Source organism: Cavia porcellus, unplaced genomic scaffold, assembly GCF_034190915.1.
Source record: "Cavia porcellus strain 051 isolate PalLab524CR breed Dunkin Hartley unplaced genomic scaffold, mCavPor4.1 scaffold_32, whole genome shotgun sequence".
NCBI lineage: Eukaryota > Metazoa > Chordata > Mammalia > Rodentia > Caviidae > Cavia > Cavia porcellus.
The window spans coordinates 23,069,233-23,186,602 of record NW_026947515.1 but is presented as its reverse complement, the minus strand read 5'-3'; the positions used below and the strand labels follow the sequence as shown (position 1 = coordinate 23,186,602).

The following is a 117,370-nucleotide window of genomic DNA, read 5'->3' as shown; positions in this document are numbered from 1 at the left end:
TGAAGACTATGACCTTGAGCTCAGTGTGGTGTCACTTCCCTGTAATCCCAGCATTCCAGAGGGGAACGCAAGAAATTGGCTGCGAGTTCGAGACTTTTCTAGGCTACATAGTGCATTTAAGAGCCTGACCAGGGGCCGGGGGTTTTAGCTCAACCTAAGCACCTGCCTTACAAGTGCGTGGTCGTGAGTTTGATTCCCGGTACCGATTTAAAAAAAAGAAAGAAAAAGAAAAAAGATGAGCCTGACCTACATAGAGAGAACTTGGCTCAAAAATTTAAGTAATTAAAAAAGTTTAAGTCAAATATAAAAAAATATAATAGCAGACTTGCCGAGGATACTTGAAGTCCTGGGTTGAACTTCAAAAGAGGAAGACTCCCTGTTCTGCCCTCTACTCAACCTGTCTTAGCCACCCTTTGCTAGGGTGGTGGTACACGCCTATAATCCCAGCACTGAGGCAGGAGCATTCAGTGGCACATCCCGGTAATCTCAACTATGCAAGAGATTAAGGTCAAAGAACTGTAAACTGAAGGTCAAATTGGGGCAGTTTAGTAAATTTAAGAAGAGTGGGTGTTGTGGTGCATTTTTGTAATCCCAGCATTTGAGAGGCTGAGACCAGCCCTGGACTACGTAGTGAATTCAAGGCCAGCCTGAACTACATAGAGAGACCCTGTCTCAAAAAAAACAAGAAAAAATGCCAGGCTTGGTGGCACATGCCTGTAACCCCAGCACTCAGGAAGCAGAAGTGGGAGGATTGCTGGGAGTTTGAGACCAGGCTGGGCCACAAAGTGTGTTCAAGCCCAACCTGAACTGCATAGTGAAACTTTGTCTCAAAAACACAAAAATAAATAAATTACAATAAAAAATAAAAGGAGTGGGTGATGACGCTCAGTGATAAATTATGTGCTTAGCATTCCTGAGGCTCTGGGTTCAACTCCTGGGACAAAGTTAATTAGTTAATTAAAAGGGGAACTGCATGTCATGTGTATTACATCTCAATAAAACCAAGTACTACTGGTTAAAACAATGGTAGTAGAGCCAGAGGAGGTGCAGCACAGTGGGGGAACATTTGCTTAGCATGTTCAGTCCCCTGGGTTCAATCCACAGAAATGACAAAAAAGAAGACCCAGCGTGGCAGCACTTGTCTATAATCCCAGCACTTGGAAGATTGAGGCAGGAGGATTGTTGTGAGTCTGAGGTCATCCTGGCCTGCATAGTCAGACCCTGTCTCAAAAAACATTCCAAATTTCATCTGACAGCCTGTTCCTTCAGCAGCAGATTATCAGTAGAGCAGTTTTTGGTATAGTCAAAGGCAAAACAAAATAAGGTCTGAATACCCCCTGGGGCTGACTGAAATAGAATGAAACTTGCAAACCATCTCTCTTCCAAGGCACCATTCTTTTTTTTTTTTTTTTTTTTTGGAGACATGATCTTACTGTGTAGTTCTAGCTAGTCTCAAACTCACAGTGATCATCCTGCCTCAGCCTCCTGAGTACTGGGATTACAGGCATGTGCCACCACCTTGGGCTGTATATCTTCTTTACCCATGTTTGCATCTAACAGTCTTGAGCCCAAACCTTCACTCTTAGTACTTGGTGATCTCAGGGCAATGGCAACTTCTCTGAGCCTCAGTTTCTTACCTTGCAGATTCCTCCACAACTGGCTACTGAAAAAAGAATTTGATAAAATACTCTTCGCAGAGTGCCCAAACCAGCACCTGGAACTCAAGAGCTCAGAATAAATGTTTACTATCCATCATTCATTAATTCAGTGAGCATCACTGGACTCTCCTGTGTGCAATTGGCCAGAAAGATAAAAAGACTCAGCTCCAACCACCTAGTCAGGGGGCTGACCCAGCCACAAATCTGACTTCTAACAGAGGCGAGCATTTAGACTGAAGGGTAGAGCTCTGACAGAGAAGAGCATGGAGCTGCGACCACTGTGAGCCCCATGCTCTTACTTCACAGCCATGCTTTCATACGAATGGAAAACATCTGCTGCATCCATGCTCACCTTTTTTTTTTTTTTTTTTTTTTTGGTACCAGGGCTAGAACTCATGACCTCACACTTGCCAGGCAGGCACTTATGCCATTGAGCTAAATCCCCAGCCCCCATGTTCACCCTTTATATGGCTCTGAGGTAGGGTGAGCTAAGTTCCCAATCTCAGCTTCAGGAACTTCTCAGACCCAGCCTGATGACAGTTTCAGTTTTTTCTTTAAAAGGAAACTCAATTTAGCCATAGAGGAAGTGCTCCTATTTATACCAGAAGGACTCTGAAACGCTGTTTTTTTATCTGGTAGATGTGTTTACTTTTTCTTTTTTTCATTCTTTTTTTTTTTTTTTTTTTTTTTTTGTCTTTTTGAGACAGGGTCTCACTGTGCAGTTCAGGCTGGCCTTGAGCTCACTTTGTAGCCCAGGCTAGTCTCGAATTTGCAGTGATCCTCCTCAGCCTCCCAAGTGCTGGGATTGAACTGAGAATAGGAGACACCTCAGGGGGCAAGATAGGCTGAGGCCTCCTAGAGACTTTCTGGATAGTTTTCCTTATTAGCATCATCTGCTGAGGCGTTGAGCCACCACACCTAGCTCTTTTTTTTTTTTTTTTTTTTTTTTTGTACTGAAAATCAAACCCAGGGTTTTGGGCTGGGGATATAGCTCAGAGGCACAAAACTTATATAGCAAGTGCAAGGTGCTGAGTTCAATTCCCAGCACTACCACCAAACAAACAGCAACAACAAAATCACAGGGTTTCAGCAGACTAGGCAAGCACTACAAGCCCAACCTTCCGCTAAATGAAGACAGAACCTTTGCACAGAGCTACATCTTAACATCTTAGTATTTTTTTATTTTGAGACAAATTCTCACTAATCCTTTTGCCTGCCTCCCAGTGTGCTGGAATTACAGACTAATGCCACGATACCTGGCCCACTCTACACTTGTTTGTTTGTTGTGTTGTTTTAAAACAGGGTCTCTCTTTGTAATCCAGATTGGATTTACACTCACTATGTTACCCAGGCTGGCCTCCAACTCAAGGCGATCCTCCTGCCTCAGCCTCTTCCCTGCTAGGATTATAGGTGTGCACCACCATGCCCAGATGTTTGTTTTGATACAGTCTTGCTGTGTAATCCAGGCTGCATTCAAACTCCTCAGTGACCCTCCTGCCTCAGGCTCCCTAGTAAAGGGGATTATAGGTGTGCATCACAATGCCCAGCCCTAGGCTGGGGATTTAGCTCAGTGGCATAAGCAGGCAGTTGTGAGTTCAATCCCCAGTACCAATAAAAACAAAAAAGACAAAACAAACAAACAAACAAATGCCCAGCCCTGTCTTTTGAATCCTGTCTACTTGCTACAGGAAATACATTTTTAAACTGGCTTCAACCTTCAACCCTCCTTCCCATTTCCTGGTTCCATGTCACAGGATTGGAGAGATGTGGCACCTTAATGGGGTTATTACACACCAAAGTCTGTCCTTTGTTCTGCTGACCAACAAACTTGCTTAGAGGTGAAGGAAAGGGGAGAGGATCTGAAAAAAACTAAGATATGGTCTATACATGTGTTGACTTCCCATGATGAATGTAATCACAACGTACTGCAAACATGTGCTAATAAAAATAAAAATGAGAAAAAAGAAACTTGCTTGTGTCAGCATGAGACAGGTACCAATAATCACATGAGGCTGTGATATCATTACAGAGTTCTCAGTAACACGCCACAGGGACATGCTGCCCAGGATGGGCACACCACTGATCCCAGCCACGTTACCTGCTGGGATCTGTATCTAGAACCCCAACCCCCCAAACGGGTGCACGGCGAAGGCTCAAAGTAATGAGACATACAACATGGTCTTTAGGGCTGCAGGAGAAAAGCCAAAAAAAAAAAAAAAAAAAAAGAATTTACTGAATCTGAGTTTTGGACAGATTGTTCATTAAGCCCTTATAAATATACTTTTTTTTTTGTCTTTTTCCTTTTTATCAGTACCAGGGATCGAACTCACGACTGCCTGCTTGCAAGGCAGGCGCTTATGCCGCTGAGCTAAATCCCCAGCCCCAACCCTTATAAATATACTAAATGAGCACTTTTGTTATTCCTATTTTACAGATAAAGAAATTAAGGGACATGTCCAAATGGAAGAGCTGATCTTTGGGCTTTAGAAGTTGGTCTGTCTGACCTTGAGCCTAGTTGGTTTTGTTTTGTTTTGTATCAGGAATCAAACCGAGGACCTTGCATTTGCCAGGCAGGCATTTGTACTACTAAGCTATATCCTTTTTTCTATTTTGTACCGGGGACTGAACTCACAAACTCATGCTTGCAAGGCAGGTATTTACACCACTGAGCTAAACCCGTGGCCCTATATCCTTTTTGTTTTTGTTTTTTAGTGTTTTTGTTTTTTGTCTTTTTGAGGCAGCGTCTTGCTGTCCACTTTGTAGCCCAGGCTGGCCTTGAACTCATAGCAATCCTCCTTCCTCAACCTCCCAAACCCCCTAGTGCTGTAGGCATGTGCCACCATGCTTGGCTTTTGTTTTGTTTTTTGAGACAGAGTCTCCCTATGGAGTCCAAGCTGGGGTAGGCTGACCTCAAACTCATGGGGATCTTCCTGCCTTAGCCTCCCAAGCACTGAGGTGCCATCATGACCAGCTGAGCCTGTTCGCTTAGCTGCCACCCTGTCCTCATTCAAACCCTGAAGTGATGTAGACTCTGCTCTGCAAGACTGCCTGAAAAGGGCCAAGATCTGCCAAATGTAGTGGTGCACATGTTCAATCCCAGCACTCCGGAGGCTGAGGCAAGAGGATTGCCATAAACTTGCATATGTGCTGCTGAAGCAAGCACATGGATTGCTGTAAATTTTAGGCCAGCCTTAGGCTATATAGTAAATTCAAATCCATCCTGAGCTACATAGCAAAATCTTGTCTCAACACTTTCCTACCCCAAACAACCAACATCTGGGGCCAGGTGAGGGCCGTGTTTGTAATCCCAGCATTTAGTAGGCTGAAAGGAGGATCAAAACTTTAATGCTGGGCTATACAGTGAGTTCAAGGACAGCCTGAGCTACACACCAAGACTCTTCCCTCGCCACTGCCACCAGGGATCAAACTCACGGCCTCACCTGGAGGCACTTGAGACACTGAACTAAACCCTCAGTCCCAAGACTCTATCTTTAAATAAAAATAAATTAAAAAGTCAAGATTCAAAGTTCAATCTCTTCTCAGTGAAGGATAGAGGGTACGGATTTTCTCCCAGACTCCTGGAGCCCCATTTCCTATGTGGGACATTCCTCACTTGGAGGCCAGGCCAATACCCAAAGCTTCTGGGGACTAGAATGAACCTCTGCACTCATGCCAGAAGAGAGCTGGCCAGCTGTACTATGGGCTTCCAGGCCCATTCGGTTTGGTCAGCAAACCAGCCTGAACCTCTGCTGTATATACCAGACATGACTTACGGGCAGGCAAGACTGTTGCTGTCTCTAGAATCCCAGATTTCTGTGGCCTCAGAGTCCCTGCTCAAAAAAACCCCTGCAGGTTCTGTCTCTCTATTTAGTGGCCCCACTCTCTCTGTGAAGTACTTGTCCTCTAGGCTGACGATCACCCTATTGGTGGCCAGGGCAAATCCAGACTTATGAGATATGGCTTATAGCTCAGGACTGCAGCATAGCCAGAATGCTGCAGTTGAGACTGAAGCTGCCCAGGTCTCAGGCCACTGGACGTGGACAGTACTGAGCTGAGCTGAAGGCAGGGAGCTAGGAAGGGAGAGGACTATGCTCCAAAGCAGGACACTGGGGCCATGTGCCCAGGCCTTGGGCTCAAGCCAGCCTATCCCATCTGTGTGATGGCTTAGTGCTAAGTAGCAAGGAGCTTGTGGGAAAATCCTGTAGTGCAGTATGCCACCAGAGGAGGTGGGAAGATCACAAGGATTTGAGGTAAATCCCAGGGCTCCTGTTAAAAAATAAAAATAAGAACCACATGCCCTAAACCTGCAGCCCAGTCCCCTTTTCTTCCCAGGGTCTTCTTGTCACCAGTGCTGGAAATTGAGGCAAAAGAGTGGCCACAAGTTCAAGGGCAGTCTGGGATGTGCAGTGTGTCCAAGGCCAGCCTAAACTATATAGCAAAAATCTTTTCTCAGCCTTCCTGCCTACCTCTATCCCACTGTATGTTTCTAGAACTGCAGTGTCCTGGATGAGACACCCTGGTTCCCATGTCCCTTCCTCTTTGCATCCCTTTCCAAATCTTATGAGGCTTTCTAATGCCTCTGAGAGCTACAACCTCAATGAAGCTACCTTCTCTTGCTTCTGCAGGAGAAAACTGCAGAACCTCTTGGTTTCCTCCATGTGGAAGGGCAAAGAGGTAGACTGGGGTGGGGATGGGACACTAGTCAGGGCAAGCAGCGAAGCGCAGCCCCTCGGTGTATCTGAACTGTAAGAGTGATCCTGCGAGACGTTAAACATGGTGACCAGGTAAGGGCCAGGACAGGCTGAGGTTCATCATGGAAGTTCTGTGGCTCTTTGCTTGGGAATAATGGTGGTGTCTGGTGGGGGCTGCCGGGGGTTGCTGGGCAGTCCCTGGACCAAGGGAGCAGGAGTCTCCCAAGAAAGTGGGAGGATGCCATCTCTCCTGTTTGTCACAGCACAACCAGAGTTTACAATTAAAGCCACGCCCCCTGTGCCTAAACCTGCTGCCGGCTTTCTCATATCCCAGTCTTTGGACCACAAAAGTCAGGCCTCGTGGTCCACATCTGTCATCCCTGCTACTCAGCTAGCAGGAACACAAGATTGAGGCCAGCCAGTCTCAAATTTTATAAAAGGGCTGGGGATATACTCAGTGGTAGAACACTTGTCTAGCATGCATGAGGCCTTGGGTTCCAGCCCCAGTACTGCCAAAAAAGAAAGGAAGAAAAACAAAACACTGAAAAGCTAGCCACGTGGACCAGCGTGTTTGGTAGGGCATCTTCAGCCTTCTTCCTAGGAGTGTTGCTTCGGGATTTAGACTAACATGTGCAAGGGCTGAGGATATAGCTCAGTGGCACAGTGGTAAGCCTGGTAAGCCTAAAGTCCTAAATTCAATTCCTAGTACAAAACAAACACACACAGGCATCATGGTACATGCTTATAATCCCAGCACTCAGGAGACTGAGGCAGGAGGATCATCAGAAGTTCAAGGCCAGCCTGAACTACAAAGTAAGTTCAAAGCCAACCTGAACTACATAGTGAAACCCTGCCTCAAAAAAGACCAAAACAAAACAAAACATAAACAGGCACCTAGCTGTTTCTCCTTTCCTCTGTCCCTGAGAAGGTAGGTAGAAGGCCAGCTGCTTGTGCTAATGCTACTGATCTGAAGCAAAGCCTGGCAAGCACAAGGCCCTGAGTTCAATTCCCAGTAACAAAAAAAAAAAAAAAAAAAAAAAAGCAAAGCTTAGCTGTATGAAATGGTCTCAACTGGTGACATCCTTGAGGGCATTTCTGAGCAATGGCTGCACAGAACAAGTCAAGTGGCACCACTGAGGTGAGGAAGGTGGTTGCTGAGAGGGCCTAAGTGAGGCTTAGCTGATGCCTCAGGTAAGTGGGCAGGGTGCGATTTCTTTGGTGAGAAGACCAGAAAATGTTACATACACAACTGGCCCCTGAGCTGCAGAAGAGGGTGAAAATCATTCTGTGCCTGCTAGAATGGCCACAGTCCTAAGGCTCAGGTGTCAGATTTGCAGAAAATAAAGGGCTGGCCTCTGGGTCTCTTGTTGATCAACGGTAGACAATCGTGCTTTGCTGTGTTCCTCCCTTTGCAGCCTTACCTGCCAGTGCCTGAGTGAAGGAACTACTTCCTGACCGCTCTCAAACCCCAGCCCAGATGCCTAGTTCCACACAGGAAGCAGTCTGTGTAAGAAGCCAGGTATGAAGAACAGCAGCAAAGACCATTTTGGGGAAACTAGGGAAAGATCCAGCAAACGGAACGTAGAAAATAGCACATTTTGTTTGGCCAGTAAACTTAGCTCTTTCTTTATACATTCTGACACTGGCCAGGGGGGCAGCCGAGACGAGGCTTTTTCTTGGAGACTGGGTCTTGGTATGTAGTGCAGGCTGATTCTCTTGCCTCAGCCTCCTGAGTGCTGGGATTAAAACTGTGGGCACCACCACACCTGAGCAGAGATCAGTCTTGGGAGCAGCATGGAAAGCTCTAAATAATGTGGTGGTCTCTGCTGGCTCTTCCAGGTGTTTTCCCAAACTTTGGCAGGTAGTTCCTAGGCCAGGACCAGTAAGGGTCTGCTAACGGACAGCTCAAGGTGCCAAACATCCTCAAGTCACAGCTGAGCCTGTCGCCTCAGGAAGGTGGCAAAAGGCCATGGTTGCCTTGAAGTTGTTACCAGAAACCAGGCCCACCTCAGGCGAAGTGGTGCTCACGGCCCGCGTTTCTCTGCCCTTTTCACCCTCCTGTCTCCTATTACGCATTTACTCACCACCTAGGTCCCATTTCTACGTAAAATCCCCCAGCTGGCTTCATCGGAGAACCAACTGTGGATACACAGATGGCTTCATAGATAAACTAGATCTTAATTTTTTTTTTTTTGGTACTGGAGATCAAACTCATGAACCTGTGCTTGTCAGACAGGCACTTGTCCTGCTGAGCTAAATCCCTGTCCTTCGTCTGTCCTTCGTGATCTTTTGAGGTAGGGTCTTGCTGTGTAGTTCAGGCTGATGTGGAACTGGTGGTAATCCTGACCCTGCCTCCAGTGCTAGGATTACATACTTTTTTTTTTTTTTTTTATTGGTACCTGGGATCAAACTCATGACCGCCTGCTTGCAAGGCAGGTGCTTATGCCACGGAGCTAAATCCCCAGCCCCGGATTACATACATTTGCCACCAAGCTCAGTTCTTTTTTCACTGCAAAATATATATATTCTCTCTTTGAGACAGCATTTGGCTATGCAGATTAGGCTGTCCTTGAACTTACTTTGTAGCTCAGACTGGATTTGAACTGGCAGCAATCTTCCTGGCTCAGCCTCCCAAGTGCTGGGATTACAAGATTTAAAATGGTCTAAACAAGCAACGAGGATTGAACCCAGGGCAGGGCCTCCACACTGAGCAGTTTATCTCCAGCCTTTGAGTCACTAAATTGCCCAGCTCAAACTTGCCATCCTCCTGCCTCAGCCTCCAAGACTGCAGGAATTACAGATGCACAATACTGAATACTCTGGGAAAGACATACACACACCTTAAAATTCTGCCTAATTCCCCACAATCTGTTCTTAAAACAATTCAACAGGTTTCCCCCACACATCTTAATGCTATGAGTATGCAGGATGACTACATAATTGCCAAACTGGGCCATTATCATAGGTACTATTCCACAAAAACAAATGGCCTGGGCAAACTATGGCAAAAATGAGGAAGCTACAGAGGCCTACATACAGCTGGACATCTGTAACTTGAACATTCAGCAGAGGTGAAGGCAGAATTGCCAAAGCGTAAACTACAGAGGGAGAGGATCTCAAACAAACAAAAAAAAAATAGCACAGGGCTGTAAACCGAGCACTCTTGGAGCCTGAGGCAGAAAGATCCCAAACTCAAAGCCAGCGTGGCTAATTTGCCGACTTTACAAAACCTGTCTCAAAATTCACAGTGGGCTGGAAATGTAACCCTGGGTTGGGCTGACACCCAATGATCCATCTGAGGTCATGGCAAAAAGTCTAGCTGGGTGTGGTGGACTGTAACCCTAGCTATTTTCAGTAGGCTGAAGTCAGATAAGGTAACTTCAAGGCCAGTCTGGGAGTTAGCAAGACTATCTCCCTAAATAGCAGATTAGCATCCCATGGGTTCAATCCCATACCCCTTCAAAAAAAGTATCATCTGCCTACCTTCAGTTTTCAAGTGTCCTCCCCACACCCACCATGAAAGCAAGGCTCTCTAAACCTTTCCAAGCTTTGTTTAAAAGACATCAAATGAAAACCATCAACAAGATAAGAAAATCTCAAAACTTCATAAACTTTATTGTCTCATCCATCAAGGGCACAGGATACCTTCATCAGCTCCATCTCTTACTTTCCTTCTCACAGACTCCGGTCCATTGCCCTTACCCAGGAATATCCTGTATGGACAGCTTCCTAGAACCAAAAGATATTTGTCTTCTGGGTTAAGTGTACAAGGGAAGTGTGGTACCCTATGTTGCACTATTTAAGCAGCTTCTGGGCTGCAGATGGAGAGTATACATCCAGTAGCATCTCCCACTTTTGTTACCAGTAGTTAACACTAATCGCACAGCTGTTCCTAAGATACTGTCAGACTCATGGTACATCCCAAGTACATAGAATTTCAATCTTGTTCAAAGCACACAACTTAGGGAAATTCTCTGCCAAGTGTATTCTGGATGATTCTAACCGACCTTCTATGAACTGGATCCCACCTGCAACACCTCACATAGATGCTCATCACCTCCTGTCTCACCTTTTAAGCACCTTGAATATGAAACTTTTAGGGCAAGAATTCAGTTTCATAGCTATGGAGGTGAAGTTTTGGTATCTGGTACTCCTTATATTCATCATGTTCCAAGTATAAATTCAACATCTACAGGCCTGTGTTAATTTGTGTAAAAATTTCCAAGGCTCCAAGCTCAGGTGCATAATACCGACCTTATATTTTAACCTGAGACCTTAAATTTTTCTCCTAGCTGCTTAACACTACGGGGGGGGGGTACGACACTAATACTGTACATTTTGTCATAAGCCCACTGCAAATGTAGCAGCATCACAGCCTTCTGCATGCTGAGCAAGCACTACCACAGGGCTACACCCTAGAGCTCATCACATTTCTGTTTACATGCTTGATTTTTTAAAAGTAAATGGTTCTTTTGTCTACCACACAAAAGCTGAAATAACCTCTACTCAAACATTAGAATATATAGAACCTACATAATGAATGTATTAAAGCTTTGTACATTCAATTTAGGTTTTTGACACTTTGTTGAATAAAGAAGTTTTATTTGTAAATTTAGTCAACATACATAATCGACCTAAAAACTTCAAATATGATGAATTAAAAAACCCCTTGGAAGGCTAGCTCTATAAAAGGGATTTTTCCCAGGACAGTAACCAGATGTGACCTAACCCAACACCATCTTAACTGGCAGAGGTCCAATACACTGAAGCAGTATGCTCCTCCTCTCCCATAGCAAGTTCACACTAACTCCACAAGGAAAAAAAAAAATGAACCTTGGTATTGTTTTCCTCTCAGAAGGATCAGAAAAACCTAATTATGCAACCAACCACAACACAATGAAAAGCTGAACTAGAATATTAGTAACAGATGATGCTGGTGTGAGTAACTTGTTATTCTAGAGCCCTTATAAACAAAATCCCCCAGTTAGTGTCCGCAATATCAGCTAGAGGGTTAATGTGGTAGAATGAGGACTTATGCAAGGTATACACATAGCATTTTACTACTATATAGAAAACAAGAGCAGTCTAGTTAGGAGAAAACCAACTGGACTCTAAATTACACACACCTTAATGACAAGACTCCCCACCACTTGTGAATGTAAAACATTTAATTTAAAAATGTTGACACTACAATATATAAAATAGCTATTATAAATGCACATAGTGTATTCTATAGCTGCCAGGTTTATTTTTTTTTCTTTTTTAGGAAACTGCAAGTTACACTGTGGTTAAGACTTGTATCTTCACCCTTGAAAAAGCCCACATTCTATCACAGTGATGTATGGTGAGACTTAACAGCCCCAATTGTTAAACACTTGGATCAAGTCATAACCAGTTTTATTGCAAAAGGACCCTGTACACATTTATCAATTCTAGTACCTTAATAGCTACCCAACAAGTCATTAACATACAGAAACATGCATCATGAGAAGCAAGAAATATCACCCATCCCTTCTGCATATTAGCAACTTGTCACTCCTGAGCAACAGTGCTCACATCACTGAGGTCTGGGAACAGTCACTTTTCGCATTCATCCTGAGTGAAAGATGGAATGACTTAAGTACAAATGCAACATATTATAAACAATTTCTTACAAAAAAAGTCACAAATTAAACCAAAGTATTTTACAGAATTTACTACAAAACACCATAAAAATTGCCTTCACTTAAGCTCTCTCTCCCCGTATCCGGCGGGCCAACTGGATGTCTTTGGGCATGATGGTGACTCTCTTGGCGTGAATGGCACACAGATTAGTATCTTCAAATAAGCCCACCAGGTATGCTTCACTAGCCTCCTGTTGAGGACAAGAGCCACACCATTAACCCCATCGGAGAATCCACACCAGCAGCGCCCCCTCCCATTTGCAAAATCTTGTTTGTCCCCTTACCTGCAGAGCACCAATAGCTGCACTCTGAAACCTCAAGTCGGTCTTGAAATCCTGGGCAATCTCTCTCACCAATCTCTGAAAAGGTAGCTTCCGAATGAGAAGCTCAGTCGATTTCTGGTAGCGACGAATCTCTCGAAGCGCCACGGTTCCAGGCCTGAAAGAGAGGATATAAAATGACACCATGAGGCTCGGGCGCTAGGACACAATGCTGGCCATCGCCAAGTCATTGTTTCCCTTCTGTTTTGCCTACCTGTAGCGATGAGGTTTCTTCACCCCGCCGGTAGAGGGAGCGCTTTTCCTGGCAGCTTTAGTGGCCAGCTGTTTTCGGGGGGCTTTCCCACCAGTGGACTTACGCGCAGTCTGCTTGGTTCGAGCCATTTTCTTTTACCTAAAACACACAACCGCGAAGATAAAGGCCGCGAAGCTCTTCCAGCCCAGCTCTCCTCCGTCGCCTTTGGGGGTGGTGCGGAAAAGAGCACCGCGCCTCTGCCCTCCCGCCTCTTCGTGCCCCACCTCTCGGTGGCAGATGGCCGAGGGCCACTGCCTCCTCCCCTCCTCTAATGACTCAGGCTGCAAAGAGCAACAGCCTCCCCGGGGAGGGGGGAGTGTAGGGAGGAGTCACTTCCCTCTCTCGACGGGCGGAGGCCCAGGTGCCCGAAACCTGGCGTCGGGACCTCTGAATCACCACCGGGAGACGCGATTCCGGAACCAAGCCCAAGGGGAAACCTTCTGACCTTACACCCGAGCTAGCCACCCCAGGAGCTGCCGTGCCACCCAACAATTGACTTCCAACGGCCGCGACCCATAGCATCAACGGCCGACCAGACTTAAGTCATATGGAAAACTGGAAACACTTACCCAATGCTGAAGTCGCAGGTTGTTTTTCCGACCGCCGCACCGGCGTTCAAGCAACAGCCGCAGTCACCAAGAACAGGAAAACCCTCCAACGAACGACTAAACTGCTCTGCGATCCAAACCCCCCGACGCCTCCGTTTTTATACTCACGCTTCACGCTGCGTATCTGCGTCATAGGACACTGATTTGCATACACCAACGACTTTTTCTATTGGTTGAGCTTTCGCCGACGCGCTGACATCCCCCGACACAAAGGCCGTGCTTCGGCCCCGTTCTCTGATTGGCGAATGTTTAGGCTGCTGATTGGCTGTTAAAGTTGCCTCACGATTGGATGGATGCAAAGAAGAATGGGCGAATCAGAGTTTAGCACTAAGCAGCTCTTCTGATTGGATAAAATAGAGCTATGTTTGGATCCTTCCCTTGGTTCCAAAGCTCTACAATAGAAAGTCAATGCAAATGAATTGCACTGGTCCCTATCAGAATTTAAGAAAGTCTGGGTGGGCAGGAGCTTAAATTTATTTGTAGCAAGCTAATGCAAGGCAGGAGAGGCTACCTAAACTGAACTGGACAGAAAGCATCTTGGCCTATTTATTTTTCATCACATTTTGATTTTTAAGTACATAGTGTGAGAATTTAGTAAATCATGCTATATTGTTAAGTTCTTATATAGCATACATTTACTTTTTAAACCAACGTGTAGTTCTTTTGTTTGGTGGGGGGAAGGGTACTAGCTACAAAGAAACAAATGTGAATAATTGATCTCAGAAGTAACATTTTGCTGCCACAAAATGTTTTGTGATTTCAATATACAGTACAAAATGAGAGGTAACTTACTTGTCAACTATGTCTTAAATTAGGTAATTCAACTCAATGGAAGAATTACAGTCGGAAACGGAATTGTCTGACTATATTATTTATACATCCATAAAGAATAAGCAAAAGATAATTAAATATGTATCTTTGGGTTTGATGGTATACCTGTCAGGCATTACTTCTGAAAAGAAACATTTTCATACTTGAAAATGATACTATCTTTGTCTAAATAAACGTTTGTTTGCTTTGGTTTTTTATTTTGAGGTAGAGTCTTACTGTGCAGTTTAGGCTGGCCACTATGTAGCCCAGGCTGGCCTCAAACTTTTGGCGATACTCCTGTCTCAGCCTCACAAATACTGAGATAACAGATGTGCACCACCATGCCTGGCTTTGCCTAAATAAATGTCTTGGTCAGTTTGTAGTCAATTCTCTAGATGCTTCAAATATATAAAATATCAAAACCAGGAATGGGGGGCTGGAGATTTAGCTCAGCGGCATAAGTGCCTGCCTTGCAAGCAGGCAGTTGTGAGTTCGATCCCTGGTACCAATAAAAATGAAAAAGACAAAAAAAAAAAAAAAAATAGGCATGGTGATGCACTCCTATAATCCCAGCACGTGGGAGGCTGAGGCAGGCAGATATTTGCAAATTTGAGACCAACCTGGGCTACAAAGTGAGCCCAGGTCCAGCCAGAACCGAATAGCAAGACCCTGTCTCATAAAAACAATAACAATAATAAAAATATCAAACCAGCCTTAAGGAATAATAAAATAAAATATTAAACCAGCCAAAGAAAGCTCAGAAAAAAGATCGAGAGCCTTGGGCACTATGCTTGATAGCTATGACTCATATGATTCATTAAGTATTTTAAATTATTAAAAAGTAGAACTAGGCAAATAAGATTTCAACTAAGTTACTGTACCTAAGTACAAATATATCAATATTTACTTGCCACACCAAAGGTTTGGTATCAACAGTGCAGAAAAAAATGGATAATTTGAAAAAGTAGCTATGGCAGAAGCATTTTTGGTCCCACCTTTGGTGCTAAATTCCCTTTTTTTATTTTCTTTTGTCTTTTTTTTGAGACAGGGTCTCACTATGCAGTTCATGGTGGCCTTGAGCTCACTTTGAGCCCAAGGTGGTTTCAAATTTGCATGATCCTCTTGCCTCAGCCTCCCAAGTGCTGGGATTACAGGCACATGCCACCATGCCTGGCTCCCCTTTCTTTATTTTATAATATGGAGTATTACCCAGGGCTTCCTGCATGCTAAGCAAGTGCTCTACCACTGAGCTACATCCCCAGGCCCCCATATAATAACTTAACAAACTTTAATTTGTGGCTTCTGCTCAAAGATTGGGGTGGAGCCAGGTGTGGTGGTACACACTTGTAATCCCAGCATTTTGGGAGGCTGAGGCAGGAAAGACCTTTGCAAAGTTGAGACGCCCCTGGGCTACTAAGTGAGGTCAAGACCAGCTGAATTGCATAGTGAGACATAAGGGTAGAGAAACAATTATTTCACTCCTATCCTAGGGAGAGTGCAAGATCCAGGCTACTGGTCGGTCCTCAAAATGTGAAAAGTTAAAAAATGACAGACTAAAAAAAAAAGCCGGGGGGGGAGGGCTGGGGATTTAGCTTAGCGGCATAAGCACCTACCTTGCAAGCAGGCGGTCGTGAGTTCGATCCCCGGTACCAGAAAAGAGAAAAAAAAATGGCAAACTACTTAGATTTACATAGGAGATTGTCAAATGATACTAGATACTAGTACCCTAGTATATCTTGCTGTCCTCACCCAACCCATTCCCATTACTGGGAATTAAACCCTGAGTATTCTATCACTGAGATACATACATCTCCTAAGTTGTCCACACTTTACACTTTCAGTCCTTCTGTCAGTCTCCCAAGTAGAGGAGTTACAGACTAAGCTTCTACTACCTTCCTCAGTCTCATCCTCTTTTTTTTTTTTGTTTTTTTTTTTCTTTTTAGTCTCATCCTCTTTTTTGACAATTCACTGGCCTGAAGGAGGAATGAGCTCCTGAACTGACTGCTGGCACACGCAGGCATGCACACATTCACTTTGTGTTTCACAGATTTTCTAGGAAATTCAGAGCCTTGTCATTTTCCTCTCTCTTAGGAGGAGGGACAGTTACTCCACTCAGTTTTGCCCTTTGTAAAAGACCAAAAAAATAAAACACCTGCTCTAGGATAAACAACGTATGGATGTACACTTGTTTGTTTTAGGATAATTAGTGGAAATGGTCTCCCCATTTTACCTGGTAGTCATACAAGCTTTTCTTTTTTTCTAAACTGGCATAGGAGAGGAAAAACAATGCAGGAAGTGGGGAAGAACTGAAAATTTCTATACAATACAATAAAAACCCTAGCAAACACAGCTGGGAGTTTGACACTGATGGAAGGCTTGCCTAGTCTGATCAGAGAGGATCTGACTTCAACCCTTCACACTGCAAACAAAAACAAACACAAAACCCAAAAACAGTAAATGTGATGCAGCATAGAGGTTACTATCCTAATTCCTGTTCTGTCACCAATTTGCTGAGTAACTTTCTGAAAGTTATTACTTCTCTGGGTTTCAGTTTCTTCTTTTGTAAGTTAATCAGTTTGGCTTGTATCTCCTAATTCTACCAGTATACCCTTATTCTAAAGCTCATGTTATACATCTATTATTTAAAATCTAGTGCTGTAGACTATAGTTCTGCAGTGAGAGCACACTCAGGTGTTTCAGGCCAACATACAAACCAAGTATGTGGATTTAATCAGATTTTTTTTGTTTGTTTTTTTCCTTTTTATTGGTACTGGGGATCGAACTCAGGACTGCCTGCTTGCAAGGCAGGCGCTTATGCCGCTGAACTAAACCTCCAGCCCCGGTTTAATCAGATTTAAAGCAGTATGCACCCATACTCCCACAAAGCAATAATTTTGTTCTTTGCGATTTTTCATCCTCAGAGGAACCTAGTGGCTAAAGGATGGATTTGGCCTGCTTAGGAAAGACCAGTTTCTCACCTTTTTAAGCTGACAATCTAGCTTCGTGTGTGAAATTATTCTGAACTAAAGAATAAAGAAATATGAGTCACTCTTTAATAGTAAAAATGTTCCGCTTGTCTTACTCTCCTTCATCCCTAAGGTTATTGAGAATTATTATTATTTTTTGAGACAGAGTCTTGCTGTGTAGCCTAAACTGGACTCAAATGCACAGTGATCCTCCTGCCTCAGCCTCCTCAGTGCTGGGGTTACAGTTGTGCACCACCACACCGGGCTCAGAATGCTTTTTTTTTTTTTTTTTTTTTGGTACTGGGAATGGAATTCGCACTTGCCAGGTGAGCGCGTACATTGCCGAGCTAAATCCCTGGCCCCCATCAGAATGCTTTTTAATGAGACCTTCATTACCTAACATAATCTCATTTAATAAAATGCCAATCACTGTTTAGTTAATTTTAATTTTTAATTTTATTGTCTTTTTGAGACAGGGTCTTATCTCACTATGCTGTTCAAACTAGCTTTGAGCTCACTGTATAGCCCAGCCTAGTCTTGAATTTGCAACGATGCTACTGCCTTAGCCTCCCGAGTTTTGGGATTACAGGCGTGAGCCACTACACCTGGCTTTGAATTTTTATTTTTTGGTACCAGGGATCGAACTCAAGACCTTGCACTTGCCAGGAAGATGCTTGTGCCACTGAGCTAAATCCCCAGCCCCCATTGCTCTTTAAAACAATGGATTTTAAATAGATTTAATACCTAAAACAAAGTTAGTTGACAAATGTTATTCATTATGAACTTTTTTTTGGTTTTTGGTACTGGGACTTGGACTCAGGACCTTAGGCTTGCCAGGTATGCACTGTGCTGCTGAGCTATGTCCCCACCTCTGCCCTACTTTTTATGTATGTATTTATTTATTTTTAATTGTCTCACTATGCAGGTCAGGCTGGCCTTAAACTCTCAGCTATCCTCCTGCCTCAGCCTCTTGAGTGCTGAGATTATAGGTATGCACCACCATACCTAGTCTGCAACTGGTTTATTTTACAAAAAACAACTATGCCTCCCTGGTAGGAGTATAAGGGGGAAAACATTTTCCCAAATAGAGTCTGGGTCCAAAACTAGAGTGGTTTATAATGTACACCCACTACTCAAACCCAGTCCTTTTCTCACTCTTAATACGTTTAACATCCCTGCAACTTGCTAGTGGACCTGTAAGGCTGTTCTGGACAGATTACATTCACCATTGGTCCTTAATGGACTGGAAACAACTTAGTCAGGTCAGGTGTTTAGGTGGGAAGGGACCCAAGCCGTCCAGTTGCAGGTATCAGTAGTGTCTGGCAAAGGCGTGGGGCCTCTTGCTTAGCATAGATTTTCCTTAGCAAAGGTTTCTCAAACTGACTCCAGCATCAGGTTTCCCTTGTCAGGTTAGCTGTACTGCAGCGATGAGGATGATGTTAGCCAACTCCAGGTGCCTGAAGTACAAAGGCCCAGAGCTAATAACTGACAATAAGTCTTAAAGCCTGCGAGGTGCACCGCTTGAGCTAGTATTACAACCGTGCCAAAGCTGCACTGAGTATGGAGGTAAGGTATTTATTTCAGTGAAATTATATTTGGAACTGTTTTGCAGAAGTCACTAGGACCTCAAGAGTTCTGGATCCCTTTTCCTCCAGCGGCTTCACAGTAACAAGGGAAGTCTGCCTTCGGAAACTGAAAACGCGAATGTAAAGGGAGCATGCTCGGACTGCAATTCCCAGAAGCCATCGCGGAGCCTCAGAATCCGGGACATTATCCGCAAGGCCTCTTGGGTAGTGTGGTCTCGTCCTCTGGCAGCAAGCCTCTGCCGACGGTAAAATTTCAACGGCGCGGAGGACCGCAACTCCCAGCAACCCTTGCCCTCGTGCGGGGGGTCTTCACGTTTTCGTGGCGCGGCGCAAGCGCACTGAGTCCTAGCCGCGGACCGCGCAGACTGAATAATAAAAGGGGAGCGGCGAAGAGGCAGGAAGACAGGACCATGTCGAAGGGCCCCGGGCCCGCCGGCTCCGCAGCTTCCTCGGCGCCCCCGGCCGCTACCGCTCAGGTGCTGCAGGCACAGCCCGAGAAACCGCAGCACTACACGTACGTAGAGCGCCCCCCCCCGCCGCGCGCGCACGCCTGACGTCAGCGGCCAGCGTGAGTCACGCGTGCAGGAGAGCGCGAGGCGGCCTCTCCCTCCCCCCCCCTTGTTCCTCCGGCCCGGCCCAGACCGGTTCCAACCTGCTGGGACGGGCCCCATCCGCCTCTAACTGCTGCGGACCTGTGCTTGGGCCGCAGGGCGGGAAACTTGGTCCCAGCCTCCGAGCAGGAAAGGCGGGAGCTCGGATGCGGAGTGCACACTTCTCAAGCCAGGCCTTAGAGGCCTGACTTGTTTGTCAGACTCAAAAGTCACGGTGCCAGAAGCCCTGGGGCAGCTAAGTCCACAACACCACCGAGACGAGTCTCTCCGGGGCCAGCCCGAGAGTCGCCTGTGAATGGCGATGTATGAGAAGTTACGAGACTCCATATGGCTGTACGGACGGCCTTTGTGTTCCAAAGATCCATAGGTGTCCGCGAGGACCACCTTGGCTGGAATTCACTTAAGCAGTCGTAGGTAAACATGCAAGAGACTGAACCGCCCCTTGCAGGCTGCACGGGATCAGCCTGAGCCTGGGACCCCGACGGTGCAGGCCCAAGCGTCTGACAGCGCCCTGCCCAAAAGGGTGATGAGGGGCCAGCGAGGTGCGAGCCTGGAATTCTGCACGCGTCTGTGTGTGCCCTTCGGTTCCCCTCAAGGCGCATTAAACACGGCCTTGTGCTAGGTGCTAAGAGAGGGAGTCACAGACGGATCCTCCGGTTGAACCAAAGTTTCAGTTCTTCCTGATGCTCTTTAGAAGAGCCTGGCATTCATATAGGCTCCTGAGTGGTGAGGGATTGGACAGTTCAAGTTCAGAGAGTCTAGAGCAGAAATCATTTGTCGGGAGTGGAGGAAACTCAAGAGTAGATAGGGGCGCTTGCTTTTCACTCTAGAGATAAGATCTTTTGGGAAACTAATGGGACTGGGGGACCTAGGTTATAGGAAGAGTAAGTGTGGGATTCTCTAGTGTTGGTTGAAATCATCTGAGTTTTTTGACAGCAGTGTGAGGGTAACTTTCTGCAAATGGGCATTGTTTTGCTACTACTTTTTATTTATTCAGCTACCTGTTTTTTTGAGGTAAGGCTTAGTATATAGTTCAGCTAGCTTTGAACTCACTATGTAGCCCAGGCTGGCCTTGAATTTCCAGTCATCCTGGATTTGCTGAATGCTGGGATTACTGGTGTGTGCCATTATGCACTGCTTACTGCTTTTTAATTTTTGCTGTGTGCCATTATGCACTGCTTACTGCTTTTTAGTTTTTGCTGTGCTGAACATTGAACCCAGGGCTCCAAGCATGGTAGGCAAGTGCTGTCCTTAGCTTTGATGATTTTTTTTTTTTTTTTTTTAATGAAAGTTCTTTCTGCAGGGCTCTCTTGCAGTTGTTGAGATGGTCTTACCTCAGACAATATTCATCATTTGAATTGCATGACCAGGCAATCGTGTGGTCTTGATTTGCAGATCTGCAAACTTTACTGTACTCAGAATTTCTTTATAATCTGGTTGTTCAGATCTTTTTTTTTTTTTTATAGGAAGATAACAAACACATCTCAAGCAACTCATCTCTATGTTGTTAACGGAGTTACTCTTAAATTTATATTAGAATGACTTTCTGTTTGTTTTTTTTTTTTTTTTTTGTCTTTTTCCTTTTTATCGGTACCGGGAATCGAACTCACGACTGCCTGCTTGCAAGGCAGGCGTTTATGCCGCTGAGCTAAATCCCCAGCCCCTAGAAGGACTTTCTGATCATTTTGTAATTCACAGAAGAAATAAGTGAACACGTGTATACGTGTCCATATCTGACTCTGTCCTTTTCATTCTCATTTGTTTGAAGTCTGTCTTCCCGTTCTTTGTGAGCTAGGCACCTATCAGTAGGATTTTGCTCTTGAGGAATCATTGGAAATCAGTGGAGAGAAATCATTTGTTTTTCTTGGTAGACTGAACCTTCAGAAGCTGTGATTTCAAATATGTTATGCCCTTGTCATCTAGGTCTCATTGCAGGGAGCACAAGGGCACAGATGATGGCACTAGTGTATTGGTGATTGGTGACTCTTTTTCTTTTTTTAATTTTCTGTCTCTTGTGGTATTGCAGGTAGTCCTTTGCTACATCCCTAGCCCATTCTACATTTTTTTTTTTTTTTTTGTCTTTTTCATTTTTATCGGTACCAGGGATCGAACTCACGACTGCCTGCTTGCAAGGCAGGTGCTTATGCCGCTGAGCTAAATCCCCAGGCCCCCATTCTACAGTTTTTGAGACAGGGTTTCCCTATATTGTCAAAGCTGGTGACTGAATTTTTAAAATTCTCCTCCCCTCTTGCCTTAGCCTCCTAAGTTCTGAGGTTATAGAAGTATATCCTCACACTTGACCTTTTGTTTGTTTTTGAGATGGGATCTTGCTGTGTACTTCAGACTTACCTTGTTTCCTAGTGGCCTTGAACCTGTGGTGATATTTCAATCTCAGCCTCCCAAGTGCTGGGATTATAGCCATATGCCATCATGCTTGGCTTTTTTATTCATTTTTCTTTCTTTTTTATTAGTTTGATTTTTGAGACAGGGTGTTGCTGTGTACTTCAGGCTGGCCTTGAACTCACAACAATCCTGCCTCAACTTCTTGAGTGCTGGAATTCCAGGAGTATGGCATCACATCCAATTCTTTTCTTTTTTAGATGAATTTAGTTGTTGCTTTTAAGGACTCCGCCACAGGAACATGTTTTAATACTGTATTTGCTGTAAACTCCTTAACTGCCTTGCTTTTTTTTTTCTCCTGAAACAGGGTCTTGCTGTGTAATTGAGGCAAGTCCTGAGCTCACTATGTAGCCCAGGGTGACCTGGAACTCATGGTGGTCCTCTTGCTTCTGCCTCCTGCGTGCTGGGATTATAGGCATGTACCACCACATCCGGTTTACCTTTTTTTTTTCTCCCCTGCAGCATGAATTTCCAAAATTTGCTTTAAGCTGAATATGGGCTTATATATTGAAAATACTGAATTGATCTCACTTTTATTGCTTTAGTGCTGGGAATTGAATCCAAGGAATGCTTAACTCATCCAGCCTCCCCCCACTTTTTTTTTCTTAAAAACCAGGACTCGAACCCTTCAGCTCTTGCTTTTTTTGGGGGGGGGGTAGGGTTTCACTGTATGGTTCTGGCTGGCCTTGAACTCACTTTGTAGCCCAGGCTGACTTCAAAATTGCAGCAATCCTCCTGCCTCAGCCTCCCAAGTGCTGGGATGCTGCCTGCTCAGCCCTTGCTTTTTAAATTTTATTTTGAGGCAAGGTCTCACCAAATTGCCCAGGTGAGTCTCATCCGTACTTGACAATCCTTTTGGCTCACCCTCCTGAGAGATGCTTGCCAGCTTTTTGCCTTTTAAAAGTTTCTTAAACATTAATTGTTGATTACACTAAGGATTGAACCATGGGGCTTGCAGATTCTAGGCAAGTACTCCATCTCTCAGCTACATCTCAGGTGCTGATGTGATATATACCTGATATTTGAAATTAATGCATACTGTGAATGCACTTTTGTTGCTGTTTTTTTTTTTTTTTGTTTTTGGTACTGAGGATCAAACACACAACCTCATGCTTGCCCGGCAGGCATTTATGCCATTGAGCTAAATTCCCAGCCCCACATGTGTAATCTATATAAATTATAGTTTTTGTAGTAATCCAGAGGATTTACACTAAAAAATTGAGTCTCATTAATCATAACAGCAATGTTGTCTTTTATTTTTTGGAGATGGGGGTCTTGCCATGTCTGGCCACAAACTTGTCTTCCTGCTTTAGCCTCCCAAGATGCTGGGATTAGAGGCACTGAGCACTAACTTGACTTTTTTTTTTTTCTTTTTTTCCAGTCCTGGGGATCGAACTCACAACCACCTGCTTGCAAGGCAGGTGCTTGAGCTAAATCCACAGCCCCCGACCTTTTTTTTTTTTTTTTTTTTTTTTTTGAGAAAAGGTCTTGCTATGTGGTTCAGGCTGGTTTTGAACTGTGTAGCCCAGGCTGACCTTAAACTCATAGTGATTCTACTGCCTCAGCCTCCAGAGTACAGGGATTACAGGCATGCATCACTATGTCTGACTGTCCTTTATTCTTGTATGGCATTTTGAACCTATCCTTTTTTATGCCAAGATTATAACACCATTTGAAGAATAATTATTTTCTCTCTTTTATTTTTTTGTTTTTTTTGCAACAGTCTCGCATTGTAGTGTAGGTTGGCCTTAAACTCACTCTCTATACTAGGCGAGCCTTGAATATGTGGTGATCTCTTGCCTCAGCCTCGTAAGTGCTGGGATTACAGGTGTATACCACCATGCCTGGCTCTCTTTTTAGTGAACTGTTAAGTAATCTTACATTAAGAGAGACTAACATAATCCTTTCAGTAAATTGGTCTAACAGGTTGTTATGCCAGGTTTGAGTACAAGCTTATAGAAAAATTATGTTAGGCTGGGGATTTAGCTCAGTGGAATAAGCGCCTGCTTTGAAAGCAGGCAGTTGTGAGTTCGATCCCTGGTACCGATAAAAATGAAAAATCAAAAAAAAAAAGAAAAATAATGTTAAATTGGGTGCACACCTCTAAACCCAAAAGTCTGGAGGCTGAGATAGAGGATTACCTCGAGTTCAAGGCCAGTCTGAACTATATAGTGAAACTCTTGACAAAAAAAAAAGTTATATCAAAATTTTTTCTAAATCTCAGTAAAATGAAATTTTTTTTTTTTTTTTTTTGTCTTTTTAGTAAAATGAAAATATATCAAGCTAGTGGCACACGCCTGTAATCCCAGCAGTTGGGAGACTGAGAGGATCATTGCAAGTGCAAGACCAGCCTGGGCTACAGAGTGAGTGCAAGGCCAGCCCAAACTGCATAGCGAGACCCTGTCTAAAGAAAGAAAATGTATCAATACTCAATACTCTTTCAATTACAGGGAACTCATGACCTATAAATGCTAGGTCATTTGCTTTTTTTTTTTTTTTTTTCCATTTTCTAAAACTAAACCAGCTTTGTTGATTAGTCTGTCTTATATATTTGAAGAGTTTTATAAAAATAGATTAAAGAATGGAAAATTTTGTAGCAAATACAGTCCAAAATGTATCTAAAAGATTAGTGGGGGGCTGGAGATTTAGCTCAGAGGCATAAGCAGTTGTGAGTTTGATCCCAGGTACCGATAAAAAGGAAAAAGAGAAAAAAAAAAAAAAAAAAAAAAAAGGTTAACTTTGTTTTTGGATTTTTAAAATTAATTTTTGTGTGTGTGTGACCTTTTGAAACGGGGCTTTACTGGTAGTTCAGGCTGGCCTTGAACTCACTTTGTAGCTCAGGCTGGCCTAACTCAGCAGTCCTCCTGCCTCAGCCTCCCAAATGCTGGGATTACAGGCATGTGTCACCACACCCAACTAAGGTTAGTTAATAAATGTATAGATGAGGCTAGGCATGGTGGTGCCAGCCTGTAATCCTAGCACGTGGAAGGCTGAGGCAGGAGGATCACCAGGAGTTCGAGGCCAGGCAGGACATACATAGCGAGACCCTGTTTGCAAAAAAAAAAAAAAAAAAATATATATATATATATATATATATATAAATATATATATAGTTGATAAGTATCTTCTTTTGACAAGAATCTTGCTGTGTAGTTCAGGCTGGCCTTGAATTCACTGTGAAACCCAGGCTGGCCTCTAAATTGTAGACATGCTGCCTCTGCCACCTGCTCGGATTACAGATGTGGACCACCGTGCTTGGCAAGTATTGTGTATCTTAAAGACATACCTGGGCTAGAAAAAGTATTTGAAATGTCACAGAGCAAAACACTACCCATCTAAAATATTTAGGTTTCTTTCCCCTATTATTTTGACTGCCTTAAGAGAAACTATGTCTCAGAGACAAGTCTATTTTGGATTCTTTGGTGTTTTTGTTTTTTGGTACCAGAGATCAAACTCATGACCTTGTGTTTATAGGACAAGCACTTGAGCCACTGAGCTAAATTCCTAGCTTCCTATTTTGGAGTCTTTGCATTACAGTTGATTCTCAACTTCATAAAACCCTCATGTTTTGTGGGTAGGTTTGTTTGTTTGTTTATTTATGTATTTATTTGAGTTTTTCCTTTTTATCGGTACCAGGGATCGAACTCACAACTGCCTGCTTGCAAGGCAGGTACTTATGTCTCTGACTCCCCAGCCCCCAGTTTATTTATTTTTTAAGACTGTCTCACTGGCGATTCATGCTGGCTGGAACTGGTTACATAGCCCAACATAGCTTCAGACTTGCATTGATCCTCCTGCCTCAGTCTCCTGAGTGCTGGAATTACAAATGTATACCACTCTGCTAGACTAAAACCCTCATGTTAAAGAAAAATTAAATTCTAGTTTAGTGAAAGTTGTGACAGTTGGGTGATTTGTTGTAGAAGGTAGAGGATAAAACATACGTCATGGAGCCGGCCGGCCGTGGTGGCTCCTACCTGTAATCCCAGCACTTAGGAGGTTGAGGCAGGAGGATCGCTTCGAGTTCGAGACCAGCCTGGGCTACAAAGTGAGCTCAAGGTTTGCCTGAACTGCATTGAGACGCTGTCTCAAAAAAGTAAAAAAAAAAAAGCATATGTTATAACCATGTCTAGATAGGCATTATGTTAAGTTTGGACTGATTGGAGGCTGGGGATTTAGCTCAGCGGCATAAGCTTTGTAAAGCAGGCAGTCAGTCGTGAGTTCGATCCCCCGTACCGATAAAAAGGAATAGTTTTTATTTTGTTGTAATTGAGCTATGTTAGGTTCTAAAGAAGGCTTCCCCACAATCCATATATGTCTGCTTTACCTGGTGGTTTCTATCATCCTGCAAAGACTGACATTGGTGAGGGCAGCAGGACAGCTCTTGAGAGCAATTTAGAGCAATCCATTTTGGGCACACTATAAAGAAGTTCTTCTGGAAATAGCACCCCAGATAAGTACACAAAAGCAATATACTTCCTGCTGCCAACACTTTGATGCCTTAAGGTGAGGTCTCTTATGTGTGTCTTAGAACTCAGAAGTCATGAGCACACTGAAGTTCTTACACCCTGCAGCAGCCTGAGAAGCACACACCTGCAGGCTTTCCTGCCAGGCCTTTATCTAAGGTTGCCATTTCCACTAAGACAGACTCCAGGTTGGAAGAGAGGTGAAAGTAAGGTTGCCACTACATTACTGTAATAGTGGACTGGCCTAGAAATCATTTTCCCAAACTGGGTCATGTTTGCTCAGTGATTAAGGTTCTTTTGTTTAGAATCCAGTTATGTTTGGTACTAAAGCAGATTTGTCCATTATCTGTTTGCATCTTTGATACTTTGAAATTGTGCCTCTGGACAGTATGGCTAATCTTCTTGATAGACTGTCTTCTTTTTTAACATCTTGGATAAATTTAGGGCAAAGTAATGTGCTATGTGATGATGGATATTAAATAATTGTTATTAATTTGGGATTTGTATTCCTTTTTTGTCTTTCTGAGACAGGGTCTCTCTATGCAGTTCAGGCTGGCCTTGAGCTCACTTTGTAGCCCAGGCTGGTCTTGAACTCACAACGATTCTCCTGCCTCAGCCTCCCAAGTGCTGGGATTACAGGCGTGAGCCACCATGCCTGGCTTTGGATTTGTATTCTTCTGAACAATGTAGCTTTCTTGTTTTCTCACCATATAGATACTGTATAGGTTCACCACTGCCAGCCATCTTAAAATACCTGCCTGGATAGTAGAGGCGTCTATATAGAAAGTGTGGATAAAATCAGTGCATGCAATAGTAGGTATGGAAATAACGTTGGGACAGAAATGTAGAAATGGACTGTGTTGATAATACGTGGTAAAATAATGAAAATCTCCACAATGTACACTTTGAAACGTTGAAGATTGATTACAATCACCAGTTACTATAGGGAATAGATTTAAAAACTCCATACTTTATATTCCTTTTTGTTGGTACCGGGGGATCGAACTTGCGACATTGCACTTGCAAGACAGGTGCTTATGCCGATGAGCTAAGTGCCCGGCCCCTACAGTGTACACTTTTTTTTGGTACCAGAGATCGAACTCAAGACCACACGCTTGCAAGGCAGGCACTTATGCTGCTGAACTAAATCCCCAGCCCCTACAATGTACACATTGAAGTACTATTTAGGTTATATGAATTATATCTTAACTTTGTAAAAAAAAAACATTATTTTTTTATAACTTTTTTTTTTAATCGGTACCGGGGATCGAACTCATGACTGCCTGCTTGCAAGGCAAGTGCTTATGCTGCTGAGCTAAATCCCCAGCCCCTTATAAAAAAAATTATTAAAGAATTGTACTATTTAGATTGTATGAATTACATCTTTTAAAAAAATTATTAAAGAATTGTGCGTAATAAGGTCCTATAACTATAGAGACCAAGTATGTTAACTTCTTTTTTTTTTTTTCTTTTTTTTTTTTTTTGTCTTTTTCATTTTTATCGGTACCGGGGATCGAACTCACGACCGCCTGCTTGCAAGGCAGGTACTTATGCCGCTGAGCTAAATCTCCAGCCCCTGTATGTTAACTTCTTGCTAGGTCTCAGGTTATTTGATCCATGTGGGGAATTTCACCTGTGGTTTGTACAAAGCTTTCTGATGCTCTCTTCCCCACTTGCCTAGTGACTGTGTCCATGTGTATCCATTCTAGGTGAATGCACCCTCATAATTCTGTAGAAGCTTTTAAGATAAGAAGCCTATACTTGCAGTAAGCTTGAGACTCTGAGTTGTTGGTGGTTGTATTTTGAATTGTGTCTAAATTAACAGCTGTTACAAGGAACAAACAGATTTTCCTCTGTACCTTTGCAAGGCAAATTAGATTTATAGTGGTACTTCCAGATAGCTTTTTGTGTGTAAACAGTTTGGTTTTGCAAACAGAAGGGTCTGGCAAAATTTTGTTTTTTTGAACTCTGCATCAGGTGATGAATAGAACCATAGCCATCTTTTTGGAAGGAACACAAAAGTGGTTATTTAGGGACTGGGGATTTAGCTCAGCGGCATAAGCACCTGCCTTGCAAGCAGGCGGTCGTGAGTTCGATCCCCGGTACTGATAAAAAAAAAAGTGGTTAGTTCCCCCAGAATGAATTACTTTTTTTTTTATGAATTAAATTTGTGGGGTGGTAGCAAAGAAGGTTGCTGTCCTGCTAAAATGTAACAAAGCTAGTTTTTCAGCTACTAGCTGATTTAACCTAACATGGGCATTTCTTTTTTTTTCCCAGAAGGAGATACAAACTCACTTTATTGGGAAGTGAAGAGAAATGGAGATTCAAAATCGCTTTATTGGGAAAGGAGAGAAAATAAGTAGGCAGGTAGCTACCTTGTCAGAGTATGGCAGGGAGCCCAGAGCTGGCATTGGGGTCTCTGTTATAAGCCTCTTTTATGACATGGTGAGAAAGGGACCATTCCCTTTGAGAATTGCTGTAACTTGATTGGCTATTTTGGGTTCTGAGACCCCTGATTTGGTCACTGCCCCTTCCTTGCCTGTTTATACAGTCTTGGCTAAACACTTACTGAGGTCTCTTTGTGCTGTCCAGGTGCTTATCTTGGGAGATTACAGCAGAGTTACATTCAAGGCTGAGTTAGTAAAAAAGGTATGGGTGTGCTTTAATGCATTAATATGGCAAGACTAATAAAATATGCATAGACATATATATATGTGTGTGTGTGTGTGAGTCCTTATGTTAGTGTATTTTTATATACTAAGTGGGTTTTTATGTTAATGCCCTTTAACTTTCCCTGCCATGTTGATATATAAGCAGGCAACTTCTAAGGTTCAGCTATTGTGAGTTGTGCTGCTAACACGGGCATTTCTTAAGGACAGGCCGTGTGTTTTAGGCATTTAAGATGATGATAAGCTAGGCACGTTGGCACACACCATTAATACCAGCACTTGAGAGGCTGAGGTAGGAGGGTTGCTGAGAGTTTGAGGCCAGCCTGGGCTATACAGTGAGTTCAAGACTGTCCTGAACTACATAGTGAGACCCTGTCTCAAAACAAACAAACTTTTTCTTTCTTTCTTTTTTTTTTTTTTTTTTAATTTTATTTAAGGAGAAAAAGAAAAAAAAAGTAGAGAAAGGGTACAAGTTATACAGATTCACAGAAAAAAATAAACAGTACGAAATCAGTAGTTAATGGATTACATATTGTCATCTTAGAAATAATTGTTCAAGTTACAAAATTAAAGCTTATGAAGTGGACATTCCAACAGTGAGACTGCAAACAGTTCTCTTCAATGATCCAACAAAACTCAGTAATATCATTATCTATCTTATACACTTAAATATACATGCAGTTATATCGTTTAGAGCACTTTCTTTTCCTCTCTTTTGTACAATGACAATTACACATTTTGGGTTTTGTTGCTCCCACAGTTCTTATTACTTTTTTGGAAGAGAGTTGGAACCAAATGTGACGTAACAGAACAGAGTCAGTCAAATCAAAAGGGTGGACATAATAGATAATGTAAAAGCATAATACAAGGTGATCAACAATGCTTCCCATAATGCCTCCCGCTATCTCTAATAGAATTGCCTATATCATCAGTTATAATAAAATTGAACAAAACAGTAAAGAACAAAACCAAAACATTGGAGACATTATAGGTCTTCAAAAGTAGATAATAGTCAACCAGAATGGGCGTCATAATGAATCACACTATCTTCACAGCTGTTGCCTAAACTTTCGAACCTGGTACTATCAAGCAAAACAGAATAGAGGAACATCAGTCAAAACAAGATGGTGAGAGTAATACAGGGCTTTAAATCAAGATAATGGAAAGTCAAAGTGGGTTACTATAATATATCCTGCTTTTTTAAATTTATTTTTCCCTTAATTAAAAGGATAAAAATTTAAAAAGTAAATAATAAAATGGAGATTGAGATAAAAGAGGGCATAACAACAAAACAGCGTAGATCAAAACATAACCATTTAAGCAAAATAATGTTTCACCACAAGAAAATCCCAACGTAAAAGTAGTTACCATATTGTCTCTTTCCTTGAAATCTTTGAGTATAACTTCGTATACTGTAGCATCAAATATATCAAACAATGTAAAACCATTTAAGAGAATGACAGTATTACAGGGTATTTAGAATCAACTAACAGAGAATGAACAATGGTTTGTGTATAATCTCCTTGTCTATAAAAGTTTTTGCTTATACCATCATATATAATAAAATCCAATAAGATACAACCTGTTTAGACCAATGGAGACAGAAGAACAAAAGCTTGATGAGACTTCAAAACAAGATAATACTAAATCAGTATTACCTATTAAGACATCATTTTCTCCAAAATAGCTGTTCCTATCATCCAGTCTTCTCTGCCTCATTTCTGTTGAGCTCTTTTTCTGTCATTGGTTGTCAGGTTTGTCTTCATTTTGTTTTCTGCTCCATTCATTGTGGCCTCTCTGCCACTATTTCTGTATTCTTCGTATTTTTCTTTTTTAGAATATCCTGCAGTATTCTCTGTAGAGTTGAATTAGTGGTTGCATATTCCCCTAGTTCCTCTTTATCCTGGAAGCACCTTGTTTTTCCATCAATTTCCAGGGATAGTTGTGCAGGATATATCAATCTTGGCTGGAGATTATTATCTTTCAAAGCTTGAATTATTTCCCCCCACACTCTTTGTGATTTGATGGTTTGTGCCAAGAAGTCTGCTGTAATTCTGATCGGTGTTCCCTTGTAAGTGATCTGTTTCTTGTCTCTGACAGCTTTTAATACTCTGTTCTTATATTGGATTTCTGGAATTTTAATTATATGCCTGGGTGTTGCTGTGTTTGGGTTGTAGGTGGCTGGGGTCCTGTATGCTTCATACAACTGAGTATCTTTACCTTTTGCTAAATTAGGAAAATTCTCCTGGATTATTTCTGTATTATTGCTGTTTGTTTCTTTGTTATTTTTAAGAAGTTTTTCATTTCATGCCCCCATATTACAAATCTGCCCTCCAGTTCAGATAATCTGTCCTTAGTTTCTTTCAAGCTGTTATGCCAGTTTTCAATAGACTTTTTAGTTTCCTGGTAGTCTCTTTGAACCTGCTTCACGTATTCTATGCTTTCTCTATTTTCTCCATTAAACAATTCTCCCCTCTTTTTCTGTTCTTCCATTTCACTATCTGTTTTTTCTTGGGTGGTGCTTAGCATTTCTCTAACTATTCTGCTTATGTCTAGCTTCAGGTCGTTATTAACTTCATTCCTGAACTTGTCTATGAGGCTCTCGAGATAGCGCTTTATGTCTATTGGTGCCGTGTCTGCTATTGCTTCTTTCTCAGGATTGGGGGCTGAGGACCCTTTCTTGTTGCTGCTTCTTCCCATATTCTTTGTTCCTTATATATGCAAGCGTATATAGGAGGCCCAGCTTCCTTCCCTGTAGGCCACAGTCTGATTGAATTGCACCGGCTAGGTGTTCCTGCCCACCGCAGCGCAGCAGAAAGTTGCAGACCAGGCAGCCTATGCGGGGCCTGCCCCGCCCCTCCAGGTCACCTTCAGCTGGGACCTGGGCTGTGCTAGCCTACTGGGTCTCAGCCATTAGCGTCAAGTAGGCTAGGCACTGCTCACCAATCCCGCTTGAGAGGGGTTTACGTGACTGAAGTCACTGCAGCACCCTGTTCCCGCAAGTCTGCCCGGTCCCAGAATGTCCTCTATTGGAGTCTCCTAGACTGTGGAAGAGTCCCAGTTTCTCTCACTCACCCGTCCTGTTTTCAACTCCGTTCACTGATTCGGGTTCTCAGAGCTTTCACCTGTCTCTCTCCCTGCTGAGCCGATGTAGACGCAGCAGTGGCTGCAGGAAACCCAAATCGTGGCTTCCAATGGCACAGGCTCCAGCTTCCACACTGAGGCTTTTCTGTTCCTGTTATAGCACCAGGATTGCATTCCCAGTTGGTTTCTCTCAGCCCAGTTTGTTCTTGGGTCAGCAGGGCATATCTCCTTGCTTATGATTCCTTACTCTGCACCATTCCTGAATCCTAAGCTGGGTCTTTCAGAGAGCCTCCGTAGCTGCTGCTATCTGTCCGCCATGTTCTCCCCTCCAAAACAAACAAACAAAAAAACCTCTAAACACATTTAGACCAGTATTTGCATTTTCTACTAAAAACTGACCTAGATTTTCTACTCAAGTAAGAGTATAATATTAAATATTCAGTAAAGCATAGTAGAAGTTAGCATCTTTATTTTAGTAACTTGTTTTATGATACTGTAATTGTGGCTCATCAGAAACTCTCTGTGACGGAGCTTCTAGAAAGTGACTGGTGCTTATTTGCTAGTCCTGTTTTTCCTGCAGCTCAGTTAGGAAAAGCAGTTATCAGCATGCTAGTTGGAAAGACTGGCTCCATAATTATACACTACTTGGGGGTGAGGCCCAGGGCTGCTGCTTGCTGTCCATGGGACCTTGGACAAGTAACTTCCTGTCTCTATGTTAGGTTCTTGAGCATAGTGACAGTACTTTGCCTTATGTGGTTCTTAGGAGAATTTGGTGAGTTCTTGTTTTTTTGTCTTTTTCCTTTTTATCAGTACTGGGGATCAGACTCAAAACTGCCTGCTTGCAAGGCAGGCGCTTATGCTGCTGAGCTAAATCTCCAGCCCCGAGAATTTGGTGAGTTAATACATGTAAAGTGCTTAAAGCAGTACCTGAGACTTAGCATAATGTGAATGCTATTTCTACCAAATTTTGGAGCCAGGCCCAAGTAACTATTTCAGTCACATTATTCCCTCTTTCAGTAACCTTAATTAAATGCCTTCTTTAGCTACACCTCCACCAGAATCTTCATTTCCAAGTACATGTGGGGCAGCATTGTCTGTAGGTCGTGGCCCTCTGTTGCACCTGTCTCTGCAGTCTCTGTCAGGTTGCTGGGATCTTGGAGGGTATATGTCTTATACTAACTCACTATCTTCTTCCTATCTGTAAATTGTTTTCCACTACTAAGGACTGAATCTAGGACCTTTACACCAAGTTACATCTTCTGTCCTCTTTTAATTTTGAGACAGGGTCTCACTATGCAGTTCAGTCTGGCCTTGAACTCTTTATAGCCCACGCTGGCCTCAAACTCATACCTGTTCTCTTGCCTCAGCCTCCTGAGTGCTGGGGTTATAGGCATGCATCACCCTGTGCAGCTGCTGACTCACTCTTATAAGGCCAAATATTTTGCTGCACAGAACAGTGTACAAAATAATGTGAATTTAAATTTGTGTACCGGGGCTGGGGATTTAGCTCAGCGGCATAAGTGCCTGCCTTGCAAGCAGGCAGTTGTGAATTTGATCCCTGGTACCGATAAAAACGAAAAAGACAAAAAAAAAAAAAAAAAAGATAAATTTGTGTACCAAAATGTTCATAAAATTGGAAATTATTTCAGAGTATGTGCAACAAAAACCTGAAATAAAGCCAAAGTGTAGTCTATTTTTGGAAGCATGACTAGGGTTTCTATGACTCCTGACACATTTTCCATCAGTGATATGAATGATCCTTACATGAACTTTCACCAGCTCTAGGCTCCTTAGGGTGAGGGGACAATCATAGAAAGAAGGAATCAGGGTCTTGAGAATAAGTTGTGTATCAGCATTAATGCTTTCATAGATGTTAGGTCTTAGGGCCAGAATGGTGCACAAGTATTAGATCTTTGCATTAAACATCATTGAAAAGTAGACTGAAATAATTGGCCATTGAGAACTCCCCTACTTTATATATTTTTATATTTCTTTTTTTTTTTATTTTAAAGATAGTAAAATCCAACAAAACAGAACAGAACAAAGCCAATCAAAACAAATTAGCAAAATTGATACAGAACTTCAAAGCAGGTACCAGAAAAACAGCAATAGCTAATGTAGTATATTGTGTTATCTTCACTATAGTTATCCATTCCATTAGGTATAGCAAATTCAAACCATAAACAAAACAGAATAAAACCAATCAAGACAGAACGCTGAGTAAAGCAAAAACAATTAATCAAAGCAAAACAATGAGAACAATATTGGATTTCAAAGACAAGATAGAAGGAAGTCCCCCATACTTGCTTCCCTGCATACTGTCATCCTCCCAAGAGATGCCTAGACCGCTGGCCCCAAGGCTGCAAAATCAACCGAACAATACAAGCACTTAGTTGCTTTATGTACCTTAGTTGCTATCAACTCCACCTGTCCTCCTAACCCTGGTGGTTTATGGGGGCAGGAGGGTGGGGGAGTTTGGTTCTCAGCCTGGCACCAGTAGGCTCATGGGAGGAGCTATCTGACTTCTCTTCCTGGACCCTGCTTACCAGAAAGGCTGGCTAATTGGCTTCTTGTTGGGTCCTCCCAGTCCCAGCATGGCTGATTCTTGGGAGGTGCTGACTTTTCTCTTTGAACTCTGCTGCTTTAAAACTATGATTTCATTAAGTGTTTATGGCACTGTTTGTTTGTTTACTTGCTTGCTTTTTTGTGGCACTGGTCTTATGGGTTCCTGGGGGTCTGTGTGCAGTAGGATTATATCTAAGAGGTTCCTCCAGGCCCTAAGATTTTACTGTATCTACTCTTTGGCTGAGGGTCAGTTATGGAATCAAAGGCTGCCTTACAGTTCAGATACATTCAGATTCACTAGACATTTGCCTGAATACTGTCTAGACAGCCTACTCTTTATGCCAGGGAATGTTCTACGTAGGGACACTTCAGAAGACTAGAGTTCTAGCCAAGTGTGGAGGATTATGAGTTCAAAGCCAGCCTGCAATAAGTAGTCAAGAGTCTATAGCTGTTTAACACTGTAGAGTGGCCCAATTGTTTACTTGCCACCAATTTTAGGTTTTTTGTTTTGTTTTTTTGAGAGTCTCACTATTTAGTTCAGGATGGCTAACTTTAAAAATTTACTTAGTAGGGGCTGGGGATTTAGTTCAGCGGCATAAGTGCCTGCCTTGCAAGTGTGCGGTCGTGAGTTTGATCCCTGGTACCGATAAAAACGAAAAAGATAAAAAATTAAAAAAAAAATTTACTTAGTAAAAAAAATATTTTTTATTTAGTAGTGGCTGGGCATGGTGGTGCACATCTGTATTTTAGGACTTGGGAGGATTGCCCTGAATTTGAGGCCAGCCTGGTCTGCATAATGAGATCAAGGCCAGCCTGAATTACAGAGACTCTGGCTCCAAAAAACCAAAGTGTGTGTGTGGGATTTTTTAAATATAGCTGTATTGGGAATGAATCCAAGGGTATTCTACCACTCAACTACATTCTCAGCATTTTTAATGTTTGTTTTTATTTTTTGGGGACAGGATCTCTCTATAATTCAAAGTCACACAGTAATCCTCCTACCTCAGCCTCTTGAGCGCCAAGATTACAGGTGTGTCCTACCACACCTGGTTTAGTTCTTTTAATGTTTTATTATGAGACAGGACCTGGGTCTAACTAAGTTGTACAAACTGACCTCAAATCTGCAGTCTTCCTGCCTCAGTTTCCTGAGTAGCTGGAATTGTAGATGTGTGCCCCCAGTTGATAAGTATTACAGGAATTGAGTCTTTGGTTACTATAATACAACTTTTCACAACAACTAGGGTTTTGTTTTTTCCTTTCCGTAGGTAGAATCCTATTATATGATGGTTGGATTCTAGTAAAGAATGTTTACCATCAAGACTATTTCTTTTCCTTTTTCTCCTTCATTTTTTGGGGGTACTGTGAATTGAACTCGGGACTGCACGCTTGCCAAGCAGGTGCTGTACCACTGAGCTAAATCCCCAGCCCAAGAGGGCCATTTCTTGTGTTTAAAGATTTCATTTTCATGTAAGGCCTGTATACATTTGTTTAAAAGGATGAGATTCAGTGAGGCAGGATGATGAGTTCAAAGTCAACCTGGTGTACATAGCAGGTCCTAAGTTAGCCTGAGCTATTTACACTGTCTCAAAACAAAGAGATTTTACTTTATAAAATTAGCTGTTATACACATATACATTGGCTTATTAGGGAAATGGGCAGGTCTGTCACCCTGCAGATCTCTACCAGCCGCCATGTGAGGCTTGCACGTAGCAACCACTGCCTGGGCAGGGCTCCCCACTCCTTGGAAACGGACTTCCTTAGTGGCCCCTTCATCTTTAAAGCCCATGACCCTTGTCCTCCAGGCTGAGGGGCATCCGAGTGATTTTATCTCTTGCCGCGTTGTTGCCCTTTTTGTTGGACCCATACCTTGCTGAACGTTGCACATCTCCAAGTCTTGCACACATACTGCGTTGCAGGACCATGCCTTCCTGTTGGTTTCTTCGTTCTCCACACTGCCTTATCTGTTTGCCTCTTTTATCAGATATTTTGCTGTGTCTCAGATTTTATAAATTATAAATAATATGATGGCATTCATTTTATTTTATTTATTGATTTAGTTTTTTGGTACAAGGGATGGAACTCACGACCTTGCACTTGCCAGTCAGGCACTGTGCCACTGAGCTATATCCCTGGCCCATAGGATGGCATTTAAGTATTCATTCAATTTACAAAAATTTCCCACAGTTTACTTCTTTTTCTTTTTTTAAAAAAGGATTTCAGGTGGGCGTGGTGGAGTATGCCTGTAATCCCAGCACACAGGAGGCTGAGGCAGATGGACTCTCATCAGTTGAAAGACAGCCTGGATTACATAAGACATTCAAGGCTGGCCTGTGTTACATAATGAAACCCTGCCTCCCCCCCAAAAAAAGAAAGAAAAAAGTAAGACAAGGTCTTACTGTGTAGTCATGCTGGCCTTGTACTCTGCAGCCTAGACTGGGCTCAATTTGCAGTGACCCTCTTGCCTCAGTCTGCTAAGTGCTGGATTAGAGGTGTGTGCCACTACACCCAGTGATAGTTCAAGTCTTAATTTAGTGACATTTATAAGTACTTTTGCTTCAGTTTTGGATCAGGATAGATTCCCTGCCAAGTTGTCATTAGCATTGTGGATTTCTTTCCTGACAAGTTTCTACCTTTGAATTTTAAAAGCAGTTTATGGAAGGGAGTAGAGTATAAAATGAATGAATGAATGTAATTAATCACAATTCTAGTAAAGAAAAGGCAAGATAACCCCCATACCAAATAACATTGTATGACTGTTTCCCTCTCCCTTTTCTTTTTACAGTTAACCTAATGGTAGTGCACGTACATACTTTCGTTTTCTCTTTTGCTTAATACATCTTTTGCCAGACAGTCATCATAATACCCCTCATTGGAGGAAACAGAATAAAGAATTTAATGTATCTGTAGTGGTCTCCACACTGCCAGCAGCAGCTCCGTGGAGGGGCTGCATTCCCACTGATTGCTTCTCTGCTCTGCATGTGGGGCTGCAGGCCTCCGAGTTCAGGTGAGGAACAAAGCCAGGCAGAATGTATGTTACAGAGCAGTTACCATACTACAATTTTTTTTCTTTTCTTTTATATTTTTCTTTTATAGTGTTGGGGATGGAAAGTTTCTGGTTTAATTGCCAGGAGCGCTTAGAGATACATCTGTGTGTTTTGCTGGGTTAGTGTGGAGCTGCTGTGTACCAGGCTTGTGCCATTTGGGTTGCGTTTTGCTTTCCCTTCACATGTCACAAGAACCTGTTATTGGTTGGTTTTGTACAGGGGTACAAAGATGAACAGACCTGACTGCCTGTGAAGCAGTCAGAATCAACTGTGGTAGGGCCAGAGCAGCTCTGTTCACACAGTGTGCTAGGATCAGGAGGGGCATAACTAACAGCATTAGGCAGGCATTCCAAGGACCCCTCAGGGCAAGGGAGAACAAGTGAAGAAAAAGATAAAAGGTTAGTTGATCTGCAGAGAGGAAGTGATCTAAAGCATGGAAGTGTGACATGTTGGGGAGTACCAGTTTTCAGAGCAGAGGCCAGCAAACTGTATTTCTTCCTTCATGTGCTCATGACTTAGAAGCTATGAATAATGACTTTACACTTTCTAGTGTGTGGTGGCTCATGCCTGTAATTCCAGTATTCTGGGAGACCGAAGCGGGAAGTTTATGATTTAGTGAGACCCTGTCTCAAAGAATAGAAAGGGCTGCGAATGTAGCTCAATGTGAAGACCTTGGGTTCAGTCTCCAGTACCACACACACACAGTAATCCCAGCACTGGGGAGGCTGAGGCAGGAGTACCAAGTTCGAGGCCAACCTGGGCTACAAAGTGAGTTCAAGGCCAGGCTGAATATATATATATATAGAGAGAGAGAAACAGACAAGACAGACAGACAGGGTTTCACTCTGCAGTTCAGACTGGCCTGGAACTTGCGATCCTCCTGCCTCAGCCTTACTAGTGCTAGGATTATACACATGTGGCAGGATGCCTGGCTAATGACTCATCATAGGGAATTTGTACCTCTATATGATACATTTTTTTACTTTTTTTTTTTTAACTTCTATATGATACATTTTTTCCCCATTCCTGTCCCCTGTCTTCAGCTCCTTTCTCCCTTCCTTAATTACAAAAGCTTTGTGTCCATTTTTCCTTTCTTCTTTTCTTATCCCTTCTTCCTTCCTTGTTTCCTGCTCTTCTTTTTACCCTTTCCGTTTGAACATTGTCTTCCCAGTTCCCTGTACTTTGGTCCTTATTTACACTTTTGGTTTATCATACCAGAGAAACAGTGTGGTATTTAAACGTGTGTGTGCAGTTTATTCCACTTGGGAACTTTTTTTTTTCCCCGTGGCATGGGGAATCAAACTCACAACCTCATGCTTGCCAGGCAGGTGCTTATGGCTCTGAGCTTATGGCGCTTACGCCACTGAGCTGAATCCCCAGCCAGTAAAGCTCCATTTCTTAAAGAGGCTGTCTGTCTTCCAGTGAAGACGTTTGGTTCCTTTGTCAATGATAAGTTAGCTGAGTATGTTTGAAGTTGATTCTGCATCTTCTAATCTGTTCTGTTAATCCTCAGGTCTGTTTTTTATGCCAGTACTGTACTCTTTTTATCACAATAATGTTGTAGTATAATTAGTGTGATCCCCACTGCTTTGCCTCTGTTGCCCAGAATTTCTGTTGCTATTCTTGTCTCTTCTAATTCCAAATGAATTTAAGGAATGTTTTTTCTAGTTCTTTTTTTTTTTTGGAGGGGGGAGGGCGGTGGCAGGGACCAAACTCATAATCTCATGGTTGCCAGGCAGGCTTTTATGCCTCTGAGCTGTATCCCCAGCCCTGTGTTTTCTAGTTCTGTGAGGTATGCTAATAGTATTTTGATCAGGAGTGTATTAAATTTGTGTAACAATTTTGGAAATATGGCCGTTTTCACTACATTGGTTCTTCTTCCCAAGAACAAGGAATACCTTTTCATTTTCTGATATCTTCTTCCGTTTTTTTTAAGAGTACTGCAGTTTTCAATGTAAAGATCTTTTACTTCCTTCATAAGATTGATCTCTAGGTATTTCAGTGTTTGGATGCCATTGTGAAAGGTGGTGCTTCCCTAGTTTTTCTCTCAGTGAGTTTGTTGTTTGTTCAGGAAGGCTATTGTTTTTTAGTGTTGACATTGTATTCAGCTATGCTACTGAATTTGGTTATTAAATCTGGCAGTTTTTGTTTCAGTTTTTGGGGTTTTCTGTGTAGAGTATCATATCATCTGTGAATAATAATTTAACTTCTTCCTTTCCTATTCTTAATTCTTTTATTTCTTTCTTTTATCTAATTTTTCTGGCTAATATTTCCAGAACTATGTTGAATAGAGTGATGATATTAGACATCCTTCTCTTGTTTCTGATTTTAGAGTGAAAGCTTTTTTATCCATTTAGTATCATGTTGGTTGTTAGTTGGTCATAGATAATGTTTATTAGATTGAGATAAAGATCATTTATTCCAATTTCCTCTTTTGACTGGAGATCTAACTCAGGACTGTACGCTTGCCAGGCAAGTGCTTGTGCAGTTGAGCTAAACCCCGGCTCTATGCCAGTTTTCTGTAGGTTTTTATCATGAATGGATATTGGACTTTGTCAGATGCTTTTTCTACATCTATTGAGATGATCATACGGTTTTTGTCCTAGGCTTCATTGTGTGTGTTACATTTATTGATTTGCACATGTTGAACCATTGCTGCTACTTGGTCATGGTGAATAATCTTCTTGATGATTTGTTGCATTCTGTTTGCCAGTATCTTGTTGAGGATTTTTGCATCTGTGTTCATTAGAGAGATTGGCCTATAGTTCTTTTTTTTGGTTGGATTCTTCTCTAGGTTTTTGTTTTTGTTTTTTGTACCGGGGAATTGCACTCACGACCTCACATTTGCCAGGCAGGTGCTTCTGCTGCTGAGCTAAATCCCCAGCCCCCTTCTCTAGTTTTGGTATTAGGGTAATGCTTGGTTCCCAGGGTGAATTTGGGAATATTGCTTCCTTTTCAATTTCATTAAAGAATTTGAGAAGTAGTAGCATTAGGTATTCTCTGAATTTCTTACTGAATCTGTCAGGACCTGACCTTTCTTGGGTTTGTTTTTTTTTTTTTTTGTACCCGGGATCGAACTCATGACCTTGAGCTTGCCAGGCAGGCACTTGTGCCACTGAGCTAAATCCCTGGCCCATGTTGGTAGGTTCCCCCCCCATCTTTTTATTTATTTATTTTTTAAATTTTATTTAAAAGGAAAAAGAGAAAAAACAAAGCGGTGTAAGGGTACAAGTAATACAGAACTACAAAAAAAAAAAAAAACCAGTAAGAAATCACCAGTTAATAGATTACACATTATCATCTTAGAGTTGCTCAAGTCACAGTATCAAAGCATACAAAGTGAACATTCAAATAGAGAGACTACAAACAGTTGTGTTCAATGATCCAACCAAAAACATTAATTATGGTCAGCTATTTAACACCACTAAACACACTTGCAGTCGTATCCTTTAGAGCACTTTTTTTCTCTCTCTTTTTTACAACAAAATTTACACATTTTGGGTTTTATTACTCCTTAGTTCTTATTACTTTTTTTTTTTTTTTTGGAAGAGAATAAAGTCAAATATAGCAAAACAAAGCTGTCAGTCAAAACCAAGGATAGACATAGTACATGATGTAAAAACAGAGTACAAGGTTATCAACAATGGTTACCATAATGCCTCTTGCTTCCTTAAAAAGAATTGTCTATCTCATCAGGTATTATAAAATTGAACAAAACAGTAGAGAACAAGACCAATAAAACTTAAACATTGTAAACATAACAGGACTTCCAAAGGAGATAATAGTCAAACCAGAATGGGCATCTTAGTGAATCTTATTGCCTTCAAAGTAGTTGCCTATACCCTCAAACTTGATACTATCATTCAGAACAGAACAGAGTCTAATCAGTCAAAACAAGATAGTGGGAGTATTATAAGACTTCAAATCAAGTTAATAGGAAATCAAAAAAAGTTACTATAATATATCCTGCTAATTTTTTAATTTTTCCCCTTAATTAAAAAAACCATAAAAAATAACTAAATAATTTTTTTAATGAATAAGGGAGAGATTGAGATAAAAGAGGACATAACAACATAACAATACAAGTCAAAGCATGACTGTTTCAGCAACCTAGTGCTTCACCACCAAATAACCCGACTTAATAATACTACTACCATAGTGTCTTTTTCCTTGAAATATTTGAATATAACTGCATATACTATAGCTTCAAATATTTCCATATCAAGAAGCCCAGAATAAAGCCTTTCCAATTAATAAGTGAAAACTTTATAAGGCTTCAAGGCCACATAATGGGGAATCATGATTACCACATACTTTTATATATTTGAATCATTACTTACATTAGGGAAACTATTCGGTATTCACACATGCGAGATTGATTTATTTCACTTATGAGTATGGTCTCAAGCTGCGCCCATTTATTGATAAATATCTCAATGTGATCCTTCTTTATAGCTGAGTAATGCTCCATTGTATAGAAATACAACTTTTTTATCCATTCCTCAGTTGATGGACACTTGGGTTGTTTCCAAGATCTGGCGATTACAAATTGTGCTGCTATAAACATAGGTGCACATATATCACTGTGGTATGATGCTTTCAGTTCTTCTGGGAATATGCCTAGAAGTGGAATAGTTGGAATAAATGGGACTTCCAATCCCAGCTTTTTGAGAAATCTCCAGACTGACCTCCACAAAGGTTGTACCAGTCTACACTCCCACCAACAGTGCAGGAGAGTTCCTTTGATCCTGGCCATTCTTTCAGGAGTGAGATGGTATCTCAGTGTGGTTTTAATTTGCATTTCTCTAATGACCAATGATGATGAACATTTTTTCATGTATTTATTTGCCATTTGTATTTCTTCATCTGAGAAGTGCGAATTCATCTCAGATGCCCATTTTTGGATTGGATCTTTGAATTTTGGCGGTCTGAGTTTTTTTTAATTCTTTATGTGTTTTAGACAAGAGTCCCTTGTCTGAGAGAGAGTTCACTTAAATCTTTTCCCAGTTTGTGGGTTTTCTTCTCACTATGCTGGAGATTTCTTTTGACATGCAGAAGCTTTTAATAAGAAGTGGTCCCAGTTATTGATTCTGGGAAGTATTTCCCGTGCGGTTTGAGTCCTGTTCATGAATTTTCTACCTACCCCTATGTCTTCAAGGTTTCTACCCAATTTGTCTTCCAACAGATTTAGTGTTTCTGTTTTAATATTGTTGGTAGGTTTTTAATTATAGCTTCAATTTCATTGACTGATACTAGGTTATTTAGAATTTTTATATCTTCTTAATTCAGCTTTGGTAATTCAGATGTATCTAGGAATGGATTCATTTCTTCCGTGTTTTCTGTCTTATTAGGGTGCAAGTTCTCAAAGTAGGTATTGATCTGTTATGATTTCATCCTTTTCATTCCTAGTGGCATGAATTTGGGTCTTTGCGTTTTTTTTTTAAAATGAGAGTAGCTGAGGGTTGTTCGTTTTATTTAATCTTCTTTTGATTCATTGGTTCTTTGTATGTTTTCTTACTCTCCATTGCATTAGTTTCTGCTCTTTATAATTTTTTTCCCTCATTTGAGCTTTGAACTGGACTTGGTCTTTTTTTTAGAGCTTGAGGTTCAACATTAGGTGTTTTATTTGAGCTTGTTATGTTTTTCTGATGTGGGAATTCACTACTATAAATTTCCCTTGTCAAACTGCTTTCATTGCATTCCATAAATTTTGTATGTATGTATGATGTGCCTGCATTATTGTTTAATTATAGAAACTAATTCTTTAATATCATCTGCGACCCATTGGTTGTTGAAAAGGGTGTCATTTAAAATATTTCCATGCGTTAATGCAGTTTTTATGGTTTCTTTTGCCAGTGATTTCCAATTTCATTGCACTGTGGTCTAATAACATGCATGGGATAATTTCACTTCCTTTGTATTAACTTAAGCATGTTTTATCAGCTAGTATGTGGTTTGTTTTGGGCAACGTGTTGTGTGTAACTGAGAAGAATGTATATTTTGATGTTGTGGGATGGAACACTCTGGCCATCTAGTCCGTTTATTCAAAAGTTGAGTTTGAGCCCAGCCATTGTGGCACACATCTGTTATGCCAGCACTCAAGAAAATGACGCAGGAGTATTGTTAAAGAGTTTGAGGCCAGCCTAAGCTATATAAGCTAGTTTAAGGACAACCTGTTGTATGTAGTGAGAACTTACCTCAAAAAAAAAAAAAATTGGGGGCTCAGTTCTAGTGTTTCTTTGTTGATGTTTTGTCTAACTGATTTATTAATTTGTGACAGTGGGGTTCCCCCATTATAATTGTATTAGTGCTTACTTAATTTTTTTATGACTCTTAAAATTAGGTTTGCATAATCAAGTATGCTGGTATTTGGTGCATATATTCTTTTGTGTGTGTGTATGTGTGTGTGTGTGTGTGTTTCGTTTTTATGGGTACCAGGGATCGAACTCATGACTGCCTGCTTGCAGGGCAGGTGCTTATGCCGCTGAGCTAAATCCCCTGCCCCTAATTTTTTTTTTTTATTGGTACCAGGGCTCGAACTCACAACTGCGTGCTTGCAAGGTGGGCACTTCTGTCGCTGAGCTAAATCCCTAGCTCTGCAATTGTTTTTTCCTCCTGGATTTTTCCCTTTACAAGGATATAATGCACCTTTGTCTCTCTTAATCAGTCTTGCCTTGAAATCCACTTTGTCTGCAAATAGATAGCTCCTCCTACTTTTTTCTAGGTTCCTGTTGCATGAAGTATTGTGTTCCATCTTTTGACTTTCAGTCTATGTATTTCTTTTTGCATTACTGTGTTTCTTATATGCAGTATATTGTTGGATTTTACTTCTTGATCCATTCTGCCCATCTCCTTCTTCTGAGTGACACCATTTACATTGAAAGTTATAACTGATACGTTATTTTCCTTTTGTTGGTTCCCTTTTCCCTCACTCTGTTTAACTATTTAGCTTGCCTGTTGGGTTCATTTTGTTGGGGTTTGTGGAGTTGTATTCCTCATTATCACTTTCTAGAATGTACCTCAGAACCTTTTGGAGTGCTGGTTTGGTAGTCATGAATTTCTTCAGGTGTTCTTTGTCATGAAAGTACCTTTTTTCTCCTTTTTTTTTTTTTTTTTTGTCTTTTTGAGATAGGGTTTCACTATGCAACTAAAATTGGCCCTGAACTCACTTTGTAGCTCAGCTGGCCTCAGATTTGCATTGATCCTTCTGCCTCAACCTAAGTACTAGGATTACAGGTGTGTGCCACCACATCCAGCTTCTCAATCAATTTGGAAAGATGGTTTTGTGGGGTACCTCCATCTGCTTTGGAGATTGTTTTCTTAGAGGATTTGAAATACTTCACTCCAAATTCTCCTTGACTTGAGGGTTTGTATTAAGAAGTCTGTTGTGATTCAGATGGACTTTCCTTCTGTTCTTGTGCTAAATGTCTGGAATATTGACAAATATTATATCCTTGGCATAGTTGGGTTTTTTTTTTTGTTTGTTTGTTTGTTTGTCTTTTTGAGACAGTGTCTTGCTATGCAGTTTGGGCTGGTCTTGTGATCCGGCCTGCGGACCAATCTATGGGTCTCAACCTGGAGAGGGGATCGGGGATGGGGGCAGGACAAGAGAAAAGAGAGATGGAGACAGGATGAGATTCCAATCGAGTCTCGTTTATTTTTAAAATGGTTACAACTTATATAGGGTGGGGGCGGGCCATAGGCAGGAAGAAGGCTTAATCTGATAGGTCATCATCATATCCGGATATATGATGTAAGCAGGAGAGGATTATGGGTAATGTAGGCAGGCTGAAACAGGAAGTTTGCTTGTCATGTGCATTGCAGGCAAGGGGAGGATCATGGGAAATGTAGGCTGACACACAAAATGCCCTCAGGCAGGAGGGGCAGGGCAGCAGCAGCTATTTAAAACCGCTCCCTACATCTCCTCCCTTATTATTATATATATTTTTTGGAACATGGCAGGCCCTGGGAGGACAGCGCCTGCCTTGGGTCAAGGACTCCTCATATGAACCCAATCGAGCCTTACCCGTCATGGGCCTGCAGGACAGCTGTTGGTCCTGGACCTGTCTTAGGTGGCTGATTGGCATTACATATGTGTCCTAGTTGCCCGTCTCTGACTGCCTGTCCAGTGCCTCAGGGCGTCTGGGCCACAGCATCATGTGGGCCGTCAGTGGGTGAATTTTCCCGATAAGTTTGTTGTTCTGCCATTTCCAACCGATGGTAATATACCTGAATGGGCTTTGCCATAAATGTGTCAACCTTGTTATTAATGTTATTAATGAGTGTTATGATCCTCTGGAAAACACAAAGTCCTACAGTAAGCAGCAACAGCAAGGGGTCCCAAGAGGGGGGCAATGTAAGGGGAGAGATCCTCCCACATGGAGGAGAAGGTGGTTGCTCCGATGCACTCCTTTTCTCTCTCTTCGAGGTGCTCTCTCAGTTTACTCATGGACTCTTTGACTACTCCCGAGTGGTCAGCATAAAAACAACACTCTTCCTTGAGGGCTGCACATAAGCCACCCTCCTTCATAAACAGGAGGTCTAGTCCTCTTTTATTTTGCAGGACTACCTCAGATAGAGACGTCAGGGACGCCTGTAGAGCTGTCACAGATGCTTCTATTTCTTTTAAATCCTGATCTACTGCTGCCTGTAATTGAGCTAGATGCTTATCTCCCAACACTAGAGCTGTGGTCCCTGTCCCTATTCCCGTTGCTACTCCTAACCCTAGTAACACAGCTAAGGTGAATGTCACAGGTTCTCTCTTAGATATATAGCCGGTCTGCGATGCCTGGAGGTAGTAGTCTCCTGGGTGGAAGGTTATGCGTGGAAGAACCTGTACAAGAACACAAAAATCTGTAGACTTGTTAAAAACAGCAGTTGCTATACAGGGTGATAGGCCAAAATTGCAGGCCCAAGACGTTCCTGGGGGTGGAATGAGGTAATTATTTGGCTTGAATTTGGAATGAAGCTGGGCACAGAGTTGTGCTGCCAGTGCTGGTGGACGGCTGGAATCCCCAAGACAAGTTTCTCTACCTGAGACATCAGGGAGAGTCAGCTTGTGGTGATTGTTCCAGTCACAGGCAGATGAGCTAGAAGAACTGATAAAGGTTAAATTGAGGGCCTTTCCTTCATAATATGGGGGAGGAGCAGCCAAGCATAACCAACATGATTGGGTGAGATCAGGTTGGGTATGATTTAAAGCCATGTATGCTCCTTAAATCAAACTGAATAGGTTAGAATGTGAATATTGAGGGGCAGGTACATGATCTGTCTGGTGTAGCGGAGCTTGAGAAACTGTTATGGCTGAGGGACTTACTGTAGTTATTTGAACAGTAGTAACAGGATCTGTAGTGGGCTGATTGTATTTTGGATTTGGATGTAAGGGAATAGAAAAAAAGCAATCTTTAAGATCAATGACAATTTTAAAAAATCCCAGAGGAATGGCACTGGGTGAAGGGAGTCCTGGCTGCAGATGTCCCATTAAGACCATGGTCTTATTTACTGCCCTAAGGTCTTGTAGCAGCCTCCATTTCCCTGACTTTTTTCGAATAACAAAGATGGGTGTGTTCCAAGGGGAATCACTGGGGACAATGTGGCCTGCATCTAACTGGTCCTGCACTAGCTGCTGTGCGGCTGCAAGCTTTTCAGAGGTAAGGGGCCACTGATCGACCCAAACAGGTTTGTCTGATAACCAAGTAATCTCTTTTGCATGGGCCGCAGGAAGGTCAATGACCCCTATTGAAAATGGCCTAGGCCTGCTTTAGAGGGGTTTGGAGTTGGGGAAATAGGCACTTTAATGCCTGAGCCTCGTTTGCCTAAACCTTGATTAGGAAGGAAGCCCTGAGTGAGCATTTGTTTGGTGACTACAGCATTGGGACTGCCCATCATCATTCCCATTTGAGTTAGCAAATCTCTGCCCCACAAGTTAAGGGGCAGCCCCTCTACAATATAGGGCTGTATGTGCCCCTGATTGTTCTCACTATCTTTCTAGGTAAGTAGACTGGCACTACGTTGTGGATTTTTAGATTGTCCAATCCCTTGTAAATGCATCATAGTGGTTTCTAAGGGCCATGTGGGAGGCCAGTCCTCCTTTCTAATGACTGTTACATCAGCACCTGTATCTATGAGCCCTGAGAAACTTTTCCCATTAAGCAATAAAGACATAAGGGGTTTATCTTTGGAAATGAATTGAGCCCAATATATATCTGAGGATCCAAGGGAAGAATTTCCCCTGTAGGAAGCCACAGCTGCATTAGAAGTTTGAACTAAAGGCAGCAGCACCAACTGAGCAATACGTTGTCCTTGGCTAATGGAAACTAGGCCAGAGATAGAGGATGCCATGACAACAATTTCGCCAGTATAGTCGTTATCTATGACTCCTGGAACAACTTGTAACCCTTTTAATATTGTGCTGCCGCGTCCAAGAATTAACCCACGAGTGCCCTTGGGAAGAGGGCCATAAATCCCGGTGGGGATGGCTTTGGGCAGCCTCTTCTGCTAATTGTGACCAATCAACTTCCTGGCCACTGGAAAGGTCAGGGTAAATAGGGCGGTATGGAGGAGGGGCCGTGGCGGCGCCATTTTGAGGACCCTCGTGGTCTCCAGACAAAGGGAGTGTCGGCACATCGCCATCTTGAATAGGCTCCGGGATCTCAAGGACAACAGAGCTGGGAGGGCTGGGTGCCTTAGATAAGACTGGTGGTGGCGGAGTACAATTGCAGGAGGCAGCTAACGCAGCCTCACCCTGGGCAAGCGTCTCCGCAAGCTGGGGATCTGCGTGACGTTGTGCCAGCAGCTCAGAGATTAAAGTTCAATATGAAAAAGCAGTTACAGGAACCTTTTTTGGACCAAAAACTTTATAATAGTCCTTGAGAGCATCTCCTACTCTATTTTACCTGTTTAAATTAATTGTACCCTCTAGGGGGAACCATGGACACACTGAATGTATGAACTGAAAGTACTTTATTAGTTTTTTTGTCTTAACCTTGATCCCTCTAATCTTGAGAGCCTCCCTGAGGCCAGTCACGAACAATTCGTGCTCACTGAGTGCTTGTCCCATGTTAATGCCGTTCACCTACCATGATTCAGGCGAGACGTAAGGTGGCCGTCTGCACAGATCACAGGAACAATGTCCTTGAATCAGTCACGCTGGCCAGCGCTTTACTCCTGTGAACGGTCCCACGTCGTTATCCCTCGTGCCAGGTGAGGTCCCTTCGTGGTCACCACTTGATCCGGCCTGCGGACCAATCTATGGGTCTCAACCTGGAGAGGGGATCGGGGATGGGGGCAGGACAAGAGAAAAGAGAGATGGAGACAGGATGAGATTCCAATCGAGTCTCGTTTATTTTTAAAATGGTTACAACTTATATAGGGTGGGGGCGGGCCATAGGCAGGAAGAAGGCTTAATCTGATAGGTCATCATCATATCCGGATATATGATGTAAGCAGGAGAGGATTATGGGTAATGTAGGCAGGCTGAAACAGGAAGTTTGCTTGTCATGTGCATTGCAGGCAAGGGGAGGATCATGGGAAATGTAGGCTGACACACAAAATGCCCTCAGGCAGGAGGGGCAGGGCAGCAGCAGCTATTTAAAACCGCTCCCTACAGTCTTGAACTCACTTCATTACCCAGGCTGGTCAGGAACTCTCCACAATCTTTCTGCTTAACCTTCCAAATGTTGAGATTACAGGCGTGTATTACCATGCCTGGCTCTTCAGTGGAATTTTTAATCCCCTGTGTATCTCTTTCTCCCTGTGTCTCTCTCTCTGTTTCTGTCTCTCTCTCTGTCTCTCTCTAGAAACAAGCTGGCCTTGAACTCACTTATGTAGCCCAAGCTGGCCTTAGCCTCCCACATCCTGGCATTATAGGCATGGCAATGTATAAACTATATTTGTAGTGATATAACAAAACCTAAAACAAACCAGGAAATTGTATACAGTAAATGTGCCCTTGGTATGGCCATTTTATGCTTGGAAAGACATTTGAAAGGAGGATGGGGGAAATATAGAGAAGTAAAAGAAAAGGAAAAGACTAGAAGCAAGGATGACAAAGGAAGATTATGCAAATTTTGGGAAACTGGTGAAAGAGACAAGAAAGGAGTAAAAACAACAGTAGAACAATAAAGACTAGACACAGTGCTCATACTCATATAAAAATAAGAACAATCAAGGAAAAAATGAAAAGAAAAAGCCCACTTCAAGGCATGTCTCTGTTGTCACCGCTGACAGTGTGAGCAGGTAGAGCCCAGACTCATCTTGATTAATCCCCGCCATAAATCTTCAGCTGGAGATTTATGGCAGGGTAATGGATAAGTCAAGCAAGGTATGGGTTTTTTTTCTTCATTTATTTTGTTTTTTGAGACAGAGTTAAAAAAGAATATTTCACGACAAGAAAATTATGAATTTAGGGGCTGGGGGTTTAGCTCAGCGGCATAAGCGCCTGCCTTGAAAGCAGGCAGTCGTGAGTTCAATCCCCGGTACCGATAAAAATGAAAAAGACAAAAAAAAAAAAAAGAAAAGAAAAGAAAAGAAAAGAAAATTATGAATTTAAAAGAATTCATCAGTAAAGCCTTATTTGAAACCAACATCATCTCAGGCTATACATCACAGTGTAGCAGGAAATGGCAACAGAGATTCTGCGTGTCCCTCTCAGGGCATTGTTGGACTTCGTTTCCTGTGCTTCCTGGGTTAGCATTCCACAACAGTTTATTTATCTTTTATTCCTGGTGCACATCTTTCGTGTCAACACAAGAGATGAACAGAAAAATGAGTGTGGGATGTCATACAGTTTTGGGGTAGGGATTGTACTACTGGGCATTGAATCCAGGGCCTTCACACTGAACCACACCTTTAGCTATTTTTTATTTTGAGATAGTGTCCCTGGTGGAGCTCACACTTGTGATCTTCCTGTTTCTGTCCCCTATCACGGGGACAGAAATAACTCAGCAGCACGGTACCTGCCTGGCAAGCGTGAGGTCCTAAGTTTGATTCCTGATACAAAAAAACCAAAACCTGAAATTATAGGTGTGAGCCATCATTCTGGAATATAATAATTTTTGTTGTTGTTTTGCTTTTTGAGACAGTGTATCAAGCTGTCCTTGAACTCACTCTGCTTCCCAGACTGGTCCCAAATTTGCAATGGTCCTCCTGCCTCAGCACCTAAGGGCTGAAATGACACATGGGCCATCACATCCAGCCCCAAATATCATGCTTTTAAGGCACAGTGTAGTATAAATTATTTTGTTGTGGAGTTCAGAGCAAAGCATGTAAAAACAGATAATTATGCTGAGAGAATTCATGATGACCAGATCAAACATTCATCACATTATTCCCAACTCATTCAAAAGAAATGGTCAGAAAAATTAGAAAAATAGGGTAGCATATGCCTATAATCCCAGCTACTTGGGAGCGTAAGGCAGGCGATATCACAAACTTGAGTCCAGCCTGGCAGTTTATGGAGCCCGTGTCTCAACAGGAAAAATAAAAGGGGCTGTGGGTGTAGCTTAGTGCTAGAGTACATTCCTACCATGTGTGAGACACTGGGTTTAAGCCACACACACACAGGGAGCTTTTCACCATGTAGAATTTCTCCACAGAAATAAAAAATGGAAACGAAGCCACAACTCAAGTAAGTCTCCAAGTGGCTCATGTGCAAGAAAAGTTATTGACATTGCCTTCATTGCTTGTGTTCGACCAATTTTAGCTAGGAAAAAAAAATGTGTCTATAGGAAGCAGACTTACACAAGAGTGTTAGTCTTTAATCAAGAACAGTATCTCAAAATGATGAGGTCATTGTAGATATCATTAGTCAGAAAATAGTACAAATGGTCCTGAGGTCAGGGCTTATTGTTAGAGTGCTCGGTTATCAAGGGCAAGGTCCTAGGTTTGATCCTCAGTAAAACAAAAAAGTAAATAAATAAAAGGGATGTGTGGCACACACCTGTAAGCAATCAGGAGGTTGAGCTACAAGAGTCATCAATACAAGGCCGTTCAGGACTACATAGCTAGGTCAGCACCAGGCAGGAATACTTCATGTGTACTCTGCTTGCTAAACAAGGCAAATTCTCTCTCGTGTCTCTCAGTCTCTGTCTGTCTCTGTTTCTCTTTTTGGGCTGAGCACATTTTGGGTCCCATGCATGATTGGCAAGTAGTACTGTAACAGTGAGTTATATCACCAGTCCCCCTTGGGTCTTTTTGAGTCAACAAATGTTACTGTTCTGTTTATGTTTATTCTTAGAATCAAAGACATTTTTATTTTTTATTTTTTTGTCTTTTTGAGATAAAGTCTCACTGTGCAGTTCAGGCTGGCCTTGAGCTCACTCTGTAGCCCAGCTGGTTTCGAATTTGCAACAGTCCTCTTGCCTCAGCCTCCCAAGTGCTGGGATTACAGGGGTAAGCCACCATGCCTGGCCAGTTATGACAAACTTTATGCTGCAGTAGTCATTTTGTCAAAAGTAATGCTTGCATCAATATATCAAGTTGCCTTCACAATTTTGGTACTGTCAAAAATGAATACAAGGGATTTAGCTCAGTGTAAGCACCTGCCTGGCAAGCTCAAGGTCCTGAGTTCGACCCTGATACTGCAAAAAAAAAAAGAATACAGGTGCAAGTTCTCTATGCCTACATGTTTACCATCAAAACACTTCCCAAGTAGTGTTTTTTAGCTGATTAGGGCTAGCAACAATTTTATGCCTTGATGTGAATGCAGAAGAAATTTCTATATTTGAAATCCATTTATTTCAATTGAGTTTACACCAAACCTTCAACTGGAAATGATTAAAAGAGAAATTAAGACTAATAAAAATTCATGAATGTCATGTAATATGACTATGTTCAATATCAGATGTTTGTGGACTGATAACAGGACTTGGCAGAACCTGTCTGTGAAGAGATATTTTCATAGATGAAATACGTAAAATCTTGTTTCAGAATCAAGTGGTGGAATTTTATAATTATTTTTAATGAAAAGGTTCTCCTAACTTTGCAAAATTTCATTCCCCAAAGAAGTCAGTTTTTATTAGTTCTGTATTATAATAGTTATTATCATTATATTGAATGATCTGGTCCTTTAGGAAAAGTTTTCTGATGCCTGCTCTAGAGATGGTCGGGGGAGGGGAAGAGGGAAGGGAAGAGGTCAGTGGCTGAAGAGGAGGCAGTCAACCAAAACCTTAACAGTGTTCTAGAGGCAGTAGAGAACTGGGTAGTAAACCATCAGCTACTTTATCCTGACTCTTAACTGACTCTAAATTTAAATATACTCAGTTTTTCTAATAATCATAGCTAATACTGTTCTATCTTTTCAAAATGTTTAATTTTCTTTACACTTCGATCTGGAAGAGAACAAAACAAAACACCTGATTAATGTTGACACACCTGGGGCTGGAGATTTAGCTCAGCGGCATAAGCGCCTGCCTTGCAAGCAGGCAGTCATGAGTTCAATCCCCGGTACCAATAAAAAGGAAAAAGACACACACAAAAAAATGTTGACACACCTGAGGTCATGAGTTTGACTCCCAGTGCCAAAAAACAAAACCACAAAGATTCATATATATATTGTGCCACACCTTGGTTTATTTTTGTTTTTTTTTGAGACAGGGTCTTGTTACATAATTCAGGCTGGCCTTGAACTCACTGTGTAGCCCAAAATGCCCTCAAATTCAAGCAGTCCTCCTGCCTCAGCTACCTGAGTGCTAGGATTACAGGTGTCCCCCACCACACCCAACTGAGGCAGCCTGGAACAGGGTTGAAAAATTAATTGGAAATCCAGTTAGGCACAGTTCAGCACTTTATGTCATACCTCAAGAGTGATGTGATTGGGGGCTGGGGATTTAGCTCAGCGGCATAAGTGCCTGCCTTGCAAGCAGGCAGTTGTGAGTTCAATCCCTGGTATCGATAAAAAGGAAAAAGACCTCCCCCCCAAAAAAAGAGTGATGTGATTTATACAATTTGTTAATCCCTCACTTATCTCTTAGTTTAGTGCAAGTGGTTGAATTTAAATTTCATATAACCTAATTTAAAGGACTGAGGATATAGTTTAGCAGTAGAGTGCTTGCCTAGCATGCCTGAGGCTGTGGGGTCAATCCTAATCCTGGAAAAAAAATTCATCTAAAGAAAGTGCTGTAAAAATTTAGAGGATGATACCAGTAACTGGTGGAGGTAAGGAAATAAGTAAAAGTCAAAGAAGGCTTCACAGAGGTGGTATTATCAAAAGGTTGATTACTCTCACCTAGCATGGCACATGCCTATAACCCTCACTACTCAGGAAATTGAGTTTGGAGGATGGTGAGTTTGAAGCCAGCCTGAACAACTTAGTGAGACCCAGTCTCCATGATAATAAAAAGGGATGGGCGGTAACTCAAGTGGTACACACTTGCTCAGTATGTTATTACCCCAGGGCCTGCGGATAATAATGAGCACTGTGCAGCACAAATAGTGCAGGATGGTAGCTGGGCAAAATGGATTAGGTACTAGCTCAGTGACAGAGCACTTGCCTAGCATTTGAGGTCCTTGGTTCAAACCCTAATATAGGGTATATGTCAACCAGATTGGAATTATAGATGAGCAGTGGATTATTTGTTTATATATCTCATGTGATATGTAGGACATACTACTGGTTTGAGTCACCAGTGGTATATGCATGACGGTGGTCACTTTTCATCATCATCATCATCATCATCATCATTATTATTATTATTAAACCAGACATTGAACTCACGACTTCGTGCTTGTCAAGCAGGCACTCATTCTTTATTATTTTTTGAGACAGGTTCTCACCACATAGATTAGACCAGTCTTGAACTCACTATGTAGCCTAGGCTATCTCTGAAGTCAAGTGCTCTTTCTGCGTCAGCCTCTTAAGAGCTGGGATTAAAATCATGTGCCACCACTCCTGGCTGATCTAATCACTGTTTATTGGCCTTTTTACTAATAAAATTTAAAAAAAATTTTTTGTACCAGGGATTAAACTCAGGACCTCAAGCTTGTGCCAGGTAGGCGCTTATGCCGTTGAGCTCAATCCTTGGCACATAAAATTAATTTTAAAAAGTATAAATGGTGGGGGCTGGGGATTTAGCTCAGCGGCATAAGCACCTGTCTTTTTTTTTTTTTTTTTTCTTTTCTTTTCTCCATTCTATTCCTTGGGAATAAGCACCTGCCTTGCAAGCAGGCGGTTGTGAGTTCGATCCCCAGTACCGATTAAAAAAAAAAAGTATAAATGGATTCTACCAAGAAAGCAACAACAAAGGAATAATAAAATAAAAATATATCACTGAGCTTAATAATAATGTAGCCGTGAAATAACAGTGACTTTTTCCTGGTCTTGATGGTGCATGCCTATAACCCCAGCACTCAAGAAGCTGAGACTAGCGGATCATTGCAGGTTTGAGGCCAGCCTGAGTCACAGAGCAAGATCTTGTCTATAAAGAAAAAAAAACAACACGAAACAATGACTTTTTGTTTTAGTGTTTTGCATTAACAAAAAAACATATACAGATTAACCATGTAACATCAGACTATTGAAGCAATTTCAAATCAGTGCCTCCTGGAATCAAGACATGAATCACAGTCTCATTGTAAATGTGTTAATGCTAGACAGTAATTCATTGTTTAGCTGAAAGCCCAGTTTAGCAGGTGTCCTGTGTTTCATTTTACAGTCCTAAGCACTCCTTATGTCTCTGTTCCTGACTCTTCAGGCTCAGCTTCCTCCCTTCATGAATATTCCTCTTCTTCCTATTTCCTACTTAAGAGGCAGGAAGAATACGTTCTCCTCAGGAGAGGAGTATTGGCTTAGTAGTTTGCAGAATGGGTGCCTCAGCTCAGTGACTGAGCTCAGTACTTCAATGCAGCATGAGGGCATGGCTTTTCTCTTTAACTATAGCCAGGAAGAAAGACCTGTTGTTCAAATGCCAAAAGAACCAGAAGAATATCAGGTCATAGGGAGCCTCCTAAATTTCTAATGTGCCTGGGGTCCAGAGCTGATACATTCCTAATAGCCCTGAAATTTGCCTCATGTACTCTGCATCTCTTTTTTTTCCAGTTCTCCACTCACATCTCACAGAGGCTTAGGAGTAGACAGTCTTTGTTTCTGAGCCTGTATATTTCCTTTGTGTAAAACACCCTTCCCCAAACTCTTCATTCATTGGCACATGGGGCTGGGGATTTAGCTCAGAGGCATAAGCGCCTGCCTTGCAAGCAGGTAGTCGTGAGTTTGATCCCCGGTACTGATTAAAAAAAAAAAAAAGAATCCTTTTGGGTTTCTAAGGTATTCTGAGCAAACCTCTTGGTAACCCCTTCCACCTGTGGTTAACTCTGTTCTTTGTGTGTGTCTTTCATGAAAATATGAGCTTTGGGGCTGGGTATTTAGCTCAGCAGCATAAGTACCTGCCTTGCAAGCAAGCAGTCGTGAGTTCGATCCCCGGTACTGATTTTAAAAAAAAAAGAAAGAAAATATGAGCTTCACTGGGAATTTAGCTCAGCAGCATAAGCACCTGCCTTGCAAGCAGGCAGTGAGTTTGATCCCCAGTACCGATTAAAAAAAAAAATACAAGCTTTCTAAAGACAACAACCTACTCCTTCTGAGGGTCACCATTGCTTAGGACTGCTTAGGACTGGAGCCTTCACTTCCCTTTAATGCTTCATCTGTGCTCCCTAGGGTGCATGGTGTACTATACCACCACCACCACCACCCCCGTCCCTCTCCACACACTCAGACACTCCACTGCATTTTAGGACTGGAAAGATTTTTTTAGTACTTTGCATTAGTAGTAGAGAAGGGCTGTTGGATCTGTCCTAGCCTTTGGCCTGCCTCCCTACCCTTCTTTACAGCTAAAGTAATAAGACTGAAGGGAGGTGGGCAGGAGTCTTTTTTCCTGTGCCCTTCAGATCAGATTGCCTCTGTTACACACCCTTCTAGACACAACTTCTGAGCCTTCTGCAACCATTTGTTGCCTGCAGTGTTAGCCTTAGAAAAATAAATAAAAATAACTGTTGATTACCCATCCCCCTGGCAGGTCCCTTCTGTCTATGAGTTCCACCCTGGACACAGAAAGGTAGTGTGTTCTGTCAGGGAGTATGTGGACCTGGACCTCTCTGGTTTAGTATGTGGAAGAGGATGTTAGAGGGTGCATTGGCTATTACATGCAGGAAAAGGAGAGAGGCCTGGACACTGTACACCACAGCTGCTGCAAGTCCTTTTGTGAGACTGCTAGGGACAGCTTACACCAGTGATGGCTAACCTTTTCAGTGCTTTCAGTGATACAAACGACCCCCATGGCACATGTACTAGGTCACTTGGCTAAGCTTGGAAATGGGTCTCTGTGAACTCATTCCTAAACCCCTGCCCAGGTAGTACTAGCAGATGTCTCTGGGACAGAGAGTCAATTGTACACCAGACAAATACCTAATGCAATGGCTTTCAGCCCCAAAGCACTGGCCCCCTTAAGTGCTTGTCTGTAGATTTCTCTCTTTAGCACTCAGTGCCATCCCTGCTCATGGGGACAAGGGAAGCCTTTAGGGACTTGCAGACTTTAAGAGAGGCTACTCTTGTGTAGTCTGCACTGCACTTTTGCTCACGGACCCCATGACCTCTACTCCCCTATCTACGACATGAGGTGGGCTGGGTGCTGAACTGGGGCAGGGGCCTGGAGGCTGCTGCTGATAGCTGCAACGAAGGAATGGCACTCTGTTTCTGCTCTCTGATGCCTCCTCCCCACCCTCTGTCCTGTCCTCTCCTTCCAGGGAGCTCCAGGGCACAGTAGATACTTTTTTTTCCTGTGATGAGTAGTTTGGCCTGGCAACCCTTATAGTCTCCACAGCTGACTATGTCAGACAGCTGACTGCACAGGGCCCTTGGACTCATGGCTCCTGCCTTTCAGGCTGGCTTGGGACCTAGATAGTAGTCTGAATGCCAACCTTAGCCCTGGCCTTTCCTAGTGTCATAGTGAATCTGGCACGTTAGACCATGGCCCTCAGGAGATTCAGTGGCTAACTTCATGCTGGGAAGCAAGGAACTTCACTCTCCATTCCTGGCCTTCCCACATGGACTGTCTTTGCAGGTACCTGAAGGAGTTCCGCACAGAACAGTGCCCACTTTTTGTACAACACAAATGCACACAGCATCGGCCCTATACCTGCTTCCACTGGCACTTTGTGAACCAGCGTCGCCGCCGGTCCATCCGTCGTCGGGACGGCACCTTCAACTACAGTCCTGACGTCTACTGCACCAAGTACGACGAGGCTACAGGCCTCTGCCCGGAGGGAGACGAGTGAGTGTCCATCCTGCTCCCTGGGGTCCCAGTCTCCTGGGTCAGGCAGGCTCCAGGGAGCTAGCCAGAGGGTACTTTGGGAGGGGACTAGCTGCAGCCCCACTCACCTTTCTATTGGCACAAACCTCACCATCTTGAATATGCAGTCTTATGAGTATGGTGGAGTCCATTTTCCTTTCTGTACTTTAAGGAAACTCAAAACAAGCCTTAGTTCTAAGAGACCAAATATAAACCAAGATGTCTCCTTAGGGCTTCTTTCATCCTCCCTGAAAGGAGGTGAGCAGCAGGTGAGAAAGCAAAGCTTAATCTGTGTTTACCACCTGTCTCCATCACTCATGTTACCACCTGCCCTCTGCCTCTGGGCAGACCAGCAGTGGCATTAGGTTCTCATGGATACGTGAACCTGTTGAACTGCCCATGCAGGGGACCCAGGTTGGGTGCCCCTTATGAGAGCTCAGTGTCTTATGACCCGAGATGGAGCTGCATGGTAATGCTAACTCTAAGGAATGTAATTATTGTGTATCTCAAACATACACTAATAAAAGAAACTTATAGCACACAGCTGTCTGTGGAAAAATTGTCTTCCACAAAACTGATCCCTGGTGCCAAAAAAGATTGGGGACCTTTAATTTAAAAAGACTGAGCCTCTGGGGCTGGGGATTTAGCTCAGCGGCATAAGCGCCTGCCTTGCAAGCCTGTGGTCGTGAGTTCGATCCCTAGTACCAGTAAAAATCAAAAAAAAAAAAAAAAAAAAGACTGAGCCTCACCACATCCCTCATTTGCTGATTCTGTTTTTCTGCAAATCTCTAGAGAAAATGGGCAACAGTAGTGGCAAACCTGGCAACATCTTGAAGAGGAAACATTCACTAGCCCTGCTTGTCATTTGTTTCAACCTTATAGGGGGTGATGGAGGCACTATGGAGGTGTAGCATGCCAAACCACCCTTGCACCAGCTCCTCCTCAGAGAGCACGTCTTGCTAACCCTTCCCCCAGCCTGTTGAAGCACTCAGCGCATGAGGGGCTGTGTTGAAGTTTGGTGGGGGTTGATTGCTTCTTTGAAGACCCCATTCTGAGCAGAATTGTCCCTTTAGATGCTTCTCTGGAGCCACCCTGCAGACAGTACAGGAATGCCAGGGCCAGAGGCTATGGTGCCCAGAGGGGTTGTCACTGCTTTCCTAGATTACTGAATTCTTGTTGACAGCCTGAAGTCATGGCGACAGCCCGTCAGCAGTGGTGAAGGGCAGGGTTGAGGGAAACATCCCAGACTGCATGGTCACAATTAAGTGAGCTCCACTGCCATGTTGCAGGTGCCCATTTCTGCACAGGACCACAGGGGACACCGAGCGCAGGTATCACCTTCGATACTATAAAACTGGAATCTGCATCCACGAGACCGACTCAAAAGGCAACTGTACCAAAAACGGCCTGCACTGCGCTTTTGCTCACGGACCCCATGACCTCCGCTCCCCTGTCTACGACATCAGGTGGGCTGGTTGCTGGACTGGGGCAGGGGCCTGGAGGCTGCTGCTGATAGCTGCAACAAAGGAGTGGCACTCTGTTTCTGCTCTCTCATGCCTCCTCCCCACCCTCTGTCCTGTCCTCTCCTTCCAGGGAGCTCCAGGCCATGGAAGCCTTACAGAATGGCCAGACCACAGTAGAGGGCAGCATAGAGGGCCAGTCGGCTGGGGCTGCGAGCCACGCCATGATAGAAAAAATCCTCAGTGAGGAGCCTCGATGGCAAGGTACAAGTGGCCACAAAAATGGCCATGCTGTCTCCAGTCAGATGTCTCCCCTCTCCCTTCTCCCCTCTCCTGCCCGTAGCTGCCCTAAGGAATTGGCTCACAATGGCCTACTGCTTTCTCCAACTGAAGGCACCATCTGGGAAACACCCAGCCCTCATCTCACTTCATGCCATCATTCAAAAGACACTTGTAGAGAAGATTTCCCAGATACACTGTGATCCCAAAATCCCCCCAGGCTTTCACATGTGTACATTTGTACACTTATGAGTATACATGCATGTGTTTTCCACTGGTGCCCTTCTAGCCCTGGGAACTGTATCGCCAGTGAGGGGTAACATCCTGCCTTGGGCTCTCAGCTGTGGCTTTGGCCTCCTTAGCATGTCCATTACCTGTAAGGAGATGGCCCTGCTTATGGCTTTCATGAGACCCTCCACTCCAGGACCCCTTCCCAGTGGCTTCTCCTTGCCTTCCTGTCACTCTGCTCCTGCTGTTTTTGGGATGCTCCACCTCCACTCCCTGACCCTGCCCTCTGGACTCCTGTGCAGAAACCGCTTATGTGCTGGGGAACTATAAGACGGAGCCGTGCAAGAAGCCCCCACGGCTGTGCCGCCAGGGCTATGCCTGTCCCTACTACCACAACAGCAAGGACCGGCGGCGGAGCCCCCGGAAGCACAAATACAGGTCCTTTGGCACTAGGAGGCCAGTCATGGGAGGGAGGAATGGCAGGGACGAGATCATGCCTGAGGATCCTCCCACCATGGCTTTCAGGGGGACGGGGAGTCCAGCCCTGGGGATTGTGGGATCACAGGGCCCAGGTATAAGGGGAGGGACCAGTCAGGATGGCTGCATGGTGGGAACATGGCCCAGCTCCTGCATGATGAGGACTCTAACCAGACAGACTCAGTGGTCAGTTCAGTTCTGATCCTATAGGATATGCGCTAGAACAGAGCCAGGCTGTGCTGTGGAAAGTATAGCTGTGTCTGTGCCTAACTCTCCATGGGCTGGTGTGGGTTAGTTGCTTGGCTAAGGGGAGCAAAACAGTGTCTTCCATGGTGATGTAGCCAGAGAAACAGCTCTGGCCCAGTGAGGTCCCCAAGCTGCAGCTAGTCTTTTTATTTTGGTCCCTTCCCCTATGAGGCTGGGAAACCAGAGAAGGGCCCTGAGCAGGGATCCAGGTAATACCCTGTAGGCCCTGATGTCATCCTCTTGCCTCCAGCTGACAATCCCCTCCCCTCTTTTGGCCAGGTCGTCTCCATGTCCAAACGTCAAACATGGGGATGAGTGGGGAGACCCTGGCAAGTGTGAGAATGGAGATGCCTGCCAATATTGCCACACACGCACGGAGCAGCAGTTCCATCCAGAGGTGGGCACTTAGATAAGGGGCTTAGACTGTGGGATTGTTTAACATATCCTCTTTGGGAAGCAAGAAGAGAGACAAGGAGGGTAAGAGCAAATGTTGGCACCATCCTGGAAGAGAGGTTGATGGAGCATGCCTAGAGGTATCCTGTGCCCCTCAGAGTACAACCTCTCATTCTGAATCCATCTTCCCTCACAACGCTTTGCTTCTAGTTAGTTCCCTAAGCCACCTGGCAAGGGGGGTATATGTTGGGCGTAGTGGTCTGGCCAGTTTGGATTTTGCATTGCTACTCATGGTGCTTAAAATCCAGAAACACTAGGATTTTTGTGTGTGTATGTGGTACAGGAGATCAAACCCAGGGCCTCCAGTCATGGTAGGTAAGTGCTATGGCACTGAACTATACCCCCAACCCCACCCCAATACCAAATTTTTAAAAATAAAGCCCTCCCAGCTATCCTGTCCTAGGACAGAGCCTTTGTCTTATACAGTATGCAAAGGGCATAGATGCTTCTGTCTCTGATTGCATGGAAGCCAGGACTCCTGAAATAGATGAACAGAGACAGTCCCATGTGAATGCAGACACCAGGGCAGAAAGTTCAGTCCACGCCAGTTCAGATTGAGGGCAACCATGTACTACCTGACTGGCTGAATGCCCAAAGGGTACACTGGAGGCAGAGCCCCCATCAAGACTGCGAGCAGAACAGACCTCTTGATGAGGGCTGGTTGGATCTGTGACCCAAAAATGGAAGGTGTTGGTAGGGGTGGCAGTGGTAAAGGGCTTCCTCAGGAGTTTGAAATAAGTAGTTTGAGGGCCAGGGACATAGCTCAGTGGCAAAGTATCTGCCTTGCAAGCACAAGGTCCTGAGTTTGATTCCTGGAACTGAAAAAAAAACAAAACAAAAAAACAACACCCCACCAAAAAAAGAAGTAGTTTGAGTAAGTCACTGGGGGCGGGGGGGGATAGCTCAGTAGCAGAGCACATGTCTACCACAAATATGGCCCTTGGTTTGATCCCAGCACTGTAAAAAAAAGATTGGAGGTTGGTAGAGACTTAGGGGAGTGCAGTGGAAAGTATGGACAGGTGAGAAAGGCCTGGCTCACCCTTGATAAAGAAAAAGTAGCCTGCACTTTCACAATGAGCCTGACCAGCTCCACTCTGCTCTGCCCCTTCCAGATCTACAAATCCACCAAGTGCAACGACATGCAGCAGTCAGGCAGCTGTCCCCGAGGACCTTTCTGCGCCTTTGCCCACGTAGAACGTAAGCTGTTCCCATTGGCCTGGGCAGTGTGCTCTTCTCTCCCCTAACCTCTGCCAAGGCATAACCTGGGGAATGGCCAGTGGTTAGTCTGAAGCTGGTAGATTTTACTACTGAACTCGATGCCCTGGTGTTTCCAAGGTCAGGAGGTAGAGACTTCAGGGTCTCCCTTCTTGGTTAGGAACTCATAGGAAAGACAAGGTAAGGTACCATGCCTTCCATAGCCAACATGCCAGATCCCACCAGCCACCTCATGGCACCAGTAGCAGACATCACTCATGCAACATGGAGCTCCTCCCTACTGCACTCTGCTCAGGCCTCTGGAGTGGAGCTTTCCAATGTAAACAAAGTGTGGGAGCTGGTCTGGTCTCCTTCATCAGCATATGTTCCCTCTAGTTGCTCAAAAGGGAGTCCTTTACTGTTTTTTCTTATTTTCCTTTCTTAAGGACCTGCCTGACATTTGTCAATTCTCTAAGTTATAGCCTCTTACCATTTTTCCTTACTTTCTAATTAAGGCTTTTTCATAAATAGATGAAAAATAAATAAAATGCAGTCTCTATCACTTTAAAGTTTCTAGTAACATACTAAAAAAAAGGCTAGGCGTGGTGGCACAAACCTATAATCCCAGCACTCTGGAGGCTGAAACAAGAGCTGGAACTGCATAGCAGGACCCTGCCTCAAAAACAAACAAGAGGGGCAGGGGATTTAGCTAAGCAGCATAAGCACCTGTCTGGCAAGCATGAGGTCATGAGTTCGAATCCCAGTGTTTAAAAACAAAGAACAAACCTGCCAGACACGAATGACACAATGAGATCCTATCTAAAAAAAAAAAAAAAAAAAAAAAAAAAAATCCCAGGGGCTGGGGATTTAGCTCAGCGGCATAAGCACCTGCCTTGCAAGCAGGTGGTCGAGAGTTCGATCCCCGGTACCGATAAAAATGAAAAAGACAGAAAAAAAAAAAAAAAAAAAAGCCAGACCAAGTCAATAACATTAACCTATTTTTTATGTTTTTAGTTTCATATATATAAATTGTTATTCATATTTTTACATACAAAAATTATCAAGATATTTTACCTGTTTGTTTGCTTAAGACATGGTCTCCCTGTGTATTGTAGGCATGCCTTGAACAAAGATAAGACTAAATCTGGAAACACTACCCCTGGCTGAGATATTTTACCTTTCTTTTTTTTTTTTTTTTTTTAACTATCAGTACCAGGGATCGAACTCATGGCTGCACGCTTGCAAGACAGGCACTTATGCTGCTAAGCTAAATCACCAGCCCCTATATTTTACCTTTCTTTATACTAAGTCTCAGAGATCTGATATATATGTCAATACCCACAGCATCCTTCCATTCAGACCAGCCCATTTCAAGTGTTTGGGAGCCACTTGCACAGCACAGGACTCCATATTTCAGTGTCATACTCCAAACCCAGCCCTTCAGTCTTACAGGAAACTGGGGTGGACATCTGTTCCCACTGTAGGCCGCTGCTCTGGCTGCCTTAACCTGTTTCCAGACTTAGTCTTATCTTTGAGATTAAATAAGCCAAAGGCCTCTAAATAAATAAATAAACAAACAAAAACTAACCCAAAGCCCTTGGAACAGGAAGTATACCCAGGGTACAGAGATAGCCCTGCAGGAGGCACTGGGACCATCTGGCTGAGACAGCACAGAGCAGTGATTAAAGTAGCTCAGGCTGTGGAGTTGGATAGAACCAGCTCCAAGTTCCGTCCTGTCTGTCAGTTCTGTCACCTTGGTAGGTTTTTTATTTTTATTTTTTTTATTTTTGGATTTTTGTTTTTTTGAGGTTGAGGCTCTCTGTATAGTTCAGTGTGGCCTCAAACTCATGGTGATCCTCCTGCCTCAGTCTCTTGAGTGCTGGGGTTACAGGTGTATGCCATCATGCCCAGCTAACCTTAGAAGATTTAACTGACTTTTCTGAACCTTGTTCTTGTTTTTCTGTGTAGTTCAGGCTGGCCTTGAACTCACTATGTAGCTCTGGCTGGCCTTGAACCTGCAGTAATCCTCTTGCCTCAGCCTCCCAAGTGCTGGATTTATAGGCCTGTGCATCCCTCCTGACTCAGCCTTTGTTTTTCTTCTCTGTACAATGGAAGCCATAGCACTCTAAAAGACTGAGGCAGGAGCATTGGAAGTTTGAGCCCAGTCTATGCAATTAGCAACTTCATGGAATCAATCTCAAAAAATTTTAATGGCTGGGAATGTAGCTTAGAAGGCCTTGGATTCAATGCCCAATACCACAAAAAAAAAAAAAAGATAAGAATAAAGTCCATGATGTGTGTTTTTTCATCCCCGTTGAGATTCACAGTTAATGCAAAGTACTGGCACATAGTAAGTACATAGCATGCAGTGTCAATTGAAATAATGTGGGAACCTTCTTGTTAAGTTCTGGGGGTACATGGTCTCCTTTGAAAGATAGCCAGGAACATTTTTAGAGGCACTAAGCTGGCTGACCCTGCACCCCTCTTGCAGAGCCACCCCTAAGTGACGACCTGCAGTCTTCCTCAACTGTATCGAGCCCCACCCAGCCAGGTCCCGTCTTGTACATGCCATCTGCTGCCGGAGACTCGGTGCCTGTGAGCCCCTCCAGCCCGCATGCCCCTGACCTCAGTGCTGTACGTGCCTGTCCTGGGGAGTGGGTGTACCCCAGACCCCTCAGCCTGTGTTTGGGGAGAAGCCCTGGTGTTTGTCCTTAAGCTAAAGGGTTTTGCCTTTCCTGCCCCAGGGATATCCTGTGTCATATTTGGGGCAGAGTTGTCTCTTCAGGTCCCATGTTGATCATCCTGGGACAGACCCTTCTCTTTTACCTCCCTGCCAAACCCGAAGAAGGCTCAGGGTCCTTGCTGTTCCCCAGTGATATTTGAAAATGGAATCAGGCTCCTTTTTGAAAACTCCTTTTGAGGCAGGGATGGAGAGTGGGCCAGGCCCCAGCTTGTGTCATGCTCACCAGGTCCCATTCTTTCCTGCAGCTCCTCTGCAGGAGCAGCAGCCTGGGCAGCCCATCCAACCTCTGTGGCTCCCCACCAGGCCCCAGCAGGAAGCCTACAAACCTGGAGGGCCTGGTCTTCCCTGGGGAATCCAGCCTTGCCCCTGGCAGCTATAAGAAGGCCCCTGGCTTCGAGAGGGAAGATCAGGTGGGAGCTGAGTACCTGAAAAATTTCAAATGCCAGGTAAGGGATGAGCAGCGCTTCAGAGACTACCTAAGCCCAGTGAGCTGCCCCTTCTGCATGAGGTGAGAGGAGCTTAGAGGAAAGGCCTGGTCCTGCTGTGAAAGGTCCTCCTGGGAGCCGGGACTCCTTGTCCTTGGCCTCTGTAGGACTGAGCAGTGAGTAATGTTGTCCTGTTTCCTGGCTGAGGACAGGAAGGCTCAAGAGACTGCACAGCTTCCCAAAGGCCACAGAGCCAGTCAGTAGCAGACCAGTATTCCCATCAGAATGCAGTTCTTTGTCTTCCCTCTGTTGCCTTGATGGAATGACAAGGTCTAGGTGAGCAGGACAGAGGCCCCTGATTGGGCATGGAGAGAAATCTGGGCTTATCTGAGGCATAGGGTTATCTGGAAGAGAGGAGCAGCTCCCTGCTTAGAGTAGGGGGAAGGAGTGGCGGGTGGGGGTTGCATGACAGTTGACAGTGTCTGTCACCATCTGCTTCCTGGTCCCTCAGCCAGGGTGGTCTGTGGCAGAGCCAGGTGGATTCCTGCATTAGGAGTTACCTAGCACTACACTCACCTCCTTCCTAACTTCTCTCTCTCAGACCAAACTAAAGCCCCACTCACTGGAGCCCAGGAGTCAAGAGCAGCCTCTGCTTCAGCCTAAACAGGTACAGAGCTCTTGGTTTCTTGCTTCCATCCTGGCATCTGTCATGCAGGACAGGCCCGGAACCTCAGCAGGCTGTAGGGAGCTGGGGGTTGACTAAGTTGACTAGATCCAAAGGGTGGGGATTAGGCCTGGGAGCTCACATGTCAGTCAGAGGTGTTTGGACAGCATCACACTGCCAGGGACCACCACACCACTCCCTTTCCCCACTGCACTGGTAGGGGCAAGTGGCTTTCTGGGTCTCAGCATAGGGCTGGAGTGGCCCATGGCCTAATCCCCATCTCTGGTCTTCATCAGCCTGTCCCCTAGCTTCTAGCCATGACTCCTCAGGCAGGCCACCCATTGCCTCTCCTAACTTTCATTGCAGGACGTGCTGGGAATCCTCCCTGTGGGAAGCCCCCTGACCTCAAGCATCTCTTCCAGTATTACCTCCAGCCTGGCAGCTACTCCCCCCAGCCCTGCAGGCACCAGCAGCACCCCCGGCATGAACGCAAATGCTCTTCCCTTCTATCCCACCAGCGACACGGTAGAGTCGGTCATAGGTAATCAGGGTAGGCATGTGTGAACCTGGGATCGGGCCTGGAGGCAGGGACACCAGGCCTGTGACATAGATGCCGATCAGTGTACCACTTTAGAGTAGGCACTGTGGGCTCTTTGAGCTAAAGGAGAATAGATGGATTGCAAACCTGTAATCTCTCAGCTGCTCAGGAGGCTGAGGCATGAAAATTGCAAGTCTGAGCCCAGTCTGGGCAATTTAGCGAGATCCTGTCTCTGACATCTGTTTTGTTTTGGATTTTTTGAGACAAGGTCTCCCTGTGTAGTTCAGGGTAGCTGTGAATTCATTATGTACCCTAGGCTGGCCTTGAACTCATGGCAATCCTGCCTCAACCTCCCAGTTCTGGAATTACATGTGCCACCACACCTGGTGGGGTTTTTTTTGTCTTTTTCATTTTTATTGGTACCGGGGATCGAACTGCTTGCAAGGCAGGTGCTTTTGCCGCTGAGCTAAATCCCCAGCCCTTGCTGTTTTGTTTTTTTGAGACAAAGTCTTACTGTGTAGTCTGGGCAGGTTTTGAACTCAGGATCCTCCTGCTTTCAGTCTCCTAGAGTGTTAGAATTATAGGAGTGTGCTACCATACCTCACTACAAGACCTCTCCAAAAAAGGGGTGAGGAAAGGATGTAGCTTACTGTAAAGTCCAAGGTACAACCCTATGAGTGAAGAAAATGAACAAACAGTAAAACAACCAGATGGGCATGGTGGCATGTGTCTATAATCCTTGCACTTTGGGAAGCTGAGGCAAGAGGACTACAAATGGAAGCTCAGCCTTGGTAATTTGGTAACTTAGTGAGACCCAATCTCAAAACAGAAGAACAGAAAGAGGGGATTTGAGGATGTACCCCAGTGCAAGGGGCCAGGGTTCAATCCCCAATACCACTAAAAAGCTTAAAAAATAAAACCGGGTGTGGTGGCTCACGCTTACAGGCTCAGCACTTAGGAGGCTGAGGCAGGAGGATTGTTGCAAGTTTGAGACTAGCCTGGGCTACAAAGTGAGCTCCAGGCCAGCCTGAATTGCATAGCGAGACCTTGTCTCAAAAAAAAAAAAAAAAGCTTAAAAAATAAGGAAACAAGAAACACAAAGTATAAAGTCAAGACTAGCCCTAGAGGGAAAAAGACTAGCTCTGGGAACTCTTCCATATGATTCCAGTCTTCATAATTACAGTCTCACTCCAAGATTTGGAGTCCTACCCCATTCATTCTGTTACTAGGTGTCCTTGTGCAGTGAGCATCCTACACAACTGTCCTCAGAGTGCTCTGTACTAGGAATCGGGGTCCCAGGGCTCTCAGGGACAGAGTACATGCTTAGCATATGGGAGGCCCTGGGTTCAATTCCCAGCATCACAGTGTCAGTGCCCATTTCTTTTAGGACTCATTTATGACTTCCTACTTCATGCCTAATGCTAAGGCAGGCCCTCTAAGGAGACAGATTGTGATGTGGGATTGGGATCTGTTCCTGCTCCTGGCCCCCTACCCCGGTCAGTTCAGGGGGGCATCGCATTTGTCAAGGATCCAGTATGCACTGACCACAGAGGCCGGAGTGACCTGCCCACTCCCAGCAAACTCAGGGTGAGATAGCCTACAACACCTCCGTCAGGCAAACGGATTGAAACCTGATTCTATCTGGGGTATCCGAGGCAGCCTCAGGAAGGAGAGATACTTGGCTTGAACTAGGCAGACAGCTTACAGGATCAGTGCGGCAGAGGGAGCACCCAAGCAGAGGTGCAGTGGGGCAGAAGATGAGAGTCATGGGAGCCCTGGAGCCCAGAGCTGTGGCTAGGGGAAGCCCACATCTGTATCTCTCTGTGCCTAGAGTCTGCCTTGGATGACCTGGACCTGAATGAGTTCGGGGTGGCTGCCCTGGAGAAAACTTTTGATAACAGCACAGTGCCCCATCCCGGCAGCATCACAATTGGTATTAGGCAGGGGTGGACAGGGTGGCTCGGGGGGTGCTCTCTGTTGCGGGGGGGCTTGCTTGGCCTCACCAGTTCCCTTTGGGACCTCTTGCAGGCGGCAGCTTGCTGCAGAGCTCTGCACCTGTGAACATCCCTGGCTCCTTGGGCAGCTCTGCCTCCTTTCACTCAGCTTCCCCATCTCCTCCTGTCAGCCTCTCTTCACACTTCCTACAGCAGCCTCAGGGCCACCTGAGCCAATCAGAAAACACATTTTTGGGCACCTCAGCATCACATGGATCCTTGGGTAAGAAGGGGAGACTGGGGAGGGAACCTGGGATAGAGGTTAGACTTTGGGCTGGGAGACTCCGCCACCCCTGCCTTTGTGACTCGACCAAGAACTGGGCCTCACTGCCTGTTTCCTATACATGAAGTGGGCGCTGTGGTGGGGTGAAATGAAACACCATAAGGAAGTGCTAGGACAGGTCAGGGCAGAAAGAAGTGGTGGTCTCAAGAGCTGCCCAGGTCTGGAGATTGTCTTCAGTGCAGTTTGAGCCCAGTTGGGGAGAGGGACAGCTCCTTAATAGGCGAGTGATTGCCTAGCATGCACAAGGCTCCATCCCTGACACCCAAAAATAAAGTAAAATCTGGTACAGTCACCCAGGACTCCAAGAGGCTGTGCACACAAACCAGGGTGGGGGAAGTTGGTACAGACCCACTCCAGGCCTGGGGTACTCCTTCTGGCAGGCAAAGCCACCAGATAGATAACCCAAATCGAGCCCAGAAGACTGGTTGCCTAGCCCAGCATTAGAACAGTGGGGGCTGGGATCCCAGTGGTCCCTACATGAGACCTCCAGGCTCTAACACCACAGCCAGGGGCTCATCTTCTCATGGGAGCTGGGGTAGTGTCCTTGAGGTAGTGAAGGTACAAAGCATTTGGCGCAGCCTCTCAGTGAGCAGCAGTTGCCTCTACAGCCGCTATTCAGAGGCTAAAAAGACTGAGGATGCTAGGCCTCCCGATCAGACAGGAACTAAGCTGAAGTTTTGACCAGGTGCCCTGGAGGCCGGAGAGGTGTACCTCACTACTGACTATGTGAGCAGGAGGATAGGCAGCTTTGCTTGTGAAAAAAGCCTTTGGCATCAAGCACCCATGTGGAACCTGCTCCTGTCCCTCATCGTTGTGACTCTTAGCGTATTCAGTGTCCTCATCTTTAGGACATGGTGCGGGGCTGCCCAGAGCTCCCTAGCTCCTCCCACTTCAGCCATCCTATGTGTGAAGGGCTGGCCTATGACTTTGCTTCTGCTTCTTCCAGTCAGGCTTCACAGCTGAACTGTGAAGTCACTGTCACAAATTGCCACCAGCAGGAGCCTTCGGGCTATTCTCCCATGAAGTACTTCTGAGTCCTCCTCTGAGGCCAGAAATGAGAACTTTATTTTACACGTAGGAATAACTTTCAGTGGCAGCTGCTAATTAGCATGTGACAAGTTTATGTCCAGCTCAGCCCAGGGAACATCCAGAATGTCCCTGCAGAATGCTCCAGCCTCATGAGTCCTCAAACATCTGCTCCATGGGCAGCCAGCTCCAGGAAAGCCGCGGGTCCTGAACAGTTGATGTTCCCTACCCCACCTCCACACAGGTCTGAATGGAATGAACAGCAGCATCTGGGAACATTTTGCCTCTGGAAGCTTCTCCCCAGGCACCTCCCCTGCCTTCCTCTCAGGGCCTGGGGCTGCTGAGCTGGCACGGTTACGTCAGGAGCTTGAGGAAGCCAATGGCACCATCAAGCGGTGGGAGGAGTCCTGGAAACAGGCCAAGCAGGTACAGGGCACCACGCCCATGGTATCCCTGGCACCTGGTGGCACCCAGTCCATGCCTATCCTATCCAGAGTGGCATGGGGAGGCAAGTAGGGGCTTAAAGAACAGAGCAGAAGCCTTTGTTTGCCTTCTTCCCTGTGGGAGGACTGGCCTTGCCAGTTGGGATACTGGGGCAGCTGGTGTCACAGGCCTGGAGCTCCCTCCAGAAGATGCTTGTTGTAGCCCTAACTGCAGGTCCACCTTCTCTTGATGTCCCCACTTTCCAGGTTGCAGGTTCTAGGTTCTAAGATGGACTGACTCTGTCTAGCCATCACTCAGCTGCCCCTGGGGGTGCTAGCCAAGATGTAATTAGACCCTTCCTCTTCCTTGTTCACAGAGCGGGGGTCTTCTGTAGGTCCTGAGACCTCTCCACTCTGCAGGCAGCATCAGCCTCTTCCCTGTCCCCTCCCCAGACCGTCGCCAACCCAGCTTCCCAGCAGTTCCACAGCCAGCTTAGCCTACACAGGTTCCTAGAGATGCGCTCTGGGGGGACAGGGGGTCATTGTGATGAGGCACTGTGTGTTGGGCCCACAGGCTTGTGATGCCTGGAAGAAGGAGGCAGAGGAGGCCAGTGAAAGGGCCAGTGCTGCAGGTGCGGAGTGTGAGCTGGCCCGGGAGCAACGGGATGCATTGGAGGTGCGGGTGAAGAAGCTCCAAGAAGAGCTGGAGCGGCTCCACGCAGGGTCTGATTCCCAGGCCCTGCCCACCTTTTCCGACCTGGAGGCACTCTCACTCTCCACCCTCTACTCCCTCCAGAAACAGCTGCGGGCCCACCTGGAGCAAGTGGACAAGGTCAGCCCCGAAGGTCAGGTTGCACTGGGCGTGTTAACCTCACCCAGCACTCAGACCCTGACCAGACCCAACCCAGGCTGCTCTGGGGGCAGCTGTACTCCTGAGAGCTCTGCCTACCACTGGACCAGCATTCACCATGCCAGTCTGCTGGGAGAGGGTGAGGAAGACAGGCCCCTTGGGAGGCAGGAGCCGCAGCACCCACTCCTTGTGCCCTTGACCTAAGCTTATTGATGTGCCTGGGCCCTGTGTAGCTCTGTCTACACGCCTGCACACATTCCAGACTGGCTCAGGTACTGAGGCTTCCCCGTCTGCATTCCAGGTTCCCTGTGGGCCCCCAGGGTAGTATATGACTTGTGGAAGGAGCATTTCTCTCTTTACTAGACAGCCAGGCCCCTTGGCATGTGATAGTCCCTCTCCGTGCCTCACTTTTCTCACCTGGGGACCTAAGGTCACTACAAGATTAAATGAAACAGGTCTTAACAAAGGTACCAGATAAAGCCCTGACAGATGGGAACCTGCAGCCAGCACACTGCCCCACCTGGTGTTACCACCAGGCTATTGCTGGGGAGAACAGGGGTCAGGGGCCTGAACCCCCCAGGCTGGATCCTGACACTGCCCTCTGCTAGCAGGGTCCTGGAGCACACTGTTGATTTCTGTGTGTCAGTTTCTTCCTGGGGAGGTGAAGTGAGAATTGGGAGCTCCATGCTCCCTTGGTGTGCCAAGCTAGCAGCAGAAACCGCACTTGTGACCACTCTATCCCTTTTCCTGCAGGCTGTTTTCCACATGCAGTCGGTGAAATGCCTTAAGTGTCAGGAACAGACTCGGGCAGTGCTGCCGTGCCAACATGCTGTGCTGTGTGAGCTCTGTGCTGAAGGCAGTGAGTGCCCTGTCTGTCAGCCCAGTCGGGCCCATGCCCTCCAGTCGTGACACTACAGGACTGGCCCGCCAGGCCCAGACCTCTCATCTAGGACTTTTAAAAGTATATTTTATATATATATATGTATATACATATATATGTATATTTTATATATATATATGTATATACATATATATGTGTGTATATATATATATATATATACACACACACACACACATATATATATATATAATGTATGTATGTATATGTATATGATTATGTACATGTATACATTTGTGTTCAGGTGTGCGTGGTGGCCAGCGTGTGCACAGTGTCTGTGTGTATATCTGTACATAGATATAGACACACACTTTAAAACAGACTTACCAAGCACTTTTTAAAGAAAAGACTATTTTGCAGTCCTCCCTTGCCCGCTCCCTACTCAGACACAAAGTCCTTCCTTCTCCCACTGGCCTTGGCAGAGAATGTTTCTGTCTCTTTTTTTATGTAGGAACTAACTATTTTTAACTTTTTGATGGGGCCTGAGGGGGGGGTGGTTGGGAAGCTAGAGGTGGCTGAGGGGAGAGAAGCCTTTAGGGCAGGGCCTATGCCCTCTGCCTCTCCAGCCTGGGGCCTGCAGGAAGCTGTGGAAGACCCAGGTGCCCCCCAGCATACCTTCCTCCCAGCAGTGGGGGGCCTCAGGGAGGCCTGAGGCTGTACTGGAGTTCTAAGCCAGCCCAGCTCCTGGGCTTACCAAACCTGGGTTTAGTCTTAATGACAATTGCAGGGGCTGGCGGGCTGAAGCCCACTCCTGCACCTGGACCCTCGGAGTCCCTGGAGGGGCAAGGTCCTGTTGTATCCCTCAGGTTCTTGAGGCCTGGGTCCCCCTCAGTTTTTCCCTCCTGGATTCCCCAGAACAGCCTTCTGGCCCCAGGGATACCTACCAGGCCGACACTGCCCTTCCCTGCCCATCCCCTTTCTGGTGTGGCCACGGTGTCGTCCACCCTTCCCTCTGGCAGCTAGCAGGGCAATTGTTGGGGAGGGGTGTGGCCTGAGGACCAAGGTGGGCACAGGCCCTGCCCTCCTTGGCAGGAGGGCTCCATATGCATTCCTTGGTACTCTCTGGGTGCAGCTGTCGTCCTGCCCGTACTGGGCAGACGCCTGTGTGCATGTGTGTGTGTGCCTGTCTGATGTACATTGTGTCTTAGCTCAATTTTAAAAATTGTTCTATACAGAGAGATGCAGCAGGGATGGGAGGGTGATGCAGGCTGAAGGATGCAACCTCACTCCCTGCACTGGGGCTAGGTGGGCCTGAGAGGGCTTCGAAGGGTCTGCCCTGGCCCATCCCCCTTTTGGGCTCAGCACGAAAGGGCTTTCAGTGAATCAAGTGAAAACTTCTTTTTTACAAAAATGCAAAAATCAATAGAACAAACCTATTGGAAATAAACCATGAACTTGCTTTGGCAGTGCATTTATATAGTAGGTGGGCCCCCAAGGGAGCCTTGCAGACTGGGAGGTGGACAGGCGCCCTGCCTCCACCACAGACTGCTTAACTGCAGTGGCCTGGGCCCAGAAGCAGCTCATGTGCCCTCTGACCTGCACCTGTTGGAGCATTAGCCTTGGACACTAACCTCCTAGGCCCTGTGACTTTTGTTTAGAGGTCTGTCTTCAGCTGTGAGTGGTAAAGCCCTTTCCTTCTTACGGGAACAGACAGGGCCTTCCCATAGGGATGGTTTGCATTAAGGCATAAAGAGACAGGGGCTGGGGGTTTAGCTCAGTGGCATAAGCCCCTGCCTTGCAGGTGTATAGTTGTGAGTTCGATCCCTGGTACCGATAAAAAAGAAAAAAAAAGAGGAGGAGGATGGTATGGAAGTTTCCTGCTTCACCTTGCCCTGCCTTCTACTGGGCTATGTGCTGGAATGAAAGAAACACCCCTAGCAAATGGCCCTGCAGGGCCTCAGCCAGAGCTGTACCCCTCCCCTCTCCAGCTGCTTATGTAGACTGAAGTTAAGTGACTCCACCAGGATTGCAGCCAGAAAGACCAGGTGCTTCCCAGTGTACAGGGTACTCACAGGCAGGGCCATGCCCCTGCTGTCCAGGGCAGGCGCTCAGTCACAGGGCAGCCCTGCCAAAGACCACAGTGACTGATAGCCTGCTGCATATCAGGTGGCCTGCTCAGAGCCCATGGCTGAACACTGTTCATACCCACTCTTCTATCCTGGGCCTCTGGCAAGATATCCCGTACCCACCTCTCTGCTTACAACTTGGGGGGTACCACATGGGGTAAGCTCATGGTCTCTTTCTGGCTATAGAAAAGGCTAAATGACCTGACAAGCCTTCCAGTGCCCACCTTAGGCCAACAGAAGACTTTCAAAGAGGTACATGGATTTTTAAAAACATTTGTGCTAAGAAAATATTTAGGTGGTGCCAGGGATGTAACTTAGCAGCACAAGTATCTGCCTCGCAAGCACAAGTTCAAGTCCAAAAACAAAAAAAAAAAAAAAAAAAAAGAGAGATTTCCAGCTGGCAGGAACTGTCCAAGGAAGGAGGAAGCATTCTCAACAGACACAGCCAGACCACCCTCTCTCCTGTCCTCTGGTAATAGCCACTCTTGTCCCACAGGGCAGCAGGCACCTCATCTTGTTTAAATTTCCCTTTTGCCTCAGGGTACCCCCAGTTCCAGAGCCAGCCACCTGGTCCCCAACCCCAGTGGGAATTGATGACCCAAGACTCCACCCCACCAGAGCAGTTTTCCAGGATGGAGAAAGGGTGGATGTTACACATCCATTGCATGCTGGGATGTGGCAGAGAGCTGAGGCCAGGACTCAAAAGGGAGGGATGAAGAGTATAAATATTGCTGTGCTGCCCTGTGGTCCCACGCTTGGGCAAGAGCTCAGAAGGGGTCTGGACCCTGGGTGTTCCAACTGCTGGGGCTCCCTGCACTGCACAGGGAGGACTCCAGCCTTCCAGGACTCCACTAGGGGCCGGCCCATTGTCCAGCCACCACCATTACTGCCCTGGTCTTGGGGCATGCTGTGAGGCCTGTTTAGCTCGTTGCCGCCGCAGTCTCACAAAGGCTTGGGCCTCACGATCACCCTTCCGACTCTCCAACAGCTGCAGGATTGGGTCTCCTGGGGAGAGAAGGGTTTGAAGATCAGATTTGGGGGAAGAGGCATGCCTGGGAGGGAGGGTACCACACTGGCCCATCTATCCCTGTCTTACCACCATGGAAGGAAAGCTATGGCAGACCAGACAAGCTCACATCTGGACAGATGTGAGGCCAGAAGTGCCTGAAATACTGACTTTAATCTACTAGGAGTTGAACCCAGGGCCTTTGCACAGCCTAAACTGCTAAATTGGTCAGCCTAGCCTGAAACTTGGACTCTTCCTGCCTTATCGTCCCAGAGAGTTGGAATTATAGACATGTACCATTATGCCTGGCCCGTATTTTTTTAAGGTTTTTTACATTTATTAAAGGTAAGAAAAGAAATAGGCCCTGAGGATCAAGTGTAAGCCAAGTAAAAGAAAAATAAGCACGTTGTACAAAAGAGCAAGTTACCATGAGAGCCAATTTTATGCTTTTGGGTTTTGTTTTGAGTCAGTCTTGCTGTGTAGCTCAGGCCAACATCAAACTCAACATTCCTCCTATGTTAGTGGTCTAGTGCTAGCATTCTAAGCATGTGTCACCACACCTGGCTATTTTTTTTGTTCTTTGAGATCTAGTGCATAGTAATCCTAGATACCCTTGGACTTGCGGAGTACCCCAGGCTGGTTTTGAACCAGCAGTCCTCCTGCCTGAGCCTCTAGTGCTGGAATTAGTCATGCTTCTCCCTTTTAAGATGAGACCTGAAGCTAGCTAGCTAACTCTGTGTTGCATAAGGGCCTATAAAATAGCACTGATTAAATAATACCTGCCAAGTGCTGACCTTTTAGGGGCCAGGGATTTAGCTCAGTGGTCTAAGTGCTTGTCTGGCAAGCACAAGGTTATAAGTTTGATCCCAGGCATGCAAAAAAAAAAAATTGTGCCTGCCTAGTTGGTGGACCTAAGAAATTTTAAGTTACTATATAAATGCTTAGAACTGGCTCATATGTACAGAAACTTGCAGCCTATTCCTGTCAGCAGGCCGAGGGAGTGTCTCAGCAATGTTTCTGTCCTCTGCTCCGAGATCTAGGTCCCTCTCTTCAGGTAAGCTCCTTGTGACCTCCCTACCAGGAAAGTCAGATGATTTCACTGAGCTTGCTTTTCACTGGTCACCATCAGAGCAAGAGATTTCCCAGACTACTCAGCAGCAGAGCGATGGCACTGTCCAGGGGCTTCCATTGCCCAAGGAGGCATTCATTGCTCTGGGCCCTGCCTGAACTTCCTGGGGGCCCATCCCTTCCCTGCCTTGGAGTCAGACCTACCGTCAGGCGCGGGGTATGTGAGGGGCAGACGGGTCTGTGGCGCCTCACTGGGCTCCTCGCAGCCACTCAGCCCAGGCACCGTACATAGTGGCAGGAAGGCCTCTCCTTCCAGGTCATTGGCCCCCAGCGTATCGTGGTCCAGCACAGTGAGCAGGAGGCATGCCCCGTCCTTCTGGCATGGCTCTGCAGGCACCAGGCTAGCAGGGACAGAATCGGGCTCAGGCATCTGCTCACCAACATGCAGGTCACCCCCTTGTTGATAGAGCCATCACAAAGCTCCCAATGTGGCACATCTCAGCCTTGTGTCACACCTGCTTCAACGATGGGCTGATGCTTTAAATCAGGGGTCCTATGGGCCCCAGGCCCATCTGTTTTTGGCAACAGAGAGAGGCCCCCAAGGACTTTAAGACAGAACCCTTTCCTGGAAGCTTCTGAATCCAAACATCTGGGAGCCCACTCCTGGCAAGGGAAGCACACTTGCCCCACATAACCCTTCTCCTGGACCCTATGTGGTAGTCTCATAGGTACCTTGATGGGGTTTCAGGGAAGGGAAGCAAGACAAAAGTGAGGACTCACAATTCAAAGGTCTCATCAAAGAGCGGGTGAAGATCCTTCTTATGTTTTTGGGTCTCTCGGGGAGCCAGTTCAGGGAATTCATGCCTGGGCTCCAAGGTCAGCTGAACAAAGGGGTCGCTGGAGCCTGGCAGATAGCCCCGGGAAGGGACCTAGTTCAGTTTACCCAGCCCTTCACCCAAGCTGTGCCCCTCCTGGTAACCAAGGAAGTGCGCACAGCTGCCAGTCCTCCACCCAGGTCCAGGGAGAGTGCACACAGTGGCCAGTGGCAGCCTCCACTCACCGTTGGAGTCCATGGGCAGCAGATTAGAGGCACTGAGCAGCTCCACATAGAGCTTCTGCTCAGAGGAGTGGTAGGAAGCCTTGACCGTGACAGCACCTAGTTGCTCCGAGGTAGTTTCTGCCTGGGTGTGGGGAGCATATACAAGTTCAGCTGGGATACAAAACACAGTCAGGCCATGGTTAATGTGGAAGAGGATGGGGAGCCTCACTTGCTGCTGGATGCGGCTGCAGAAGTACTTCCGGATGAGCTCCTGGCTGGAGGCTGCCTGCAGCTCCAGGTCCCTCTGCAGAGCCTGGAATGGCAGTCAAGCAGACTCCTAAACCTTCACACCTAAGCAGCCAGCCCTGCCATGGCTCACAGCAGAGGCTGAGACACAGCTTTGAAAGGAAAGTGCTAGTGTTGTGGGACTATAGGCCAGGATAGACTCAGCAGTGCCGAGGGCACAGAGCCCTAGTGCTTTGCAGAGTCCAAACTAGGTAATGCTCTGCTGTGGTATCTTAAGGCTGGAGTAATCTTTGAATAAGGGGATGCCTTTTTTGTTTGCTTTCTTGTTTGTCTTTTGAGAGGGTATAGACATGTAGGTCAGGTTGCCCTTGAAATTACTATGTAGCCCAGGTTGGCCCCAAACTCAAGGGAATCCTATCTCACCTTCCTGAGTGCTAGGATTACAAGGATGAGCCACCACACCTGGCAGAGGAGCCACTTTTTCATTTTATACTGGGCCCTACAAATTATGTGGCTGGCCTAGGACCAGGTGAATGCCAAAGGCCAGCCTCCTGGCCTTCCACTAGGGAGTGCATCAAGACCCCTACCTGGAAGGTGGCCGTGTGCAGGGCCTCGAAGGGTAGGCCACAGCCCTCAGCATGGAAGCAGATCTCCAGATTCTGGGAAGACATCAGAGGTGAGCCCAGGGAGCCTCCCCAGGGTGGCTGTCCCTATGCTTGGCATTACTTACCTCCAGGGCCACCTTCAGCCTGCCAGAGGCCAGGGTCGAGCTGCGCTGGGAGGCAGTCACTTCCACCAGCACTGTGAGTGTGTGGGTCCAAAGCAGGGTCAGAAGGCTGGTCGCGGGCAAAGGGGTATCAGACATAGGATGAGGCAGTGGAGAAGGAGGAAGCAAAGACACAGAAATGAGGCCTTGGGAACCCAGGCCCAGCACTGACCTACCCACACCCCCACCTGCTCCATAGTGGCCAGGGCAGGTAGATGGCAAAGGGAGGGAAGGCTGGTCTCCTGAGGGAAAAGGGAGCAGGGGCAGAGGGCAAAGCCTTCTCTAGCATGTCTGTCTCAGTGAAGGAGCTCCTTAAGAGGACCAGGGACCAACAAAACACAAAAGGTGACACAGGTGAGAACACGGGCCAGAATCACCATCAAAGGGAGAATATCAAAATGTATAGCATCAAAACCAACTACATGGATAAGCATCTGATACCTTATTTATAGGGACAATAAAACAGTTTTGACAATGGTCTGAGATTTAACATATGTCGAGTACAGTCTGGTAGTTGGCACAAAAAAAGGCGGGGAGGGGGTTGTCCCTGCCCAGGACTGCGGCATGTTCCAACCTGGGCAGTGTGAAATGAGCAGGCTCAGGAGGTAGCAAGCTCCTGCCTCTGGAAGCACGCCTTTTTTTTTTTTTTTTTTTTTTTTTTTGTCTTTTTGAGACAGGGTCTCACTATGCGGTTCAGGCTGGCCTTGAGCTCTCTTTGTAGCCCAGGCTGGTCTCGAACTTGCAAAAATCCTCTTGCCTCAGCTTCCTGAGTGCTAGGATTACAGGTGTGCACCACACACGCAGGCTGGAAGTAAGCATTTAAACACAAACTGGTTGTACTCTCTAAGGGAGGTGACTGAAAAGTATTCACATCATGGCCCCCCATGGACAAGGAGGCCATGGAGGCTGGAACGGGAGCCTTGGAGAGTAGGTGCACCATAGGCCAGGGACTGCAACGCACCTGCTAAAGTTCTCTTGTACCAGGTTGGTGTTCATGTAGCAGAGCTTCACCTCCAGGAACTTCATCAAGGGCAGAATGGCCTGGGGAGGTTGGTGAGGGGTGCAGTTGGCTCGTGTCCGTTTGGCCCCAGCCCCAACCCCTGGCCCTGGCCCTGGCCCTGGGAGAGGGAAGAGCACCGTAGCTTGGTGTACACAGTCGGTGATGCCTATCTGGCCACACCTCTAAAACTGTGAACCTGCCACAGTGCTTCCCGTTTCTTCTGCCAGAAGTAATCTTTCCCCAGAAATCCTCAAGGCTCTCTTTCTCTTGCTTCCAGTAGATCTTGACTCAGCTGTTACCCTCTGAATAAGGCCTTCCTCAGGCACTACTTAAAAATACAATACCTGACACTCCCCAGCACTCCTAAGAGTGTACAGTGTGTGCTAGGGATTTAGCTCACCTGCATAAGCGTCTGCCTGGCAAGCACAAGGTCGTGAGTTTGACCCCCGGTACCAAAAAAAAAAAAAAAAAAAGTGCACAGTGCATACCTATCTGTATGTATATTTACAGGTGCAGATATAAGTAAGACTACAATTACATATACTCAGTTTTTTCCCCACACACGTATCCCCACATATCCCCCCCCACACACACACACACTAGAATGGAAGCTCTAAAAAGCAGGAATTTTGTCATGTTGTTCATGGAGCTATCCTCAGTGCTTAAATCAGTGCCTGGCATAAAGTGGATGCTCACTGAACAGCTGATGAACTAACAACTCAGGTATACCAAGCTCTCAGAGGAGGAGACTAAGGCCCATGACTGCCCATGTAGACAGGACAACAGAACAAGAAGAGGCTGAGAAGGATGTGTTCCCAGGCAGCTGATCTGCAAAGCCTAAGCCTTCTGGTGGCTGCCCCACCTGACCACCAGGGCTGGGAGACCATGCGAGACCCAGCCTGCCCCACTGAGCATCTAGAAAGAAAACTAGGTCCAGAGGCAGCATGCCTTGCCCTAAGGGAGTAATCTCTGACACCCCTAAACCCTTAGGATCTGACCACCTTGGGCCTCCTTCCCATCCCTGGACCCAACAGAGCTGGCAGGGCAGCAAAGGTCAGAAAGCAGAAGTCACTCACGTCTTCAGGGAGCACTGACTCTTTGACATCCACAAGTTTCTGGATGTGCTTGGCAATGCCCACCTCCAACTGAGGACACAAAAGGATAGATGGGTGAAAGCCAGGGAATGAGAAGGAACGCAGGAGGGTTCACTTGGGGCCTGAGTTTAAATGAGAGAATTGGGAAAGGTACATCAACCCAGGACCCACTGGGGGCCAGGGTGCAACAATGTACCTGCTCAGCCAGAGTCTGGACCCCGGTGCGGATCTCATGGCCCAGCCCAGCCAACGCGCTCTGCAACTGGGTGTGTAGTGTGTTCTGCAGCTGTCCCTGATCCAGCACGGTTCCCACCCGCCGCTCCAGGGCCTCCCATGCCAGCTGGGAGGGCAGCTTGCCAATCACCAGCCGCAGCTGCTCCATGTCATTCACCACCACACACAGCTGGAGACAGGCACAGGCAGAGGGACATGGGGCTTCCTGAACAGAACCAGGGATAGAAGGCGCCACACCCACCCCAGCCAGCCTCCAGTGCTTGGCTCCACCACTTTACCATGTCGGCTGCCTGACCCTGGTCTTTCTGGCCTGCAGAGAGCGTGCGGGCCCGGGCCTTTATAAGGCTGCAGTACACCAGGGCCAGTCGGCAGGTGTCCTGGGGAGGGTGGACAGGAGAACTGGTGAATGGCTGGGGCTCTGGGAAGTATAGACGGGGAACCAGGGCACAGGAATCTCAGTGACTTTGGGGCATTTAGGATATGGTCTTGGGAGGCTCTTAATGGGAGCGCGCCTGGGAGAAATGGGGTGAGGTCATAGTGAGGTAGTACTAAAAAGGTGGAAAAGATGCTGCACCTCCACGAATTTGACAGTAATCATGAAAGCCACCTCTGGATCCGGCCAGTCCAGCTGCCGGGCGGTGTGACTGATCTGGGCAAAGCAGGTGGATAGATCCACAGCTGATGTGCTGTGCTTGGTCAGTTCACCCAGGGGCACCAGCTGGGAGAAAGGAGGAGCTCTTAGAAAGGGGAGCTGGGGCAAGGACAAATCTGTCCCCTACTACCAAGCAAAGAGCTGGGCAGAAGACTGCAGGGAGCACAGGCAATGCTCTGCCCAGATCCCCCACCCTGCAGAATCTGTAGGCCAAGGAAGCCACAGTTCACCCCAGGATATCAGCAAACAGTGTTTGGCATGAAGCGTGCAGCGGGGGCGGGGAGGATGTCCATAGCTGGGTTACCAGCTTCTGCTGGGCCCCAGGTTCCTGCCCCCACCTTGTCCATCTGCACAGCACGCTGTACTCGCTCCAGTGCCACGCTGTATGTCTTCTGCAGCCAGGAAGGGATGGCTGGCTGGAACCAGTGGTGAAAACCATCCAAGGCCAGGACTCCATCCCTGCGGAGAGCTGGGGCTCAGCCTGGGGATGACCAGAGGCAGCCCACCCATAGGCAAGCATAGCCCACCTGTCTAAAGAGGCTGAGCCCAGCTGGTAGAGCTCCTTGAGGCTGATGTAGAGCTGGAACAGATTCTCGCCCATCTCTGGAGACACAGGGCTGCCCACGGCTGATGTGTGGTCCTGTACCCGCTTGGCCACCTATAAGGAAAGGGCTGGTGGGCAGGGCTGAGGAGCTGGCCAGAGTGGGTGGCCTGGGAATGGTCAAGTGCCTCACCAGCCACTGCAGTTTCAGGAAAGCCGTGGAGAAGAGGTCAATCTTGAGGGCACTGGGGGAGAGGCAGTGCGTGTGACCCAGGAGTGTACACCAGGGTCCCGGGAAGGCCCAATACCCCTGACCTGAGTCTGCTCACTTGTAGAAGATCTTATTCCATGTGCGCTGGCATTGGTGCAGGTCACCCAAGACATCTTGTACCAGGCTGAGCAAGGCCTTGCCTGCCTCCAGCATGCCCTGACAAGGACATAGGTGGGCTGAGCAGGGTCACACAGCAGGGCACCCCACTACCCATCCCCTTGCTCCAGTTCCTACCTGCACCATGGGCTGATGGTGCTGCTGCTTCAGGTGAAACCATTCAACTGTGCCAGTCTGAAAGCAGAGAGGCGGTGAGCAGGGAGGGGTTACTGGGCCTAGGCACATGCCCCCTACCCCAGGCCAGATGCCATACCTGCAGGGCCTCTGTCACCAGCTGGGGCAGTGGGGCGGTGTCCTGGCACAGTTCTCCAAAGGCCTTCATCTTGCACATCTGCACCAGGACTCTGGGTGACAGAGGGCTGTGTCCCAATGCCTGCAGCTATACTCCCCATTGCTCTCCACTGAGCTCCCCATCCCTTCAGGGTCCCAGCTGAGCACTCAGCCCTGACCTTCCGTGGAAGCAGAACCAGAGCCACCAACCTGAGGAGAGACTGCAGCCGGGCTGGGGAGTCAGACACAGAGAGGGGGAAGACGGAGCGAAACTTCCGGATGAGAGAGAGGCCGTAGGCCAGCAGGGAGGTGAACGAAAGGGTCAGCTCCTCCAGCTGCAGTAAGGAAGAAACCTCAAGGCAGGACTGCTTATGGGCTCCCAGGTCCCAGTTCCTGTTTCTCCCTGAGCCCTACCTGCCCAACACCCCTCACCCCACCTACTCCCACACCTACCTGTTCTGTCTTGAGCCGGCCCTGGATCCACTGGTACTCAATGCTGGTGATGGGGTGCAGGAGGCAGCTACTAGGGAACTCCAGCTTCTGGTAGAGGTGGCTGTAGGCCAACCACTGCCTGCAGGGACAGGAAGCCCTCAGCCAGGCCCAGCAAAGAGACCGCATTTCCCCTGCTCCACAATCTAGTGGCTGCTGTGCCCCACAGGATTTTGTCTCCATAGATGTTTTCTAAATCATATCTCTGTCTCTCTGCCCACCACCCCCACCCACTTCTCTTTTGAGACAGGGTCTTGCAAATTGTCTAGTCTGGGCATGAACTTTGGATTCTCCTACCTCAGCTTCCCAAAGTGCTGGGATTGGGCTGGGAGTTTAGCTCCCAGCACTGAGCATGGCCCAGGGGACCTGACAGACACTCAGTACACAAGTACCTGCTTGGCAAGCATAAGGTCCTGAGTTCAATCCCCAGTACCAAAAAAAAAAAAAAAAAGGAAAGAAAGAAAAAGAAAAAGAAAGGTCCTCCAAAGTGCTGGTATTAAAGACCTGTACCTCTATACCTCTATACCCTGAACCTATGTCTTAAATTTGGCTATTTGTAATTTCACAACTTTAGAATTTCCTGCTTCATTTGAAAATAGCAGATTCAGAGATCCAACAGTTGAGCTGGACAAGGCTCAAGTAAAGAGCATGGAGGGCAGGGAAGAAGAGCAATTCAGGAACTGGCAGAGGTACTGGACACCGCTGCTGCCCCCTGCACCAAGTGCTAGGGCTCTAAGGGCCTCTCTCTCTATCCAGAGTCTGCAGCCTCTTCTGACCCCACCCTCAGCTTCAGCAGCGCCACCTAAAGTTGCCCTCCTTCTGCCTCCCAAATGCTCAGCTTCAAGCCAGGCACATTATTCTGTCCTTCCTTCCTTTGGCCAACACTGATTTCCTGGTATTCCTAGCACTGAGCCTGGCCTAGGGGACCTGACAGGCATTCAGTACACATTTTTCAAGGACAGTTAAAGTTTGTTCATTTGCTGACTTGGAGGCTATGACACAGGGAAATGGGGTACAGTTAGGCCAGGGAGCAAACTCAAATGCTCAGGACTTGGAAGATACAAGGAAATGGGTCGATGGCAACTGGGCTGGACAGAGGTGGTTCTGCTGCTCTGATCTGGCCAACCTTGAAATCCCAGTGCTTTGGTTACATGAGCAGCTGGAGATGAGTGTTGTTTTTTTTCTTATTTTTAAGACAGGGTCTCAGGGGCTGGGGATTTAGCTCAGTGGCATAAGTGCCTGCCAGGCAAGCATGAGGTCATGAGTTCGATCCCCAGTACCACAAAAATAAAACAAAAACAAACAAACAACAACAACAAAAAAAAAACAGGGTCTCACTATATGATTTAGCCTGTTCTTGAACTCACTTTCTAGCCCAGGCTGGCCTCAAACTCACAGCAATCCTCCTGCCTCACCCTCTCGAGTTTTTTTGTTTTTGTTTTTGTTTTTTTTTTTGTCTTTTTCATTTTTATCGGCACTGGGGATCGAACTCACGACCACCTGCTTGCAAGGCAGGTGCTTATGCTGCTGAGCTAAATCCCCAGCCCGACCCTCTCGAGTTTTGAGATTATGGGCCAGGACCACCACACCTATCTTTCTGGAGTTTTTTTGTTTGTTTGTTTTTTTGTCTTTTTTATTTTTATCGGTACCAGGGATCGAACTTACGACCGCCTGCTTGCAAGGCAGGTGCTTATGCCGCTGAGCTAAATCCCCAGCCCCCTTTCTGGAGTTTTAAAAGTTGGCAACTGATTCAAATCTTAAAACAGTTTGGAAGGCCAGGAATATAGCTCAGTGGTACAGTGCCAGCCTGGGCAAGTGTGAGGTCCTGAGTTTGATTCTCAGTATCTACATAAATAAATAAATAAATAAAACAAAATAGAGTTTGCTCCAAAGAACACTCTTCAAAGGATCAGACTGCCAACCCATAGGTGGGCAGATAAAGTGGTAGAGGCTGGCATCCACCTACAATCCCCAGGGGCTCCATGCAGGGCTGTGCACTCACGCCAAGGACTGGTGGAAGTCAGACAGGTCCTTTTGCATAGCATGGAGAAAGAGGATGGTGGTGGCCTGGGGACTCAGCGACCCATCCCAAGAGGTACTGCCTACCTGAGGGAAGAGTGGAAGGGCGTCAGGCTCTGACAGACAGCCTTGGTGGCTCCCAATTTGGAGAGGGAAGTACCTTGTGCTGGGTGACCTCGTGGGACACGAGCTGCTGCAGAAGGTGGAGGTGTACCGTATAGCTGGGCTGGGAGCGGCTGGCTGCAGTGGCCCTCTGTAAAGAGGCCAGCATAGCTGTGAGTAGAGTGGACGGCCAGTCCTCCCCACCCTGCCCACTGAGGAAGCAAGACACAGTCCTACCCGCTTGTGAATGAGCTGGAACTGGAGGTGGCACCAGCCACGGTCTGGGTAGGTCTCAGTGCGGGGCTCCAGGGGGTACCACTGGTCTTCTCGGCAGTGCAGGTCCTGGCAGGCAGGAGACACCCTCACATAGTCGGGGCTGGGGGTGCCAGGCTCTGCTGGGGCAGCCCAAGCCTTCCCAGAGCCCTTATCACTTCCCAGCCTTCTCACCTGCAGCCTCAGAACCACATTGCCCAGAAAGTCATCTTGGCCTTTGTCTTTCCGAGCCTCCTTGAAGATCCTGTTTCAGGTACAGTTAGTGAGGGGGAAGTACCTGAGGAAGCAGGCTGGAATCTGCCCCTCCCCCTGGTCTATGGCACTCAGGCCCTAGTGATGAACCTATAGCCCAGCATCTGGTGCGTACGCTGTCAGAGGGCAGAAGGAGCCCCTCCTTTCCTGTGAGCCCCAGGGCACCCACCTTCGAAGCCCATGCAAATCTGTAAGCTCCCCAAGCTTCTGTCGGACAGACTCCACAGTATCCATGTCCCTGGTGGATCACAGGATTGAGCAAATGAGGGTGCCTCTGATCCTTTCAGGGAGGAGGCTCTGCTGTTGTCACTCCTGGCTCCTTTCTCCCTCCCTCCCTCCCTCCCTCTCTCTCTGGATATAGGATCTCACTATGCAGCCCAGGCTGTTCTCAAAGTCTTAGCGATCCTCCTGCCTCAGCTTCCCAAGAGTTGGGATTACAGGTATGCACCACCATAGCCGGCAACTCTGGCCCCTTGCCTTCCCTTGTTTGGGTCTGTACCTAGACCCCCCCCCATCTCCCAAATGGGTGCATGGCAAGGGCTCAAAGGAATGAGACACCTGGCATGGTTTTTAGGGCTGCAGGAGGAGTGAGATCCTTGGCAGAGCTGGTAACTCTACTAGCCAGCCAGCAGACTGACCCTGGCAGCTCGTATTTAATCAGAACAAGCAAGGAGCTGAGAGGACAAGGGAGGAAAACCTGAGCAGGATCTTGGGAGGGGCTCAAGGACCCCTCAGAGCAACAGATAATGCTAATTAAGGAAAACTATCCAGAAAGTCTCCAGGGGCCTCAACTGTGGCCTAGCTTGCCCCCTGAGGTATCTCCTCGCCCTCAGCCCTCAGATGAATTGTGCCTGGGCCACGATGCAGCCCTGCACCTGTATTCAGCCTCAGCAGCTCCGAGTCACTCACCACATGTCCAGGTGAAAGCTTGCATTTGTTATGTCCTCAAACTCCCTGCAGGGAGGAGAGGGTGTGGTAGAGGCCCTTCTAGGGTTGGAGGTGCTTGTAGGACACCCACACCAACCCTGGCCCACAAGGACCTCAGCCTGGAGTCCTTGTCCTCTCAAACTGACATCTCCAGTACCACCCACTGTGTAGTCTCAGGCCACTTGTCACACCTTCTCCTCCCCTCCCAACCTGCATCCCTCCATTTTTCAGGGTAAGGGTTCAGGTGGCCCCTTCATTCATCAAGAGGGACCTGACTCTCTTCGCTCCACCAGCATGCAAAGCATTTATGTCATTGATCTGTCCTGTATAGCCTACTGTCTGCCTAGCCTGCCTCGTGAGCTAGGGCCAAGCCCCTTCCCATGAACCACGAAGACCAACTGATCTCACTGACTGGGGAGACGGACACCCAGGGGAGCCCCAACGGGACATATGGGGTGGGGCCACGTACAGGATGAAGGTCTCATCCCAGACGGGGTTGAGCGTCTGGCTGATGACCTGCGTGCGGTGGGTCTGCTCCTCGGGGATGGTGTACCTCACCACAGCCTTCTGCCGACGCCGGGACCCTGGGCTGCCCCCTGGCATGCTCACCCCCTGCTCGATGCCCAGCAGGCAGTAGGGGTCACTGAGTCCTGAAAGGAGGGAAGAGGAGGCACCAAGGAGTTAGCCAAGACCCTTTATTAGTCCCACCTCCCTCCCAGAGCTGAGAGGACAGGAAACCTGCACGGGGACCCCTTCCGGCCCAGATGCCAAGCACTGAGGTCAAGCACTGAGGCCAGGCCTGGGGGGATGCAGGAAGATGGGGATTGCTCACAAGGGTCAGAGCAATGAGGAGGAGGAGGAGCCAGCAAGAAGCCCCTCAGAGTATGGGCCATACTCACCACTGACATCTTTACCCAGGATGCCCTTGGCTTGCTTTATTGTTGCCTTCAGACAAAATATTGGCTTCTAGAGGAGTGGGAGAGTGTGGCCTGAGTCCCCAAGAGGGCTGGGTTTTCCAGGTCCCCCATTGCTCCTGGGCAGCTCCCGCCCCTGGGCCCATGCTACCTCCAGCTCCTTGGCCTGCTGCAGCATGCGCTTGTGTTCCTCAGGCTGCACCTGGAAGGCCTGATAGGGAGGCAGACGGTGGGCAGCTGGACCAGGAAGGGAGGGCTCTGAGTCCAGGTTGAAGGAAGGTGGTGGGGTAGGGGCTGAGCTCACCTCCTGCAGGTATTGTAGCAGCTCAGAGGCCTCCACCACATGGTTGGGCTCTGGCTGCCCCAGGCGGTATAGGACAGTGTAGAGCACTTCCTCATAGAGTAGGTCCCGCTGCAACACCACAGGGTCAGTCACCCCAGGAACCCCACCAGCACAGCCACCCCTGGCACCAACAGTGCATACCCAGAGTGAGGGCAAGCACCACTCACGCGGTGGAGGAGGCTGAGGCTCAGAAGCACATCTCTCCTCCTCCGGTGCACTGCCATCAGCCCTGGCCAGTGGCTGAGGGGCTTTCAGGAAGATACAGACCTGATGCCCCCACCCTTGTGACCCCCCATCACTCAGACTCTTACCTCCTTGGGGGAGAAGTGGTAGGATGCAGGGTTGACCTGGGGAGCAAGATGGAAAGACCAGGTATCCTTGGAAGCCTGCTCCCTTAGATAGGAAGGCCCAGGCGTAGGGCAGGGCTGCCCCAGCCTCCATTCCCACCCATGTGCCACACCTGTTCCCACAGCAGGCCTCCTGGAGGGCTGGTCCCTGGACTGTGCTGCTCATTCCCTGGCCTGCTTCGGCTGAGGTCCATGGACACCCAGCTGGCCCAGCGGCAAAGGCCCTCTACCACCTGCCCCCACTCTCTCTTCCTTCCCCAGAGGAAACAGCACTGCTTATCGGCTGGGCCGCCTGCTCCTCACCCCAGCAGCGGAAGTGAGGCCCAGCAGCTGCGGTAGATGCCTGGAGGAGATACTTGGAGAGGTGCCCAGCAGCCTAGGGCGACTCAGGGGGTCTCTGGGCAGGAGGGATACCCTGCCTCACAGAACTGGTGCCTTGGGAGCTGGGGAAGTAGGGCATAGGAGTCAGGGCACCGAGAAGAGGAGTTAAAAAGGCTCAAATCCCAACCAGAGAGGCGTACAGTAGCTCGGAGAACATGGCAGACCTCCTCTGCCCACCCAGAGGGTTCTGCCTAGAGAGGCTAGGTCACCAGATAGGTGATGACAGCCAGCTTCCTGCACCCCAATACTAAGGCCTCCCAGGGCTGGCTCTTCTTCCTACTAAGACCACTCCTACCTCCTGAGTCATTTGGGCCAGGGGATCCTGCAGGTCTTGAACCTTGCGGCGCCTTATCTTGATGGCTTGGCGCAAGAGAGGAGGGCGCTGCTGGGGGCGGGAGAGGCGAGTGGCCATGGTGGCTGGCTCTGCCCTTCCCTCTGCAGCCCTGTTATTTCAGGGTGAAGACAGCAAAGCCACAGAATGATGCAAAAAGAGCCCTGAGACTGCCACCCTCTGCTGGCAGACAGTGGAGGGTGGGAGGGAGGTGGGGCTGGGGGATGGAAGAGTCAGGATGTCACCGCCTTGAAGCAGCTGCCTCCCAAGTCCCCTGCCCTTTCCTTGGGCTGGGATCCTTCCAGGATCCTCCTCAGGCTGGAGCTGAAAGTGGGCCCTGTTGGAGGGTGGGGCCCACAGAGAACCCAGGAGGATGCAGTGTTCCTGTAGGCGCAGTGCCTGGCCCTGCCCTGCCCTGTCCTGCCCAGCCCACATGTTGCATTGGGGGAGCTGACCTGTACCCGTGGAGCTCTCTTGCCAGGCTTCTTTGAATGGTTCCCAGGCCTGGGCAGCATGGGGCGGGCTCAGGGGATTCCTGAGAGGCATTTCCTAGCAGGCTGGGCCTGCTCCACCCCACAGGTGACATTCCATGGACATGACAGGATCTAGCTGTGCTGGCCATGGACAGCCCTGTGGCTACTGCCTCACTGACTGGTCAGAACACTCCTTCAAACACTAGTGTCAGGACTCGGCCAAACCCTGGGAGCTCCTGGGTGGGTAGGAGAGGCCATACAACCCATCTCTCCGGGGCACAGCCCTCAATGGACAGGAAAACAGACACTTCGGCACTAAGCTTCCCCAGAGCTCCTTGACCTGCTTAACCTGGGCTGTAGGCGGGGCCCAGGCTGGCCCTGGGCTCTGACTGTTCCCCACCCTTCTGTGACCTCCAGGTCCGTGGGCAGGCAGGTAGGAGGGCACACAATTTAGTGGCCTAGGGGCTAGGGATTTAGCTCAGCGGCATAAATGCCTGCCTTGCAAGCAGGCAGTCGTGAGTTCGATCCCTGGTACCGATAAAAACGAAAAAGACCAAAAAAAAAAAAAAAAAAAAAAATTTAGTGGCCTATACCACACTGATGTCCCAGCTGGGCTGCCCAATGGTGACCTCTTAGGGTCCTAACCCATGTCCCTCCGACTCCCAGCCTAAGCCTAGGGCCAGGGTCCCTACCTAGAGTCAGCAGGAAATGGGGACTGGCATACTGGGGACTCAAGACTGGGTCTGCCTCCAGCCAGGGGCTGGGGCCTCCGTGGTAAGGGGAGCACCAAATGGGCTGTGAGGATACGCAGCTCTTGGAGAAGGAACGGCCTCCACAACTCAGAGAGCACACCAGTCACCATACACAGGCAGAGTCATTACTTCATTTTTACTATTTCACAGTTTTAGCAAACAAATCAAGGTGCAAACAGGGTTTATTTCACATTAATATATTAACTAAATTTTTGTCAAATAAATAGATAATCTCTTTAAATAACCATCTCCTCACTTCGTGGCCCGTCCAGGAGACGATCAAGAACAAATCTTCGTGCATCTGGGGACATGGGAAGTTAAAGGCCCTGCGTCCAGGAAGAAAAGGCTGAAGGACCTGTCATTTCGAGGGGTCAGCACACAGGGTGGGGCCCTGGTTCCCAGCCTGCCCTGCGGCCCCCAGATGATGGGACAGACATGCACTCTACGGCTCCTGACAGGAAGCCTCGTGTAGATGGAAAGGAGATAAGCGGGAAACCAAATTTCAGAATCACTAGCAGAGAGCACAGGGGATTCCTTCTTGGCTGCAGGAGTCTGTGCCCTGATGCCACCCAACTCCCGCTACACAGTAAAGCCCTCGAAGCCACAGGTGGCAACAGAATGCCCAAGAACAGGGGAGGGGGGTGGACATGACTGGAGGCTGGGCCTGGCCAAATGGAATGTGGGCTATGGGTGTGTCAGGACAGCGGCTCAAGGTCAGCCACAGACCAGCAGGAGGAATGTCAGCAAGCCCTGGCAAAAAAATAGGCGGGAGACACACATGGCTGGTTTCATGAAGCTCACAAGGCTGAGTCCAGAATTGCTACCAGACTGTTGGGGCTGGACTGTGGTGGAAGAGGTGACCAGAGGTGATCTTCCCTCGGGTGGGAAGGAGCATAGGACAGGAACCACAGGACACTCTGTGCTCCTGACAACCCAAGACGGTGAGGAAGCCATGGCAGTGGCGGAGAGGCTGGGGCGCCGCTCCACACTTCCCAAAAAAGCTACTTCCTGGTCACTGTTTATCATCAGCCCTGGGGAAGCACAAGGCCCCGCCCATCCCCCAGCGCAGGTGCAGCCAGTCCCACAGAGGAAGGGTAGGAAAGAGCCATGAGAATGGAAGGCAGGGAGCTGGGCGGAGTCTACTGGGTCTTCTTATCTTCTGGGGGGTAGTAGGGGGGTGGTGGAGGCTGGCTCTAAAGAAGGAGGAAAGAGCAAGTTAGGAGGTTTGGAACACACTGCTGTCTCCCCGACTCCCAGCCCATGTGGTTGAGGGCGGCAAGCTCCCACTCACCGTGGGCATGTAGACATTGTGTGGGTTCCCCGGATTGTAATAGGCACTGGCAGCTGCCTCTGCGGCCTTGGCCTCAGCTATGGGAGCAAACACAGGACAGGTGTCAGCAGTTCCTCCCTCTTCTAGCCCCGTGAGCCCCAGTCCCAACACTGCTGAGCCAGTCCAGCAGCAAAAGCAGTTTCCTGAGCACCAGCCTTATCCTGGCACTGTCCCTTCTAGTCCCTTTATATGTCTTACCTACAGCACAATCCCACCAGGTGGTCCTGTAATCACCTCTTTAGAGATGATAAGACTGAGACACAGGGAAGCACGTCACTAGCAAAGGGACACACAGGATGGAATCTACCTCCCTACCCCTAGCCCACTACCCTGCTTGTCTCTTGGGGTGATCTCTCAGCCAGGGGGTCCGCTGGGTTCTAGTGGCCTCTAGCCAGTCTCTGAGGCTCTCTGCAAGGCCCTGGGGAGGAGAGGGATGGTCCCGAAGGACTGCCGACAGTCCAGGGGCCTCACCTGCAGGAGTGGAGGGAACATCGGGGCTGCTGACCGGGGGCTCCATGGGTCCGGGATAGGGTGGTGGTGGGGGCTGCACGTATCCCATGGCTCCATCCATCATGGGAGGTCCTGGATAGAACTCTGCTTCATAAGGGTGACAGGGACTCAGTGAGCAGCAGGCCTTGCCCCTGAGAAGGCCACCTCCCAGAAGCTGCCCCCTCTAGCTCCTTGGGGCACCTTCCAAGCCTCTACAGCATCTGTTATTTCTGAAGTGGTAAAAATACAGGCCTTCCCGTTGCATCCCCTGCCTGGAAGGGGTGGTCAGTGGGTAAGGGAAAGGGTGGGGAGCAAAGGACACACTCACCAGGTGGGGGCGGTGGATAGGGGTAGCCAGGAGGGCAAAGGTACATTCCATTGGCGACTGGTGGGGGAAAAACATAGGCCCCGCTGGGCATGTAAGGGTACCCATAGGCTCCACTGAGGGCTTCACCTCTGGAAGCTATAAGTACAAGGGGCGAGAGAGATGGCTCTGAGTGTCACCTGTCTTGGAGCTGGGGGAGGGTGGACAACCCAGGGGAGGTGCCAGGTCCCACGACTGGACTGTGCCCCTAGACGTGCCCTCCCACCACTTTATTCCCCCGGAACACTTGGGTCTGCCTCAGGCAGGGATGAGGCAAAGGGAAAGGATGCAGGATGGGGACAGAGCTGGGCAGAGGGAGCAGGTGAACAACATGGTGGCAGGAAGGTGCGGGGATGGGGGTTAGGGGACAGAGTGAATTGCTCGGGAGTTTAAATGGTTGTTTGACACCGTTTAGGAGTTAGGTTTTTTGTGTTTATAAGGTCACAGTAAAATGTTGCGTCCAAAGCACTGTGTCAGCTTACTGTACACCTGCTCAAGGCAGAGGAAGCCCAGGCTTGGAAGTATAAGAGTGCACAATAGGGGCTGGGGATTTAGCTCAGCAGCATAAGCACCTGCCTTGCAAGCGCCTGGTCGTGAGTTCGATCCCTGGTACCGGTAAAAAAAAAAAAAAAAAAAAAGACTGCACAATAACCTTGGGCTTTCTCCCCAGCGCCCAACCCTGGTTGGCTGGACTGCAGATACTCCTGGTGCTTACAAAACAAAATCAAAGGGGGCGAGGTCAAATAAAACCCCCACACATTCACCGTGGCCTTGTACGTAATTTTTAGAGCCTAGATACCTTGTGATGCCACCTGGAGCATGCGCTGTCCGAACTCAATGGCACCCCCTGTTGTGAAGGTCAACTTGTAAGAGGCAGATCCTTCCCAGCCACCTGAGAAGGGGTAAGGACAGTGAATGAACAGCACAGGAAAAGAAGACAAGTTATGTCCAAAGTGATGGCCTGTGTCCTCTCCAGCGCCCCTAGAGACCAGTGGGAAAAGGCTGGGACTTCTGCCTTTTTCCCGTGGCTGTTTCTTAGACCTGTCACTCACAGACTGCCTGGTGCTGCAGACTGGCCTGGCTCTGCTGTGCTGTCACCCTTAGAACAGTGGCTTCTTGAAACAAGATTACCCTCCTGACCTCAGCCCAGTAAGCGCACAGGCACAAAGGCAGCTTGGTTTGGCTTCACAGCCAACACTGATTGAGGGTCTCTCCACCCCCAACGAGCACTCGGCAGCTTTCTAGGAGCAAGCAAGGTTGGCAATAGTGAATGTCCCAGCTCAGGGCAGACATCTCATTGAGGGGGCCAAAGACAGACCCCACCTCTCCCAGCTTGGTTTCAGCCTTAAAGGGGAACCAAGAGGCACCTGACAGTGAGCAGCGTGGGCCTGGCTGAGTGTGCAAGCTGCCTTGTCCTGGGAACAGGACACAGCTCTTCCCCACATCTAAAACCTGTGCACACTGCCCAGAGCGTAACAACAACTAGTTCTCAGTCATTCCACAGACTTCATTTTCTGAAGAGGTGGCTGTGTTGCCAACATTAATCCCAGCATTTCCCAGTTCCTGACAACAAAAACCCATGTGTTCAGTGCTGCTGACTGTCCAACTTGCCCTTTTCCTGTGCTACTAGGGACTGGATGAAGGGCCTCACGTTGGGCAAGGGCTCCAGCACTGAGCTACACCTGCAGTCTTTTGTATTCCTCTGTCCAGCTCTAGTTTTCTTGTGGTAGTGAGGATTTTAATTTAGGGGGACTCTACCACTGAGTTACATGATTTTTACATTTTCTTTACTTTCTGAGACAGGGTCTTGCCAAGCTGCCCAGGAGAGACTCAAACTTGATCCATCTGCCTCAGCCTCCCTCAGTGCTAGCATTACAGATGTGAACCACTATACCCAGCTAAGGTGTTTTCCTTAAAGATTAATACAGAGCTGGGAAGGAGACAAAGTGAAGGCAATGAGTATCTAAGATGATGGCCCCCAGGTGCAGTCAGAGGCACCCAGAGCATCTCCTTGGAAGCCCACGTGTGTTCCTCTCCTCCCATCACCAACCTCCTGCTTCAGCCTTCACGGTTCCCTTGATATAGTTTGCACCAAACACAGGCTGCTTGATCTCACAGTCCTTCATCAGATAAAACGGCATCATGAAGGACTGCATGGCATCCTTGCCCTTGGACAGAAAGATGACCTGTGGGGAGAAGACGAGGACCATCTGTGCCAGAACCACAGCCTACTGGGCTATTGCTTCCTACCCACTTCCTACACGCCATGAGTCTGGCAGCTCACACCATGGCCGGGAGGCCCAGGCACTCTGCACCACACACTCCCAGGGAGAGCTGGGAAAGCGGCCCAGTGTAGCCTCAGGAATTCACAGGAAGGTACCAGCCACTGACCCTGAGCAGGACAGACTGCTGCTAAGTGGTGGAGGAGGCGGCAGATGTGGGGTGCCACAATATAGGAAGTCCCCAGCTTATGAACAAGTTTCATAATGGGTTTCATTCCTGGAGCATTGTTCCTAAGTCAGATTCTTGTGTAAGCAGATGGTAAGCCTTACACATCTGTCAAAGTTTTCCCCTCCAGTATTTGTAAGTTGGGGCTTGAGGTGCCTGGGAAAAGGAAGTGGGGGCAGGTCGAGCAGGGGGGGGGGCAGGGCTGTAGGCATGGGAGGCTCCCCAGGGACTAGCCAAGGATGGGTGTGGCTTCAACCTTTGTGGCCACCTGACCTTCCCAACAGCTGCCCAACAGCAAGAGCCCTCCCCTCCCCCGCTCTATGTGCCTGGAGGGGGAGGGGGACGGAGGGGAAGGGTGCGGTTTCAAAACTACTGGTCAGCTCCATCTAACTGAACAGGGGAACTTAAGTTCCCAGAACCGGGTTTGGGAGTTACTGTATCTGCCCACTGTGGTGATGGAAACACAAAGATGTGCTCCAGTTCTGCAGGTGTCACCAGGGTGCAGTCACAGGCAATGACCCTTTTCTGAGACACCATTCACATTGCATTCTTAGAGTCCTTGTGGCCGGCTCTTGGGCAAGGCTCATTCTTTTCTTCTTTTTTTTAATTGGTACCAGGGATCGAACTCACGACTGCCTGCTTGCAAGGCAGGTGCTTATGCCGCTGAGCTAAATCCCCAGCCCCATGGGCAAGGCTCATGCTGCAGTCCAGCATTTCCCACTCTATGGGGTTCTGCCAGGTGCTCTGCCCAGTTTAGAGGCCACAGGCAAGCCATGGTACCCTGTTTATATTTATCACTCTGGACATCTACACAGGCCTCCCAGGAGATGCCAGGCCGGAGTCATCCTGGCAGCTCCATCCAACTCTAGAGAGCTCTGTGGCAGCAGCTCTGAAATTCACATTGATTTACTGCTCGGCAGTCAGCTCAGCTGCACAAAGCGCTCTGTGGTTTCAGAGACAGGAGCATGTGACAAACAGGCAGCGCAAGGCACTCACATTCACCAGAGTTCAGAGGCCACGAGACACATGTGACCCTCCAATCACCATTTGTTTTTTGTTGCTGGGCAACTCACCCGGTAAGGGGTAAGGTACACGGTACCTTTCTTGGTCCCTTTGAAGGCTTCTGGCACATTCTTCATGTCACTGAATGTAAGTTCCACATGATCATAGGACATCAGGATGCTGCAGTGAGGAAAGCGGAAAGGCACTGAGGCGGATGGAGATACACGGGCAAAGTTGCTCAGCACAGACTCCACAGGATAGTGAGGCGGCCATTAATGCAGTCATGGAAGGCTGTAACCAGCACCACAGCGTAACGCAGGGCTCCTGGAGACAACCTCAACCCTTGAGGTGGCTTAGACTACTTGGGTTCCATCTTCTACCCCCTCCACCACATACTGAACTAGAAGTGTTGACAGCTACATCCCCAGTCCATTTTATTTATTTTCTTTTGAGACAGGGTCTTGCTACGTTCAGGCTGGCCTCATTCACAATCCTGCCTCAGCCTCCCAAGTGCTGGGATTACAAGTGTGGGCCACCACACCCACCAGTCCTTTTAATTTCTTTTGTCTTTTTCTTTTTTTCAGTTCCGGGGATCGAACTCACGAATGCCTGCTTGTGAGGCAGGCGCTTATGCCGCTGAGCTAAATCCCCAGGCCCGTAGTCCTTTTAATTTCAAAACAGTGTCTCAGAAGGTTGCCCAGGCTTGCCTCAAACTTGTGATTCTACTACTCAGCCTCCCAAGTACCTAGAGTTACACACACAAGCCATCACACTGTTATACTTCTCTTTTCTTTCCTTCCTTTATTTTTAACTACCTTCTTTCTTCTTTTTTGTTGTTGCTTTTTGTTTTGAGACAGGGTACCACTACGCAGTCCAGGCTGGCCTTGAACTTGTGGCAGTCCTCCTGCCTCGGCCTCAAGAGTGCTGGAAGGCATGGCTGGCTGGCTTGGCACATTCTGTGCATCTCTGTCTCTGTCTGTCTCTCTTTCTAAGGACTGACTGAACCCAGTATCTTCATCTAGCCTTTTTCTATTTTTAAGAGTAGGTCTCACTACGCACCTGGATGGTTTGGGATGGGTGTGAATTTAAGATTCTCCTGCCTAATCTCCCAGAGTACTAGGATTACAAGAGTATATTACTGCACATGGTTGACATTCACTATTTTAAGTACCAAAATCTAAACTCTGGACTTAAGTTTTAATTGCTGTGAACAAAACTTTCTGAAAAGAAATGAGACTGCAGCTTTTTTTTTTCCCCTGAGATAGAGTCTCACTGTAATTTAGGTGGGCCTTGAACTCATGGCGATCCTCTTGCCTCAACCTCTCAAGTGCTAGGATTACAGGCGTGTACCTTCACTCCCAGCTGAAGCACTTCTTAAAAGACGGAGACTTTTATTTAATAGCACTGAGCCCTGAGCCAAAGAAGAGACCCAGCAGCAGGGTAAGATTCTTGTCCCAGAAAAGTCTCACTAAGAGAAAAAGGAAAATAGTCCCAAGAGATGGTACTAAATGGCATCCAAAGCATTTCCCCAGGCCCAGGAACTGGTTCTCACTCACAGATGCAGCAAAACAGCAATGTGACGCTTCTCTGATTACAGGATAAAAAAAAAGTCCACTGCACTTTGTTCCATTCACTATCCTCTTCCCCCTCCCAAATATCACGACTTTCTTGACTGGGGAGAGTGAGAAAGAGAGACAGCCCAGTAAATGGGGCAGCACAGGAAAGAGGAGACTCAGGAATAGGCTGAGTCCATCAGAGCACGCAGGGAAGATGCAGACAGTATTCTGAGACCTGAGGCAGCCTGGGCCTTCCTTTTCCTCCAACTCCTCAAGCATTCCCAAGTGACAGGACACAGGCTAGGGCCACAACTCTTCACTCTACCATGTCTTCCTTGAGGATTAAGTTCTTCCTAAGTTCCTTTGCCTTCAAAAAGCAATTGAGAGATGGCATAGCTCAACCTAGGACTGGCCGGTACGCCCAAGAAGTGAGCAAGGACAGAATGCACTAGGGGTAGAGAGTGGAGGGAGAAGCGGAAAGTACTTTTAACTGAGAGACCACTGTTCTGGAGAATAACCCAATACTCAGGGTGTGGTGGCCTCCGCCTGTAATACCAGCACTCAGAAAGCTGAGGCAGGAGGATGGCTTTGAGTTTCAGGTCAGCTTGGGCTCCATAGTGAGTTCAAGGACTGCCTAAACTACATAGCAGAGACCTTGTCTTACAGAGCAAACAAAACCAAAACCAAAGCACACAAAAAGGTGTGTGTGGGGGGGATGGGGAGCGAGAAGGGCAACAGACTAAGCTTCCCAAAGGACCCACACTCTTCCCAGGAACGTTAGGGAGTTAGGAATTGACCAGTGTTAGCTATTTAATTTTATTTCTGGGACCTGTCTTTCACTTGTGATTCTGGAATCTACTGGACGGCTGTATAGAGGTAGCTAAGCTGACTTTGGGACTCCTTTCCTGGAATTCACGTCTTTGTGATTCACATCTCTGTAATCTCCTGGGCCTCACATCCCCTATCCGGAAATGTGTATAATAATTTCTGCCACAGGATTGCTGTATTAAAGTGGAAGGGTCGGAGCTGGGGGTTTAGCTAAGCGGCATAAGCGCCTGCCTTGAAAGCAGGCAGTCGTGAGTTCGATCCCCGGTACCGATAAAAAGGAAAAAGACCAAAAAAAAAAAAAAAAAAGTGGAAGGGTCGCAGCGGCTGCCGCGTAGTAAAAACATAGTAAACATCCGATAAATGGCAATTATTTTTGTTGAAATCCCCTCCTCAAGCCTTAAAATCAGGGAATCTAAGGATCTAAAACCACTCGCCCCAAACACCGAGCACAGCCAACAGTCAATCAGCTCCATCCCCCAGCTGATGGCGGAATCCCCGCCTCCCCCCACGACCCACCCACCACCCTCCAGCCCAGCCCGGCCGTTACCCCTACCCACCTGCGCTTCATCAACTGTCTCTGCAATGTTTATTCCCACAGCCCACCGCCCGCAGCCCACCACCTACACTCCAAACACCAGTCCTATGGTTCTCTAGGATCCTTCCGCAGTGTTTTCACCTCTCTGTGTTGTTGACGATCACTCCGCCGCCCTCCGAGTGATTCTTGTTAAGCGCCATGGTTTCTCCGAAAGGGGTCCCGAGATTCGCAACGCAGTGCGCCTGCGCTCCTCTTCAGCCAGCCCCTAATGGCGTCGTTCTTATTTCAGCCAGCCAATCATAACTCCTGTATGGACGCTGGGCCAACCACTTGCTCCCGAGTATCACGTGATAATAGTTTACTCCCTCTCCCCTTCCCCCAGTTCATCTTGCATCACAAATAAGTTGAGGACTACAATTCTCAGCAAGTCATGCTCCCACAATTTCAGCCGCTCCCAACCCTGGGGGAAAAGATGCATTTTGGAACTTCTAGTCTTTTGGACGAGTTTGACACCGCCACTCCACCTCTTGAAACAGAAATAAACAGCTCTTCACACCCGCGTTAATCCTAAAGGCCCCGCAGACTGTAACCTAAATTTGGTGTGTGGAATGCTGAACAGTTACTCACGTGATAGAAATATTCTTGCGGGGTTGGAGTGCGGGACTGTATGTATGTGGCTCTGTCCCAGCCTGGGGTAGTCAGTACAGGCCTGTAAATGAGCCAAGGACCCAGTGCTTCCCAGAGCGTAATGGATGGCCGAGTGAGAGCAAACTGCCACCCTTTCAGTGTATGTGCTGCAGAAGCGAGCACACTGCTACTCCTTTAAACCCGGATTCTCCCGGTGGGCTGCGAGAACCTCTCTGGGGTCCAAAGCCTTGGCCGGGTATTCCTACCTCTGCGCCCGCCCTCCTTGGAGTCCTAGAGAGGGCGGCCACCTACCTGCCTCTACCGAAAATAGTCTCGTGGTGGCGCTGTTCCCTCTAAAATGTTAGGCCGGGAACCGGTTCGGCCACCCTGCAGGGAGCAGTCGTTCAGTCTGGAAAAACTGAAGGAAACCAAGCAAAGTGAGAGATCAGCAGCCAGATAATATGAGTTTCAAAGCAGGGCTGGGCTGGTTCTTTTCAACACGTGATTCAGCGCCTGGCACCTCCAGCACAACTGTTACCTAAACTTGCTCTAGCCCCTAGGTGAATCTTTCAGGGAGATTGTGGGAGTGTTTATTCCCCAGGCGACTGTTCTGTGTCATTAATTTTAATTTTAAGGGATCAGAGTTTGATTTCCTGACACGTGGTAGCCAACCTCCCCTCCCACCTGCATGACTTAGCTTTTTTTTTTGGTACTGGGAATGGAACTCAGGGTCTCACTGCTTGCCAGGTACGCACTGTGCTGCTGAGCTACAGCCTGGGTCCATGACTTTGCATTTGAGGAAGATTTTCTCCATGAGAAAAGAAAAATTGCTGCACTGAAAAAAGATTATGGTGAAATTGTTCACAAGATCATATTGGACTTCGCGATGGATTAAGGATGAACGCAGTGAAATCTACCCCCCGGGCAGAGGTTAGATTAATGTTGGCACAAGTAGTCTGTGCCTCATTAAAAAAAAAAAAATCGAATGACATGCTGACTTGAATTGTTAGGATGTGTTGTCGGGCTTGGTGACGCACTGCTGTACTTCCAGGAGTTGGAAAGCTGAGGCAAGAGGAGCGTTGCAAGTTCAAGTCCAGTCTGGGCTACAAAGTGAGCCCAAGGCCAGCCTGAACTGCACAGTGAGACCTATCTCAAAAAGACCAAACAAGCCAGGGATTTAGCTTAGTGGCATAAGCGCCTGCCTGGCAAACATGAGGTTGTGAGTTTAATCCCTAGTATCACACACACACAAAAAAAACTTTAAAAAAAGACCAAACAAGCAAAACAAAAAATATTTGAGAAAGATCTACCAGAAATTTATATGACATTATCCTTTTTTTTTTTTTTTTTTTTTTTTGTACTGGGAATTGAACCCAGGCCCTCATTCTTGCCAGGCAAGTACTATACAGCTAAGCTACAACCCAGCCCAATGTTACCCTTTTTTTTTTTTTTTTTGGTCTTTTTCCTTTTTATTGGTACCAGGGATCAAACTCACAACTGCCTGCTTGCAAGGCAGGCGCTTATGCCGCTGAGCTAAATCCCCAGCCCCCTAATGTTACCCTTTTAAGGTACAGGTCTGGGAACTTGGGGTGGGCTGGTGACTTGGGGGCCACTGTATAGTTTTTCTTTTTTGAGACAGCTCATTTTTTACTTTATTTTAGTTTGCTTTTGTTTTTTGAGACAGAGACACACTACGTATTTCAGACTGGCCTTGAATTCACTGCGTAGTCCAGGCTGGCCTCAAATTCACAGCAGTCCTCTTGCCTCATTCACCTGAGTGCCAGAATTACAAGCATACACCACTGTGCCTAGCTACTTTCTTTCTTTTATTTTATACCGGGGATTGAACTCAGGACCTTGCACTTATCAGACAAGAGCTTGAGTCGCTGAGCTAAACTCCTGGCCCACCCAGCTACTTTTTAATTTAATTTAATTAACTTGTTTTTTTGAGACAGGGTCTCATATGCAATTTAGGCTGGCCTTGAGCTCACTTTGTAATCCAGGCAGATCTCAAATGATCCTCCTGTCTTGGCCTTCTTGGGGCTAGAATTACAGGTGTGCACCATCACACCCGGCTGCTTTTTAATTTTGAGACAGCATCTGGTTTAAACTGCTCGACTGTTTAATCCCACGAAGTACTGGGATTACAGGCACATACTACCAAGAGGGGTTTGTGTAATCTTTTGAACAGTTTCATTTTTTGCTATGTGCACTTTAACCAAAGTCAAAATGTTGGCAGAATGTTTTTGTTTATTTAAAAGAGCAAAAAATCCCTTCCTGTGCCTCACAGATATACTGACAGAAGAAAGGTTCTCACACGGATGTCATGTCAGCCAGAAGGAACGATTTTTCAGGATCTAACAATACCTTGCAAAGTTTGAGAAATTCCTGAAGTGACTGAAAGTGTTTTGGCCCAGACAGGACACTGTAGTCAGGAAAGCCTCAACCAGAAGCAGGAAACCCCTATCTCCCCTGCACCTAGGAAGTTACCTGTGACACCATCTTCCCACCCCTGGAAATTTACATATGGCACCAAACCTAGGACCAATGGGCTACCTGTGCATCCCTAATGCCTGCCTTAGGTTCCACCCCAAACCGAGGCTATTTACATACCCCCATGCCATGTGTCTGCCGGACAGATCGCCAGTCGCCAGCAGTGGGGGGTGCTGGTCATCTCTCTCCATGTTCTCAGAATAAAGGCCGCTTTTTATTTTATACTTCTCATCTTTTGGAAATAATCCTAGCATTTGGTGCCGTGACTCGATCAGCAGGCGATTGACTCCTGGGACACACCCAGTTGAGTCCCCTAGCCAATAACCAGATAAAATCCTGGATTAATTCCGAGCTTTTTCCTCTCCGGAGACGTCCTTGTTGCCAGCCGCCTGCACTCAGCATCGGCCAGATTGATTTCAGGTGAGCACTCCCCGGGGAACTTTTGGCACTGGGCAGCCCCAGTCGACTGTTCTCCCCGTTCACGTGGGTCTGTGCATTTTCATGTCCTTAGGACAGCCCAGGGCAGGGTTCTTTCTGGGCAAACCTGTGTCCACACTCTATAAAATCTCTCATGTTCTTTGGGTTTGGATAGCCCAAAGCAGAGATTTTTGGGACCGCCCACACTGAAAGGACTGCCTCACTTCCCTTAAAGCCTCGCGCTTTCATGGGCAAAACTGTTACTGACTCACGTGGGCTCCACTTGTAAATCTCTCAGTGATTGATGACTGGAATATACGAGTTTTTGGAACCATAGCCACCGCGTGGTGCCACAAATGAGTGACGGCTTGTTCTGAACCACCGGCTTTTTTCTTGCCTGAATCAGTCATGGGGAACGTATTTTCTAACTCCCAAAAGATGCCTTTACAATGCCTAATTTCCAATTTACATACTCTAAAAATTAAAAGTACCATAAAAACTCAACAATTAACTTTTTACTGTCAGGAGGTCTGGCCAACCTACCTGCTTATCGGCAAGTGTTGGCCCAAAGAAGGAACATTTGACCCCTGCATTCTCAGAAACCTGTATGATTTCTGTCAGACTGGCGACAAGTTTTTAGAACTCCCTTATGTTCAGGCCTTTCTTGTTCTGAGAACATGCCCATCTCTCATTAAGTCTTGTGCTCCCGTTCAGATACTTTTAGCTAACTCTACTCTGCCACAAACTTTTCCGTCCTGCCCTCCTGTGTTTTCCCGGCTGCCTCCTGCCTACCCCCAAACTCGTTCCCTGCCGTTACCTCCCGCTGGACCGCTCTCCCTTCCCCCTATGCCTGATTCTCTCAGCAGTCCTGGTCCCAATGCATCACAGATACCTCCTGCTGTGCAATTATCTCTCTCTCCACCTTCCGGGACCCATAACTCTCCCAGCAACTCTAAGCACTCTGTTAGTGCTTCCTCAAAGTCTCCGATTTCTTCTCCTGAGAATTCTCTATCCCCTACAGCATTCTCACCACCTGCCCACCACACTAGGTCTCAGTCGCTATGTCCTTCCAGCAAGCCGCGTGATTGTTCCAGCTTGCGCCGGGAACAGTTGCCATGTTGCAACCCTCTGCCATGTGGCATGGCACCGCCAGTTCAGGAGGGTCACATGGCGACAGGGCACTGCCATGTTTTGGGTCACGTGACAGGGCGCCGCCATGTTCCCAGGACCCTCACTGTCAACAGGCGCCTCCTTGTGGCTCCTCTTGTGAACTGCAACAGCCGCCCTGTTGCAGTGCACATGAGGCTTCACTGTGCTGCTAACAGCAGTCCTCTCGCTGCAAGGCACACGGTGAGACGCCATCTGCCTGTGTTTCCCAGGGTGACCAGCAGCAGCTCTGTAGGCCCTCTACAGATGATTGCTCACACACGTCTACTGGACAGATGGCTGCCCAATGGCCCTCTGCTCTGGAATCTTCTCCTCAGGCTCTGCTAGCACTTTGGGAGCAAGTTCGCCCCGAGGGGCTTGTTAACATCCATGTGCCTTTTCCCCTTTCTGATCTATCTCAGACTGCCCATAAATTAGGTAGCTTCTCTGTTGACCCACAGAATTATATCAGGCAATTTAAATTTATTACTAATTGTTATGACTTACATTTTAAGGATGTTTATGTGATTCTAAATACCACTCTCAGCTCACAAGAACAAAATCAGCTGTGGCAAGCAGCTCAAAAAGAAGCTAATCACAGACATGAGGTAAACACAGCTGATAATGACCCTGGGCCTATAGTTGTACCAGAGCAGGACAAGCATACTAACTATAACAAACTTTTAATACAGGTCCAGGAGGCTAATCAAAACCCAGCTGTGTTCCTAAATTGGCTTTTTAACTCTCATGCCCCACGAGCAGTTCCAGCTTCACGCGCTGTGTTGGGCCGCCTCCCAGCCCCTCCCCCATGTGCCGTCCCAGCCCCTCCCTCCCCCGTGCGCCGTCGTCACTGCCGCTGCCACCTTACACGTTTCCGGTGGCAGTCCCAGCCCGCCCCTGCACACTAGGTCCTGGCACTTGCCCCACCCCCACGCTGGGGGTGCTCTGTCGGCGTTCCGCAAAACAGCAGCTCAGTGGCTCCGCTCAGGCATGCTTTTTGTACAATTCGGCTCCACTCAAAAGATGCTTTTTTATTACAATTCTCAAACCATTTAATCAAAGTTACTGGCCACCTGATAATTTTTTTTTGCCACCTGATAATTTTACCAGCCTTGTTTATCAATCAAAACCTTCACCAATCTCCTGTTTAACAACTAAGGTTATTAAATTCCTTTTTGCTGGGAATCACTAGCTCTATTTCAAGACAAGGGTTTTCTTCAAAATTTTATTTTATTTGTCTTGGTTCATACTACTGCAAATAACAACTTTAAAAAGTAAATGTGTTCAAAATTTGACAGTATTAGATCAGTTTTGATAGATTTATTCATAAGATTGCTAAACCTTTCCTGCAAAATGTTTCCATTTAAGCCTTTTTGGGCAGACTAAAGCTTTTTTGGTTAATTCTACATGTCATCCTATAAAAAAGTGATGTGCCATCCAGATAAAGCCTGCTCTCTAATCTAAAATGCCAATATTAAACTCCTGCATACTTACTTAATTCTACTATAGTCCAAATCCCAAACAAAAAGGCAAAACTTGACCTTCAAACCTTAGAGAGATCTTAATATGTTTTTTCATATTTTTAACACTTGTGACAATTGGAGTTCTGAGGCAAGTAAACCTGCAGAAGGCAGAGCTGCCTGCCCCCCCCCCATGGACCACACTCAAATGCAGCAGAAGACATTGGGCAACAAAATGCCCCATCCTGGTGTTCTTTGAGACCTTACTCCAGGGCTGCTGGGCTGTCCTAGCCACCAAAGCATGGGTAAGCCATCCTAACTTCTAGCCCTCACAGGAAATATCGACACTGCCAGATTCATTGCTGAAAAAAAATTGCTGCCAAAGACTGAGGGGGTTCAGGGCAACAACAGCCCCCTTTTTAGGTATCCGTCTCAGAGTCCAAGTCGCACTAAAGTCTCAGGTAAGACAATTCTCTATATTTGTGGACATAAGGCCATATATACAGAGTTCTTCCTGAGTTTTCAGGCTGCTTTATTACGTCCTCAATCTCTATGATGGGGTATTGATGGTCAACCTATGCCATTTACAAACAGGGCCTATTTTGTGCAGGTCCCAGTCCTAAATCTTAAAATGCCTTTTATACAGCCTGACTTAGACACACTGAGGCCTCAACAGCTTCCACCTGTTGTCACTGGTGGACCTCTCCTCATTGATTTAAGGCCACCCACTTCCTTTCTTGTTCACCAATTTGTCAGACAACCCTGGTCAAGACTGACAGATACATTTTGTCTTCTCACTTTGTTTATACTTTTTCAGGATACATAAAAGCCTTTCCCACAACCAGGTAAACTGCTAATACAAACAGGTTACAGCGACCCTTGCCTAAATCAAAGTTGCTAGACTGCCATTCTGGTTTCGCATCACTCAAGCCCTAAATCTGATCATTCTGAGTAGTCATCTCATCTTCTGTCACCCACCCATCTCTGTTTCACGAAGGCCTCGCAGCCACAGTTAACAGGCTAAGTCATGTTTTGTTATCCACTTTGGTTCCTAATTTCTTACATTCTATTAATGATCATTTTTACAGCAGAACTCTTTAACAGTATTGCCTACAGACTCCAACATCATGCATACCAGAGACAAGCCTTACCGACCTACCTCTTAACTTTTATGCTTTCAGATGGGGGAGTAATCATTTCTCATAACATCATTCCTCCTAATCCCACATTTAATTTTCAGAATTCTGCCTTACCATGGAACATGTCTAAATCAAAGGCACCTTTCCCTCTACCTCATCTGGGTCCTTAAATATGACAATGCCATGTCTCCTCATAACATCTTGTTTCTTTGTTTTTCCAATCTGATATATGTGCATTCACCAGTGAAGTTGTCCTGGCTAAAACACCTGGCACCAGCGTCTACCTGGGCATCAACCTTCATCCCGTCGACTCCCCTAGGCTCCAGTACAGCATCCTCTGCCAGCAGGAAGTAGTTAAAGAGAGAAATCTTCACCCCTTTTCATTATAATAATCATAAGATGGGATATGAAAGGGTTTTGGCCCAGACAGGACACTGTAGCCAGGAAAGCCTCAACCGGAAGCAGGAAGCCCCTATCTTTCCTGCCCCTAGGAGTTACCTGTGATGTCATCTTCCTGCCCCTGGAAATTTACATATGGCGCCAAACCTAGGACCAGTGGGCTACCTGTGCATCCCTAATGCCCGCCTTAGGTTCCACCCCAAACCAAGGCTACTTTCATACCCCTACGCCACGTGTCTGCTGGAGAGATCGCCGGACGCCAGCGGTGGGGGTGCTGGTCATCTCTCTCCATGTTCTCAGAATAAAGGCCACTTTTTATTTTATACTTCTCATCTTTTGGAAATATTTTTCATCTTTTGGAAATAATCCTAGCAGTGACCAGTTTTGCTTTTTATCTGGACATCCCACTGGGCCAACATAATACAGGACCACTTCCTGCATCAGTTTCCAACAGCTAGAGTTGATAAAAGACCAAGCATTGTTTTCTTTGTCAGAAGTCAAGTTCCATCTAACTGAGTCCCATTTCTCAATTTGTAAATCTATTTTCCACCTGCATAAAACTATCTTTATTTTGTTTTTACCTTGTTTATGATTTCTTAGTTTACATTTTGTGTGTGTGAGAGAGAGAGACATACTTTTGCTTTGTAGGCAGCTAGACTATATAGCCCAGGCTGGCCTCAAATTCATAGCAATCCTCCTGCTTCAACCTCCTGAGTGCCAGAATTACAGGTGTGTGCCACCACGGCTGGCTTTACTGTTGGGAGCCGCGTCTGTGATAGCTCGCCTTGCGCGGCGGACGTGCGGCCTGTGGTAAAGAGCAAAGCCTGAGGTAGATTACCCCTCCCATCGAATATGTTAGTTTCCTGCTTACCGCGTAAACAACCCGCTCAACAATATAGTCTGCCTGGCAACTGATGATGTTAGCCAATCAGCTTGCCTTGCTTACTTTAACATGATTGGACACTGTACCCGTATATATACCGGTGCCACCCCTGGGCGGAAGAAGAAGCCAGGTAGAAGCCCAGAAGTAAAAGCCCAAAAGGAGCCGCGGAGAGCGGACCGGTAGAGGCTTTGGGGCAGACTGAAGCACAAAAGGAGCCGCGGGGAGCGGACCAGAGGAGGCTTCAGCTGGGAGAACCCAGGGCAGGCTGTACGGAGAAGAAAAATAAAAAGAAAAGGTTGTCCACTACCAGACTTTGTTGTGTGTCCTTCCTGCCGGCCGGGAGCGGACATCGACATTTGGAGGCCCGCCCGGGGACTGATCACCCCCGAGACGTGGAAGTGGACAACGCTCCAGTACAGAGCTGCGAGACAGGTGAGTTGGGGATAAGCCTGGGCTCTGGGTGGCGCGCACCTACAGGGCTTTTAGACTCCCCTCAGGCTCACGCGTAAGTGGCGGATTCCTTGGGCCTCACGCGGTGAGTAACATATTAAAAGATGGGAAACATGTTAGGTAGCAACACTAAGAGCGAGGGTGGTTGTGGAGAAAGCTCTCAAGAGCTTACAAAAGTACGCAGGGTATCTGAGCAGGCCCAGTCAGGGAGCTCCCGAGAGGGGTCCGTCAAGGGGAACAAGGATGCTAAGGAGGAGGACGGGGCTCTAGCCTCGGAGTCGTCTGACTCCGAGGACGAGGGAAAGCTGAATGGCAAGGAGGCCAAAGAGACCAGCTGTCAGGAGCCTAAATCGCTCAATAAGGAGTCGCAGGGTTCTTTTCCAGCGTTGCCCCGCGAATTGCGCTCTGCTCAACCTGGTCTGCGGAGGAGTAGAGAGCTCCTGAGCACTCCCCGGCGCGAGAGGGAGGCGAAGCCTTCCGCCCCACCTTGGGGGCCGTTTCCGGAGGCGATTCCTCGCCACGAGGCGGCCGCCTGGGAGCTCTCTCCCCTTTCGCCAGAACAGGAAGTGATGCACGGGCCCCCATTTTCCGCCCAATCACGGCCGCTGTCTTATGCTCCGCCGCCGGCGGGTCGGTATTTTTACAGGTGGCTTTGGCAGGGGGGACGCTTGTCTCATGAGGTACATCCACCTGGGATAGATAGTGGCCCCTACGGGATGTTTCCTGTACAAGTAGCTATGGGCCAGGGACGCAATGTATGGGAGCCTTTTGAGATAAAGCAGATTAGAGAACTTAAAAATGCAGTTACAACCTTTGGGCCGACTGCGCCTTACACCATTGCCATGCTGGAGAATCTGTCTTCTGGGCCCCTCACCCCCGCGGACTGGATTCAGCTGGCAAAGGCGTGTCTGCCCTCGGGCAGTTACCTGGATTGGCGAGCCTGGTACGCAGAGTTCTCTGCAGAGCAGGCTGAGAGAAACGCCAATCGGGGAAACCGGGGGTGGAACAAGGAAATGCTTATGGGAGAAGGTCGGCACGCTGATGACCAGACCCAGTTCCCCGGCGCTCTCTGGCGGGGAGGAGATAGAGAGCCATCCGCTCCGCCCTGGAGCTCTTCTCCAGAAGCGGCTCCCCACCGAGAGGCCTCTACAGGGAACCCTCCCTTCTCTCAGCCGGCACAGGAAGTGACGCCCCGTTCCACTCTGTCGCGACCGCCGTCCTATGATTTTCATGGGCGGCTACTCTGCCGAGCAGGCTGAGAAAAACGCCGGTCGAGGAAACGGGGGCTGGGGATTTAGCTTAGCGGCATAAGCGCCTGCCTTGTAAGCAGGCAATCGCCAGTTCGATCCCTGGTACCAATAAAAAAAAAAAAAAAAAAAACGAAAAAGATAAAAATAAAAAATAAAAAATAAAAAACAAAAAGGGGGAGTAAGCCAAGGCCTGCCTCCAAAGGCGCGGTTATCTATGGCATGACAATGGATGGGCCCGGATCCGGTAGTCAGCTGGAACCGAGGCGCGGTTTGTGTTTTCCCACAGGAACCGGGACGAGAACCACTGTGGATACCGGAGAGACTGACACGGGCAACAAAGCCCTCGACTAAAGATCAGACCTGCCCTACTGGAGATCCATCACAGACCAACCAATAAGATGAATAGAAATAGCGGTAGCCCGAAATGGACAAGAAGATCCTCAGGCATATGCATGGCTTGCTCAATTGGCCCACGACCGAGTCTAGATATGGCGGGCATCCCTCATTCTCCTCCATAAGGTGACAATACACAGCAGGGTAGGTGAGTCAATGACGGGTAAGAGCGTGCCTCCCCAGCACGACTCGACCTAAGTCAGGCCCTACCCCATCCTGCACGTAAGCCGCTGGACTGTTAGATGCTGCCCAGGTCTAAATTTCTCTCCGAGGGGATTTCTTTACGGAGAGGAAATGAGTGCAAGCTTGTGTGCATCCAGGTTCCGTCCAGTTTGTGCCTGGCCCTAGAAAAAGGACGAGGGCCTCAGGGCCTTGGCAGACCATGGCATGGCCAACCAGGGTCTAAGCCAAGGACCTACGGTGGACCTACACATAGGGCATAAGCCTCTGCACCCAGTCCAGGAAGGGCTACGATGCGCACATTCATAAAAAATAAAATAGGGGGAGATGTTGGGAGCCGCGTCTGTGATAGCTCGCCTTGCGCGGCGGACGTGCGGCCTGTGGTAAAGAGCAAAGCCTGAGGTAGATTACCCCTCCCATCGAATATGTTAGTTTCCTGCTTACCGCGTAAACAACCCGCTCAACAATATAGTCTGCCTGGCAACTGATGATGTTAGCCAATCAGCTTGCCTTGCTTACTTTAACATGATTGGACACTGTACCCGTATATATACCGGTGCCACCCCTGGGCGGGAGAAGAAGCCAGGTAGAAGCCCAGAAGTAAAAGCCCAAAAGGAGCCGCGGAGAGCGGACCGGTAGAGGCTTTGGGGCAGACTGAAGCACAAAAGGAGCCGCGGGGAGCGGACCAGAGGAGGCTTCAGCTGGGAGAACCCAGGGCAGGCTGTACGGAGAAGAAAAATAAAAAGAAAAGGTTGTCCACTACCAGACTTTGTCGTGTGTCCTTCCTGCCGGCCGGGAGCGGACATCGACACTTTACAACTTTAAATATTAATAATAAACTTTAGAAAAGAAAGAGAAGCCCAGCCATGGGCTTGTAATCCCAACTCTTGGGAGGCTGAGGCAGAAGGATTGCTGTGAGTTCAAGGCCAGTTTGGGCTACACAGTGAATACAAGGCCAGCCTGAACTGCATCCTGATACCCTATCTCAAAAAGACAAACAAACAAAAATAAATAATTAAAGGTTAAAAAGAAAGAAAGAAAGAAAGAAAGAAAGAAAACGGCATGGTGGCACATGCCTGCAATCCCAGTATTTAGGAAGCTGAGGCAGGAGGATCACTGAGTGTTTGGAAGCAGCCTGGGCTATGTAGTGAGCTCAAGGCCAGCCTGAACTGCATAGCAAGACCTTGTCTTTTTTTTTTTTTTTTTTTTTTTTTTTTTTTTTTTGGTCTTTTTTGTTTTTATTGGTACCGGGGATCGAACTCACGACTGCCTGCTTGCAAGGTAGGTGTTTACACCACTGAGCTAAATCCCCAGTCCCCATAATGATTTATTTCTGCCTAGCAGCGATTTCTAGATTCTCTAGGCTGGAGCTCCTAGAATGGTGTGCTCAGAAGTGGTGTGGGTACACAGGTGAGGTGGGGAGTGCTGAACAGGTCCCTCCTGACTTAAGGAGGCCTCATCTGTTTGTCCCAGTGAGCCAGACAGATATCATTTGTGCTGAACAATTAATCTCTTTCTAGGTATGCCATGAATTATAAAGGTTGGCAAATGGTGTCCTCTGTGGTGGCTCCTTCCTTCCTTCCTTGTCTGTCTGTCTGCCTGCCTGCCTGCCTTTTTGTGTATATTACTGGGGGTTGAACCCAGGGCCTTTGCACTGAGCTACATCTACAGTCCTCTTTACCTTTGTTTTGAGTCAAGGTCTCAATAAGATGCTAAATTGTCCAGACTGAGCTCAAACTTGGGATCCTCCTGCTTCAGCCTTCCAGAGTGGTGCTGGAATAACAGCATGCACTAGCACATCTCTCTGTGTAGTTTAGCCTGGAAGAGAACTCATGGTAGCTCTCTCAAGTGCTGGGATTACAGGCATCTACCACTATGCCTGGTAATTTTCAATTTTTAAAAAAATTGTAGATTCCCGGTACCAAAAAAATTAGCCCACAGCTGGTGTGAATTTCTGGTCTTAAACAAGCCAGCTCCCTCAGTTTCCCTAATAGATGGGACTATAGGTGTGTGCCCTGCCACATAAATTTAAAAGTGAAAGATACACTAAATTAAGGAAAAAAAGTGGATCAAGTGGTAGGATCCACCGAGATGCTCTTTATAGGAAATATAATTAACCTGAAGAAGGGTATATGGGCCAAAATCAAATATGAGAACACAGAACTCTATGTGATGGGGAACCAGAGAGTAAGGGCAACTGGGCCAGTATTTATGGATAGGTTGGAAAGACAGGCTTTAATAGGTAAAGAAATACAACTAGAGATCAAGTCTAGGAGTGAGAAAGTTTGGAAACACTTAGGTAAATAGCAGGTTGCCCCCCAGTATAAAAGAGAGAGTGTTGCGGAGACCCCAAAATACTCAGTACACCCTGGGGGAATGAAAGGAGAGGAATAATCTTAAAAAAGACAGCAGAAGATATTGCTAGTAGTGTATCAGGAATAAAAACCCATGACACTCGCCCCACTGTGCTTAGATAGAACTTATTCTGTCCCAGTTCGTATACAAGCACTAGATTTAAGGCACAGACAAGCTGTCCTAAAAATATCAGGATATAGCACAGTAATCATCTTTAATTTTCTATTAACTTAATCTGGATCCCTGTATAACTTATACTGTTATATCATGACTGATCTTAGTTAAATCTGATTTGATTGCTGCTTGTTATTGACAGATTTTATTCAAAACTGTTAGGTTGATAGTATCAAGTCAGAGAATACAGACTATACTGAAAATGACAATGATTTACTACAATACCCATTCTGATTTGATTACTACCTGTTTTTGTAGTTCAACACTATCTACAAAGTTGTTTTTCTGTTAATACTATTAGGTACTGATATATTCAATTATACTTTATCTGATGATATAGCCAAATCTATTGATGATAACAAGAGACAACACTAACCATGGTAGAACTCCTTGAACAGCAGTTTTATATGTCTTTTTAGTTTTAGGTATCTATAGGAATATGTTTTGTTCTGTCCTGCTTTGTTCTGTTTCTCCCTCTAATGTAGAAAGGATAGAAATATATGTTAAGACTCATGCTTGCGTAAAACCTATAAACAGTTTACGAGAACTGATCTTATGACACGTGATGAAATGAACAAATGCTTTGAAGGAAAAAAAGGCACTACAGTACCCAGTGCTGATTCCAGTCAGAGTGTCATGATATGAAATCTATCAATACTATTAATCTTTGTTCAGAGCAATTTTAGTCTGCTTTAGTTTATTTAATCTCAACATAAATGAAGATATGGATAAATGTGTATATATTTAAGTGTATAAGATTGATAGCCATATTACCAAGTTTTTATTAGACAGTTGAACAGAACTATTTGCAGTCTCCTTGTTTGAATTCCCATTTATATGTTCCACTTTTGTACCTTGAACAATTATTTGTAAGAGGACAATATGTAAACTGAAAGGGTTTGGGCCCAGGCTGGATACTGTAGCTGGTAAAGCCTCAGCCAGAACCAAGGAGCTCCATCTCCCCCTCCCCTAGGGATCTACCTCTGGCGCCAAACAAAGACCATTGGGCTACCTGTGCATCCCTAATGCCCCCTTAGGTTCCACCCCAGGCCGAGGCTACTTATGTGCCTCACTCCACGTGTTCCACGGAGAGATCGCAGACCCTGGGGTGGAGATGGCGTGCCCCGGGGGGTCGGGGTGTCTCTCCCCGCATTCTCAAAATAAAGGTCATTTATATTTCACACTTCTTATCTTTTCAGCCACCACCAGTCCCCCACAGTTCTATCATAAACATCAACAAGTGATTAATTATTGTTTATTTTTTTCTTTGAAAGTATGTACTATTTCCATCCGTTTTCCGTTTTGTTTTGTCTTTCTTTAAATAAAATTTTTTAAAAAGTGAAATGAAAGATGAAAATCTATTTGGGACTAAAAGTAAAAGTCCGGTTAGACCGAAGTAGAAAAGCAGTTCTCCAGGTCGCAGGGTGGTTGTGACATGACACATAGACCCCCTCTTTTAGCAGAGGGCTGCTGTCCTAGCCATTGACAGTTCCCACCCTAGATGTAGCGAGCCTCGGTACCAGGCCATGCCCTGGTGACTCCCACCCATCCTGGTTAATCCCTGGGGTTTCTAATCCCGGCAACCCCTGCAGAGCTGACCTTGTTCCCATGGACCGCTTTGGCGCACACAGTGGACCAGGCACTCCCTGTTCTTCCTTCTGGATGGGTGGGCGACCTGCAGCTCCTCTGCTATCTGCATTTGGTGTCCCTGCTGATGAGATGGAAGCAAAGCCGGCCCTCTGAATCCCTTACTGTGCTGCTGGAGGAAATCTTCCTGTCTCACTGTAATCCTGCAGGCGAAGAAAAGGCCCCATTGGGAGACTGCCTCTTGAAAGGGACATTTTTCAGGAAGAGAGAGCTGTCAGAGAGCTGCCTTCAGGCCAGGAGTGGCTGAGCTTCTCATCAGTGACAGCTGGATGGGTGGGTCACTGAGTTCCCAGAAAAATTTTAATCTAGGTTTATTTAAAAAGTATTTAGACATTTTATCACAAATGCTGTTTTCCCCAAGAGACTGAATTTTAACAACAAAAAACAAAACAAGGGGGGGCTGGAGATTTAGCTCAGCGGCATAAGCACCTGCCTTGCAAGCAGGCAGTCGTGAGTTTGATCCCCGATACCGATAAAAAAGGAAAAAGACAAAAAAACAAAACAAAACAAGGAAGAAAAATAGGATCTGGGGATTTAGCTCAGTGGTACAAGCACCTGCCTGGCAAGTGCAAGGTTGTGAGTTGGATCCCTGGTACAAAAAAAAAAAAAAAAAGAAAGAAAAACAGTTTGCCCAGATCAGGTTGGAATAATTTTTCTTTCTCCTTTTTCAAATTTATTTATTTATTTATTTTTGGTTTTTTGAGAGAGTCTTGTTATGTATTCTAAACTGGAATACATACCTCTCTATGTAGCCTAGGCTCAGCTTGAATTCATAACAATCCTCCAGCTCTCTAAGCATGTGGATTACAGGCGAGAAAATCACTGTGTGCTCAAAACCAGCCTGAACTGAATGCTTAAACCCTAGTGGGTTTTTTTGTTGTTGTTGTTGCTGTTTGTTTGCTTGTTTTTTAATCCATGTTCCTGAAACTCAAACAAGTGTTAGGATGGGATGGAACTCAGTGAGAAAAAGAAAGGGTGGAGCTGAGCAAGGACCCAGGGTTCACCCAACACCCAGAGCATGCATATGGTTCCCCCGGAAGTGCAATTTAGGTCATCCTCCGCCTGTGTGTGGGAGGACAGTTGTCTTAGGTCGGAGGTTTTCACTTTGCTGTTCCCCTCCTAGTGATATGGGAGGTGGGGCCTGTCAGACCAAGATCAGAGGCCAAATGAGTCTCAGGAGCCCTTACATAGAACTTGTTGCGCGCAGACGTGCTCCCACCAGACGCGGACGCGCATAAAGAAGACCAGATACCACCAAGAGCTGGCCATCGTGACTCCTCACCGAGGCCCTCACAGTAGCGCTTTGATTTTTACTTTTTATACTTTTCTCGCTTTGATTTAGTTTGCCCTGCAGAGCTGGTTCTTCCCTTACCCCACATTCTCAAATAAACTTTTGACACTGTTGCCGCTCGTCTGGTTCTTTGTTCGAGACAAGCAGGACCTAGAATACTTCTGTTTGGTGAGCCTTTTCAAAGAAACTACCTGACACCAGTAGGGGACTCAGAAGATGAGAGGTCTTTTTTGTTGTTTTTCTTTTCTCCATCAGGTGCCCAGGTGTCTCCTGAGTGCTCTAACAATCTGCTTTCAGAGATGGCTGAGCGCAGAAGTTGGTAGATACTTAAGAGCCAAGTTGGTAGGCAAGGCCTGTCGTGTGCAGCTGGGGCTAGAAGGGGCGAACGTGCTGGCCCGGGGAGGGAAGGAGTGCTTTCCAAAGCCCCCGTGCAGAACAGAGTTCGGGGACTTTTCTGATGGTCAAGGGTACCGCCCTGTTCCCACACAACTATCCCTGGAGTGATTTGGCCCTGATGGGTGCCTAAGCTGTGGTTTGGGGTGTGCTAAAGGATTTGGTTAGGAGACAGAAACCATATGAGCTCTTTGAGCAGAGAGAGCTTATGATGCAGAATCGACTAAATACATGGTTGGACATACTGCTGTAAGATAACTAGGTAACTGAAAGGGTGAGCAAGCAAGTGTTTACATGGCAGCCAGGGGAGGTGGCACACGCGGGTAACCCCAGCCTATGCTGGGGTCTTTGTGGGTTCTGCTGAGAAGCAGAAACTGGATGCGGCTGGTACCACAGTGTCTGGGGAAGCTCAGGTGGGGCAGCAGGACGACCTAAGCCATAGCTCTTGGCCCTGCTTGGCAGGCTTTACTAGCAGCCCTATAGGCAGAGCATGGCAGGAAGCAATGCATGGTGGACAAGGGGCAAGCATAGATGTAGTGGGAGGGTGGTGAGGCCTGAGCGGTGTCCTCTCCCCCAAATTCATATGTGGAAGTCCTAACCCCGGGTACCTCACAATGTGACCTTATTTGGAAGTAGGGCTATTAAAGACAAAGTTAAGATGGGGCCTTTAGGTTAGAGTGGGCCCTAATTCTGTGTTCAGTATGACTGGGGTCCTTATAAAACCCGGACTCAGGCACACAGGGAACCCTCCCAAGAACACAGCAAAAGCTGCAAGCCAAGGGCTGCGAGTTGCCAGCTGTTGGGGATGGTACGGGGATAGTTTCTTTCCCACAGCCTCCAGAGAGAATCCTGGTGACACCTTGGTTTTGGACGCCTGGCCTCCAACACTGGGAGACAACATGTTTGGATTGTTTAAGCATCTGCTGCTGGATGTTTTGCTACAAGGCTCTAAGAAAAACTACTGCTGTGGGTCTGGAGCTGAAAGACTAGCTTGGTACTACCCTGAAAGCTTGCTTGGCCCAGGAGAGTGTGGCCTTGACTGAGGTAAGCTGTGATTGAGCTCCTACAGTGGGGCACCTCAGCAGTGGCCCTGGGGGACAAAAAAATCAGAAGTTCTGCCATCCTCCAGGCACCATGTAAACCTCAGAGCACTATCCTACTAAAAAGGAGGACCCCCCACCACAACACGCCTGAGGTTGAATTTTATTTATTTAACTTTGGAAAAATACTAAACCAGATATTTCCTGTACCTGAGTATACGTAACAGATACGTGCTCGATATGCTGAATTTTTTTCACTTAGCCAATTGTCTTTTTTTTGGTCCTGGTCTTTTGGAGACAAGGTCTTACTATGGAGTTCCGGCTGGTCTTAAATTCACTTTGTAGCTCAGGCTGGTCTCAAAGCCACAGCAATCCTCCTGCTTCAGGCATGTGCCACCAGGCCTGGCTAATTGTCATCTTCTAAATAAGCTGAGAGAAAGAAAGGACTTGGTACTCCTTGACTTTCTGCCATGTGCTGTTGGTTGAGTTAGGGCTGGGTTGCAGATAACATGTGAAGTGCTGGTGATATGGATGTGAGCTATTTCAGGGCAGGCCCTTTTTTGGCCGTGGGTATTGAGCACACAAATTCCCTGTTCCTTTAGCAGGAGACAGGGCCAAGGCACCACTGTGGCTGTTTTTGGTTGCCATGGAGATGAGCCCCACCCTGAGGTTCCCAGCCCAGACCTCCAGGCTCCACCAAGTTTGACTGCCCCAGACGGAGCTGTGAGGTCTGTTTTGAGTGACTCCTGCTGCAGAAATGTTTACACAAAGCCTGTTGTCTGTTCCCACATCCCTGCCTCCCAAGCCAGAGAGAGGTGGGGTCACCCTGATGATGGGCCAGCCCAACACTGTGGAGCCAGGGCTGAGGGACTCCTTACAGGATGAAGCTGGGGAGAGATCCTCCAAGGGTGAGGTACAGAGACGCTTTGAGTTGGTTGCTCAAAGGCACAGTTAGAAAGCAGCTCTTGGGGTTGGGGATTTTAGCTTAGCGGCATAAGCGCCTGTCTTGCAAGCAGGCAGTTGTGAGTTTAATCCCTGGTACCGATAAAAAGGAAAAAGACAAAAAAAAAAAAAAAAAAGAAGAAGAAGAAGAAGAAAGTGGCTCAGGTAGAATTCTTACTTAAGAATTTCTTGATTCCACCATTTTTTTTTTTTATCAGTACCAGGGATGGAACTCATGATCATGGGCTTGCAAAGCAGGTGCTTATGCCGCTGAGCTAAATCCCAGCCCCCTGTTTTGTTTTGGTTTTTTTTAGTG

The 117,370-nt window shown here is 46.8% G+C and overlaps 4 protein-coding genes and 1 long non-coding RNA gene across 23 annotated transcripts; 2 read left to right on the top strand and 3 right to left on the bottom strand.

Annotated features, from left to right (window-relative positions):
• Nucleotides 1-9,939: 9,939 nt before the first annotated feature.
• LOC100719363 (histone H3.3A) lies at nt 9,940-13,327 on the bottom strand. 3 transcript variants are annotated; one of them, XM_003461422.5, is made up of 5 exons: nt 13,155-13,327; nt 12,547-12,684; nt 12,297-12,450; nt 12,069-12,203; nt 9,940-10,078 (listed from the first exon to the last, which is right to left on the bottom strand). In XM_003461422.5, the coding sequence occupies exons 2-4, from the start codon at nt 12,672-12,674 to the stop codon at nt 12,075-12,077; spliced, it is 411 nt and encodes a 136-aa protein (XP_003461470.1). In that variant the 5' UTR covers nt 12,675-12,684; nt 13,155-13,327; the 3' UTR covers nt 9,940-10,078; nt 12,069-12,074. The 3 variants fall into 3 exon arrangements, with proteins under 3 accessions (XP_003461470.1, XP_004999667.1, XP_023420679.1); XM_004999610.4 differs by having other exon boundaries at nt 12,075-12,203; XM_023564911.2 differs by having other exon boundaries at nt 9,940-12,203.
• A 5,540-nt stretch (nt 13,328-18,867) lies between these two features.
• Nucleotides 18,868-73,249, top strand: Unk (unk zinc finger). Of its 5 annotated transcripts, none has more exons than XM_063241877.1 (16): nt 18,878-19,069; nt 57,443-57,652; nt 58,960-59,136; nt 59,264-59,394; nt 59,940-60,075; nt 60,640-60,757; nt 61,926-62,010; nt 64,499-64,641; nt 64,996-65,196; nt 65,777-65,842; nt 66,206-66,380; nt 68,209-68,310; nt 68,406-68,594; nt 69,925-70,106; nt 70,677-70,947; nt 71,706-73,249. In XM_063241877.1, exons 1-16 carry the CDS (start codon nt 18,966-18,968, stop codon nt 71,738-71,740), a joined length of 2,325 nt encoding a protein of 774 aa, XP_063097947.1. In that variant the 5' UTR covers nt 18,878-18,965; the 3' UTR covers nt 71,741-73,249. The 5 variants fall into 5 exon arrangements, with proteins under 5 accessions (XP_063097946.1, XP_063097945.1, XP_004999665.1 ...); XM_003461423.5 differs by having other exon boundaries at nt 18,880-19,069; nt 70,677-70,934; XM_063241875.1 differs by having other exon boundaries at nt 18,870-19,069; nt 64,996-65,160; nt 70,677-73,249.
• Nucleotides 73,250-74,623: 1,374 nt separating this feature from the next.
• Nucleotides 74,624-89,803, bottom strand: Unc13d (unc-13 homolog D). 7 transcript variants are annotated; one of them, XM_063241873.1, is made up of 32 exons: nt 88,563-89,803; nt 87,851-87,886; nt 87,501-87,608; nt 87,348-87,407; nt 87,182-87,248; nt 86,752-86,932; nt 86,265-86,309; nt 85,525-85,593; nt 85,278-85,347; nt 85,068-85,172; nt 84,889-84,981; nt 84,712-84,815; nt 82,674-82,791; nt 82,431-82,555; nt 82,204-82,309; nt 82,068-82,124; nt 81,892-81,989; nt 81,756-81,807; nt 81,549-81,679; nt 81,360-81,480; nt 80,944-81,087; nt 80,648-80,746; nt 80,332-80,538; nt 80,118-80,186; nt 79,003-79,082; nt 78,006-78,111; nt 77,863-77,934; nt 77,259-77,342; nt 77,051-77,171; nt 76,771-76,894; nt 76,195-76,391; nt 74,624-74,921 (listed from the first exon to the last, which is right to left on the bottom strand). In XM_063241873.1, exons 1-32 carry the CDS (start codon nt 88,677-88,679, stop codon nt 74,800-74,802), a joined length of 3,288 nt encoding a protein of 1,095 aa, XP_063097943.1. In that variant the 5' UTR covers nt 88,680-89,803; the 3' UTR covers nt 74,624-74,799. The 7 variants fall into 7 exon arrangements, with proteins under 7 accessions (XP_063097943.1, XP_003461495.2, XP_063097938.1 ...); XM_003461447.5 differs by having other exon boundaries at nt 82,204-82,294; XM_063241868.1 differs by having other exon boundaries at nt 77,051-77,342.
• A 141-nt stretch (nt 89,804-89,944) lies between these two features.
• On the bottom strand, nt 89,945-98,658 carry Wbp2 (WW domain binding protein 2). 7 transcript variants are annotated; one of them, XM_023564929.2, is made up of 8 exons: nt 98,517-98,658; nt 95,528-95,636; nt 94,057-94,192; nt 92,806-92,898; nt 91,971-92,105; nt 91,625-91,750; nt 91,115-91,191; nt 89,945-91,016 (listed from the first exon to the last, which is right to left on the bottom strand). In XM_023564929.2, exons 1-8 carry the CDS (start codon nt 98,573-98,575, stop codon nt 90,963-90,965), a joined length of 789 nt encoding a protein of 262 aa, XP_023420697.1. In that variant the 5' UTR covers nt 98,576-98,658; the 3' UTR covers nt 89,945-90,962. The 7 variants fall into 7 exon arrangements, with proteins under 7 accessions (XP_023420697.1, XP_003461472.1, XP_013007584.1 ...); XM_003461424.5 differs by having other exon boundaries at nt 91,625-91,747; XM_013152130.3 differs by having other exon boundaries at nt 98,465-98,610.
• Nucleotides 98,659-106,625: 7,967 nt separating this feature from the next.
• LOC134474305 (uncharacterized) lies at nt 106,626-109,974 on the top strand. Its single transcript, XR_010045050.1, has 2 exons — nt 106,626-107,371; nt 108,926-109,974. It is a non-coding gene; the product is annotated as an uncharacterized LOC134474305 (long non-coding RNA).
• The last annotated feature ends 7,396 nt before the right edge of the window (nt 109,975-117,370 follow it).

Coding starts and splice junctions, on each gene's coding strand:
- LOC100719363 (XM_023564911.2), bottom strand. CDS start 12,674: ATGGCTCGAACCAAGCAGACTGCGCGTAAGTCCACTGGTGGGAAAGCC. Junction 12,451..12,546: donor AAGAAACCTCATCGCTACAG/GTAGGCAAAACA, acceptor CCTCTCTTTCAG/GCCTGGAACCGTGGCGCTTC. Junction 12,204..12,296: donor CAGCTATTGGTGCTCTGCAG/GTAAGGGGACAA, acceptor TGTCCTCAACAG/GAGGCTAGTGAAGCATACCT.
- Unk (XM_004999608.4), top strand. CDS start 18,966: ATGTCGAAGGGCCCCGGGCCCGCCGGCTCCGCAGCTTCCTCGGCGCCC. Junction 60,076..60,639: donor CCCCGGAAGCACAAATACAG/GTCCTTTGGCAC, acceptor TCTTTTGGCCAG/GTCGTCTCCATGTCCAAACG. Junction 62,011..64,498: donor CGCCTTTGCCCACGTAGAAC/GTAAGCTGTTCC, acceptor CCCCTCTTGCAG/AGCCACCCCTAAGTGACGAC.
- Unc13d (XM_063241868.1), bottom strand. CDS start 88,679: ATGGCCACTCGCCTCTCCCGCCCCCAGCAGCGCCCTCCTCTCTTGCGC. Junction 82,792..84,711: donor GACTTCCACCAGTCCTTGGC/GTGAGTGCACAG, acceptor CTGTCCCTGCAG/GCAGTGGTTGGCCTACAGCC. Junction 77,935..78,005: donor GGCTGAAGGTGGCCCTGGAG/GTAAGTAATGCC, acceptor ATGTCTTCCCAG/AATCTGGAGATCTGCTTCCA.
- Wbp2 (XM_023564929.2), bottom strand. CDS start 98,575: ATGGCGCTTAACAAGAATCACTCGGAGGGCGGCGGAGTGATCGTCAAC. Junction 91,751..91,970: donor CTATCCACCGCCCCCACCTG/GTGAGTGTGTCC, acceptor ACCCTTATGAAG/CAGAGTTCTATCCAGGACCT. Junction 91,017..91,114: donor ACAATGTCTACATGCCCACG/GTGAGTGGGAGC, acceptor CTCCTTCTTTAG/AGCCAGCCTCCACCACCCCC.